This window comes from Nyctibius grandis, chromosome 4 (genome assembly GCF_013368605.1).
Source record: "Nyctibius grandis isolate bNycGra1 chromosome 4, bNycGra1.pri, whole genome shotgun sequence".
NCBI lineage: Eukaryota > Metazoa > Chordata > Aves > Nyctibiiformes > Nyctibiidae > Nyctibius > Nyctibius grandis.
Window position 1 is genome coordinate 47674764 of NC_090661.1, and position 144179 is coordinate 47818942.

The 144179-nt window shown below is 45.2% G+C and overlaps 3 protein-coding genes across 5 annotated transcripts; 2 read left to right on the forward strand and 1 right to left on the reverse strand.

Moving 5' to 3' along the window:
* Positions 1-39163: 39163 nt before the first annotated feature.
* VASH1 (vasohibin 1) lies at positions 39164-54583 on the forward strand. The gene is made up of 7 exons (XM_068399656.1): positions 39164-39427; positions 44507-44595; positions 45676-45732; positions 46820-46894; positions 47943-48324; positions 48718-48830; positions 49433-54583. The coding sequence occupies exons 1-7, from the start codon at positions 39164-39166 to the stop codon at positions 49503-49505; spliced, it is 1053 nt and encodes a 350-aa protein (XP_068255757.1). The 3' UTR covers positions 49506-54583.
* On the reverse strand, positions 51756-71601 carry ANGEL1 (angel homolog 1). 3 transcript variants are annotated; one of them, XM_068399655.1, is made up of 10 exons: positions 71466-71601; positions 68937-69536; positions 68188-68414; positions 67508-67577; positions 66658-67091; positions 65843-65969; positions 64035-64145; positions 63182-63251; positions 62580-62743; positions 51756-61718 (listed from the first exon to the last, which is right to left on the reverse strand). In XM_068399655.1, the coding sequence occupies exons 2-10, from the start codon at positions 69301-69303 to the stop codon at positions 61549-61551; spliced, it is 1740 nt and encodes a 579-aa protein (XP_068255756.1). In that variant the 5' UTR covers positions 69304-69536; positions 71466-71601; the 3' UTR covers positions 51756-61548. The 3 variants fall into 3 exon arrangements, with proteins under 3 accessions (XP_068255756.1, XP_068255754.1, XP_068255753.1); XM_068399653.1 differs by lacking the exon at positions 71466-71601 and adding an exon at positions 71269-71351 and having other exon boundaries at positions 62580-62695; XM_068399652.1 differs by lacking the exon at positions 71466-71601 and adding an exon at positions 71269-71351.
* A 2409-nt stretch (positions 71602-74010) lies between these two features.
* On the forward strand, positions 74011-93538 carry LRRC74A (leucine rich repeat containing 74A). The gene is made up of 14 exons (XM_068397372.1): positions 74011-74104; positions 77874-77984; positions 79209-79384; positions 80026-80133; positions 80869-80965; positions 81391-81440; positions 82240-82321; positions 84004-84089; positions 84440-84634; positions 86318-86413; positions 90045-90188; positions 91341-91448; positions 92101-92186; positions 93463-93538. Exons 1-14 carry the CDS (start codon positions 74011-74013, stop codon positions 93536-93538), a joined length of 1509 nt encoding a protein of 502 aa, XP_068253473.1.
* The last annotated feature ends 50641 nt before the right edge of the window (positions 93539-144179 follow it).

Sequence of the window (144179 nt, forward strand, 5' to 3'; positions counted from 1 at the left end):
TTACAGACAAAGTAGCATGGAACGATAGATAAATGGCAGTATTTCCTACTGGTTAGAAAGGTATAGGCTACCTTCCTTACTGAGGGAATATCAGCTGGTGCCTGCTTTACAAGGTTGCTAGTTTACAAGGATCTGCAAGGACACAACCTGCACATCAGACAGCAGGTATCAATCTCTCTGGCCTCTTTGACTTAGGAAGAGGGATGTCCAGTTCACCTCCTGTGCAAGAGCTCAGTGCCTCTATGCTGTCAGTAGGCTGGGGATGCCACACTAGAGAAACCACACATGGAGTGAAGGAAACCCTCAGTCTTAGGCAGACTAATACCTCTGGTGATCCGCAGAAGAGACCACTTAACACAGGCTTATCACAGCGAACGCACGTTTGGAAAGAAGGCAAACACTCAACAGAGATCACAATTAAAACAAGATAATGCAAATTCTGTAGACAACTTCCAACTATCTGAAAATCAGAAGGGCCAAGAAACAAGAGAATGAGTCTTCCATTTTTATCGGACAAGTTATTTCCAAGCAGGCTTGGAAGATAAGACAGTCCAGAGCATTATGGATGAGACAGATTTCTCTTTTTAGGTAATCAGCATCAACTTGATCAAAGGCATAAATTTAGATGTCAGTGACTTCTCAACAGCTACTGGAAGTCATCTCTACATGAAATGAATAGGCAGATTTTAGCACAGAATCGGAAGGAAGGCAGAGGAAGTCCAAACATCCAATGCAGTTAGCAGACTGCCAAGGGCCTGATGGATCAACTCTGTCCCTCCATCACTACAGGTGGTATTTCCCCTGCTCAGGACAGAAATAAAATGCATGTGTAGTGTGGGTATGCAGGGGTTATCATTCTCTGTTCCTGTAGCAAGTGCATTAATAATACATTAGGTGAGTTTCAAGGCTCCATACTCTAGTTTTGGGCTCCAAACTCCTCCACCTATGTTTAATTTATTTTAAGAGGGGAAATGCCACATCCTGAACAATGTTGTAGTATGGTAAATTTGTTAAATAATAGTATTCAACTCTAAAATAGTGTAAGAGTCCCCCCTCTGTTTGGGATTCAATATCATTTCCATTGCCCTGTCTATGGAGGTCATCTCCTTGTTATCAGTTCTTGCTAATTAAAAGATTAGGAGATCAGGAAAGTCACCCTGAGGAATCAGTTATTACTAGCACTAACAACAGTGCTGGCAAAGTGGCAGATGTGTGACTAAATGTCCTAACACCCTTCCCTTTACAACAGCTTTCAAGTTTATCATAAACTGCAAGGGACTGGACCCAATACTTAGCATGATCCTTTTTAGTTCTATGGCCTATGAAACTCATTTCCACTCTTTTGGTGAATTTGCTGCTAATGATGTTTCATCAAGAACTGCTTTCCAAATGACTGGTGTATGCAAGCCCATGTTTCCAGTAACAAGCTTCATGCCCACTAAAAAATTTATAATAGTTCAATCTTCAAAGGCACAAACACATGCACAATAAAGGCCACTTCTATCTAAGTGTTGGGTCACTGCTTGGCAGTAACATGTTACCCCACGACACATTTTTCTTTGCTTTTTCAAGGCAGCACTAGCTACTATATGTTTAGACTTGATGGCTTCAGTATCACAATGGCAATGTTGTCTGTTCCTAGTGCCATAAAAGAGACCTCATGGGCCTCTGATTGTTTTAAGACTTAGCACTGGAGAGGTCCCGGTCTGCTGATGCTATTGCTCCCTCATACTGAACAGTGCCTCCCCTATCTAGCCTTACAATTGTTTCATTGATGGTATCACAGTGGGGAGCAATAGCCAGGGTTTAGATGTGAATTAAGAGCTAGGACTCCTGAGGCAAAGCTCAGACACTTTACTTGGAGCAATGAGTACCCCTTGCATTTATAGGCTGTTTAATCATCTGAGGATCTGAGCCTCATCCTTTTCCTAACCAACTTTCCTCTCTGGATTTCCCAGTCACCTTGTCCAATTCAACATCCTACTCTGTGATTTTGTGAGCTTATTCCATGTAAAACAATAGCCCCTGTGTTAAAGACGTCTCAGAACATTAACCTTTCTTGAAAGTGCTTTGAGAGCCATGGATAATAAGTACTATGAATTGCAAAATATATTAAGTGTTATGGAATCATTTCCACATGACTTAGTTCACCATGGGCCTTCTATCAGACACCTACTGTAAAACACTCTTAGTCACAACCTATCTCAAAACAATTTCCAACATGAAATATCCTATAATGTTTTGTGTTTCCACCACCCTGAGCCACAATTACAGAAACATTCAAGCAATGACACATCTGGCAAAAGAAAGCAGTTTTCCATGCTAGACCATGCCCAATAACTCCTAAAGTTCTCAGTAGCCATGAATAGATTTCTGAAAACCACTTCCCACATTCCAGGCAATTACTACCTTACACCAAAAGTCCTGCTTGGGGCTGAAGTTTGCCAACCTGACATGAGAGGAGTTCCAAGCTCCCCAAATGGAACCACTTATAACAAAGCAGAGCTGAGCCTGCCCAGACATCTTCTGGCAGACCTGAAACAGAGCAGCATCTTAAAACCTCCCGGCAGCCTCTTGAAATCTTCACCCTTCTGGGAGACATGAAATACAGTTTGAAGACGTACACAAAGCAACTTTGACAGCTTGCATATAATGCACACTCTAAAAACTAAATTCTGGTTTTCTTAATCTTAAAGCAGATTAAGGAAATGCCTTAATGCCTAGGAAGACTCCTAATTTATAATCCAGTGATGTCCAAGATCAGATATGACATGGCATGGTTATTTAATTTAAAGTCTGGACATTATAGAGGGTGGAATTTTACTGGTCAGCCAAGAAGATTTGCTGTAGGCTAAGCTCATCTTATAGCTAAGCTCACAGCAGTGGGAAGAAAATTAAAAAGGATGCAAAAGGAATAATGGAAATATGCAGGCACTGCAGAAATAGATGGTGCCTTAGTTCAGGGAGCCTACCTTGAAACAACAGCAATAACAGCAAAGCAACAAAATTGTGAAAGGCCCCAAAATTTTTCCTTTTGAGGAGTTTACCAAAGAGACATGAAGATGCTCTCATGGCAATGGAAAAATAACGAACAGTCTAGAGCAGGTAAGTGAGCTCCTGTCTATATTCTCATAAAGTGAAAACAGAAAGGCTTCCACAGGAATTTCAAAAAGAAATAATAATTAGAGTTCATAAATCCAAAGACAACTAAACCCTGCCCCTCCATTTTGCTACACAGTATCAGAAACATAAACCGGTTAGCACAATTATTTCTATCACTATCCAGGGCTGATTTTACTGTTTTCAGTTTAAAGTTCTTTGAAACAACCAGACCTAAAGATGTCCAGATTGTTCATCTTCCCCAAAGTAAGAGGGCTGGCTGACAGCCTTCTTGGTAGAAACACTGGCAGTCTTTCATAATAAAGACTTTATGTCTGGATCCCTAAATTAATAGCTGCAGCCACTGAACAAAAAGAATTTTGTTCTAGTAAAAACTGTCAAGCTGATAACTCTGGAGACTGAGGTGTCTCATTTATTCACAGAACAATTAAATTATAGAAGGCACTGGGCAGATTCCTCCCAACTATGCCTTTCATATGTTACTCCAATAAAATCTCTGTTCTGAGGAACCTCTGCTGTGGTGAAGGTGGATTTTTTCATGGTTGCGGATGAACCTGTCAATGGAAAGGGGCAATTAGTATAAATACCTGATTGCAGATGTGCAATGGGAACATCTGTCTCAGCAGGAAAGACTGACATCCAAGACACTTTGCAAACGCCAGAGAACAGGAAACAGATGGCAGCAATTTTCAGTCACCAGTGACTGGCTTGGGCTCCTTTCTGGCTAACAACTGTGAATGGCTCAATTATCTAACCAGTTACCTCAGACTTCTACATTTATCTAAAGTTAAGAGAATGGCACAATTTGGTGTCAATTGTTTTTAAAATTACCCTATAAAAACAGAGCACTCAATTCCCATCAAGTTCAGTGGAAGAGGAAGAATGCTCAGCTGCTCACAAGCTCTGACCCTCCAGTGGCCAAAATGGTGATACACATGCTCAGTAAAAAGGCCCAGGTTTTTCAGTGGGGTTCTGACTTTCTACCACAAGTCTGACAGAGGTACAAAGAGACCAACAACCAGATGATTCAGCCTCCAGCAAAAATGCAGAAAATTATTTATTCCTCTTTTTGTGCACCTATAATTAGTACTTCCTGTGCATGGAAACATACAAAAGCACATGAACATATGAGCACTCCATCTACCCAATGGTAAAACAGACCTACTGCCTGAAGACCTCCCCCCTCCCAAATCCACAGAGCAAGACAAAGAAACATTTAAGATTGCTGGCAACCTACTCCTTTCCCAGCACGTGCTAAACAAAACCCTGCTATCTAACAGAGAGAGAGGATGAATTAACATAACCACCTCTCCACACAGCAATTAGCAAATGAAATCAAAACAAAGGAAATGTCCTCCATTAATCTTTCCCTGCGAAAGAGCACCCAACTGCCATATAATCCACAGCAATTAGCCAAATAATGGGAGCGCAAGAGATTTATCTTGAAGCAGGAATTAGGGAGGGCACAATTAATGTACTGTACATCAAGAGTGCAGGCAAAAGCTGGTGATCCCTCAGTGCAGGGTTGTGTGAGGAAACTGCAAAGCTTAGTAGCCTGGAACCAGGTTGCAACACATACACCCCAATATTCCCCTTTAACGCATCCTGAATAAGTCTGGTTGGCAGTCACTGCATATGGGAGGATCCGAGCTCATACCCAAACTTACAAAAACTTGTCTCAGTGGTGCACCTAATAGCTTACCAATATCTTCTGTTAAGAGGGGCAACTGGCAGCAGTATTTGAAAAAAAATCTGAGGGCATGCAAAAAAGGAGGCAGTAAAACAGTAGAGAGATTGAAGGTATGTCCCAGCTCACAAGCAGGACCCACCCACTCCATCAGACATAGTACTATTTACCAGGGAGGATATGAGCCAAAATTTAGGACATGTGGTCCCTTTTTAAAAGACAAAGCACAGTAACACCAAACACCTCTTGCTTTTATTGTACATACCTACACTGTCTCTTAAAAATCATCCTGCTGCTTTGCAGGATGCTGTGAAATAATTGCCAGATCTTATTTTCTAAATGTTACATGGTCTTGCTTTGGTCTACAGAACAGCTGCCACATTCTAGCCAGAGGTGTCTGCAGGTTATATATGGCTGTTCCTGAATAGTAGAAGGGTTTGTAAGTTCATTGTATAAGGAGATTCCAGGATGACAAGGAGTTTAGGTGGTGTCCTGGTTTGGCCTAAACCAGGCCAATTTTCCTTTCAGTGATTTTTACTTTCAGCTAAGTCTCTTCTAAGTAACTGCACTTTCTGAAACTAACTGCATGTTTTGCAGACAACATCTGCTTCTAGGACTGATAACGCTGAAAGTTTGTAGTTATCACTGAGGCACCGGTAGGGATGTCATGCAGAAAGGCTCTTGCTGTACTTACTCTTAGAGAAACCAAGGTCACTGCTAAATTCCTCACTGCTTACAAGTGAAGAGCCAAAGGGGGGTCACACCTGCAGGGAGGAGCGGACAGGGCAGGTGACCCAAAATTGACCAACGAGGTATTCCATCCCATACACGTCATTCTTGGTATAAAGTGGGGGGATCACAGGGGTCTCGCTCTCTTTCTGCTATGGCTGGTGTCTGAAGAGAACTCTGCCCGTTTTCCTGCTGCCCCCAATCCCGATCCGTGCATTTCTGAATCCAGCTCTCGACCGTCGCTGGGCCCAGCCTGGGCCTTCCCGGAGCCTGCCCTGCAGTGCCGGTGGTGACGTGGCCAACATCGGCGGAGCTCAATCTTGGTTTTATATATATATTTGTATATATTTGTATATATTTGATTATTCCAATATTATTATTATACTCTTTTTCATTATTATAGTTTATTAAAACTGTTTTAACTTTCCAATCCATAAGTCTCTTTCCCTTTTCCCTTTCTCTTTCCCTTTGGGGGGGGGCGGTAACAGAGAGCATCTGTCACAGGTTTAATAGCCGGCCCAGCTTTAAAACGTGACAGGTGGTATGGCCCATCAGGATGCAAAGATCCGGAGAAGTACTGAGAGAACTACCACTATTAATCACCGTGTCCTCTCAGCTCTGCACATGGTGGGAGCTGAAGCCAAGAAAGCTCCAGAATAGCCTCTCCATATGATACTGTTTTATGAACTAAACTTGGTGAGAAAGTGAAATCTCTCACATTCTGAGTATTTTCTTTCCCGCTATTTAGACCTTTTGAAATCATGATGCTTTGCTGTTGTTCTTCCTGCCCATTTCCCTGGTTATTTTAGTGGCAATCTAGCTCAAAAATCCTGCAAAGCAACTGGGAACTTGAGAAGACTTAGTAGTACAAAGCTAGAAAGAATACAAAGACCTGAGTAGGCAGATCCTCTGCTACAGGGTGGTTAGAAGATCAGGTAAGAGAAGTCTCAACATATAAAATACGTATATCTTGCCATTAGTTGAATATTTGTTAAATTATAAGATGTGTTTTCCTTTCTTCAGTTTGCTTTCTCCAGAGTCACATAAAAACTGAATACGAAACATGGAACAGCTTACAGGGACAACACAAAGCTCTTACTTGTGTTTGTATCAGAGAGACAAGAGAAAATGAAAAGGAAAAATTAACTATCTGAAGATAAACAGTCTTTGTTCTAATCACCATTATTAGGCAACACAAGCCTAAATGCCTGTGCTTATTTTAACAAAATTAACAGATCAACGAAAGAGCGATACCCTTAAACAGTACAAGGGCATTCACATGATGATAAACATAAAGGTTTTCTATCATCCAACAGGCTGGCACAGGAGAAGACATTTAAGGAAATTTACAAAGATGAAGACCTCTGCCATAAATATCTGTGCCGAATATGGGACAGTAAACAATTTATAGTCCTGTGACATTAAGTGTAATAGGGCACAGGGTAGGAACTGGATTCAACAAAAGACTTCTTTCAAGGATATTTTCAACACTACAGAAAATGAGACTTTAACCAAGTGGAGTAGGAAGAGTCCAGACTCTGCATACTACTAAAATCAATACTGAAGTGATGTGCAAATACTTTCTTGTCATCAACTTAAGTATCAATTTACTAGGCAAGGCAACAGAGAATTTGCTTTGGGCAACTCGCCTCATAGGTGTTGCTGCTGCTGGGGCTTTTAGGTATTCAGACAGCTTGAGAGGAATTCTGAGGGCTCCGTAATGAGATGTATTTCAAAATGATGAGATTTAGCCATAGATGAGATCTCTACTGTACAGAAAGCTTGGTAACAGATTTAATCTTTCTCTGCTGAGAATACATGACTTCATAGATTCCATCAACTGCCATACCACTGTATCTTGTCTGCTCCAGACCTGTATCTGATGTCTTTTCACATAGCAAATATAATAGAAATAAATAAGGAAAATGAGACAGGGTGAACCCACAAGTCATTCCTGAAAAACCCTGGATGGACTCACATTTCTAAACCTATAATCTTGCAGTTGACTTGTTTCAACAGAGCAGAGAACTTGCTTCCAAAATCCAAAGTCTGTCCCCTAGTCCCTGTGTATCTTACTTCTAATTGGAAAAAATAATGTGCATTTCTGCCAAAGAATACTGCTTGTAAGTGAGAAAAAAATTAATCAATGTTCATCTAGAGGAGTTACTAAAATTTTGCACAAGGGTTAAGAGCAATTTGAAAGACTCAGTAACTGTGTTTCTGTGTAGTTTTCACTCCAATTCCTCCTTAGATTTTATTCCTTCTCTTTCTCCTTCCTTTCTTTCCTACCCCCTCCCTCTCTTCCTCTCCAGAAAATCTGAAAATCGTTTCTCTATTATCCTGTCTTTTAAGCTTCACAAGGAGGACATGTTCACTCCTGGAATATACTGTATAGATTTCCTCTATGTGCTTAGCATACTCAAAAGTGGGGGAGTGAGATGGCAAATTAAAGAAAGTAAGAAGCTACGTCCAGTGAGGTAGTTACAGCTATACAACAACATGAAGCTTCAGCGCTCTTGAAGTTTTCACAGATTTAATCCTTCTCATTTCCCTGGAGTTTCGTCAGCTGACCCAGCAGGGTCACTTTGCCCCAGCTGTGGCAATCTGAGGTGGTTTCCCACAAAATCAGTTGAGCTGTTTCTCTAGCTCATGTAACACTGCCTTTACCATTGCTCCCATGGGTCTCTTTCCTTTTTTGAACTGTTAATTTACTGTGCTTCATCAGTATTTTTACAAAGAAATGATAGAACAGAACAGAGGATACCATTTCTGGTCTCCTCTTTTCAGAATACAGCAGTCATTTAGCAGGCACTGAAGAGTAATGAATCTGGAACTGTTTGCTACTCTCCAAAAGTGTTAGTGTGTTTTTGCCATCTCATGTTGGGGATCTAGTTCTAAATGTGCATGAGAAGACAACAGCAGGTGTCCCTTGGTGCTGCCTTCTGGGGAATCCTTACTAGCAGCAACACCAAAAGATTGCACCAAATAATTCAGTTCTTACACAGACATTTCCACCTTCTCCCACAGAGTCTGTCTCCTGCCCATTACGGTCAATACATTCCCATGACACAGAAATCAGCACAGACCTGCCAACACAGCCCAGCACAAGCTACAGCTGCACCTCCATCTAGCCACTTACAGCAGTCTTTCTGCCAGCATTTGTTTCAAGGAAAGCAAGGGAGAAAAGAATGGCATTCAGACAGTTTACCTGCCCCACTGCCTTACAAAATGGAAATGGAAAGCAGAACCTCAGAGACAAGCTGGTCAGGTTAGTGGCTGCATGGCTAGTCTATCTAGCTGTTTTCCTGTTAATGGACCGGTTACAAAGAAGTTACTGTTTGTCATCAATTTTTAGTCACTGGGGTATTAGCAGACTTCTCCCTTGATCATTCCTAATTCATATTTTAGTGCCTAGTCACCTACACAAGCTAGTGTTTTAATTTCCCACGTAGCTGGCTGAAACTCTTTCAACATGAGGGCTCTTGTTGTTGTCTAAGGATGAATTCCTAAACTTCCTTGTTCACATAACATGAGCAACAAACATGGCAGAATGCCGGCAGCCATAAGAGCACGGCCTGGCAGAATTCAGTCTGGTCTAGGCTGAACAAAGCTACAGCCACACAGGGCATTCTGGGTCATCCGGACTCTGCCCCTAAGCAGAGACACTGTTGTACCTTAATTTGACAGCAAGAAAATAAAGACTGGTTTAAGAAGAAAGCTGCACGTCAAGATTTTCTTCGTAACAGACAGATTTGGAAAGAACAAAGTTCTCATTATACTGACTGTTGAGATTCTCCTTTGTGAAACTGTGACAAATCTAATAGTGCATGGGGGGGATATTTTTTAACAGAGTCAACAGACAGATGGATGAGTTTTTAGAGAGAGAGATACAAGTGTATAAACTTCAGCCAAATACAAAGAAAGAGAAACTGCCTGGGAAAACATAACTGAGAGTAACTCAGCCTGGCTCAGTATTGGGAGCTGAACTTGCAGCTTTGACAAGGCTGACTTTAAGGCGACCTTCAGTGGAGCTCCTTAACAGTGTATGCTGGGCAATCGCTGGTAAATCTTTATTAATTTTAATTGGCGGCACCCATTTATAAGAACCATTAAAAAGGATAAATTGAGCCCATCCGGCGTAATGTCTTTTGTTAATTAGTTTGTCAGCACTGTTTTAATATCCCCTAATGACTTCATATTTCAGGCCTGACATTAAAGGAGACGCTGTGAGAAAGGAAATGGTCTTATCACCGTGTACATTTTTTTCTTTTTTTGAACAAAAAGTGTCCTTCCAGGCCTGACCAAGGTTAGGTGTCATTTAACTCAGACAGACAGGTACCACAAGACTTGGAAGGGCCCTATCACCCTATCCAAATTCCACCTTGCTACTGACCAGCATGCTCTGCTGAGACTTTCTCTTTTTACAGACCCATACAACAGCAGAAGAAATTCAAAGTCATCAGTCACCAAATTCCCACCCTCCATAGCTCGTCATGAACTTGTCTCCAGTCTCAAAGCACAATCGTGGGAAAAATATGGGAGAAACCTGAGACACAATTGCAGCAATGCCTCCCTTAAGTAAAAGCAAGTTAAACCCCACAAAGCTAAAGGTCTTTTGATTCACAAGGACATGCACAGCACCGATATCCTATTCTGTCTTGGGGACCACAAACTTACAGATGAGAAGCTGATAGGATAAGAGCATCAGCAAAGAACGCTTCATGTATGAATTTGATTTGTAAAGGAAGACAAAGGAGAAATTATTTCCCTAGGTATGATGCTTGGCCCAGAACAAAGGAGAGTGAGCAAATCTGTGATTTTGGTGTCAGCAGTTCTCTCCTTCCTCCCCTGTGCTCATCTTCTATTTCTTGGAACAGCACACTCAAACTGCAAGCCTAGAAGATGAGGAACTTGAACTCAGTTACAAATGTTGGAAAAACATGGCTTTTCTACTTCTAATGACACAATATTTTAGACCTTTATGTCTCAAATAGGTTATGAAGATTTTATACTAGATAATAAAAGCAACTTAGAACACACATTTAACCCTTTCTCCTGAATATGTATGCACTTGATAATTTTTATTCAAGGAGGAAGTGTACATGTTAAGGGCCAGGAGAAGGATCTGCTCTCCTCACAGTTCTGCCACACGTTAAATGTCTCTGAGCTGATGAACACTGGAATTATTCACCCAGGGAAGCATTTTCTCACTGTGAGGTCTGCAGCAAGTTTTATCCCTGCTCAATTTCCTACAGTGGTTTGATCAATTGGGGGAACATCATGAAATAACATTGACTTTTTGTCAATGAAAGGCTTTGTCTTGAGAGCTGGATTCTGTTAGGGTTTTTCATTGAAGATTACAATAGTTGAGCAATATGAGGAAAATAACATCTTCCACCAGTTAATATCACATTTGATGCTTTGGTGTCTAGTGTTAGATTAATTCACATGAGGGTGAAGCAAGTGAGTGAGAAAAAGCTAATAAGAAAATTACGGTTTCCTCTGTCTTACACAGCTTTGCAAATAATGAATTCCATTAATTGTAAGGTATTTGCATTTATGCTGGTAATAGTATAAAGAAAATTAAATCTTTAGCTAACAAAATGCCAATTTTTTTTCTGAAATTTTACGTTAACCCATAAATGAGTCTTTATAAGCATCATACTGAGAATTGTAGAGACACATGCTCCACTTTGCTAGATCACTTTTCAGCAAAACACAAACAAGTAATAACTGTAAAGACTGAATCAGTTACTAGTTTTATTACTGAGCAAAATCCTTGCCTCAAAGTCAATGGAAAACTTGCCGTAAAGGTCTGGAGAACTAACAGGTTTTACTTTTTCCATTAAAATTTAGGGCTAATGATTTCACCACAGGTTTTTTTTTTTTTGATGGATACACAGTCACAGCACTTGAATATTAAAAGCTGCTCTATGATCTGCTGAAAGCCATCCTACTGTCATTGCAAGCTTGTGCTATGTTTCATGCAGATTTGAAATTTTCAGGGGACTGCTAAAACTATGCCCTAAGTGAAGCACACAGTAAAAGCATGTCTAGGGTGAAACAGATATTCCCAGCAGGCTGAACACCTCTTTGAATGAACTGCCTTTGCAGATAATAAAAGTCTTGAGTTTTTTCTCCAACCAGCCTGTCTCTTGTGCATTGGTGTGCTCTACAGAATTCAGCTTTTTATAATCAAAGGTCTGCACAACATTGCCAGTATAGTTGGTACTTAGCCTCCATTTTGCAGCTCTGACAAACATAAATTTACATAATAGTCCTTCATTTCTATAAAATATCATTACTCATTACAAGCATACTTCCTGTCTTCACAACAGAACAAAAACTTGTATTTCCATTGTCCCAGTATTTTTAGCTTGTGTTGTACAAAAAAAATATGCCTTAATTAATTTTGCTATTGCTAGCTAGAGAGTGAAAAGAGATTATTTTCTTCTTATGCATTAACTCAATGACAGTTGAAAATCATCTGGGAACTGAGAAAGGAGGAAACTAATATTCCTGTTTCCAGTCCCATGTAAGAGCCAGAGAGAAGAGAATGATATCTACCACTGCCAAAATATGGCAAACTTAGGCCTAGGTCTTCCAGTCTATTCCTATATATATTCCAACACTATTTTCACCTGTTGATATCTTTCCTCCTTTCATATAAAACTTTGTGTCCTCCAGTACATCATTCTTGCTTCTGGTCTTCACAGTTTAGGTATCCAATAATCAAATTTCCAAATACTATTAAAATGCCTGTATTTTAATAAAATTTTTAGAAGTTTGAAAAATGCAAACCCTATGCCTAACATATTTCAAGTACTTTAATAAAATGTTAATACTTTATTGTAAATTTTTAATAAATTATAATTTTTATCCAAAATCCAGCTTGCCAAATCCAAAAAACCCCCACATCTTGCACCTAAGAAATGTGGCACCCATTAAAATAACGTGACTAGTCTAAATAAGCCTATACTATTAATTTTTTGAATGTATATGAACAGAACTACAGGCAGGCCCCATCCATTACATACAGACCCTGTATGTGCCAGCAGGAGTTCCCTGACTGCTCCTCCAGGCTGCTTCTGGCATCATGACCTGGCAGGAATTATTGAGGAACTTGCACAGATTTATCTGGGTGCCTGGATTACTCAGTGCATATGTTGAAAATTTTCCTTTCCCTGATAGAGTATCAAGTTGGAGGAAGACAGAGATCACAATCCATATTCACAAGAATACTTTTTTCTTAATAAAGCTGTTATTAATAATAAAATCAAGCTGTTAATTTTAATAGCAGACAACTACATACAATACATCCACTTCACACAGCTCACTCATATACACGCCAACACACGAACTTGTAGTTACCAGATTGGAGCAACAGCTGGGAGGCCAACCCCATCAGTAGTAGAGGATTGTACTGATACAACGAGAGCTTCCAGGCAGGTGTTCAGAAAGTACTTCAAGTGGTCCCTCGTTTCAACCAGTGTATATATATACCCGTAGTACCTGTCTGCAGATAGCAGCCGCCACTCTCAGGTGCAGCGTGAGTCATGCATCCCACTGGTGATCCTGGTGTTTGCTGGTGGCCTTCAACGGATTTGGCTGACTCGCAATATATCCATGCTTGTGGATTCAACAGCATTACTAACCTCTGGAGCTTATCAGGTTTTGGGAGACTTTCACACATGACCTCTCATGACACACTTTTCCCCTCTTTGACTTGCTGTCTTCTGGGGTCTATTTCTACCCCCACATCCATAAATACCTATAGAATCCACTCACATTCACAACAGAAGGGGTCTTTACAACACACACAGAAGATCTGATGCTTCTGGGAAAAAAAACAGCTATTAGGTGGTACCATATGAACTGTACTGTTATGTGCAGTAACTCAAGGAGACAAGGGGTGCCAACAGACCTGCAAAAATCAGAGTAAAAGCTACCAATTGAATTGTTTACTGTGAATATGAATATTTTTTTAGGAAAACAATTAAGAACTATAAAGTTTAAACAACAGTAAAGTCAATCAAGTACTTTTTTTATTTAGCATATTATTTAAATAATTGATTAAAAATAAGTTCAAAATCAAGCATTTAAAAATCATTTCAAAAAAACAACTTTGAAAATAAGCTGAATTTTGGTATCTGTTTTGATCATTCATCAAGAGATCATAGGCTACTTTTTCATCAGAATCAGCTTTGTAGCTTATATCTCAGCACTGGAAAAAGCAACTGCCTGATTTTCCCCCATGGGCAAAAAACACAGAAGAAAACAGAATAAATCACATGAATTTGTGTAAAATCACAAACAGCACTATTTGTGACTGTCACATGCTCCTAAATCCCACCATCATTCATCCAGCAACTTCTTAGTCCTGCATCATGCTATGCATTCAGCATCAAAGGAGAGTACTGCTGTGTTAGCTTTCACTTAACCACCTTACAAAACCTGCCCAATATCCTTATCCTCGATTTGCAGAGAAGAAACTGAAACACAAAAAAAGTTGTTTGACCTTGGTGGCAGAATCAGGATATAGCTGCTTGTATTTTTCCTGGAAAAATACTACATTTTTTCTTTTTTTTTTTTGTTGGGTTTTTTTGGGTTTTTTTAATGGAGGACTAGAAAGTTGAGGCCACATATTTCTCAGCTCTCCTTTGACAAGAAAACTATTAATCCTTCCCAAATTCCCTTATTTTTTTCAGTATCCCCCTCTCTCTTAACTTTTCTCCAAACCAATTCTTGGTCACAAGTATAGAAACCTTCAGTACTAATCTTTCCAATGAAAAGTACCCTCTCTGTCTTCAGATCTGTCACTCACAATCTCGCAATTTTCTCTTAGTGCACTGCTTTCCATAATAAAAACAGTCACAACTGTAATAAAATAATTTCAAAAATAAAATGGCTTTATAATGAAGTTAATAAAGGAATAAAAACTTACAGAACTGAATTAACAGGAGTCCAATGGCCCCTAGGCACAGGACTACACTAAAATTTTCTCACAGAAGAGAAACTAAGCAAAGTCAAGCAAACATAAATTTCACCTTAGTGAATTGTCTCCAAACATTTGAGAGCTCACCCCCATCCCTTGTTATCAACTTTTATTGAAGTAAAATAATCCACTGAATAATTAATGTGAATAGTCTTGATCTGGGGCCTATGTACAATAAGTTCCTTACACGCATTTTGTAAAGCATATAATCTTACTTCCATTCTCCAGCCAAAAATAATGTCATTTTGGAATAAATTTCTTGCCCAGAAGCTCCAGGTTCACTTTGTGGGACCATTCCACATTAAACTCACTATCTGCAATGAAACCTTTCAATCAACTTGTTCACAACAACATAGTCTCAAAATCAACAAAGGGACAGCGAAGAGACAAGTGCATTTCAGATTTTGTCTGAATAATCCTGAGCTACCCTCAGTATTTGCCTACCTTTATGGAGCAACTTCAGCTGGATCCCTCCAATGATCTCAGGAAACAAACTCAACATAAACCAAGATGAAACAGTGCTGCTAAGCCCAGCTGAACATTTAGGCTGGGCAATGAAGGTAGTGAGTTCCCACCAGATGACAGAGACCATCTCCACCTTTGATTTTGCCTCGGTAGAAAACAGCAGAAAGACCCTTTGAAAGAACTGAACATGACAGTCTCTCCCTGCTTTCTCCCTGTTACATCATGGATGGGCCTCTCACAACAAGCAGAAGGAAATTGGGCCAGGGACAGGTGAAGTGCCAATAGCCAGATTTTATGTGCGCAATTTAACAAAGATTGAACACTTTATTTGGGGAGAGAGGAGGGAGAAGATGCTCTCAGTCTAATCTGAAAAATACATTGTGATGCCAAAATAAGACTGTAGGAAAGTGAGTGCGGTCATCTGATTCACTAGCCACACAGTGAGACCAGTGCCAACAGAAGGTGCCTCATGCTTTCTTTGCCAGAAACTCAACTTCCCAGGGAGGAGGAAACATGCTTTCTGCTACATTTCACAGGTTGTGGGGGCTCCCATGGCCTGTCATTGAACCAGTTCTTTGGTCAGGAGTACAGCCTGCTGTGCTAAGGCTACCTGCTTTCCCTCTGAGAACCTGTGCTGGCCTAGACATACACTAACTTACCATATGATGCAGGCTGAGGAAGAAATTTTGTGTTTAAAATTGTTATTTCCATGAAGCATTCAGCATACAGACACAAAGTTTGTACAAATACCCAAAGATCTCATCACTCCTGCACCCCAGACTCTACCCTATGTATTTTAAAAATTTGCGCACTTAAGCGCATGAGCTTGATATTCTGCCAGCTGGCCACCATTTATTTCACTTCAATGGAATCAGAAAGACATGAAGCAAATTTACAACCTTTAAGTAAGCCAAGACTAGCCACCCAGATCTTTTTATATTATAATGTTCTGTTAATCACTGCCCTCCCTAGCTTTGCACAGCGTCTTCTGCCCTCGCAACCAAGCTGAGCTTGTGGCCGGGAAGATTACCTTACCCTTAAATTAAAAATGTTTTCTGTCCTACTCAGTTCTGATCTGGGGAAGCAGATTAACCAATTCAGCAGCAACAGTCTTCTGCCACGTGAAATTTTCATCCATGATTTTCTGCCTGAACCAGCCCTGCAAATCTCCTGCCAGCTCCTTGCCTATATCCCCCCAGAGAGACTCAATAGGTCTACTCCCGCTGCTCCCTCTCACTACTCTCCGATAAGCAGAGAATTGACTCCTTGCTTCCTGAACTGCAGCAGAAAAGTTGACAATGGGTGTTAACAAAGAGGAATGTAAATCACTGTGTGCCCTAAAAACTGTGCATTAACATCATATCAGAACTGCTGTTTGGGACTGGCTTCCCCATTGCACAGAAGGTACACTACTGGCTGGTCAACTGCCATTCTTCATAGTTATCAAGTTACAACCAGCTCCATCTGACATGTTGAGAATGTTACAAAAAAAATTCTAATCTTACAAATAACCTATAAACTTCAGTGTATGGCAAATATACTCCGCCTCGGGCTTCTGGTATAAAGGGTGAGGCAGTCACAGGAATAGGTCAGCGTCCACTCAAGCACTTCCAATAACTTTTTCATTGTCTTCTCCATTAGTACCAAGGGTTGTGTATATAGGCAGGCCCTGCATATCTACAGAGAAAGCTGAGACACACAGTAGAAGGAAAGCTGGTTACAAGTGCTTAAACCAGAGGGTACTAGAGGGGCTCAGGTCAGTGCTTACTAGAGGGTGATGAGAGCTGTTCAAGTCAGCAGTAAATAGCTGTTTGGTACAAGGGTTACAGCTGGAGGTCAGATGGAGAGATGTAATTGCATCCATATATGCTGTGCTTGGTGGGTTGATAAGGGTAAAGCATGTGGGGTTACAAAGCTATCCAACTCCTGCTTGGTGGGCAACATGTGATCATCCCTGAGAACAGTTCTTCTGCTGACTCAAAGACATGTGGAGCCTGGCCTAAGCCTAAGCCTAGCCTTGCATACTGCAAGCATTAGCCACTAATTGCTGGCTCCTCTGCCCCAACCTGGGTGACAGGAAGAGGAGAGCAAGAGAGGCTACCTGCAGAGCAGCACCTTCTGGCAGCTGGAACAGCAGCACTGCTTCTGTATTCCTCCTGCTTGAGAACTGCCTCAGCCTGGCTGCAAGAGCTCATGATACAGCTGCTCACTGTAGGCTTTCACAGATCAGGCCCGTTATGTTCTCTCACTGTGTCTAACAGGGACTATTGGTCTTGAAAACAGAGATGGGCCAGAGTTGCAATACTCAAGCACAGTCCTTTTCCAAAAGCAGGATGTACTTTTCCAAAAACATGAGGCTTGTTTCAGAGCCAGCTGTGTTGGATTGGCTTCCTGGAAGAAGTGTTTTGAAAGGGTTTTGACCTTTCTTTTCCATTGGGGGACAAAAGCGTTTCAATCATACCATCTAACACCTAAACATTAACAGGTTCCCACTCCCAAGTTTGAGACCCAGAAGTATCATTTTAAAATAGCAAGCAGCAATCTTTGTGACAAGGCAAAACGACATGAGTTGTCAATGAATAGCCAACATCACCAAGAGACAATACTCACTTGTCCATAAAGCTTTAAATTGTAAATTATAAGATAAGTCTTTGCCTTGGCGGTGCTCTGAGAGACTCTATATATGCTTCTAACTCCGACTGCTGTCGTAGTGCTGGTAATGTAAAAGCCTGGAGTTAACTAACCTGAGCTCAAGTGCTCTTGTTTGTCATCTTTGTGCTGAAAGTCTCTGCTGTTTGCCTGTTGTAGGTTGATTACAAGTGCCCTTATAATGATTATTAATGTTATGGTGGATCAAATTTATTTGTATGAAGCTCTGTCAAGGTTAAAGACACAAGGGATGAGTTTGAATGGGTATGTTTAAAATGGACACACAAAGGAATTTGGAGGTGCCAGCCCCCATATGCCTTTCTTACCCCACAAAAACAGCATCTGCAAGAAAGTGGTCATAGATTATATAAGAGATCTCCTTGGAGAAATGACCTTTCTACCTCTGTTTTTGATACTGAGACAACTTCACTCATGTATTTTATGTTCCAACAAAAATATAAATTCTGGATGAAGGAGAAGAGTCACAACTTCCCTCTGATGATCCTCCCTGCTGTCCTAGGGCTACATAAACAAAGAGAGAAATGAATGACAGAAAGCTTACTTGAGGAGATCCTTCAGAAGGGTAAAGATGGGTTAATTAAAAAAAAAAAAAAAGATAAATGTGCTGAAGTTTTCTATAGTTGAGAGGAGTTTGGCATCTCAGGAACTCTTGGAGAGGTGTCAGATGCTCAGGATTAAGATTGGCATGTAAAAAGGAGCCAGGAGGGCCTGGAGACAAAGAAATGTGCTTTAAGACAGGAAGAAAGATGCTCTTCCTGATTCTGTTATTTGTTTTGTTGGGCACCACTCATCAAAGGCAGGCAAATACTTTGCTGGGTACATAGAAGGATTTAGTGGGTCTCAGGTGCTGATTCCTCAGGCTCAGATACTTCATATGCCCAGTCCTGGGAAAGAGACAGAAAGCCCCAGTTCAGTGTACTTAACCCTTAGAATCTCTTAACAAACAGCGGAGATGTGCTTCTGGAGACAACCTGCACAATCCCATCAAGTGGGCCAGGGGAGACAGTGAAAAATTCACTTGGTCCCCACACATTTTGGAGGAGCTGGTTCTTTGAGATCTAGCAGTTAGATGGGTCATAGAAACAGCTCTTAATTCCCCCCAGACAGAAGATTAGGATACCAAGCAAGCGCTTTCAGAAAGATTCAGGATCTTGCACTAATTCAGTTTCTGCTATTTATTCTGCACAGAGATCTCATGCAAAACTCTCTGCCCTCAGGGTGATACAGTAATATGAGTTCACTCACATGAACTCACTCATGAGCTGACCTAGTAAAAAGGGTAATTAAATTGTTCAAAAAGTATTTTAAAAGTTGGGGGAAAATTCTCACATAACTGATTTTATTAATAATGTTTACACAGCTTTCTAGACATGGCCTAGCTACATGAAGTACAAATAACCAAATAATTTATATGACAGTAGAACTCATACTTTCACTGAATCAGCTATGCAAGGAATATTGATCAATTCTCTCTTCGTAACAAAATAAACCTGACACTGCCCTCATCCATGCAGAAACAGCAAAGCAGGAATTGTGAATTTCTCTGTAAACTGAAAATCAAACTAATTCAGCAGAAACACTGATACAGTCCATTCAATAAACATATTATAGATCTTACAAGAATGAGGATTCACTTTCCTATTCATACTTGGCATTTGTTTACTAAGTCTTTGAAATTCCTCAGAATCTGATGAAGCATGGGCTGGATAAATGGATTGTGAGGTGGACTGAAAACTTGCTGAACTGTCAGGCTCAAAGGGTTGTGATCAATGGCACAAAGTCCAGCTGGAGGCCTGTCAGTAATGGTGTACACCAGGGGTTGATACTGGGGCCAACAGTATTTAACATCTTCATTAATGGTGTGGACCATAGGACAGAGTGCACCCTCAGCAATTTTACAGATGGTATAAAATTGGGAGGAGTGGTTGACACACCAGATGGTTGTACTGCCATCAGAGGGACCCTGACAGTCTGAAGAAGTGGACCAATAGGTACCTCATGAAATTCAAGAGTGTAAAATGCCAAATCCTGCACCTAGGGTAGAATAACCCCATACACCAGTACAGGCTGAGGGCTGACTAACTGGAAAGCTATTCCGAAGAAAGGGATCTAGGGATCCTGGTTGAACATGAGCCAGCAATGTGTCCTTGTGGCAAAGAAGGCAAATGGCCTCCAGGACTGGATGAGGGAAAGCATTGCCAGCAGGCTGAGGAAGGTGATCCTTCCATTCTGCTCAGCACTGGTGAGATCCTACCTGGAGGGCTGCATCCGGCACTGGGCTCCCCAGCACAAGAGACATGAATATAGTGGAGCAAGCTCAGTAAAGGGCCACAAAGATGATTAAGGGATTGAAGCACCTATCATACGAGGAGAGGTTGAGAGAGGTAGAATTGGTTAACTTGGAGAAAAGAAGGTTCGGGGGGATCTTATTAATATGTGTAAATACCTGATGGGATGAAGCAAAGAAGACAGAACCAGATTCTTCTCAGTGGTATCCAGTGACACAACAGGAGGCAATGGGCACACACTGAATCACAGGAAACTCCATTTAAACATAAGAAAAGTTTAGTGTGATGGTAGCCAAACACTAGTACAGGTTGTTTAGAGTGGTTATGGAGTGTCCATCCTTGGAGATAATTCACAAACGTGACTGGACGTGGTTCTGAACAACCCGCTCAAGTTGACCCTGTTCTAAGCAGGGAGCTTGGACTAGATGATCTCCAGAGGTCCCTTCCAACCTTGTGAACCTCCCCTGGACTTTAGACTCCTACCTCGAGATCTATTGCTTTTTGTAGATACTAAGCTCCATGATGTGGGCTAAGGAGAAGAGACGCAAGAGGTACTTCTTAGAGCACACTATTTCATCACAGCTTTAATAAATGGCTATGTATTGTTCCATGTATTTGTGTACTCTGGCTGATGACTCCGTATGTATTTTTATATGCATGTAAGCATTCAGCAGTGTCCCAGATTCAACTTTTTAAGCCAGCACAACCTTGTACTCCACAAGTAGCAGAACAAGAAATATCCATATCATGTTGACATCTAGCTAAGTTTATGTCAGTTCTGAACTCATTGCACTCTTGAAGGTTATTCAGAAACAGAAAGAGGCAGATACAACAATAAAGGAACCTTTAAATCAGACTGTAGTTTGTAAATTGGGTAGAAATATCCCTTCAGCTACTTTGACATGTTATTTTTCCACTGTAAATGTAAAAGAAACAACATTCTCCAGGGACATGGGTTAGCATTTTCACTAACTGATCTGTTCCTTTTTCTTCATTTTCACTTTTCCCATTTCCAGCAAACACAGCACTATTCTAAGCCAAAATGCAGAAAACGCAAACCACTTACAAGCTAAGTGTCTCCTTGGGCTGCTATCACTGGTCTTTTTGCTAACCACATACTCAAGTACACATTTCCTCAGCACCTGCCTTTGGAGATTGCTTTTTCGTATCAATGGACCCAATTCAGTATTTGTTTCTCTTTCAGTCCATAGAATGTAAAAGCTCCAGCAATGCAATGGGGGAGGTGAATAAAAACAGACAGTGGATCTTTACTTGTTGTCACAGATATGATCTACCCTCTGGGTAGACCTCTCATGCTTGGAAAAGCCAGATGGAAAGGCTACCTCCATATTAGTGGAAGTAAAAAAGCCAAATATCTGGTGACTACAAAGAAAAAGGATCTTTGAGATGGGTCTTCAAATGAAACATTTTCCTTCTTTGGCTAAACTAGAGGAAACATGCTAAGCTACAAGGTATTCTGCAAAATTCACCCAACAAAGACAGCAGAGGTGGAAGATACAAGAACTGTACTGGGTCAGATCAAAGGTCAGTCTAGTCTGACAACTTGTCTCCTACATTGCGTAATAGTCACTGAATGTGCAGTCCCAGAACAGACTGAGCTCTGGAACAGTCAGACATCTGAATAGAGACATCTAAACAATTCATCTTGAAGTCTGTGCTGCTATAGAGACCAATGACAGATACCTAGAGAAAAGTATAAGAACAAGGTAGCGCTACATCCCATGCATTGAGAGGAGCCTGGTCTAACTTTCAAAGTAACCACCTATGGCTTGTGGAAGAAGATATTCCAGTGAGGCTGCATTACATACACTATGACTTTAAAGGCATTAACTGCAAAGACAGGCATTTATGTATTTAAAACAGTTCAAACAACAGCTGCAATATCCTCTTCCGTTCCAGATCTCACTATGATCATAAGCCAAGTAGAGTACAATGACAAGTATGCTGTGCTCACACATCTGTGAGGGGTTCCCAGCCTGCAGTGGAAACCAGAAAGCTGTCGACAAGAACACAGTGAGTCCAAAGGTATCTCAAAGCCTCAGTAAGAAGTATGAACCTGGGGAATTTGTGCAACTGTAGTTGGTACTGGATAATGTTGTCAGAGACTGTTTGCATGGTCTCCTCCCATGATGGATGGCACCTCGACTTTGGGAGGGCCACATCATCCCTGCAGAATGGCTATGCTCACTGACCCTTGCCTGCAGCAGCTCAGGCAGTGCTTTTGAGCAGTGACTGGGGAGCCAGCTGAGGAGGAGAAGAAAGAAGGTTGAACCACACCTGAAGTGGGATCTCCTCCCCACTAAGAAATTTTTTACTATGAGGGTGGTGAAACACTGGACCAGGTTGCCCATAGAGGTGGTAGATACCCCATCCCTGGAAACATTCAAGGTCAGGTTGGACGGGGCTCTGAGCAACCTGATCTAGTTGAAGATGTCCCTGATCACTGCAGGGGGGTCAGACTAGATGACCTTTAAAGGTCCCTTCCAACCCAAACTATTCTATGATTCTGTGATTCTATGTTGCAAGTGTTCTCCATAGTTTGAGAGACTTCTAATGCAACAGGATCGTTCAGGACACATTGGAGGGCTTTGCAGTAGTGAGAACCAATCTTTGCTTCAGACTTTTGTGGCTCTTTGTGGGTTGGATGCATCTGATGCATACCTGGAACCACAGTTTTTGGTTCCATTTTTTCCAAAGGATCTCATATGTGGTTCACACACACCAGAACCACCCCATAAGATGAACCAGCATGCAGTAAATGAGGGCAACCAGATCTGCTTTAAAAGCACACTACTGCTCAGAAACAAAGCACTAAAGTAGATGTAGTCAATATTTGTTTAAGGCCACTGTCTCCATCTCTACAATAGTTTGTGGATCAAGTCTCAACTAGAGTGAAGACTGAATATCCAATTTTTGAAGTATTCTGAAGCTGTATTCCCCTAGGACAATGCATTTCACCAACACCAGGACAAGGAACTTGCGAGAGTTCACAGTGTTCTTAGGGCGTCTGCCTGGAAAACAGGCTTCGAGAGATAAGGCAATTGCTGCATGACCTTCCAGGAACTGTTACTTCCCCCTTGAAATGCCTTGTCTACCACAGGAATCATATTAACAATACTGATACACTTGTCTATCCTTTAAAAAACAAGTTTTCCCAGGAGGAAGATAACAAAATAAAAACAGTAAAAGCTAAAAAAACCCAAAACCGAACCCCACCACTACCAAGGTATTATTAGCCTATTAGGTCTGTCTATGCTACATCCATACCAGAGAGGAATGTTATTAACACTATCTATCTATGCCACATGGAAGGTGCTCAAGTAGCAGTGTATTTACTGTACATGAAAAACTGCTGAAAGCCATGGATGTTTCCATTTTCATTTAAATAAAAAATTTCCTTGTGTATGTCAGTTCATAAAACCAAAATCCTAGAAAGACTGTATTTCAGAGATGCATAAATGTGACACCTCATGGGATTTGAAATATTTTATAGTTGCTTTATTGTTACAAAATTTTTATTTTTATGCTAATATCTATAAATATAAAAATTCTTTTTTACGGGTGTGACTAAAAAAGTTGTGGTTTGTTGTCAAAAGCCCAGGGATTGAGGGTTTCTCAAAATTTCTACTATGCACAAGGAATCAACACCCAACAACATAACTGTGTCACGGGAAAAACAAAGCTGAATGAATACTGCAAGTGCAGAGCTTCTGGCAGGAGGATTGCACAGCAGAGGGAGCAGTTGCCCTCAGTCACTTTTTTTCCTTCCAGCATTAGCATTGCTGTAGCTGCAAATTATTCTAAGATGAGTTTGTAGACCAGTGTAGTAGTTTGTATTAAACCAAACATGATAGCTGAAAAAAAAAAGCCTTTAAGAACAGAAATCCTTAGTAAAGCATCCAAGAGAAAAAGCAGCTGGTACCTGTGAAGGAGGAACGTTGTGTGCTTCTGTTAAAGAAAAAGAGATAGGTAATTGCTAGTGTGAAACAGTGAGAGTTTGTGGGAAGGAAGATTTTCATTCACTATAAAAACAGTATCTCCGCTGAGTCCATGGTTTATGGTATCAATTTTAGTTCCTAAGATTGTCTGAATAAAGTGTTTTGAGAACAAGAGATGAGAGATCAGGGGTGAACCAACGGTGTATGTGTTCTTCACTAGTTGTCTGTGAGAGTTTATTCTGGTATGTAGTCATTGCTTAGTTTGACCTATGAAGTTTTCAGGACACCATTTGGTGCAAAGGATGAACAAGGTTACATTCTTGGCAGTGGAAATCACAGAATGGCTGGGGTTGGAAGGGACCTCTGGAGATCATCTAGTCCAACCCCCTGCCAAAGCAGGTTCCCCTAGAGCATGTTGCACAGGGTCATGTCCAGGCAGGTTTTTAATATCTCCGGGGAAGGAGATGCCACAGCCTCCTTGGGCAGCCTGTTCCAGTGCTCTGTCACCCTCAAAGTAAAGTTTTTCCTCATATTGAGATGGAACTTCCCATGTTTCAGTTTGTGTCCGTTGCCCCTCGTCCTGTCACTGGGTACCACTGAGAAGAGTCTGGCCCCCTCCTGTTGACACCTGCCCCTAAGGTTATTTGTAAGCATAGATAAGATCCCCCCTTAGTCTTCTCTTCTCCAGACTAAACAGACCCAGCTCCCTCAGCCTCTCCTCGTAGGAGAGATGCTCCAGTCCTCTGATCATCTTTGTAGCCCTCTGCTGGACTCTCTCCAGTAGTTCCCTTATCTTTCTTGAACTGGGGGGCCCAGAACTGCACACAGTACTCCAGGTGTGGCCTCACTAGGGCAGTGTAGAGGGGGAGGAGAACCTCCCTCAACCTGCTGGCCACACTCTTCCTAATGCACCCCAGGATACCATTGGCCTTCTTGGCCACAAGGGCACATTGTTGGCTCAAAAATGCAGCAGCTAGAGACATGGAAGATCAACTCTGGGGAGTATTATTCTTATTAAGAGACAGGAAGACACTCCAATACAGAATGTATCCAGAAAAGGTGTTGCAGGTTTCATAGCACTGTGTGTATAGAACCTGCATGAGAAAATGTGCTCCATGCCTTACACAATTAGGGTCACTGCAACACAAAACTGTTGTAGCTCACACTACTCCCACATGAATATGGCAAAATCAGCAATAAGATGAGATTAGTGGACACGTTTTGTGATTTTTATTAACATCTGAAAGCAACATTTGCTCTCATTCCATTTTTTAAATCTTCACTTTTCTAAACGAGAAAAAAATATAGCGGTCTGTTTGCAGTCTTCTGCTTACCAGACTATATAGTCATACATGTTTAGTTAGACCAAGTGTTAGTCTTGGTTATCTTTTCTTTTACACCCTTTAATTCTTACCAATATAATAAAATTAAACATTTCAGCCTTCCCTTCACTATCCAGTCAAATCAGTTACAGGACTTAAAACTGGGAAAAGAGTCTTTGCTCAACATGGGACCCAAGAAGAGCTACTCAGTCATCTGTGAAAGAAATAACTCATCAATCTATAAAAAAAAACAATATCTGGATTATGTTCAATAAACCAAGACAGGTTATTCTACAATAAGCTGCCATAAGTCAAGAACAGTAGCATATAAGAATCTGTTTTATCATAACCACACCACCTGAAGGTAACCTCCACCCTTTTTAAAGACCAGTGAGCTGACAGATGCTGCCTGCAGCATCAACTTCCTCTAAAGATCCACTTCTCAGGATGGAGGGCATCAGTGTCCTGGCCAAAATCAGTGCAAGTGCCTCCAAGTGTGGCTGCTACCTGTATCTGCCCTGCAGCTGGCCACATTCTCACCATGGATATCCTGTCACATACAGCAAGAGTACTAAATACTAAGAAGTAAAAAAGACTCTGCACATTCAGCACTGAGACAGGCAAGAATCACCACAAAAAGTATAACTGGGTGGCTGGCCAGCACTGTAACCCAAATGACCAGAAATACCACATGCAACTAGTGAGGATCTGGCCCTTTGTAACAGCTGGTTTCAGGCCAAGAAAAATCTAGACATCCAAAGGGATGGCTGTGAATTAGCCAGTCTCCATCCACAAACACAGAAAGCTGCTGCAGTTCAACCCACAAGCGTTCTTGGAATCTGCTTGCTACAGGTTTAAAAGAGGTCAAACAGAAGTTGCTCAAAGAAACAGTTATGCTGTGATCGCTCTGGCTGCTTTAATGGGGCAGGCAACTCTGCCTTGTGACAGGCAGATGGGAAATGCAGCTAGTGCAGGACTGATTCGTATCCACATTTAAGCACTTGTGTTTTGTGCAAGCACATGAATTGTACAACAGGAATTTAGGGGATGGAGCAGCTGCATCATGAGGAGAGATTTCTCTCCTTAATTTGGAGACAGGCAGGCTGAGGGGGATACAACTGAGAATTACAAAATCATGGAGGCGGTGGAGACAGTGCAAGCAAGTCACCTTGCTTTACTAGAAGTATGGGCACTCACTCAAACTATGTGCAAGATAGGTTTAAAACAGACAAAAGCAATAACTTTGCTTTACAAACATAGCAACTAGTGAATTTCTGGTCACATGGGACAGAGGAGACCAATAGTGTCAGCAGGCTAGAGAAAACCAGCAGGCTACACACAGAGGATTAATTTATGGACAGCAGTTCCAAAACAGGTAAGGGAATGGGCACAAGTGTACCTCCTAATGATCCTAATCCAATCAGTGGGGATGCTGGGAAAGAATGAGGGGAATGCACAGCATCAAGTGGTCAGGATCATGTTCTAGCCCCATTAGTATTGCCTTCTGTTACTGCCCGAGGCAGAAATACTAGTCTAGGTGGGCCATAGGTTTGATACAATAAGGCATTCTTAACACTTTTATGCATGAAGGCATGGCTGGAGAAAGGTCATTGACACTATAGGCCTAAGAGGCCTGACTCACTGCAGGAAAAGAAGCTGGTGTGGCTTCACCTGTAATTGCTGTCATATCACATACCATACTTGAAAAATATGTGCAGAAGCTACAATGCAATAGACGTAAGTTTTGAAGGAGTTCTGCTACCTGTTAAAGCATTGAAGCTAAATTCAGAGTGGTTTCTGTCACATTCCAGTAGGTGTAACTACTGAAGTTTTGGAAAAATTCCTTTGCTGTTCTCCCCTACGTGCAGCTTCTCTCCGTAATACTCCCTGCTCCAGGGGAACTCAATAATGGCACTGGGCTTTGTCATTGTGGTATGGGCTTCTGCACAAAACTTGTGTCCAAACAAGCTCACCTTATAGCTTCATAAAGCAGGTATCTAACAATGACAAGCCTGTCCCTTTCTCACAGTATGAGAGCACAGAGTTTTAAAGGAAAAATCTGTCATGTGCTAGGATTCAAACACGTGCTGACTTCCTCTGAGCACAACAGATTTCACCTGTTTCCTTCCTCCTCCTTTCAGACTCCACAGCTGTGACGGACATGTTACTAATACACACAGAACATGTGCCACACATCCCTTTATTCTTCCTCTCTCCATTTCTGCACCCGTGAAGAACTGAAAGGAAGCAAAGCTGGGCAGTCATCTGGATGTATCCAAGGCCCAATCAAAGACTCATGAGACCCAACAGACTGACACAATTACTGCTCCTCCTAGGTATTAAATGCCACTTCTTTTCCCAGAATTTTCCATAGCTACATATGTATTTATATACTATACATCCCAAAAACCTTCTGGAGCACAGAATTTGCCGCATTACTTTAATTACTGGCTCAACTGCAGTGGCCATTAGTCTAAAACTGACCCAACAACTTACCCAACTTCATACCATAATGGATGGGCGGGGGAATTTCTGAATACACTTGTGGCTTCCCAGGAAGCCAGATAAGAGAGAGATTGATCTAATTTCAGTGGAGCCCACTCCTTTCTCAAGTCTGAGGAAATGTCTGTTTCCATTCTCTCTGAAGCCTTCCAGACCAGTGGGAAGGCACAAAACTTTACGTTACTGAGATCTAAAAAATATGACCATACACTAGCTCATTTATTGGCATTCCAAATTTAACCTGAAAGCATAGTGTTGTACAACACAAGAAGCCAAGCACTGCCCTGGAGCGATGGAGATTTTATCTAGCTCCTGGAACTGGACAGCTGGAATTTGTCCATAAGTATGTGGTAGTAAGATTAGTTACGCTGCTCCAGTAGCCTAGAAAATGAGTCCTTGGAAATTACAACAGGAAAGAACATATTAAAACCACCCATTTCTTCCACCAGGCATCATACGGGTGTAATCCACTCTGTACCCTTAGACAGAATCCATTTGACAAAGTTGCCTGAGCTAGCAGAGACCTGGGCTGGATGATGGAAGTCCCGTCCAGGACTAGAATCCTTCCCAGTGGAAGTGAACAGTGTCAACCTTCTAACACCAAGAGCAATAAATGAGAAAGTTAGGTTCTCAACATAAGAAAACAGTTGATCTTTGCCGAGATCAGTTTCTTTTCAAATAATTTTTCCTCACAACTGAGCTATTCATGAGATGACCTCCCTCCAATGCCCTAAAAAAAAATACACAAAACCATATGATCCTAAAGTCACTCTGGTTGTGGGAAAGGGATAGCCATGTAAAAATATTCCTAAAAACAAACAAACAATGAAATGGAAAACAGAAACAGGAAGACATTAGAACGTTTTGAGAGTAACCAGGCCTTGGCCTCAGCCATCAAACTCACTTCTCAGCATCAGTCATCAAGAGAGTTGCTGCTTCCCAGAGGCTGACAGCACACAGAAAAAGTTGCACTGATCAGAAATGATCTCTAAATTCCAAGTTGCATAAATTCTAAGTGAATCCCAGGCCGTTTATTAGGAATTGCTTTACTTTTCATTGTCCTGAGGGGAAAAAAAATTAATTCTGCACATTTTCATTCCTAACCACTAGCTGTCGCCCCTCCCGCGCTGCTCTCACGCCCTCGGCAACGTTTACACCCGGGAAAAAGCTAAACCGTCACTCTACGGAGAAACAGGCAAATGATCAAATATGGCACAAAGCTTTCACAAACACAAGCCTCTTTGTAAGCCTGAAGGAAAAAAAAATCAAGCTTTCAAATACTCACAGGTCAAGGTGTTTCGGAGCTGAGGCTTAGACTCAGCACCGCTGCCAGCTGGAGAGGGTGAAAAATATAATCTCCATAGTTACAAGTACAGATTTATTAACTGTCCAATTAACTTCCAATTCAAACACTAACAAAGGGAACAACTTGGGTGGAAAGCAGCACCTCCCGAGCCTCTGCAGAGCCCATTATATTCCCAGAGTGTGAGCCTTGACCCTACAAAAAAATGTAATGCATTAGTGAATGCAAAGCTGTCATTACTAGCACATTAGCAGGCTTCAGCAAACTAGGGTAATAGTGAAGAACTGCACTGTGAAATTCTTTAAGAATGGGGCTGGATTTGTTGTAATTTGGCTGGGATTCTCTTCAGAATACTTCCTGTGCATTGTTTTCTGGTCCTTGTTTGACATCCTAATGTACCAGCTTTCCTCTAAGCAAGGAGACATATACGGGAAGAAAGCAAAGAGGAAAGACTGACACTTGGTAAAATAAAAGCATAGCTGTATTCTAGACCACTTTCATATTGGGAAGCGCATTTTCTTTTCTTAAGGGCCTAAATGTTTTATTTCTGGGAAATAGACTGGAGAAAGAAGCCAAGAATAAAGGTCCCACTTATAAATCACCTTGTCTGAGCATCTCCAGCTTGAACGGCTAGTTCTGTGGCTCTGCATCAACCTGCTTAAATTTAAGTCCTTAAAACTCAGTGTTTTTTAACAAAAAGGAAGTGCACAAACACTCCTGAACTCAAGCAAAGTGCAAACTAGAACACTAGTGCAGCCTCTCTGGTCCTTTTCTTATGCAATGCGTAACTCAAGAGTTTGCAGTGGCTCAGTTTGGAGAAGGAAATGCTGCCGACTCCTACAACACTTTTCAAAAAGTTTTGGTCTCTCCACAAGGTTTTCCACTTTTCAGGCAGAGAATTGTTCCCCTCTCATGAGAAATTTTAATGGAACTCAATTTAAAAAATTGCATTTGGAGTTTTTCAGCCATTCTGTATATTTAGTGTTGATGTTACTGCTAAGGCAAAAGGTGGGATTTTGGCATCAGGAACACATGGAAGCTGCACCCACTAACACTCCAGTTTCCTCACACTTCCCATGTTTTCAAGGATGGGATAAAATGCTACTGACTAATGCATTGTGCAAACAAGAAAATGCTTCCGCACTGCAGAGAGCACAAAAAACCACCATCTTCAAAATAACACCATCTTCATGTTGTTGTCAGTTAATAAGCTGGGCACAATAAGACTATGAATTAGTAATGGGGGATGGGGGGTCAGAATCAAGAACCAGGAGATTAACACTGACAAAAAAGAATGCACCGTTTCTTAATAGTGATAAATCCATTTTTTAATGAAACATTTTATTAATATACTTCTAATACACTCCTCAATGTATAACAATTCCTTTCAGTCTATGACATAACAGGACAGATCGATGCATTCCTACTCTAACTGCAATAAAGAAAAGCAATGTGGAAGTCTGATCCATCAAAATTTTATCTGCATTTCCAACAGTGAAAAACAAACTAAGTGTTTCCTTAGCATAACTAATCCCATTCCAACCAATTCTCTCCAGGCTCCAAAATCGTTCTTGTTATAGGAATTAACCCACTTTCCAAAAAATATTGGAGAAGTCTTTCCAGATGAACAGAATTTTTATTCACTTAAAATTTATGTAGCCTAGAAACAAAACTAAAGAAAGTTGGCTTGCTGCTTAGGAGAAAACTCACATTAAGTCCCTGCTCTGCCAGTGTCTTCCTGTGTGCTCTTGGACAAGTCATTCAGGACAAGTTTACACCTCACAGCAGAGGATGATGCAGAGCTCTGAGCTGCAGGTCCCCAGGCCAGGAATCACCTGTACCAGTATGAACCACAGTCAGCGCTGGTACATTCAGATATCATTGTAACTGGTTCTAAACCAGTTACCTGGCTCACTCCATTGAGCGCACTGCTTGAGGTCAGCGATCACACAGGCTGCACAGGTGCCTTTTCACCTACAGTAAAAGCACATGCTTAAGTTCTCCATCTCATTTCTCCATTTCAGAATGGGAAGAGCAGCACTTTCACATTTTGCAAGGATGCTGCAGGCATACAAACAAGAAAACTGGGGAAGTATGGACAGAACAGAGCACCAGAGAGGAGGGAATGCAGCACACATCTCTAAAACCCATGCAGCACTTGAAAGTTTCTTTCCTGCAATAACTTTATCCCAGGCTTCAGAAAAAAAACAAACCAACCCGTCTATTACCACTAAATGACAAAGTTAAACCTGGAAGCACTAAGGACCCAGCTGTGAACAGAAAACTGCTCAGGACCAATTTGACTGAGAATAATCAAAAATTTATTGAGGAAATACCACTGCTCTTGGCAAACACCAGTTTATTGAAATTTCTTGAAGAAAAATACATTTCTGCTGAGAAAGGTTACTCAGGTTCAAGGATGATTTTCTGATCAAAGCAAAAGGGAGAGGTGCCAATTCCAGAATGTACTGATGATCTGCGGAATCACTGATAAGACAAAGTTCAAATTGCATGCATGATGAGACTTGGCACAGGGAACTGAACTTATGGCTCCACCCAAGTTCCTGACCTGGTTAGTTTGGGAGTAGTGTCTTTTGTATGTATAATTGAATGCTCACTCTTACCCATATAAGACAGACTCACATTACAGCCCAAGGTCAGCACACCTGTTTGGATGCAAGAAATGTATGTTTCAATTTCTATTTCACACAAAGCATTGCTGCGATTTGAAAGCAGTTCTTCCAAAAACCTAAATAAATGCCCTGCGTGTTGGTGTATTCATTATTCTGGTTCCAGTTAAATCTTTCAGAAGTGTCTGTTCTGTACCAGTGTAGAACAAGAAAAAGGTTTTATGGGATAGGAGCCTGATTTCTCTCCACCTCTAGAAAAAATATCAGATAGACAGAAACGAAATTAAGAATTTTATTATAAAGAACCTTCTAGCTTTATCCAAAACCTCACTGGAGAAGATAATGAACTTTAAAATGAGGTACACTTATTTTCAACGTATGTTCCACTATTTTTTTGCTAGTGTAACTTCAGGTTTTAACTGAGTTGTGTCTGTTTAACATTTATATAGAAGAAAGCTCTGTTAACTCTTTTGTGACTCCTAAACTGGAGTTTTCCACTCTCTTCAGAAAACAAAGCCCCTTTTCCTTCCCAGATAAGCAGAATATTTTATACCTGTTAGCTGTTCAGCTTCCTTTCACTGAAGTTTGATGTGAAACCATATCAGTCTATGGTCTTTCTCTAAAGGAGATAGCTGAGATATGTCAGAAAGCATATCTACTTACAGTTCTTTCACTTGTCACCCAGCTATCATCGTGCTTTTTCTGTTCCCTATTTGGATGAATAAATCTTCAGATGCCATTTCTGCACACAACCCAAAAATCTAGCTCTTGGTCTCACACCCTGCTTCTAAGCTGGGGTGGCACAGAGCACGCAAGATGATGAGCTGTTTGCTTCCTTTCCCAACCCTGAAGCTCCACACCCAAGCCCTCTCCAAGTCCCTTTCATCAAGCAGAGTTATTATTAAGAGCAAATTAGAAACTCCAAATAAAACAGTCCAATTGTAAAGTTCCAATCAACATCTGTAGTCCTCTCCTCATTACAACAAGTCCTAACCTTTCAGCCTTCCTGAGTCCCAGTGTGTGAATCTCCATGTGCTGGATGATGCACGGCCGGTGGATTGACCGCTTGACAGACAGGATGGAGAATGCCATGCCACAATGTGCTGGGTTATGTGACAACTCAACAGGCCAATGACAGAGGAAGATAAATGCAGAAGTTCCACAAATATTTGCTGACATTTGATAACTTGATTGGATCTAAGTCTCTTCTCTCTTAGATATGACCTACACAGAAAAAGTAATCAGTATGACTGCACCTGAATAGGAGAATGTGTGGAGTCACTATATCAGTCTGTGGTGAAGTCATTCTTAGCTGCCCACAGAATAGGGCTATTCTGGCACTGTCATGCCAATCAGTCTCCCAGACAGACTAAAGTTTACATTGGCTTTGCAATCAAATAACAGAAGCTTTGCTGTTATCTTCAGAGAGAGTCCTGATTAGAACCAAGGCAAGAGCAGAATTAGGGGCAAAGGCAGAATTCCTGCTCTGGGCAAAGATCTACTGCAGTATGTGCATACTGCTCAGCAGTATACTGATCTCACCAGGGTTTTCTGCACAGCAAAGAATTTCATCACACATAAAGACATTTGTATGAATAGGCTAAAGGGAGTACAGTTGTGAGCTGGAGAAAACTAAACACAGATAAAGGATTGTCTCTGTTTAGCCCACGCCCAGGGCTAAACAATAACCAGTTGTTCTACCTCCCAAGACCCCACCCCAGCTGAGAAAGGGATTTGGGAAAAGGAGGGAGACTCATGGGTTGAAATTTAAACAGATTTAATAAAATAAGAAAACCAATATCAATATTAATACAAAAGACACAAAGTTATACTCAGCCCATACAGTGGTGGCAAGTTCCTCCAGGGATAGGAACCATTGAGAAGAAAAGAGGAAGAGATGACCAAAGAGCCCTCCCACCATCCCCAGCAGCTTTCCCATTTATAGTGAACGTGACATTCATGTTATAGAATACACCCGTGGGCCAGCCTGGGTCAGCTGCCCTGGCTTTCACTGTCTATGGCCTTGATCACCGTACCACAGCTGGCCACAAACTGAAACAAAATGTAACAGAAGATTGATTCTATAAATTTTATCCCTGCAAAACCAAGACAAGGTAACACCACACAAATAAAAGACACCACTTAAAACATGAGTTTCAACCCTCTATCTTTAATGGAGAGCAGCTTTAAAAAAAAACCCCACACACTTAAAAAAGGTAGTTCACATAATGTTTAAAAATGATATTACAAAGAAAACTTCCATTAAGCCACTCTGCTCCGACATTCCACCCTGATATACACTGTTTCTCTCACTTAAGTTCAGTAACTGGAATCCAAGAGGCTGTTAGTATGAGCAAGGGTCATTCAAGGAAGCGAGCTGAGCTCACTTCACCAACAAGAGAGCCCTTCAAATTGGCAAAACTTTCCCCATCTTCAGTGGTCAATACATTAGCCCACTGATTTTCACGCACAGAAGAAAGGGCCATAGGGGATTTTAACAGGTCATATAGGTTCTCCCCCCTCCACCCAAAAGCAGGATCAACTCTAACTAAATCATAGAATCATTTAGGCTGGAAAAGACCCTTAAGATTATAGAGTCCAACTGTAACAATTCCTGACTGATGGCTGATGAACAATGCTTGCAACTTTTCAATGATATGGACTCCATATTTTGCTGAGGCCATTTTCTTTCACTGTCCTTGTGGAAAGTTTTTTCTAGTGTACAACCTGAATCTTTCTCATTACATTTTAAATACATATTACTTCTTGCCCCATATAGCCTAGAAGTGTAGGACATGCATTTTTTCAGGGACCTTTTATATATCTAAAGACTGTATCCTCTCAGGCTTCTCTTCCCCTAGACTTAAGAAATTCAGCTCCCCCACTTATTCCACACAAAAAACAAGGTTCATGTAAATATGTTCATAGAACATAAGTACTGTGAATTCAAAGTAACACCATATCTCATGTAATGATTTTGCATAGAGAATTTGTGACTAAAAATCTATACAGGTTCCTCCCCATCCCTTCGCCAAGCACAACAGCTCAGTTGACCTGTCAGGTCAAGGCCATACTGGACTCCACCGTGACATCCCTCCCAGCCCATTCCTCACTGCAATGGGACCCAGCTAGACACTGCAGGGCCCAAGCACAGTCAGGCAACTGCAAACTTCGCTTCCTGCCCTTCAGCTCCTCACCTCCTCTCGTAACTGCCACCAGTAGAGTCAAGCCTGGATGAAAATATGTGAATCTGCAGGAAGTTTCCTATAGATTTCCTACAGGTGCAAAGGAATCTGTGATACATAGGAATGGAGCTCTCAGGAGAAGAGCTCTCACAAAGTAAGTTGCAAGATATCCAGTGTGATACGGAGGCACTGGGTGACTCAATTGCAAAATTCTGAAAATCAGTTTAGACAAACTACAGGTGCCTTTGAAAAGAAACATTCCAACACACATAGAATTGAATAGAATTAATATGTAAAAAACACTGAAGGAAATTCAATGGGTTTTGATAATCGCTTCGGAGGTAAACTCTGGGAAATAGATTCAGAAAGACATTGATTTGTCACAGGAGGCTTTTCCCTGAGCTCTTTTGGGAATACAGAAAAGGGAACCCACTCCAAAATAGTTAAAAAAAAAAAAAAAAAAAAAGGAAGTTAGCGGCACAGAGCAGCTTAGATCACAAAGAGTTAGGCCAAGATGGATAAAGACAGCACGACCCCTGCTCATGCTCTAAGCAACCCTTAGTGTTACATAGAATCATAGAATCATTTAGGTTGGGAAAGACCTTTAAGATCATTGGTATCTTAAATGAAGGGTTCCAGTTCACACTAAGAAAATGTATGTTAACTAAACTACAGAAATAGTGGCCTAAAATTGCTGTCAAGAACTAGAAATCTCTGGTAAGTGTTTTAATCGCTCCTATACAAGTTCACAAAGACACTGCTTAAAGAACAGTCTGGTGCTTTTGAAGATTTTTTTTTTAAAAACAAAATGACAGCATAATAACAAATGATTGAGAGAAATAAAAAAAAAATATTAATCAAAATGTAAAAGACATTACAAAAACAGAAAATCAACACTCACTATCAGTGTTTCTATAAACAAATTTTGAATCCCCTCCAAAAGAGACAAAACTCTCAATTCAGCCAGAGGAGCAGAGGAGAGAATTCACACCACTCTCTACACCACTTGAATACTTTTATCAAATATTTTATATCTAATGAAATAAGTTCTTTATTCAAAGAAGTTCTGACTTGATTTCAATCCTTTATCAATGTTACTCTTTCACTAACAGCAAATCTTAACTCTGCTTTAACAAAGTTTCACCCGTTTAAAACACTCGGGTGTGATTCACACAGAGTGTCTGTACAATCTTCCTCTACACTGCATAGGTAAATGAAAAATTTATATTGTTATTAAACAAAAACTGAACGGTTTTCTGGTCCCTCGTCACCCTAGCCACAATAATCTGCTGCCAGAAATTAGAGGCAGTGTTTCATGTCCATTACACAGCCTGAGCAACATTCGCAGACAAGGAAACACCAGCTGTGCAGAAGAGGCAGCGAAGTCTCTGTCCTCTGCTGTCACCTCAGTTACGTTTAGTCACCACTGCACGGACTGGCTCACTTGGCACGGCTGTGCTCTATTCTTTCGAGTTAAACAAGGTGTAGTGCCATGTTATTACCTTAAAATGAAATAAATCCACTGCTGCTGCCAAATTATTTAAAGCGATGGCCAGAAGGGAAGGCCACTGCCTAATAATTAACTAATATAAACTGAAGTAAAAATCCCCTGACAAGCCTTATTTTGAAGCCTGTTGATGATTATCAGCTACATTTCCTCCAACCGAGATTTGAGAATATATTTTAAGGCATTAAAGAGACAAGGATTGTATTTCACTTCCACTATAAGATATTGTTTTAATTTTTAGGAAAGAATAATTCTTAACATGCCAAAAACACCAACTAATCTTTACAAAATCTCTGGCTGCAAGTCACGGTTATTAGCATTTCCCTCTTACAGATAGAAAAGCTGAGGTATAGAAGGCAATGCAAATTACCAACCATGAATTAGTGCTGGAGCTCAAAACTGAAACCAGAATCCTTGCTTCTACGGACAGCTGTGCTTAGTTTCAGCCAGGGAAGGCAATACAGCTCTAAAAAAAAAAAAGCATTTAAAGCCTTTGCACCCTGTCCTTTCCCCAGTGCTGTTACTGGAATATACCTGTCACTCAACCAAAACGCAGATGATGTCCCCCAATGTGCCTGTGCACTGCCATCGCACAACTGGCACGCTTCCAGTCCTGTGTCTGTAGAGGAATTGGGGATGACTGGGGAAGAAGGGACCGAGGACATGGGAAGCTATGAACTATTCTTACAAAAACACATCCATTCAGGGGCTGTAGAGGGAATTCTGCCACAGGCTTTGCTGCCTCTTTAGATATAAAGAGTCAACTTCTACCAGTCTCCACTTGCTCACAGGTAAAAGGCAAAGACAACCATAAAAACATTAAAAACCTTGCTGAAGTGATAAATCAGCACTGCTCAAGGTCCCCATTTAAGACAAAATCCTTATTTGGTGAAGAAGTATATGTTCAAGTATTACAGAAGTCAGAGTAGGTTGCATGAAGCAATGCTGCTGATTTGTTTGGAAGGCAGAAGCAGGGATATGCATTTAGCTTAATTTTCCTGAAAGGAAATCGACCTTTCTGCAATTTGGGCAATGTTGAGCTCAACAGAAATGCTGTGTTCAAGTACTGTGCCTCAGAAACGATCTCATGTGAACAGAACATTACAGAAGTGGCATTTCTCTCTGAAATCCTCTGTCAGACTCCATAAAGGTTATGCCCAGTTCTCAGGATGCACCAAATCCCATGGCAACCAGACCCAGGATGTGTTTCCCTCATTCCCCACACTGATGCTGAACAACAGCCCCTTGTTCAGAGTGCTAAATGCAAGCATTGCGAGATGCCCTTCAGAAGGTTCCTCAACAACTGACCTGTTACTTTGTACACACTTCTCTTACTCAGTGCTTAAGTTACAGAAGACTTCTCTTATACTAGAGATTTCAAAATGGATTAATATTACAGGGTAGTGAGAAAACAGTCAGCAGTCCTGTCCGCAGCAAGACATAGCCTGGCTCTTATGGATGAAGACACAACAGCTGTGCCAGGAACACACTGGAGAACAGGCTTCCACATCTCCTGCATTGCGTGGAGAACCTCCCATCGCAGTTACGTGCTTCACAGTACTACAGGATGGCTGAAACAAAGAACCAGACCACAAAACCAGAGCAAAGCTCTCAGTCTTTCACTTGTGGCACAGTTCCAGACCTATAAGGGTGCATTTTGTCTCTTTCCAGGAAGAAGAACCCCTCTGGGCCCTTCCCATAAGAGAGACATGCTACACATAGCACACTCCGAGATCAACAACGCGGTTCCCACCTGGGCAAAGTCCATCCTTCACGATAGTAAGTCAAGACCGACCACTTGGTAAGTCAAAACAGGAGCATCCCAATTACCTGCTCTGCCACTTACTGCTTTCTACCTGACAATCTCACCCCAGCTCTGCTGTTCCTCAAAGCTGCCTCTGCACGAAAACCTGCCCCCGCTTCCAGAGGGGCTCTACCGCCCAGCAGGGCCACCTCCCCGGGCCCCTCCAGCCCCGGCCCTGCTCCTGCCTCACCCACCCAGACCGCAGCGCAGCCCGCCACACGCCGCTGACTGACGGCCCCGCGCCCAGCCGCCAGCTGCTCCTCGCGGCGACCGTTAAACGGTCTCCTCGTGGCCCCGCCCCAGCCTCTCCCCAGCGGCTCGCTCCCGCCCTCCCGCCCCGCCCCCCTTTATCGCCCGGCCGCAGCCGCCTCCCGACCTTATCGCCCACGGGCAGCGACACCCCCGCCCCGGCCCCACCAGCGCAGGCCGCCTCCGGGCACGGCGGTGGGCGCCCGCCGTGACCCGGGGCCTGACACACACCGCGCCGCCCGGCCCGGCCCGGGGCGGAGCAGAGCGGGGCGGAGCAGAGCAGAGCGGAGCGGAGCGGAGCGGAGGGGAGCGGCGCCTAGCCCAGCCCAGCCCAGTCCCGGCCCGGCCCAGCGCGGCGCGGCGCCGCCCCGCGCGGGGGCTTTGTTACCCCGCATGCAGCATCCGCCGGGGGGGCGGCTCTCCCCGCCCGGCCCCCCGCCCCGCGGAGCGCTCGGGAGGCGGTGCGGCGGTGGTGGCCCGGCGGCAGGCCCGCCCCGCGCGGTGCCCGCCGTCACTGCCGCGGGCGGTTGGGCCGCCGGCGCCTCGCCCGCCGCGGCGGCCTGATGCGGCACCCGGCGCCGCCCCGCCCGGCTTTCCCTCCCCTTTTCCCCGAACCCCCTCCGCCTTGATATCTCCGGGGGCGAGGCGGGGGCGGTGACGGCCCGTGCCCGGTGCGCCGGCCATGCGGGGCGCGGCCCCCGGCGGCCTGGCGACGGGCGGCGGCGGGCGCTGAGCGCGGGCGGCGGCGATGCCGACGCCGGGGGGCGGCGGGGCCGCGGCCGCCGCCAGGCACCCCCCGTCCGGCGAGGCGGCGGCGCCGCGGGACGAGGAGCAGCAGGAGGAGGAGGGTGAGGAGGATCTCCGCGACGGCGGCGTCCCCTTCTTCGTCAACCGCGGCGGGCTGCCCGTGGACGAGCCCACCTGGGAGCGGATGTGGCGGCATGTGAGCAGGATCCACCCCGAGGGGGAGCGGGTGGCGCAGAGGATCCGCGGCGCCGCCGACCTGCCCAAGGTGAGGTTCCCCCCCCCCGGGGCTGGTGCAGCGCGGGGTCCCGGCGGCAGCGCCCGGGCCGGGCCGGGCTGACCCCTGCGGGGCGCACGAAGGGAAGAGGCGAAACGGTGGCATCTCACTGGGAGGGGTCGCTCACCTGCCCCCCTTGGCGGCCGTGCTCCTCAGCTCGGGAGGGATCCCTCGGGAACAGGGCCACCGGCGGTGCTCTAACTCGGAGTGCGGGAGGGTGTCTGCGGGGCTCTACCCTGCCCTGGGGCGCCGGCAGCACCCTCTTCTTCTGAGGCCTTGCTGGAACACAGGCTTCGGATGGCTAATGTGCGAGCCCCCTGGGAGGGAGGTGGGTTGCCCTAAAGAGGAAGACTGGATAAATGATGAAACGATGAGGGGAGTTAAATTCAGAAGAGTCCAAATACTTGAGGTGGTACGTGAGATAGGCAGAGGTGAGTCTTTGAACCAGAAGAAATTAGATTTGGGTAGTCTCCCACGCCGAAAGGCATTCTTGCACAGAACGGTGTCTGTCAGAAAAGACACTCTTGATGCCAAAGAGTTTTAAGAGGAGTTAGCGAACGTTCGCAGAGCTTGTTGCTGGTGTAGGGTCAGCTTATGTGATTTCCAAGCACGTTCCTGGCCTTGCTGCAGAGAACTCTACAAAAAGAGGAACCAGTGATTATTTCACATAACCTTGTGCCCTTCTGAAATAGTGAAACATCTGCATGTGAATTCTTGTGATTGTTGCTATCTGTGTTGCACCTCAGCCAGAAAAAAATCTTCCCCTTTCATTGGCATCCTGTGAACAAAAGACACTGCAAACATTTGGGGTGTCACTCCATTGGCGGGTTATGAGAGTATTCCCATCACGCTAACAGAGGGAATTCAAATACAAAAAGATGAAGTTTTTTTCTGCTCAGGCTTTTTTAGCAAGGACTTGCCTCCTTGGGAAGGTAATTTGAAGTATGCAAGAACATGCTATTACATAGTACACAGGCAATCAGTACTGCTTCCCATGAGGAACTCTGGAGAAGCATGTGATGTAACATCCTTTGTGCAGTGCAGAGCTATAGGCACCTGTGGCAGCAACCAGAAAAAATCCTGAAACCTGATTACACTCCCTGTTCTAACCCCACTAGACTTTTCCTTCCTTTTCAGATTTCCTTCCTCTCCTCTGACTTTGTCTTGAGCCTGGGTGAAGGCTGAAAACGTGTTTCAGATCAATCAGAACACACACTACTTAATCAGCCTTTTGGTCAGGAAATTTGGCCAGGAGAGGTGAGGGAAATGGGAGAAAGAAGTTCACAAACAACAGTCCAGTGCATGAGGGGAGGGAAATACAGTGTTCAGTCTCTGGGTTTGGTCTTAATGTGAAGTACTTCCACTGTTCTCACTTTGTAGTCTTGGTGCCAAAAGGTTACAGTTCGGGGGGACAAGTGGTATGAGCACTTGCAATAACAGGTGAAATTGGGCTATCCATTTGTTTTGGCATCTGCTACCACCCCTGGGAACTGATCTATAAACTCTATTCAGCGCTCTGCAATCGGAGATCCCATTCCCAAGCTCACCAGGCACGCAGCTGAGAGGATGCTGGGATGCAGGAAGCAACAGGGATGGTTGGGCTCTGTTTCCCTAGCTCCTTTTCCCCTCTAGGGATGTGTTTTTATCCTTGAGGGCATCTCCGTGCCGTCAAGTTTCTTTGAATGGCTGATGCAACAGATGAGAATTAGGGCAATGAGTGTACTCTGCAGGGCTGGCTCCTTTGAAAAGCCAGGTACTCTCCACGTGTGGAGGGTGAATAGGCCTTTTTAGGTGTTGGGAATTGGGCAGTGGTTTGCCCACTCCAAAATTTTTGGCCTTGAATGGTAAACAGTATTGGGTGTTGGGGGAAATAACACTCAGAAGAGTTGTCCAAAAACTAAATACCGTAAAATGATGACTGCGGGAGGCTGTGATCAGACTTTATAAATATGTTCACAGATCAGCTGCAGGGGCTGTGTCTTTCACTGGGGTGTGAGAGCTCAGAGATCTCCCCTGGTCTCCATTTCCTTCCAGCAGATTTGGGGTGAGTGGGCATCGAGTGAGCTGTGACACGGTGGCAGGACATAGCTGATGGGCCATGGATGCTAGGCTTGGGAGTGCCACCCTCCTGTAGGTTGTTTCCCTTCTAGCAACACGGTGGTGTATTGCTTTGCTTGGAGCTGCTGGGACCATCAAATGGGTGCACACCGGAAATACAAAGTGATGTGTGCTTGCCTCATTAAGAAACCATGGTTTTTAAATGAGGTGGTTATGAGGGCAAAGACAGGAAGAGTTGCTTCTAATGGGTTCATAGAGAGAGAGGGGGAAAATCCAGTTTCTTTAGTCAGGCTAACAACTGAGATTGGTATTGCTCCCCTGTTGCTTGCAAAAGGAAGATTAGGGAGGTGCTTGGATACATATGAGCACCATAAAAGAAATTGTTGCTAAACTAGGCTGGCCAAAAAAGCACCTCTGTGATATGGATAAGGGTGGAGCTTTGTCTGTGCCTTGCTCCCATCTGCTTTGCCTCATGTACAGCATGGCCCACTTAGTACATGAAAATCTCTGTTGTTCTTGGGATCCCCTTTCTAAAAGCAGAGTCCCAATCCCATGCATATAGCCAGCCTGCCGGGGTGTGTGAATCTAGGAGTGGGGTGATGCAACCCCTCACACAGGTGATGAGGGACCAAGGATGTGTTCAAACAGCCTGCTAAGCCTGGCAGAGGTATGTGTTCTGGGAAATCTGGGCTCTCTTCCTAGCTCTCTCTCCAGCTTTCAGAATAACTAAAGGGAAAGCAAAACAGATTTGATTTCCTCTCTTTTCTGTTACAAATAAATTCCTCTCTGCTTTCTGGAGGATTGTAAAGACTGCCTAATATTCATAGCCCTTCTGAGATGTGCAGTGGATGATGCTGGCTAAGAACAAAGCATTAGGGTCTCCCATCCTGTCAGTGTGGGATTGAAGGATGGAGACCTTATTCCTCTCCTCCTGCTTCTATTGCCCCATTAAAATGCTATAGACCTAATGCAAAAGAAACCGTAGCCCAGTCTGGGCTGCAGGCCCAGATCTGCGAGAGAGAGCACACTGTACTTTCATCAGTTTAATTACTTGAGGTGCAGGAAGCTCTTCTGCATTAACTAGCCCCTGCTGAACTGGTTGCCATCACACTGTCTCCATGTTGCACAGTCCTTTGAGGAAAAGGGGATCTGGGGGTCTGTACTAGTAAAGGGAGGAGTAACTACCCAGAATCATTAGTCTGTGCTGTCAACATGCACTTAATCCATCTGTCTCCACTCAAAAAGCATGAAAATCTCCATGCTGAAGAAATGAAGCAAAGTTAAATAGTCAGCCTGTCCTGGTTGTTACCTCTTTCATTGTTTCTGCCTGAAATGATTTCCTATGACTCAGTGTGTCAGCTCACAGCATCCAAACTGACTCAGCTCGTGCAGTTCCAGAGACGGCTCCATCCCTGTGCCACACTCTGGAGCCTTCCCTGCTCACATCCCAGTTTCACATCTGCTCCTGCCGTTCCTATGCTGTCTCCCGCAAGCGAGCCAGCCGGTGCGTCTGCTTGCTCCAAGCAGGGTACGGAAATGAGGCACTGGAGATGGCAATCGGCACCTCCAAGAGGTGCTAGGAAAATGGGTACCAGTGGCCAAATGGTGCTACTTGGTTTTCCAAGAAAAAAATAAAAGAAAGATCAAAACACAGGAGAGAAAACGGACAGAGACTGAGTTTAGCTCAGCATTTACTTGCTGATGGTGTTTGGAGCTAGACTGAAAATCACTTACAGATTATGGTTTCCAGAGGCAGTGACAGCCCATCTCTCAAGGTTAAGCACTCTCTGGCCCCTGTGCTGTGCGCGCACAAGCGGAGTGCAACCATGTGGCAGACCAGGACAGGGAACTGATCTGACTGAAAACTACTGCTTGCTGGCTTGGCTTTCAGCTGGTTCAGATGCCTGACCTGGTTCCCCAGTCACTTGTGCCAACCCAGGGCAGAAGGAGGAGGTATGGAAACGAGTAGCCACAGAAATACCCATGGAGGGTGATGAGTGACCAAGCAGCACTGCTGGCTACAAAACCGTGGTCAGCAGAGGCAGTTGTGCACAGCAGAGTGGAAAGCCCAAAGGAAGATCTGGTTCTGACTCACACTTTCTTAGCTGGGGATACCCTAGCTCTGGGCGAAGTCTGAGGAGGAACTGAAATGCTAAAAACCAAACTGCTATGAAAAGCTGCAGTCTGGTATCAGAGGTGTGTGTGCAAGGCATGAGCTATCCTTCAGAGGGAAAATGCTGGGCTATTTCTCCAAGCTTGTCAGTTACAGCAAATTTGGGTCTTATATTTGTCCTGGACAGGACCCTTCTCTCTCCTTAGACACATTTTCTCAGCTGCTGACAAGGCTGCAGTTATTCCCTGTGGAGCAAATGGTGAGGAAAATCGGACTGGACCCATAAGGCCGAGGCCTCAGAATGGGACAGCAGTCTGAATGGTGAACTTTCAGAAGTCCTTCTCTGACCATGTAATTCAAAACAATGGATGCTGCACGGGGGGGAGTCATGATGCTGCCAAGCCTGTGTCCTAGTCAGTGCCAACTCACCTGAGATGCCAGGAGGCAGTGAGGGACCTTTATACTCTTGCTTACAGGACTGTTCCATGCTCTGGTGGCTTTGGGGAAGCTCATTCTCTGTTTTTGACTCTCTCTCTCCTTCTCTTCTTTTTGTTTTGTGCCTTCCAGTCTGCATACTCAAATAAGGCTAAGCTCCGTCAGGTGATAGCTTTCCTGTCTCGCATCTTGCCTTGTCAGTTAATTTTATCTAATTCTTCCAATGTAGCATTGCCTAAATGCAGGACCCTTTCACACAGTTTCTCTTGCAGCTCTGTGGTGGTGCTTCATTCTGAATCCCTTCCCAGTTTTCAGTGTGGGAACAGAGGAATGTTCCTGGTGTGGTCACTCTGGGCAGGAAAAGGGTGGTTTCAGAGGAACATGCTCCCTCTAGCTACGTGCCACTGAGTTCAGCAAGAGGAGAGGTTTGGAAGCAGTGACTTATGTTCTGCTTCTCATTTCAGATTCCCATACCAAGTGTGCCTGTGTTCCAGCCGTCCACCCCTGTCCCTGAGCGCCTGGAAGCTGTACAGCGCTACATCAGGGAGCTTCAGTATCCTTTACTGTTACTGTAGTCACTGGTGTGATAACCCAGGAAGAGGGAGCAAGGGGACTTTCTTTCCCTGTGATGAACAGAGAAACTCATTCTATTGTAGCTGGAAGGGAACTGAAACTTGCTCCCTGAAAACAGGAAGCTGGACTTCGGATGATGGTATGCTTATTTTCTTTTCTGCCCAAGTTACCTTCTGATCCTGTTCACTCCATGTAACAAGCGAGCGTGTGTCAAGGGCCTTTTCCCACTACCCACCCTTCTAGTCAGTGGCTTTACAGTGCCATTTCGTTAAAAACTTGCATATCTGAGACCCTGACAGCCGTGTCTCAGACAGACTACAAACTGTGTCACCTCACTGTTAAGGCACGGGTGAGCTGCGGTAGTGAGAAAACTGCCTCTCAGGTCGTCCTACTCGAACACTTCTCTGTAGCTGTCTAAAGGACAGCCAGCCACCCTGCTTTTGTGCATCTGTGGTATCCTGCCCCTTTACATGCAGAGCTGCCTGTGTGACTGTGTCCTGGGAATGAGATTTCTCCATCCCTGTTGTGCTGGACAGCAGGTATGTGCCATGCAAGCACAGTCTAATCTTTCTGATGAGATACAGAGCTAGCTCTGGCTTCAGCCCTAAAACAAGGTAAGGCGGCAGAGCTTTTGGCACCTCTCACCCATCTAAGGTGGTTGTACTCTGGATTGGGTCCTAGTCTTAAAAAGAGGTACCATGAATGTTTCAATGTTCTGTGCAGACCGGAGCAGGCAGAGATCTATCAGACTTTGTTCTGCCCTGGTAACTGGAAAGCTGAGCAGAACATGTGCTGTTAGCATGGACCTTTGGGAAATGGAGTGGAAACCTGTGTGTGGAGAGGAGAAAAAGAAGAATTGACAAGAAGGAAATACAGTGGAACTAAGGAGGGACTACAAATGAGAGAAATGCAGGCGAGGGAGGTGGGGACTTCCTTGCGTTGATGTTATATTTGTGGGATTGTGATTTTGCTGTGAGAATAGTAACACAACAGTTCTTCAGACACGTTTTCTTCAAACTTTACTTTCCAAGCTGCCAAGCCCTTAACTTCTTGCCTCCAGGTACAATCACACTGGGACACAATTCTTTGAGATTAAGAAGAGCAGACCTCTGACTGGGTAAGTGCTGTCAGCCCCTACAGCATTTAATCCTTGCTTTAAGATGTTGGGGCCTTGCTACACCCACTGCTTTTTCTTCCATCCCCTGGCCAAGGTCTAGGTGGCATTCAGGGCTTTCAGTACTGCAACTCCATCCTACTTCAGGTGACTTTATTGTCTGTTGCCTGGGGCACGGCTGGGTAGAGCTGTGTCTGGCCTTTCTCAAGGACAAGAGTAGGTTTTGTTGTCATGAATCAGTAAACCCAGTAAAATAACATGAATGTATCTCAAAGATGTGCAGATTCTGCCTGTTTCTAATTGGAATATAACAATATGAACTTGATGGATTTTGAAATTAGGTCCTGACCTAAACAAGCTTCGTAAAAGCCAAGTATCTTTCCAGGTCTAACTTCATAGCTCCTGTGACTGCCTTTGCAGAATCTAGTCTCACTAAGCTTTTGGTGTCTCATACTTTGAAGGAGAAAGAGGATTCTCCTGACTGCAGATTTTGGGAAGAGCTGTGCCCCATAAGTTCCTGGAGATAAGCACCTGATGTTCGTTGACTCTCTTTGCTGGCATATTGAGAGTCTCCCAAGACTGGTGTCTTACTGGTGTCTAGTCCATAGATTTATGTGACCCCAAATGTCTCGTGTTGTAATCAGTGCAATGTCTCCCCCACAGTACTTGTTCAACAGAGGGTAGGGTTGATACCAGAGAAGAGGATTTCACCATCCTTGAGCCTTGTGAGGCAAACATTGCTGGCTCTTGGTCCTTTGAGGCTTCTGCTTGGGGTCACATTGGTGTCCATCCAGAACTCACTGAGCCAAGTGCACTGGTCTCCCTGAGAACAGAGGTTGGCCTAGTAGGCAGCTTTGCTGTAGCTCACTGGAGGTTGTTACTTGTAAGCAGTGACAGCACGTGGTAGAGACCTGGTTTGGATTTAGTATCTTCCTAAAGAAGATATTTGTTTCTGTTCCCTGTCCTCAGCGGGCCACCTTCTCTCCTGGAAACCTGCCTTGCATATATAGTGCAAAAGGGCTGAACTGGCCGTACTTGCATAGCACAAGCCCTCTAACTGTCCTCATCTTTCCCTTGTCCCACTCTGCAGGCTGATGGACCTGGCCAAAGAAATGACCAAAGAGGCCCTGCCAATAAAATGCCTGGAAGCTGTGATCCTGGGAATGTATCCTTTCCTTGTGGAATTGTGCATGTCTGCCCATCCTTGTGTTTTCTCCTCTGCTCTCTTATGATGCTTTGAGGCTGCTGATAATATTGTCACCAAGCCCCACATCCCTCTGTTTTCCCTCCCCAGTTCTCCCAAAAAAACCCACCAATAAAATCCAAATCCAAGCAATTCTCTGAAATATCAGAACTAGTTCTTCAGAGTTGCTCCACCTTTCCCAAGAAGGGTGATGCTGCTCTGGACAACTCTACAAGTGAATAAAAGATAAAGGAAGAATCTAAGGAACATCTAAAGAGGGGCAAAAATATTAGCTAGAGTTAGGTTGGGAAGTCCTTTGTGGGTATGATTGTTCGCTTACTGCAATGTTGCTTGCATGTGTTCTGCATTAAAAAAAGTTAGGGATTACCCTCAACTTCTAATTATGGTGTATGTCACTTTACTATTATGTCTAACACTGCCTGCCAGCTTAGGCAATACCTTTAGTAATTCTAGATGTGTCGTCTTTAAGTACACGTCTTTCCTAGCTATCTTCCAGGCTTAGTCTGTGTCACTTGGGCTATAGATTCTTGATGCACATTGGCAAAGCCACTTGGAGGGCCAGAGATGGCAAGTGGATGGTTCAGAAGGGCAGTCTGATGAGTATTTTGTCCTAAAGGTTCCTCAGTTTGTGTGTGAAATAGTAGCTCGTAAAACAGATTAAAACAAACTGAGGAATCATGCTACAGCATTAACAGTTTGGGAGCTATGGAATACAGTACACTTGAGGTGTTAGCACTGCAACTTCTGCATCACAAAACTGCCTTGAAATTAACTTCCCTTTGTTGACTGTCTTCTTGAAGAGGCCAAGTCTCATTTCCCCATGACCCACACGAAAGTAGGGCAGCTTGCAATGAGCTGGACTCTTGATCTGGAGAACAAATCCTGCCTGTGTGATGCCTGAATCAGTGGAGAGTCTGCTGAGCAGGCGGGAAGGGTTTGGAGCAGGAAGGAAGGATCTTGTCAAGAAAATGGTATCACTGCTTGTTTCCTGAATAGTGGCTGCTGTCAGTTACCTCACCAACAACATGACCACGCTGGACCGTTTCCCCATCAGCTTCAAAACCCACTTCTCAGGGAACTACTTCCGACACATTGTGCTGGGGGTGAACTTTGGAGGCCGCTATGGGGCACTGGGCATCAGCCGACGTGAGGAGCTCATGTACAAAGCACCTGTCTTCCGCACACTGAGCGAACTCATCTTTGACTTTGAGGAGGCATATCGCCGTTGCTGGCACACTCTCAAAAAGGTGAAGCTGGGCCACTGTGTGTCCCATGACCCACACAGTGTGGAGCAGATTGAGTGGAAGCACTCCATCCTGGATCTAGACAAGCTAACCCGAGAAGACTTCCGCAAAGAGCTTGAGAGACATGCCCGTGATATGAGGCTGAAGGTAAGCATCAAGGATGGAGAAGTAGTTCACTGCTACATCCACTGTCTTGCCTGCTGATGATGTGCTGGGGGAATGAAGTGGCAGGAGGCTCTTCTAGATGGTGGTGGAGTAGAGGGTGAATTGGAGGATGGGGGCTCTTTCCCTTTGTATACAGGCTGGTTCCCTAATGGACGCTCGTGCAGTACTGCAGTTGCGATTAGCTTGGACTGTATACAGTCCTTGGAGCCATAGCTGTCTCTGTAGCTTGTTTTTTCTGGCTTTTGCATTTTTGATGCACTTGCCTTGCCTTTCTGTCTTTTATTCCCATATAATTAATCATTGTTAGGCTTTGTGTTTTCTAGTTACTACTCGCATTGGTTTTCTGCTCATGTTGCTCTTTAATTTTTCTGGCAGATTGGCAAAGGAACTGGGCCACCATCTCCCACCAAGGACAGAAAGAAAGATGTCTCCTCCCCACAAAGAGGTCAGGCCAGCCCCCATCGGCGCAACAGCCGTGGGGACCGACGGTGAGTGGGGCTGCTGGGCAGGAGACCTATGTAGAGCATCTCTGTTTTACTCCCAGACTCCACCTTGCTGTCTGGTTTTGGATCCTTCTGATGTCTTACTGGGGTTCTTTATAACAGGGAATGCTTCTCTGACCTGCAGTAGCATTCTTCCCCAGTCTGTGCCTTTGTGAGTTTACCAGTGCTTGAGGAGTGGGGGGACAGCTGTTTTTGTTTGTTTGTTTGTTTTGGCAGGGAGGAGGAAGGTAGCTCAAACAGACAGTGATCTTAGTAGCTGATACTTAACCTTACGCAGGGGCCTGAGCTCTGGTATCTCACAGACCTGTGCCCCAAAATGATTCCAAAAATTACACTGCTGTCAGTGAGATTGTTTTCCTGAAACTGATCTAGGGTACCAGAGTGGACTTTGTACTCTTCCTAACCTGCATTCTCTTCTGTGGAGATCATTGGGAGAGTTACTGGAGGCTGCAGAATAATCCTGCCCTCAATAGTGTTGGATAAGTCTGAAGCTTTCCTGTACCTTTTCCTGTGCTGCCATCTTGGTGTACAGCACCTCCTGACGGAAAAAACAGTTTCTGAATGGTTCTTGCCCTCTTTGCTCACAGGCCGTCTGCTGAGAAGAAGCCTGCCGATTCCAAAGCCATGCCAGACCTCAATGGGTACCAGATCCGGGTGTGAACAGAGCTGTGCCTTGTGTGCCTGGCTCCACAGACTTCTTGCTGGCCACAACTGGGACCTGGATCCACCTGCAGTGATTCTGACAAAGGGGACGGGAGTGGGAGCGGAACAGAGTGCTGATCTTCCCAGGTACTTCCTAGTGGGCCAGTCCCAGAGCTGGATCCCATGGGTCCCAGAGGATTCACCTGCCTGTTTCTCGGAGAGGTGTCCATCTTAATTCACTGAAACAAGTATTTTTTAAAAAAAATAAAAAAGATCTGTACTTTGGTGGGAGTTTGCTGCAGGAAGAATGTGAAGTGAGTGGGGTCAGCAGACTTGCTATCAATTTTTTTGCGTTGACAGCAAGTTGATGAAGCATCTTGTCGACAGTACTTCTTCCCTGTCTGCACAGAAGTCTTCAACCCATGCAAGGCCTGCAGGGCTGAGGGAGAAGTGATGCTGGAATGGGATGGCCCCCACATCTTGCGCAAAAACTCCTGGTTTTGTTATATGAACACATTGCTCTTGTGAGAGACAGGGCTGAATTTGCTCAGCCTGATTTATTGATCATACAAGGGCCTCTCATCCGCAGAAACCACATCTTCTGTGTTTAGTCCTGCCTATTTCAAAGCATTTCATTGTCTCTGAGGGGGCAGACAGTGGGATGATGATCCTCTTTACCCACTGTGATCCTGGTGAACTGTTGCTGTAAGTCATTCTGTGGTTGAGTGGGTCAGGATATGCCTATGCCATTGCCATATGGAAACAGGCACAGAAACCTCAGTCATCCCAGCAGTGGTGGAAGGGGCAGACAGGGGCTGGTGAGAAGCCTGAACTTTGAGTCATCTCTCCATCAGCCTTCTCTTTATTAACTTCTAGTGGCTACTACTGTGAAAGCTTGCGGAAGGCACTTCAGTCACTGAGGTACGAGTTTTAAGAGTAAATAGTTAAAGAAGGATTTAATGATGTGAACAGGTTTTACAAGCATTTTTCCTTTCCACAAGGGTCTTGCTCCTTCCTCACTGTAGTGTTAGTGCTAGAGTTACAGACACCTGTTAGTGGGAAGCCCTGCTCGAGGAGATTGTAGCTGCTTTCCTGACAGCTCAGCCTGGAGCCTCCTAAAAGTAGTTCCCCACCCCAGTCCCAGAGCCATGTTTATGCTCTGGCTCTTGGCATAGCTGCAGTATTTAACAGCACCACTTACGCTAGCCTTCCCCAAAGGGCTGGGCTGGGCCTTTTTGCCCACTTACAGCCTTGACTCTTCCTACGCTTCTTTTCAGGGAAGTGTTGTACTACTGATTAAGCAGTGTCATGCTTGTCAGAAATCTGGAGTGTTGTCAGACCTCTCTTTGAGGCCTAGAGCCTGGAAACGGTGGGGTTGCCAGAAGTCAGAACAGCACGGCCTTGAAGTGGTTGCATGGCTCTAGGGGATGCAAAACCCAAGCTTGGGAGTGGGAGTATCCTCGAGAGAAACTGAGTCTTGTTTTATCACAGCACTGACAAGGAGCTAAACTTTCTGAAATACTGAGTATTTAATTTTGTTAGAACTGGGCTTATTCTTTCCTGTGAACTTGTCAGAAATATGATGGAGCTTAGCTCCACCAGTTTTTTTTGTTGCAGTATTGCTGTGCCACACCCACATATAAGCAGTGCTATTTTGGTGGCAGAGAACAGGTTCTTATCCCCAAACAAATCAGCTCTTCTGTCGAGTTAAAGCAGTGTTAATCCTTGAAGCACCACCCACAAGCGATTTAACTCAGGCCTTACAGGTTTGTAATTGTACATCCTTAACTGTGATGTAACTGGCAAGGCGCTGTATCCATACCACTGCAGTCTGTCCTTCCAAGCTCTCTTTGTAGTCTGTACTTTTCTGCTATGCTGTACAACCAGGAGGACAATCCATAGGGAGGTGGCAGAACTTGCTGCTGGTCCAAGAGAAGGTTAATCCAGAAGAGGATGCCAGTTTCCACAGTGCAGGGCAGCACCTGTCCCCACCCTTGCACTCCAGCTACATGCAACAATTTGAAACTAGACAGCAATAGCAAGCTAAGCACCCATTTGAATGTGTCCTCTGGTCAATTTTGTGTGGCTGTAAATTAACATATTTAGTGTCTGGATGCTAACGATGATGTTAGCTGTAAAGGTACCACAGTTACCTGTAAATAATATGCATCACTTGGGAGCCACAAACTGCCTTTGCATAATGTTTGCTGAGCAGTGGAGTGAAAGTTCACATGCCACTGTGAATCATACGATAAATACAAGCAGCAGTCAGCAAGAAAGACTGAATGTCAGGTTTTATTAAAGTGGATGAAATCCAGGAAAAAAAATTATAAAAGCCACTTAGATAAAACTAGGATGCATCCTCACCATGACTTTGGTTGGTTGGTTAGTTAATTCAGAGTAACTGAAAAGCTCTTGAGAATGATTAGTAGCTTCATACAGAGCACATTCAATAGCTGGACAGACTTGAGCCTTTTTTAGATGGAAAGGAGGGGAAGTGTGTTGGGGAGAGGAAGACTTCAAAACAGATGGGGCAAGTGAGAGGTCAGCTGCAAGCTAATGATGCTTTCTTGAGAGCAGGGCAAAAGGGATGCTCAGCAGTGTTAGATCACCAGGGCAGAATGGCTTAAAACAAAATGCTTTGTTTGACCTGGTAATTAAGCTCTTTCCTGCAGGATGTAACTGAGGCCAATAGCTCAGAAATCCAAAGGAAGTGGATGTTTAAGGAATGAATGACAGGTAGAGTTCAAGTTCTCTTAATCCTCAGCTGTAGCCAGACAATATCCTCTTTCAAGATTTAGTTGCACAATTATGTACCTTAGGAGGCATTTAATTCTTCTTATGTATCTAATGTTAACTACTTCTCAAGATGGACACAGGAGCAGACATGAGCCCTCTACTAGGGTTACTATTTCAAGCCTTCTACTATGTTTCTCTGTGTGGTAGAATTCCTGCCCCTTACTGTTTCTGTATCTCCAGTGTAGCAGATGGTGCAAAAAACTGGAAAATGACCAAACAATTCCCCCCCTTCTTGTTCTTCCTCCCCCCATCTTTTGTAACAAAATGAATCACTTTGATACAAAGCTTAGCTTCCTTGCTAACAAACAAGACAGCATCCCCCTGTGACAGAGAGGATTAGTGCAATCCAGTTTTATGCCATAAGAAACCTGAGGGTACAACGAAAGACGAACTTTTGCACTTCCACTTCTTTCCTCCCTCACCCACCTGCTCTGGCTTCTGATCTGTCTGCCTTTAACCATAAGGAAAAAAAGGCTGGAGATGAGTCTTTTTCACTTCTGCAGTCTTTAGAGCTACAGAGAAGGAATGAAAATAAGGAACTAGACTGTAACTCATACTCCTTAGTGCCCGCAGAACAAAAAAAGATGGATCTTGAGGAGTCCTATTAATTACGTAATGTTAAATATTAATATGATCACTCATGTAGCTGTGGCATGTAAATTTCACTGTTCAGTCGGTCTCATCTGATGTCTGTTCTGCAGTACAAATTCTTCTGAACTCTGTGGAAGTGAACTGCCTCCGTACACTAGGAATGGATAGACCAGTATCTATGTTGTATGTGAAGTCTAGGTGAGCTTTGAAAGACTTGAACAAATGCTGACCTACTACTAGCGAAACTATTTTAAATGTAATGCAAACCTTGAAATGAGAGTTCCTTTTTATACTTTACGAGTCCCTCGATACCTGGCCAACTGCAATTTTTTTTAATGGATTAGTGAACAAAACTTTCTGCTACAGTGTCACTCTGATACAAACTTCATATACTAAACAGTGGGGTTGGGTATCCATTGGTCTGTGACACACTACCCTTTTTTTTAACTCTGATATGATAAGCTAAATGAGTCTTTAGGAACTTAAGGTATGTTAGCAAGTGTTTTAGCTGGGAGTGGAGTGCTTTTTTTCAGTTGACTATTTTACCTGTGTGCCACTGTATGGGTCAGTACATAGTACGCTTGGATCTACCAGAATAAATAACTCCAGAACTGTGGCTGAAACATAGTTTCTGTTCACGCAATAACTGTATTGCTGTTATCAGACCTGCTTAATATGAAGAATTTTTTTTAAGTATTTCAGGTGAAAGCCTTCATCAGGTGTCTACCCCTTAAGGCAGGTTCACGTGTGGTGTTGTGTAGACTGAAACATGACTGTCCTTAAAATTGTGGAGTTTAAGAAATCATAATGAACACAAGAATGCTCCTGTTGCCAAAGGGCAAGAGTCTGGATTAGATGGGCTTGACCTTGCTCCAGGGGCTCTGGCTAATCACTTCAGATGGTCGCTTCAGCCACTTGCTCCTTCTAAGTGAAGTATTTCAAGCGGTCCTGATGATCAGGCACTAGATACAAGCCGGAGGTGCACTGTGTCCCATGCGTACTGTGTGTGTGCAAGTCTGGCTGAAATAACACCACATAGTCCAGTGGTCCTGCACTGTTGTCCTGTCAACATTAAGACCTGCATTATGGATTTATAACGTAACCTAAGAAAGCAAGTGCTATTCTGGCTTGGTGTTTGCTCTGCCAGAGCAAGGTGGAGATGGTCCCTCTACAGCCAAGCTGAACTTCTTAGGGAATTTAGCATTTTTGTCTGTCTCCTGAGCAGGTGTTTACTTGTATCACAACCACTCTCCTTCAGTGGTGCCCTGGCCCTGTCTGCTCAAGAGCAACTCAACTTAGGCCCAGAAGGCTACTGAATTCCCCATAATCTCTGCAGAGCAGAGTTTCCCTCCAGGTCAGGGTTGAGATGGTGCTAGTGGGACCAGAGTGGTCCCCCCTCCATGCACATCAGTATTCTACTCTAGCATTGATAGGGTGTTCCAAAACCATTTACATCTTTATCACTGGCACAGCTCAGAATTAAGAAATGGAAGATTTCTTTCTTTAAGAACAATATCATGTGTGTCTTTTTGTAATTAATCAGTGTGGTTCTGTGTTCTTATGTAGCCAACACAGAATTTGTATTTAGATTTAGTTCTTACTGCACTTCCCATAGCCTTCATGTTGATACTTCTTCCTGCTTCCTTTGACACTGAAACAATAAAATTCCCTCTGTACTGCTCTCAGCTTGTGCAGAGAAAACAAGATATCTGTACAGTCTTTCTTTCTGATTTAAACTTTCCCGTTGATGGTCAGCTGAGAAATCAAAGGCACAGCCTTGAGTGATGGTATCAAACAGATTATGTATAGATGCCCTGTACTTGCGACACTATGGACATGGAAGAACCCTCATTCTCCTTCAATCATCTGAAGAGGTGAGTATGCCTGTACACACAGAGGCAGCTGCCAGAGAGTAAGAAGTATGTATGTGGCTGTGTAGCAAAGGCTAAAACTCATCTTTTCCTCTTGAACTGCCATCAGTCAGGCTAGATGGAAAAAAAAAAGTCAGTGGATGCAGCAACAGAAATTTCAGTATTGAAACAGTACTGTAAGGGTTAACACAAGCTTCTGCTTGCACTGCTGTAGTCTTCAACATAGGATCCAGGTTCCCTTCCTAGCCTGAAAAGCAATTCTGCTTAAGGTCTGTAGTTTAGTGGCCTTCCAGACTAATGACCTCACCAGGTTCTCAAGACAAATGCTGGGTTAATAAAGGACAGTCAGCTGCAAGATTCAGTGCATTTTCCCAGCAAGGGGGATCCAACTTTATTCAGGCTATCGTCTTTCAGGCATAGCATACCCCTTCTCTCTAGGGAAATGAGTAATAGCTGGGACCAGGGCCAGGATGTAGGCAAGCCTACAGCATGTAGAGGAAAGGAATAAACATCCCCTAATCCGTTACTCCAAAGAGAATGGCACATGCAATAGTCCCTCTTAGCTAAGTTAATTATATGAACAGCTTCTGCCCTGAGGGGAATTGACTGCACAGCACCTAGTAGATGGTATGAAGACACAAAAGAAGAAAGTAGCCACTTCATAAGCCCAGGAGTTGTCAATAGACTTCAGCAGCAGTCAAAGGCTTCTTGCTTCCTTATTAAATACTTCAGGATTAATAATATCAGAAAAAAAAAAGACTAAAATGCTGTGACTTCTATAAACCTCTACTTCAGACACTTGCTTGAAAATACCCTCTGCCCCATGTCTTTCAGATTTTGCCAAAAATCAGGTAACTCCTAAACCTCTAGATGTATAGGTCAGGGTGATTGCTAGACAATGGAGTGAGAATGGCAAAACAGTGATTTGGTCACAGCTGAGATTAAAAATAAGACTTTCTGCTCCCTCTTAGATCAGGCTTTCCCTTGGCTACTGCTGGTTCCTGCAGTTCTAGGTTTTTTAAGTCAGTTAGTTAGAGAATAAGCTACTTGGACTTTAGTGAAAAACCTTTATTGTGGAAAGGATACACAACTCAGCGAAGCAGTAATCAAAAAAGTAAGAGAAACCCAGTCAGCTACTACACTGAGAAGCCCAAGACTGCAAAACTTAAGGCTCTCACATGCCTAAAAGCATATAGAAATCCATTCATGAGAGTGAGACTGAGCCTTAAGAGCACCATTCCTGCAGAGGTTGCAGGGTTATGGAAGGCAAAGGTGTATGACATGCTGTGGATAGCAGGCCATTACAGACTTCAGTTAACTCAGCTGAGTTGGCTTTCCTGGATTATATTTTTATTTTGGCAAAGAGTGACCACCGTCCTATCTCCAACCTCACTCTGGGGGAGGAAGGGAGGAGAGGAATAGCTTTAGAATAACTACTGCATTCATCTGCCCCCAGTGCAGGAGTAGCTCCTGAAAGTGGCCAATAACTGAATAAACTTAAGACTGCTGTAGAAGGCTTTCCATACAGAAAGAAAAGACTAAAAAAACTAAATAACATTGCTAAGGCTTGAAGTCAAGTCTTTTTGGTGTACAAAAGGAAAGACTGGAAGGAACAAATGCATCTTTTGTTGTAGCACATGCCAGCATCTAGTCTAGTCCTTCTCCCATTTGCCACCTCAGCACCTTGAAAGCTGCTCTGTTTATCTAACCAAAGTTAGGAAAAATTTTCCAGCTCTACTATACAGAATGCCTGTTCCGTTAGAGCAGAAGAATATGCAATCTAGATCTGAAATAAATAAATTTAAAAATAAATAAAAGGAAAAAGAGCTTCAAGACTAGAATGACATTTCAGTGGAAGCTGGAGGATAACTTGCCTTGACAGGAGAAGCCAAACTCGTACAGCTGACAAAAGGAAGGAGTTTGAGGCATGCCAGCTGTTTTATCAGTCATCTGGGTTATCGTTATAGCAGGTGAATTCTCTGCAGAAACTCAGTATCATACTTTGAAATACGACATAGTACATTCAATGGCAGTGATCATGCAGCTTGAGCATTTCAGCGTGATGGCGCTATGGAAAGCACTACAGGCTAGGCAGCTGCAGTCTGGTAAGGATCAGGTCATAGCCAGCCATTCAATTAACTTGCACAACAGGAAGCCTACTGAAAGGAGACGGTATCCCACTAAGGCTTGTGTGCTGCTCCTTCAGATGAGCTATAAAAGGCTTCATCTGCATTTGGATGAACCACGGATGATATGTCTGTAAATTCCTAACAGTACATCCAATAAACATGCATTAGTGAGGTAGGTGGTGGCAATGGGAGAAGAAATTGCACTGTAGCAACACCCTGCTTTGCAAAATGTTTGCCAACATAACTCTCAAGTATCATTAGGAGCAGGGCACATACCTTGATCTGCTCTCAAAAGAGATTCTCTCTGAGATGCTGAACTGTTCCTAGAGCCTGTAAGTGACTCCTCAGAGAAGAGAAACTAAGGTCAAGTATATTTCAGAGTTCTCCTGTGCTTCACAAAGCAGGTGGCATACAGGGCCCTAATGATAAATCTTAAACATTTTTTTGTTTGTTTTATATAACAGGTTATTCCCATCTAAGTGTTGGTTTCAGAGTTCACAGCCCTCCCACTTAACTCTTCAGGGGTGAGGGAACCCACTATCTTATGCCTTGATGCTATTTAAATGTTGAATTTATAATAAGACTTAGCCCTGAACAATTCTACCCACAGCTTTTAACAGAAGAAATACAGGTACAGAAAAAAATAAACATCAGTAACTCAGAAAGATAACTGGATACGGCAGTCATGGGAAAACAGCTGCTAGAGAGATACCTCGTAAGGAAAAGGCACGGAGAAAAATGACCCCAAGCAGCAGCCAAGTTTAATTTATTGAGAAAAGGAAAGAAACTACAGCAATTATATTGTTTACCACTCCTCCCATCCCCTATAATTGGGAAAACTGATTATAAAGGGCATCCTCCTGAAGTGATGAACTTAAAACTCTGAGAAAGTGAAGGAAGTCCAACTTCTGTCTAAATAGTGTAACTAAATACAGCATAGCAGCTGTGGTGCAATCTAAGCTGTTGTCTAGCAAAGATACTTTGTCAAGTATGTGTTTGCCTCTACAGCTGCACACTCCTGCAGCTTCGAAGACTGACAACAGCTAATGGATACACACTGCCAGTGGTCTCTGGCATACCCTCCCCTAAGCACCAGTCTCCCTGAGCTCTACCTCACTACTAAGATGATGTAGATGATCCTACCTCTATGATACCTTCCCTTTCTGAGAATAGTAGACATTCCTGTTGTTCCACTTTCATAACCATTTACAGATCCCTTTGTAATTCATCAGAAAGCTGTGCTAATGACAACTAGGCAAGCGTTTAGGTCAGGAAACAGTGTTAAGAGCTACATCTGGAATCTTAGTTCTGTGTCCCACTATGAGTTGCTCATTACCACAGCCTCTTATATCACTGTGTGCTATTTTTAAAGCATCACAGAACACATTATTTTCTCCCTACAACTAAATACCAGTCGCTATTTTAGAGGCAGGAACCCTTTCCACCCACCCCACCTCCAAACTTCCATAGTCCCCCACAGCCAGAGGCATTCACAGGTCTCCAGATCCATTTGATGTTAACTCCAAATTGCTCTAGAACACAGGTTTTTTTTTTCTTTCCTGAAACAGGCCAACTCTGTAGGGTTCTATACCAGAGCTTCAGGGACAGTGGTCAAAACAACCACATCGATCAACTCTTCAACTCTGCCTTTGTGTGTCTGTATGCAGTCACCGGCAATGGTCCTGCATTTCTGCAATAGTTTCACCTATGAATGCCCAAGGAAGCATGTGTGAGCCAGGGCTTTGGGAGTTGTAGGTCCCTCTGGGAGCTTTCTACCCTTCAGAAAGAAGAATCAGAGGACTTGCAGGCGTTGTCGAGGGGTTTCTCAGCACATGACGCCATAGCCAGTGTTCAACAACTTAAACGTTCCAAGTTCATACCATACTATTTCATGTATTGAAAGAGAAAGCGTTAGCTTGGCCTGTGGAACATTAGATTTTCCAGCAAGATACAGCTGGAACCTTAAAACCTCCCTCAGAGATGCCTTCATGCAAGTTACCCAAGAAAAAAGTAAAGTCTTTGGTTTAAATAAAATGGAAGAAGCACTTGTGATGTTGAAGCACAGCTCCTATGCCTCAGTTACATCACAGGATTGGTAGAGTGCCTCGTCCAGTGCAGGGGCAACCAGTTCATCTGATGGTGTACTGTGCACACCATATGGGTCTCAATAGGTGGGGCAGGAGGGCTGCTTTCACGCAAACACACACACCCCTCATCAATTGACCATCAGACCTCGCCAGCAATTACAACCGAAGCAGATAGCCAAAGTTGTAAATGCCAACACTATGCATCACAGCGGTTTTTGTTTTGCTTTTGGTTGGTTGTTTTTAAACCTTTAGTGTCTTCCAAGTTTCCTATTACAATCTTACCAGCTGGTGGGAGTTATCTGCAACCAGGCTGCTTTCTGGCAACCTCTTTTCAAGACTGGCAGAAAATAAAGCTCTCAGTTCACCAATTTCCCTTTCCTCCCCTCCCTTTACAAATACAACCAATTACAAAATCAGAGTAAGAGTACTTGCAGAAATTACTGCACCTGTCAGATAAACAGAGCCATAGAAATACACAGCTCTGCATCCCTCCCCGTGTACAAACACCAGTGCCATGCCAGAACCATTACCTGTGAAACTAAGGGCAAGCAAAGCTGCAAACTTATTCACCCCCAGATTGCTATTCACTTATACAGACTCCTACATGTTATCCCAACTGGGGTAGCAAAAGTCATCCACACATCACCAGGCAAATACCACACCACCTGGCAGGGGCAAGAAGGGAATACGCAGTCCTTACACCATGATATGGGCACAGAACACAATCCCCACACACACCCCTTGTTTCTGTACAGTTTACAGAAGTGAGCTGTAAGAATCAGCAGTACTTGCTTTCTTTAGGAGGAGGGGAAGGGTTCCTGAACGCAAACCGCTTTGCAAGACAAGCCTGATGCCAAATAAACCACCTCTGGGATTTGGGGATATGCTGGGAGACAACAGCTAGGCCCACTTCTTCCCTCTCTTCAATTCTCATTACTACTATCTTGTGTAGCTAATTTGTCCTCTCCTCTTTCACATCCCAGCCAGCAAAGCCTTGTTGAGCAAGCCCTCAGAGGGTTCAGCTGCCAGGAGCACAAGGTGCTGCAGATACTCTGTCGTTCTTTCTTTGATTAGAAAAATTTTATTTTTCAACAAAGAAAGTAACATTTAAAATATGAAAAGTCCCCAAATATAGCCCCAGAAGAGAGAACAATATTTCAAGTCTCCTCATACCTTCCCACAAAACCTGAGATGGGGCCAGATTTCCCTGCCTCATTTGTGAACAGATGATTGATAATGTTTCCGCCAACATTGCTCTCATCTCTCATGGAAACACTGAGCACCAAATGTCAGGCTCAAGTGGGGAATCTGCCCTAGGAACAGGTACAGTTCTATTGTTTTTGTACTGGCCAAGCCACTGCTGACAAAAGTACACTGACAGGACACCAAAGGTACACTGGTATCCAAGCGACTGACAATCTGGCTCCAAGTTACACAGCCTTCCCCTCCCTCCCAACACCTGTCAAGAGACAGGAGTCAGTCCTACTTAAACATGGCTGGCTCCAGACAAAGGCAGTAGCATGAACTTCAGTCTGGCACAGGAGGATGCTACAGGTTGGCTATTTGACCCCTGGCAGGCTGAACAGAATAGGGAAGGCACAGAGAAAGAGTAGGGCAAGTGACAAGTATCAGCTCTTCCATCTGATGGCTCTGCTGCCTCTCACATGCCTTCCATCTTTACCTGTCTTTTGGGACCTTCCAGAGCTACAGCCTCCTGGGGTTGTCATGCCTTACAGAATAATTTTTTCCACCTGATAATTCACTGGGAGGATCATAAATATTTTTTCTACAAGTGCCAAACAAGGCACCGTTCTGAGACTGCTAGAAAGGAAGGGAGCCTTCCCCAAGGCCTCTAGGCTTTTGCTGCAGTTCTAGAACTTCTGAGGGTGGCTCTGTAGAACCTCTGGCTCCATTCCTGGCAATCCCACTCCCTGGTCCATTAGTCACAGCAGGCAGCTTCTTGTAGAAACTGTTCAACTACACAAACCCTTCTGCCAGCAAGGCAGCCTTTACACATTGTTAAGTAAAAGCCATTTCCAAGCAGTTAGCAGAGCCAACACCCTCAAACGCAAGATGACAACTAGTCCTGGAAGGATCATACTGCATAAACTATCACTGAGAAATTACAAGAACCATTGTTTTGGTGTGGAAGAATAGTGGTGTATACATCCCCTGCTCCTTGGTAGCAACTAACTAACCAGAAGTAGGCAGCATTGCCCTTCTCTTTCCCAGCTCCTTGACGATCTCACACAGGGACAAATAAACATGGCAGTTATGTTGGTTCCTGCAGCACTAAAACATCTGCTAAACAAAGCAGTGGAACAAGGATCCCTTTAAGAGGTGGTAATGCCTGAATACAACTGGAAGCCCACTGGGAACACAGCTCAAGTTTGCAGAGACCCACAAAATATCAATGCAAAAAGCACTCCAACTCTCCCATCCCTGCTTTTTGTGAGGGTGTGAGGGGAGAAAGGGACTTTTAGGGCATGATAAGGAAAAAAGTTTTCTTGCAAGCGGGTTGTACAATCCAGAGCCTCAACTGCTGTATTCAGAAAAGCTTTTCTTTAGGGAAAGGGAACCAACACTAAACCTCTCCAAGGCTGGAGATTTCCAAGCCAAAGCTAGCCAGCAGGCAGAGATGATCAGATGAACAAAAAGGATTTGGTAAACCATTTGCCAGCAACAGGACATCTTCAGAGAGAAGGGAAAGGCGGCCAAGCAGCTTCAGGGCTCCATCCCGGTACAGCCTGCGACCTGACAAAGAAAATGGCAAGAAACATCAGCCAGAGACCGGTACTGTAGACTGACTCTATACACTCACAGAGGGATGCTTCTCAATGCTTTCCTATTCTTTCCCTGATGAATGAACACAGCCTGCACAAACACCGCATGCACCTTTGAGCCTAGGTGTGAAAGCAGTGAGCATCCTCTAATACTGCTGTTCAACAGTTTCATATATTTGAAGGCACAGGAATCGAGCATATACTAAATTCACCAGACAGTTGCTTACATGGAAGTTCCTTTCATGGTACTAAGTCCTAGCAATACCTTCAGATTCTCCCCTGAGGAGGAATTCATCTCTTCATTCCTAACCTCTTCCCCAAAGTTGATTCTGACATGATCCAAACCAGCTCTGAGACAGTTCCTGGATGCATTTACATGCAGCCTTTCATCAACATGATTCCTCTTTCAGTTAGCAGAGAGGTGGTGCCGTTGTAAGGTAACTAGAGTCACTACCTTCTAAGGCCAGCATGTAGTCTCAGTCAGACCAGAAGTCCATGCCTTGAACTTAGGACCCAGCACTTAGGACTGCCTGTTACCAGAAGCCCAAGTAAGATACTTATACAAGAGAACAGAATCCATTCTGTTCTAGCTTCCTCAAAAGTCTACATGAACCTAAGCTAAGCAGCTTCAGTTTTTCCACAGCAAACAGTGTCTTCTCATGATACCTGAGCAAATGTTGCTTCCACTTTGACTGAAATGATGCACAAAGTCTCACCCTGTAAATCCATCCCAGCTTAATGAAATGCATTCCCCAACACCAAGCTGCATTCTGCCATGCCTCACAGCCCTCTCCCAATGTCACAGGGATAAGCCCCGCACTGCCACACTCACCCGCCCTGTTCCCGTTCTTCACAGGCTGTGCCGAATAGAAGATATAATCAACGGTGGCTCCAAGCCCCATGGGCATTGTTGTGACCTCCGGGCGTCCCCTCTGTGGCAGGAAGTGGCTGTAGACAGAGGTCAGGTTGAGGCCATGCTGGATAATGCCTGAAGACCTGCATGTGAACAGCCACCGCTTACCAAGGAAGGAAAGAGGATGATGCAGTGTTCGGCACTGCAGTCACAGCTGAAGTTGGATGTTCCCTTGCTAATGCAACTGTCCAAACTATTTCTACTTTGTGAACACATAAAAGACAATCTCTCAGAATTATTCACTCCACTTACACCAAAGACAAAGTGGACTATGAACTTCCTTTGTCTCCAATACCCAGTCCTGTCTATGCCCTTCATTCTTGACCTCACCAACACAATGCTGACAGAACAGCGCCCAGTTGCTGGGACAACCCTGGGTGGGTCTGGCTCTTCCAGACAGCCCTCCTTACTCTCTTCCAGACCCACACTTATTTCAGTCCTTTACTTCAGCCAGATTTTCAGTGCTCAGGAAAACAAGACCAGGCTTGAAGAGTGGGGCCATTGAAGGTGCACCAAATTACCTTGGGATGAATGGTTGGGGATCAGGGTCTTTCACCACGGCAGCAGGCTTGGGCCAGTGTGCAGGGCGGTCTGCAAAGGAGCAAAGAGATTCCAGCCAGATCTACATAGATCCTGGAACAGGCTGCTCATCCCAAGTCTGAGCGGCTTCTCCTGAGACCAAACAAATGTTTTTGCCCAAGAAGAGCAGACAGCTTCCAGTCACAGGCACCTTGAAGAAAAATATTCAAAGGAAACCCCAGCTCTAAGACTAACAGGAATATCCTGAGATCAGATCAGTGCAAACAACTGAGAAGTCATATTCTGTCCTGCTAAGGACATGTCCTTAAACCATTTAATATTAAAGCTCAGGGTACTTCAACTTTTGCTCTCAAAGAAAGTTCATTTGCCTTAGCCTACAGCTTACTCAAAGGGTGTCTAGAAAGGCAGAACAGAAATGGAGAAGGCAGAACCAGCCATGCCACAAGGCCCAGAGGTGAGGCAGTGTCTACTGGGTACCAGCGTCCAGAGACATCTATGTTGTGGCCATTCTGACATTACAGTCTTCAGGTTTGTCCTCCTCCAACAAAAATCTTGAAGCAGAAATAAAGAGAGAGAGAGACAGAGATATTTCACTTTATAAGAAACAGCCTCCAAAAGAAGCTGAATCTCAGTGCATCTCAAGAAGCACAGTCAGTGCTTATGAGGGTGGCAAGATTGTACTCCTCTGAGCTCTCATGGAATCCATTAGTAATCACGCAGCCACAGAAGGTACCCTTCTGCCTTCCCCTTTTCTCATCAGGCATTACCTCCACCTCACATTTTCATCAAAATCAAGCTAAGAGAGTTACAAGCTGAAAAATCTCCCATTAATACCTGGTTTAGCATCTGTCACACCTTCCAAGAAGACCAGCTGTGGTGGTCGTTCACAGGCAACATCACAATAATGAAACTGGAGTAGGAAGTCCCGGCTGTACTTACGTCTGCCTGCAGAGAAAGTACAAGTTAAAAGAAGAAAATAACTGCAGCAAAGTCACATCTACAAGGAAGATCTGCATACTCTTTAGATCCCTCAGACCTCTTTAGTTTGAGAGAGGTTTTTGTGCCCAAGCACGCTGATAGCATGTGTGACGGACAGAGTTTGTATGCCTTAAACAACTTGTTTGACAACTCTGGCTGGAGGAGGGGATGTGTACTACAGAGGCCTGCAAGTCTGGCAAGAGATAAGGGCCTTGGGAACAGAACAATACCCCTGCTGTGCCTTAATTGTTGTGATTTACAACTCTGGCTGAAGGAAGAGATAAATCCTGCAGAGGCAGGATGGTATCTTTTCCTTGGGGCCAGCCTACATGTGCAACAACTTTGCAAGGCCTCAGCCACGCTTGTGCAGAAGCGGGGTCATACAGCGGACACCACAACTAGGGGATCACGACCACCAGGCACCCCTTGGGGGACCACCGACTCATTTCGAGAACAATCTAAGACTACAAAGCGCAGGCGTCCCAATTAGCATGGGAAGCGAGCAGAGGGGGGGAGACAAGAGGGATGTTACCACCCTCTCCTATCTCGCATGCAAATGACCTGAAGTATTTAGACCTTCTCACTTGGGATGCTCCCGCCTGCCACCTGAGGACCGATCCTGCAAGCGATTTACCGGAGGAGCAACTCTGCAAGCAACTTACCAACTCTACAGACAACTTACATCGCTGGATCCAAGGGTGGTGATCTCTCTTTTCCTCTCTCTCATAGTCTCTATCCTCTTTCTCTTTCCTTTTCCCTTTTCTCTCTTTTCTCAATGCCTTTAGAAACCCAAGACACTTACAACCATGCAACTTTCCCTGTATTAATAAATTGTTCTTAATTTCATACCAGTTATTTGGTGTCGTTTCACCTTAATTTACTCCAAGGGATTTATGAACTAGTTGCGACCAGGTCGTAACAGCATGAGAATGGGAATCACTTAATAACCTAAATGTAGAACAGAACAGACGCGAGAATGTAGAAGAACAGAGCACGCTTATTGCTATCCCTTTAGCTACTGCAACAGTCATGGTCAGCACCTTGATGAAACAAATTAAGAATGTCACCTCTGAGAAACCACAAGTTCAAGGGGCTTTTAAGGAGATCAGTTAGTGTGTAACTCAAGGAAATGTCTGCCAAAAAAGAAAAAAAATTCCGGAGATCAGGTTGAATACAAGTTCTACATTCAAGATTCCAACAAAAGCTATTTAGTGTGGGCTCCTTCTTTTTTTTTATCCTAAGGACAATAGAGAACAGTCATGATTGTAATTGGGCTCTTAGCAATGACTTCCTAATAGTGGTGTGCAAATACTGCCCAAAACCACTCCCACAAACACCTGCACCTGAAAGCTGTGGCTGCTGAACATGGCTTACAACTGCAGAAAAGCATAAGTCTGGGAATGTGAAAGAGATACGTAGAGCAATGATTACTGGTAGGGGAACATTCAGCTCCTGACTACAGAAAGAAAATGGCAGAAATTGGGCTACAGCAATAGACCCCAGAAAAACTACGTTTAATTCATATACCAAAGAAATGGATAGAAGAAGAGAATCTTTGCTGAGTGCCTCATGCAACACATGCCCAAGCTACTCCGAGAGACAGCAACGCCCACAAACTGTCCATCCTCAGCAAACTCATGTTCTCAGTGCACACTGGAGCTCACCTAGTTTCTTTGGCTGGCACAGGGTGACATATTGGCAGTTGGCCGTTACACCCAGTGAGCTTGGCCACAGTGGGGCCAGCAGTTTCCGTGAATACAACTGTTGGGAAAAATCTTCCTGACCAGACACCTGCAAGGAGGCCAGAAACAGGAGAGGAAACATCAGCAACACAAAGCAGAACTTTTGCAAGCTATAGACAACGTACATATATACACTTGCCAAGAGCAAGACAGGAGAATGCCCTCATAGAAAAGCAGGAACCGCATTCAGAATATGCAGATATAATAAACCTTCAGCTGTGGGGGATAGATACAATTAGCTAAAAGTCACCTCACAAGATACTTTGCAGGCATCTGGTATTGAACTGATGATTTAGCTTGAAGGCCAATGATGTATTTAATCATTGACACACAGTAACAGGTAACCACAAGAGACCCTAGCACAGGTGCCCATTTCAGACTGTTTTCAGATCAAACATTCACATAAAATTTCAGTAAGTCTTGGTGGAGTTGTACTCCCCTACACTTCCAGTCACCCAGGCACAAAAATCCCACAGCAAGGGAGAATCAGGACCTGAAATTAAGTGGTCTGTTATCACTGGTCTGCCTCATGAGAAACCAAAAGAGGAGTGGTGGAAACAACAAGCACACATTTGTTCACTTCTTTCCCCAGCAGTGCTGGAAGCATTGGGGAAGACTGATGAATAACTGAATACGATATTTGGACTACTTCCTCACGAGAGAAAGAATGCATCCATGCATTTCTCTAGCAGCATGCAATAAAGAGCCACCCAACCCCAGTTCTGGCTGGCACCTACCTTCCAGGATGGCATCCCATGGTAGGAAAGTTCACCGTTCCGGATGAATTTGTAGAGTGGAGAATCAGGCACAGAGTTCAGGTCTCCACACAAGATGACAGGATAGTAGCTGCCTTCAGCATTTTTTGCAATCTTGTCAATCTCTGCTAGGAGCAAGGCCATCTGGGCCAGTTTGATGTCTCCCCGACGGGGATTGAACAACACGTGAGTGTTGGCCACACACAAAGGACTGACTGCCTTCAGATCTAGGCCCTCTGGGAGCAGAGGCTGTAGCAGCAGCACCAAGCCCACGTTATCCCGATTGAGGACATCCACGCCAGGCCGGAAGTATTCTACGGGACTGAGGTTGATCAGCTGGAACCTGCTGTGCTTATAGCACACTGCACAGCCATCTGTCTTCGTCCCAGTTCTTCGTTTATAGAAGCAGGCAAAGCCTGAAAAGAAACCATCATCTGTTAAAAGGTTTCCACTATCTCAGGCTTCCCCCATCAAGCTGGGGAGTTCAGCAAGTCTGTGTAGCAGAAGAGGTTCCTACTACATCTGGGTACAGCATTATACCCAATTCTGTTCCAATAATCACAGTTTACCATTTATCACTGAGGGTATTTTGTCTTTCCTTGCCCTTCTAGGACCCTCTCAGTTTTGTTACTCTGATCTGTCAACTCTGAGAAAGACCGATTACAAAAGAAAGGGTACAGGTCTAGGCAGACAGTTCAGAAGTAGGGCCAGCAGCCACCCAACAAACAGGACAAGCTCTCTCAAGACCGAGTGCTTTGAAGACATTAAGCAGGAAGTGCTGCTTGGCCAGTCCCATGAGCTGGAGGCACAGACACACGAAAGCAGGGCATACCCATCTGCTTGAATGTCGGTTCCAGCTGCTCCCAGTAATGGTTCTCTTGCACCTCCTGGAGACACAGAACCTGGAAGGAAGGCAGACATCTCACTCGCTCCACCAGTATTTGCTAATTACCTTGTTTTGGGGAAGGAAGAAAGCGAAAAAGTCCACTGATATACCAACCATGCAACCAGAAAGGTCATCACAGCAACTCTGTCCTGTACTTTCCAGATAGAGAGCAATAACTTTCTGGGTCACATTAGCTTATCATTCAGTTTTCCAGTGATGACGCAGAAGATACTTCATCACACAAAGAGGACCCAAGGAACAGAGAAACTCATGAAACCCTCTTCTATGCAGGCTTCCCCTGCTGTGCTGCCTTATAAACCTGGTCCTTTCCTCCCCAGACACACGTTACCTCTTCTTCCTCTACTTGTGCTATTTAAAGAAGTTAATCCCTGCTATCAAAGTATGACTAGTTTCTACAGTAACACAATCAAAGCAAGACAGACACCAAAAAAACATATGCACAAGGCCTCAAACACTCTCAGAGAAATCAGTGGTCAGTCACCAAGCTGGTAGTATCTTCCTAGGACTTCCCCCTCCTCTTTTTTTTTTTTTTTTAATACTGTTAGATCAAATAAAGAATTCAAATTCCGGTGACACTGATGTGGGAAGGCCTCAGTCATACTCACATCAGGATCCCAGTGCTGGATCTCCTGCAAAAGGTTTGGAAGGCGGTAGTTCCAGTTCAGGATGTCTGGATGACAGTGTAGATAGAGATCAAGGCCCTGCTCCACCAGGTCCTGGGCAAGGATGTTGTAAGACATGACTCGAAATTCAAAGAGAGGAGTGTTTTTCGAGACCTGCTTTAGCACACCGGGCTGGACATAAAGATCTTCCCAGTCTCTCCATAAAATCTCTATATGCAAGAGACAAAAAGCCAAGTTATAGCCATCCTGGGTACCCTGCTGATACTTTGCTCCCCTGGGACTCAGAAAACAGCCATTCTCATTCTCTAAGCTAGGGTGCCTCTGAGCAAATCCCCACCCACTCTGGTTTTCAGGTGCTCTTTTTGGATGCCTTTGGTTAGTTGTCAATGGGGATGACATAACAGAAGACCAGAGTCAAGCATACTTAAACACTCGACCAGCTTTTGGGGGCTTTTTAAATTATAAAGCCAGTACTTGGGAACAGTTCCTGGGAAATTAATATATATTGATGTTCAGACCAGATGGTCTAATAGCACAGAGACTACCAGCTGTGACCAACCCTCCCTCAGCAAAAACTCACTTTATAGTTTTCACTAGCAGATCCTGTCAATTCTGCATGGAGATACAATCAATGTCTTACTGACAGCAAGCCCAGACACAATAACCTGACCACATTCACTACAAATGCAAATCCCACACCGAACATCAGATTCAGAGCTGTTACTACTGACCATGGTAGGGTACCTCTGTCGGGAGAGGACAGAATTGTACCGTAGCCTGAATGGGCCAGGCTGGCAGCTCCGTCGGCACTGTCTCTGCATCACGCGCTAAACTCCAGGCCAGCACAGCTGGGTCGTCATTCTGCACTCCTACATCGATAGCAGCACAGCCAACTATCTGGTGATCCGTCTGCGGCACCACAGCTGCCCAAGGGGCACTGCCTGCTACAGCCACTGGTTCCTCTGCTGGTAATTTTGTCAGTTCAGTCACTGCATGATCTTGTGGTTCTGAAGAAGCCAAGGTGTGTAGCTCTGTGAGCTGCTGACCAGCACACTGGGTGACTTCTGGAGCTGAATTCAGGTCACTGAGGCTAGTCATCAACAGCTCTGAACCTTCTAACCAGTCACTAGTGAGCGTAACTGATACTCCCCCCACTGCTGGAGCACTCTCACCGGCTGGCAAATTCCCTGCTCCTTCCTCCAGCCACTGCTGGAGAAGGGCTTCTTGCTCTTCTGGGACCGACCTTCCTCTGGTAGCAGCAAAGATGCCTTCTATCTGGGTGGACGTGCTCTTCGCCAGAAGCACATTCTTTTGACAGGTAAAGAAAGCATCTGCAATTTAAAAAAAAACAAAACCCACATAAGACTGATGGAAATCCTGTCTCATTCTTTTTCTTATGCATTTGCTGTAACTCAGTGCAATGCAACCATTCAGCATAGCAAGCCAAACAAATGACTTTTCTGCAGAAAAACAGTTATAGTCTGCATAACTTACCCTGTCTCTTCCTGAACACTAGGCCACAGCCCAATTCTAGTTATGTTAGTCAAAGTCATTGAAACTGTACAGGATGGCAATGGCTTTATCAGCTCTAGGGAATGCAATTCTAACTTATCCAGCACCACAGCCAGTCAGCCAAGCTAAAAGGCCTCACGGAAACTACCAGCTCTCAGCAGCACAGCTAAAAGCACAATCGGTAGAAGTTAGCTGATGGGGTGCACAGGCTAAGAAGCCAAGCTCTCGTAGATGACCACTTGGAGAAAGTTTCTTTCCAGGGATTGAGTAAGAAAGTAGTGCTCAGCTAAGAGGATCAAACATCACAAGAATGTCTTCTAGAAGAAAAACTGTTCTGTTATTAAGAGATGAATAATAAAGACACAGAGAGACCAACGTGTGCAGTTAAAAGCCTAGAGAATATATGCACAGAAGTAGTCCTGGTAAGAACTACAGATCACCTGATGACTGACATCTGTGATAAAAAAAAATTTGAAATCCTGTTGTTAATGTAACACTTGAATATACTAGTATTGGTGGTGTAAAGTAGAAAAAGACAGGATCACTTTTCACTTGTATCAATATAAGAGATGACGGCACTTACGTTTTACCATGAATTCTGCACAGACACTAGTGCCTTCTGTTGACTAGCAATTTCTGTTGTCTGCAAATCACTTTTTCTCTACTGTATCCCTGCGACAGTCAGTCAGCCAGACCACTAACATACAGAAGTCAGCAACACTCATGTATGCTTTTACTGTATCTTTTGTATCAAAGCTTTCTGTGTCAGAAATGGAGCTCTAAGAACCCTACTTCCCTCTGTAGTTCTGTAATTAAGTTCATGAACATCAGAAACACCAACGCACCGAGGCAATATTTTCGCACACCGCTAGCCAGGCATGGCTGTTACAAGAGCCTGTTATTACAGCAAAGGGGCTGAATCTGAGGAGTCAGCTAGCTGCTCTCTATGGCCACAGCGTGCCAGTGGCTGCTACAGGTCTGGGGACAAGTTCAGGCAGGAGGGTGGCTTTACATCAGCACAGTCACCAGGGACTGTGAAGTAGCAGCAGGATCTAGGAAACTATGTGAAACATTGATGCACACAAAGCAAAAGTCCATCCATGAGTCACCCTCAGGTCCTTGCGGAGTCGCAGGCCTCAGAGCAGCCCATCTCCAAAGATGCCCCCAAACCTGCGGCGCAGGGCCGGGGGCAGGAGGCTCGGACTCCACGCAGGCTGCCATCTGCCACTGCGGCACAACAGTCGGCTGCCGCTTCCTCCAAAAACCCAGCCCCCGCGCTGCCCCGGGGTGAGCAGCCCCGGCCCGGCACAAGGGCCCACGCCACCTAGGGCAGCAGCCCCAGGCCGCCCCGCCGCCTCTCCTGCTGCCCAGGCTGAGGGACCCGGGGAGTTACGGGGCAGGCGGGACGACCCTGGCTCCCGGCCGCCGAGGCCACTCCGACCGCACTCCCTCAGGCGGGGCGGGGGGAGGCGAAGGGCACCCGCACCCCGCCCCTCCGGGCCCCCGCCGGCTCCCCCGGCCCCCGCCGCCGCCCGCCCGGGGCCGGGTTACCTCGGAGGGCGCGGAGGAGCCGCGCCGCCGGCAGCAGCACGTAGCAGAGCACGGTGCCGATCATACCGCCCGGCGCGGCCCGGCCTCCACGGCCCCCAGCCCGGCCCCAGCGAGGCGACGCGACGCGCCGGCCCCGCCTCAGCAACGACCGTACGGCGCGGCCTCGGCCTGAGCCCCGGCGCCGCGCAGGCACTCACCGCGCTGGGACGGCACCGCGCCGGGCCACCGCGCCGCAGGGGCTGGAGACCGGCTAGGGCCTGGCCTTCCTACTGCGCTTCCCCCGGGTCGCCCCGCGCCGGGAGCCCGCGGCCCGCGGGTGCGCCGACCCCAGCTGGGCGGCCCCGGCCGGGGTGGGGACGTGCCCGCCCCGCTCAGGGGCAGGAGTGCAGCCGGGGTCCAGGCCCGGCCCCGCCGGGGCCCCGCACCGGCCAGTCCCTGCGGCGGGGCCCGGCAGCACTGCTGTGCCCAGGGGGTCACACGTTGTGACCCTAGGCAGGGTGACGGCAGCTTTATGGCCCTGCCACGCTGAAATGTGTGTTTTCAAACCAAAGTTTTCATCCTCCCATTCTCCAGAAATCCAAACAGAAAGGAGAACTTCCAGGAATTTTTTTCCCCTGGAAAGCCCCTGGGCAAATAAAGTCCCATTTGCTCCAGATGAGTTAATAATTACACAGACTTTGCAAACACAGTTGATGATAGTCAAGGTTTTGCGGACCACAACCTCTATGTGGACAAACGCCATTGGGGGTGCGTGAAATATGGGTACAGGAGCATGCTCTCCCTCAGTGTGCTGCTTACAGGTCATCACAGCTCTGCAAAATCACTCCCTCTCATCTGGCTGTGAGCATGCTGTGGCCTTTGCAAGTTGAGACCCATCACGTGTTGAAACTAGACAGTTTCATGTGAAAAGAGAAGTCCTGATTGAAGTCCATGTTTTTAATATTTTGCTTTGTTCCACCTTTGAATGTGCACAACATCTAAAAGCAAACATCGAACTAAGCACCACTATGGCTTTTTACACCAAATACATACTTCTAATGTGTGATCTCGGTAGCCTTCTTCCAAACTCTCTTTAAGATGGGCACTTGCAATGAAGTCAAGACTCATGTCATCCCTGCCTTTTGCACTGAGTGCTGCCAAAATGCTCCCTTGATGGTGACCAGCTTCTGTCTCATTGGTTGTCCTTTAGACGAAACACTTTTTGAGAGACAACCTGCCTCTTACCCTATTTGTGCATGGTGATTAGGACAATGGGTGTCCACGGCTAGGATCTGAGCTGATGTTATAATGTATGTAAATAATAATCCCACCATTCTCATTTTCAAATCCCCAGTTATAAAGCACCATCGACCACAGACACAGTGACTTGTCTCAAATCCCACAGACGTCTCTGGCAAAGCACAGAACTGGAGTGTGGTCTCCCATCTCCTGCTGCAGTAAGCATACCTCTGGAAACCATCATTGGTTTCTAGTCAGAAAATGGAGGGTGTTCTCTAGAGGAAGGATCTGCAACATTAAGGGCTGATGACTGGGGCATTTAAAACAAGGCTGTTCTTTAAAATGAAAGATCTAAGAAAGTATCTTCAGACCCAACCCACATCAGGATAATAAGACTGAAATCAGAGAAGAATGTTAGCCGGTGCCACAAACATGCATGTATCCGGACAGCCACAGTTGTTTGGCCTACACTAGAAAAATATTTACAAACTTTGGCAATAAAATCAAAGCTGACAATGGCCATCTGCTTCAGGGTCAAACCTTCCACTGGCTTTTGAGGCACTTTGTCCTATAGCCAAATATAACCCTACCATGGCCTCTAATGACTGGACTACTTGAGAGGTTTATGTAGAACCTAGGGGAATAAAACCGCTAAAAATACTCTGCCCTTGAGGAAATGGACTTTTTCTTCCTGTTTCCATATTGCACTGTGTAGGCTACATAAACTTCAAAATCTGTATGAGAGATTATGTTCACTGAACGTTGCCCATAATGGAAAGATTTCTAGATGTATGTATTAGTTCTTATCAGAAAGCCTCTTCTGTTACAGTTTTGGTTTTAGCCCCTTAGGAAAGATCACAAAGTCCTCGGTATAAATGATGTTAAATAGTAAGCACTGAACCAATTTTGGCACCAACAGTAGTTGGTGGGATGAATGAGTACTTGATTTGAGGCCCCATTAAGTGCTGACATGTTTACAAGCCACACTTTATTACCAAACATACTGGGAATTTGGCAGTAGGGAAGTCTGAATCAGTTCAAGACGAATAAGGCGAATACAATCCTCCTATCCTCATCTCCTTTAACAGTCTGACTTTCTCATAAAATTGTACAAACTGGAATACAAACTCAACCAGCAGCCTGGCATGACTCTCTGATACATCTGGGGGGGGGAGGGTCACAGCGAAAATGGCAGCTGTTCTCAGTTATCAGGAGCTGATGGTATCCCAGAGAAACCGAGTTTCCAAGACTGAATGTCACCCCTTGGAGTCGGGAGGTGCAGGTGAGGTCACAGAAGGGTGGTGTTGGCAGGACGGGGGGACGGGGTGGCCGCAGGCTCCGCAGGGCTTTCTCAAGACACCTGGCCAGCCCCTGCAAGCAGGAAATGGGATTCTCCTGTTCATAAGCAGTATAAATCAAGAACACAGATCTTACAAGCAACATCATTCTTCCTGGAGTTTTTAATCGTAGCGAAGCGGCTGTGCTTTTTGTGTGTAGGTGTGAGGAACTTAAGGGGTCTAGGAGATGGCTGTGAACTCCTCATTTACAGAAGAGAAAAAGCAAATGAACCCACCGCTCGCTGGTTGTGACATGGAGAACGAGTCTGAGAAGGATGCAGGTGCTGTGTTTAGTTACTAGCAAACTCACTTCAGAAATAGTCAGAAATGGCCAAAGGCAAATCGCCAGCTTCCAAGAGGGAGCTGTTGCAGCAGGCTGATCACACGGTGGGAAGGCTGCCCTTCCCCAGGCCAGGCAGCAATGAGGAGAAAGGTGGCGAACAGGGATCCAGGGTACCAGTGCCCAGAGACGGGAGCTGCCATCCAGGAGCAGCTTGATAAAAACAAAATGTATCAGAAAAGGGCTGGCCGATAGCAGCTTCCAGGCAACTCCACCAGCTGCCCCTAATGCCCACAGGAGATGTCGGATCTCAGCACCTTGTGAGACCAGATCCTGTTTGAGCCCTCCATCGCCCAGGAGGACAGGCAGGGCATGAGGGGCAGAACTGGTTTCTGAACCTGCTGCTGTCAGTCTGTGCTTGCACACAGCAGAGTCAGGCTCCGGGTCTGCCCGCAGCATTTTGGCTTGACTTCCTAGCTTAGCATAATGGCTCCTCTCAAAGTTCAAAGCCTCCTTTGGCCTGTCACTTAGTCATTAAAAATTAATTTCTTATTTTCCTTCATAATGCAATTACTGTAAGGTAGTCAGATAGGTGGGACAACTTCTCACAACTATTGGTTCTTGTTTTTCTGTATTTAAATAGAGTATAATGCAATTTATGAAGTTACATAATAATTTTCCCTAATGTTTGATCCTTTATCAGATATTTTCCATTGTTTCAAAATGACATTTGTCTAAATATCCTTTCTTATTTTTCTGTAAAGGTAGCTCTGGGGGGTTTTGTGATCCAGCAATAGTAATTTATTGCCTATTTGGGATTAGTCCCTTTTAGATAGCTTTTCTGCAAACAAGGTTTCTGTTCTTGGCTACGAACTCTTAAAACTTTCACTCCTTAAGTGGGCTATGACAAAATTAATTACCTGCTATCAAGCCCAAACAATTATATTAAAATTAGTATTTCTCATAGGTTTTTGACAATATTAACTTAAAAAATATTATCACTAAGAAATACTGGGTCAGTTAACAGTTGGTTGCCATTTTCCCTTACATATTGGATTAAATAATTGTGGGTAAAATGCTGGCTGAATTTGACTGACAGTAGCAGCAAGGAGAATGCTATAATTGTTAATTCTACCCTATTCCAGAGGCAAAATGTTGCCAGAATGTCTTGCTGTTTTGCTTTTTTCTTGGTCTAAATTATTTATATTAAAATGGAGAAAAAAAATCTATATTTTATTTATTTTTTCCCCCAAACATCTGAAGTATTTGTTTACAGTTTCCCTAGAAGTTTTTTGACATCCACAGTGGCATGACATAGAATAGGACATAAAAATTTGATACCCTTGACTAGATGATCAAGCTAAGGCACACACAGTTTTTTCCAAACCACAATAAACCTAATTTCTCAATTTTTCAAAAAATGACAACATTTACAATACTAATTCCTAAATACTTTGCTTAGACTTTGCTTAGATACAAAATCACGTGTCTCATAGCTGTTTCCTCATAGATTCCTTCAACACTTAGTACTCCCAAGTTAGTATAATCATATAGTTTGACACATCACTGAATTAACTGATTCCTTACAGAATGTAAAAAAATGCTTATATTTGAGCATTTACATTAGTATCATTTTGTCTGCATACTGCAAAATGCTGTGTTCCATTTTATGAGTTGCCCCAGTTGAGGTGTTACTCTGATGTATTTCTTATGCCAGACGTACAGAATGAAAGAACTGAGGACAACCTTGGTAGCTTCCTTTCACAGCTGAAATGCCTTAGTATATATCAATTAGATTTTATCCTGGCAGAGAAGGAGAACAATTTATTAAAATCTTCATCTGACCTTTACATTCATCACTAGTGATTCTAAGAGAGACCACTTCATTAGTTCAGCGGCATGAATTAGGACCTTGTTGCAATGCTAGGCAAAAGATAAGAAACATCTTCTCTAGTCCACAGAGCTACTGAAGTGTAAATTGCTAGTGTGATTTATCGAATATTTGTACAACACAGATGAGGGGACAACATAAAGCAATGCAGCCAGAGAACAGGCATTATTAACTTAGCATGAGAGAAGGGATTTGCAGTTATCCGGATGCATCCCTTACAAGTTGCACATCAAACCGTGGAGTGAACTCCCCTCTTAGCTCCTGGTTTGTGACTGGCACAAGTGGTGCATGAGGCAGGCTGAGCAGAAAGCTGTGTCTGCAGCCCCAATACCTGGGGAAACGAGAGGGCGATAAAGGAGTCTCCAGACCCATTACTTTCCACTTCATTGGTTTTAACACCAATAACCATGATTCAATGCTTTTCAAATTTCTGCTTGAATGACAGTGTTATCATCTGTATCAGTGCCAACTTCTACAGCTCTACAGTGGTGCAGGGACCACTTCTGCATCTACCTTAGAAGGCTCAGTCCACACACGGCAGGACTGGCTGACGTACTGGGCACATGAAAGCCATGTTATCGGGTGATGATACAGTCTGGATGGGTTTTGTATAGCATAGACAGTCTGTTCCCCAGAGTGGAAAGTTTATTTTTATCAGGATGTCGAGCACTGTAGGGCCATTAAGCAAAAAGGATCACTGAGTGCTGTCATAATGTCCCAAATCTTTGGTTCTGCTTGTCTCATGAGTTCTTTACATGGGATTTAGACCTATTTTTACCCTTTCTTTTGTCTTTCTCACACTGAAGTAACACAAGTAAACCCATCATTTGAACAAATAAAGTCTGGCAGAAGGAAGAGGTCTTAATGAAGGAGCTGCAGCTGCAGGGCTGGTTGGAATGTGGTGATGTGGGTGCCAGCTGGCCAGTCTTTCCCTCACATAGCTCTGAATGAACAGCCAAACTGCAAGCTCCACGTCACACGTCAATGCTAAGTGACACCCAAGAAGGGTACAAAATTACAGGTCAATAGCCTGGAGTGCTAAAGGGAAATAAGACATAAGGGAAGAAGGCAGTAAAAGCAGTGACAGGGAATGAAAAGGAAGATTCAGAGTAGGAAAAAAATATGTATTATGTTATTAGCCAGAAATTATTTTTGCAAAATTACTCTTCATTATTTTTTATGCATTTATTCCTCTTAAAAAGGAAATTTCCAAATTCTTCTTCTAACTATAAAATAAATTATGAATTGTAGGCAAGAGAAGCTGTACCACTTCAGTGGGTCTAGTTACACTCAGTTCTAATATACGATAGTATTCAAACGCTTTCTCTTCTGCCATGCTTGAAGAGTACTACAGAGCATTCCCAGTCTGATCACAAAGTCAGCCAACAGTGTCGTGCCCATGCGTGGGGAAGTGCGAGTCAGTTCAGGAGAGCTAGGAGGAACTGTGTTGGGTTTGGCTTATAGGTTTGTGGGGAAATGGGATGAGGAGGGGAAATTTGCTTTGCCTGGTGGGCTCGAAATTGAGAAAGGGGAGAAAGGCATCTCATGAGGGAACGAAGACCTAATGTGGGAGAACTGAGTCCCCTGCACATGGGCTGCAGAATTTGGGGAGGGCTCTTTCCAAAAGCTGCCCAGCCATGGCCAGTCTGCAGATCTGCAGCCCCAGAGTGAGCCTGTCCCCACAGCAGCACCAGCACTGCATGTGTACAGTGCACAGGGAGCGATGGGCACGAAGCGGGGCTGGGGAAGGAGTGCATCCGCAGCACATTGAAGAGGGGCACAGGCTTCAGTGACAGCAGTGGAACGTCTATCACACCCAGGGAGTCACATGTTTGCTGGGCTTGCATTGACAAAATGAATCTGTTTGGTTTCATGGCAGACCAGAATGAAGAGATGTCCGAAATCAGTGAGTCTCCGGAGTCTGTGTCGCTGGCTGACGCCTCAGCAGAAAAGGCCACACAAGGCACTGACACTGACCTAGAGGTTGAAGGTGAATGTTTTCTGACCATCTGCCCTCACTAGCCTTTCCCTTACAGTCAGAGCTGTACCTACCAACTGGTATGTATTTGAAATGGAGACCAAGGACACAACCCTGCCAGGGTCCTGACAACCACATGTAATCTGGCAATTGATAAAGGTGGAGGAGGATGAATTTCCCTCAAAGAGCTCTCCCTTTGATGTCAAGCATCTTCCTTCAACTGCTTTCTATACACCATGGCTATTCCTTTGTTCCTTCTTCTCTCCTCTAGTCCTTAATGACCAACACTACCACACCAGCCCGCTGCCAGGGCAGCAGGAGCAGCTAGCTGAAACCAGGGATGGGACTGAGGCCCTGTTTGTGTGCTCCTGATGAAAGACTGCACAGCAGTTGTGGTCTGCGTACCATAGGTTTGCCACAACTGTCCTAGACTTTTTTGGTGGCTCTTCTCTTATCTTCTGCCTACTGAAGTCAGTCCTCTGGGTAAACAAGTCTTGCATTAATTTTTGTAACAATAGGATTTGTCCATAATTTAGGATGGGAACTTTTTAACTTGTTATAAATGGAAGGAAAATCAAAACCCATAAGAATGCAAGAACAAAAGTATTTTGTTAGAGGCCTAAGGTTGAACTGGAAAATTACTTCGATGAGAGGGGAATTTCTCTTGAGGTCAGACCATTGAATTCATCTAACAACATGGAGAAATATGAGCTCTAAGTATGGGGTTTGATGAAGGAATTCCAAATGACAGGTTTCTGTGGAAATACAGCCGCCAGCTGCACTGATATGTCTCACTGCAGCTGTGTCAACAACACCCAATGGCCAAGATGAGAATGCTGGGATTCTTTCTGCTGATTGTAAGCCAAAATGTTCTGAGCTGCCCTAGCTCTGCTGGCAATATTAGCTGTGTGCTTCAACTAAGATTTAAAAAAAAAAGGATGAAAATGTTTTTGCCTGATGTCAAGAATTCTCAATTACACCAAGAAATGTTTAGTCACATTGCAGACTGGTGAGAAGCTGCAGCAAGTCACTGGATGCCAAATGGAGAAGCAGGGAGGATACATTAACTCTTGGAGGTCTGAGATAAAGTGATGGGGAGAACCAGCGGACAATAGCCCTTTAACAGTAAAACCTACTGTTATTGCATAGCGTTACTTAATTTTATTAAGTTAATTTATTTAAAAGTGGAAGGAGGACACTGAATGCACCATTCACCAATATACTTTTTCTCTGTAGGTCCTGAGGCAGCCTTTGGGGGCATTATGGGCACAGAGATGTACTTGGAAGCATGCAGGCTGATGAAGGTGGTGCCTGTCTCACACTTTATTCAAAACTTGGCCAAGCCTTATGTAAACCTGAACCACCGTGGTCTAGGACCCAAAGGTGTCAAAGCCATTGCTATTGCTCTGGTGGTGAGTAGCCAGTAAGAGCAGGGCCACTGTTCTCAAGCACAATAGGCATTTTAAGCCTCTGTCAGGCCTCGAAGCTATCACTGAGTACACAGTGTGGGCAAAAAAGCCATCTATCTTCCCCATAGGAGCTCTGAGCATCCTTAATGTATCTAGCCCCCTGCACAGGAAAGTCTTGTGTGGCAACTCCTGGCCTTTGCTGGAGTTACCCCCAAGAGCAAACTGATGTTCTTTCATGGACACAAGTCCCCAGTGCTCCTAATCCCTACAGGGCCAGAGGGAGGGCTGGAGGGATGGGTACCCCCCACTCTGGGTTCTGCATAGGGATGTGCTACACTCACCCATGGACAGGCCCAAGATGCCTGAATGGGAGCTTGGATCTGAACCTGGGTCTCCAGGCTGCCAGAAAGCAATGGAAAGTCCTACCCACTCAAAACCTCTACAAAAAAAAGCATCTGTTTTGTATGCCAATTCCCACTGCCGCGGCTCTGTCATGTCCCCTGACCATTGTCCTGCTCAGCACCTGCAATGCTTTCTGAGGTTTGGAGGAAATGTCCTGTGTCTGTTGAACTGAGGAAAATATCTCCTTCATTAACTTTTCAGCAGTTTTTTGTGTGTCGTTGTTTACCTTTGTGTCTTCCCAGTCCAACGCAACCATCACCCATCTAGAGTTGGAAGACAACTGCATTCTGGCAGAAGGAGCCATATGCATAGCAGAGATGCTACAAGAGAATTCCTCCCTTCAAGAACTGGTACGCAATCTGATGTAGTTTGTAGCCAAAATTATTGCTCACCAAGTTCAATCATCTAAAAGAAAACCAATTCATTCCATTATGATTTTAACCAAATAACCATTGTTCCCATGCAAAACGTTCACATTCTAAAAGTCATGATATTTTATGCTGCTCTACTTTTAAAAAGCACAAGCTTCTGAAAAGCAGAAGTGTGCATGTGATGGCAGTCTGGTGAGTCTGGAATTGTTCTCTTCGTTAGCAGATGTGACAATAATTACCATAACTAAGTCTTTCTAGTTCATGCTTAGCCAACGGAAAAAATGTTTTGGTCAGGAACTTTCATTCTCCAATATGACATGGGTAATTTTTTTAAAATAGATTCAGGGAATAATGCAAAACTTTTGGATATGAACTGGTAGGAATGTTCCTTCGATCTGAAACTGGGGTATACAAAATGCATTTTGCTAGGCCATGGGATCTGTGTTACTCTGGAAGAAAAGATTCTTGGCCAAATGCCTCTTGGTTCACTGAAGACAAAGACCCGTGTGAAACTGATGGCTCTAGGGCTTTATTCCTGTTAGGAACGATACAGGGTTAAACACACCTATAACTCACATTTTAATTACTGTCTGGCTGACATTTCTCATATTGCTCGTCTTGCATTATTCCCTTGATATCTTGGGCATTAAGAAGACAATAAAGCCGATTCATTCTTTGGACTCATTCTTCTTATCCTCCTTTCTTTCCTTCCAGAATATCTCCAATAACCACCTAGACACAGCAGGAGCTGAAGCCATTGCCAGTTTGCTTTTGGATAACTTGTCCTACCTCCATGCTCTTAAGCTCTCAGGTGGGCTGTATGCACCCAAACAGTGATGGCAGTGGAAGTGAAATAACATGTGTTTCATTCCAGTCTCTCATCTTGAGAATATTAGTCAGACTATGGGCAAAATCAATCTCTCAGCTATGTCTCTGATGGGAACCCAGAGTAACAGTGGAAATATAGATTTATAGTGATGTGATTAAATATTTGGCCTGCTCAAACTCCAGCACCTCTGAAAACTGGTCCCTTACGAGAAACTTAGATAATTGCTGGAGTGTCTCCCACATCTTGAGGTAATTCTACTCTATGGAGTGGAGTAGTGACTAACTTCTTACAGCCAGATATGGGCTGTGATTAAGTGTAGCTTCCACCTAAAAGCACAGCGTCCTGTAGACCCCAGCACCGCACTAAGAGAGAGGTCAGCGCACTGTTAACATACTTTTCTTCCCCAGGAAACAACTTTGGAGACAAGACTGCATCATACTTTGCTGAGGCATTAATGGTGAGTTACCCGACATCCAAGGTCATTTGCAGCCCTGGCTGTGTAACAGATTCTCCTCATCTTGAAGCTGTGACTCACTTGGCATGATTTCACTTGGTAATGTCCATATGAATTCCTGGCATAATTCTGCTAAGTGCCTCTTGCTTACTTCAGAAATGAGGGAGACTGGGAGGACACAGAGCAGGATGGACCGCATTGACATTTTCTCAGGACAGCTGTGAGAGTCTGGCTGAGAAACAAACTTTCAGGACTGTGTAACAGAACAACAGAATGACATCTGGGTGACAAAAAATATTCAAGAAGCATAAGTAACCCAACTTCATATAATTTTGCAATTCTCCAGTAAAAATAAGATGCTTCACTTCTCTGGTTAGTTCCTATCTCAAAGCTTCTGCATCATTTGGCACCACCAGAAGCTGCCCTGAAGCAATGCCTTGACCTGGTATCAGAAAGTGCTCTTCATCAGGGTACAATGGTGGGAATGAAAAAGGGGCAGGAACAGAATTGCAGGATGTGTTGCAGGCCAGACATGAGTTGTGTGAGGGAAATTTTTGTACAACACAAAGTCCCATTGCTTTTGCTGTTTTGGAAAGACAATCACTGTTATGTTAGAAGCCTGACAAAGCTTTGTTTTGGGACACGCAGTGCCCCAATCTCTGTGCTGATGATCTCCCATGCACTGAAGATTTCACTGTGTCTGATATCCCTCTGTTTCATCCTCATGTGGGGACCTTGGCATGACATCTGGTTGCAGCTGGCTGGAAGATCTCATTGTCTCTGCACATTTGTCTCTCTGCAGGGCAATTACCGAGTGAAGGATCTGGACCTCAGCCACAATGAGTTCTCTGAGAAGGGAGGACAGCTCCTCGGAGAGATGCTCGGTAACTTAATTTATTACTCCCACAAAGACCCGAGTACAGGCGCTGGGGGACTTGATGGCGTCACCACAGTGAACGTGTATTTCCTTCTCCAGCAAAAACGCCACATGACCTGGTGGGTAGTACAAAAGACAGGGCACCCAGATTTAGAGCTTCCTGCCTGGTCCACAGGCTCACCCTCATCACCACAGGTGACTCTAGCAACTATGACTAATGTATCAGAACACAAATACAGGATAAGAAACCACAGTAACAGAGCAGTCTGTGTCAGAGAGAAGGGAGCTGAAAGACAAGTCCCTCAGGGAGTATAAAGCAGAAAATTGCATTTTACTAAAATCTAATAGGATCAGAACTGTTGTTGGTTTTAAGCTTTTGATTACAAAGTTCAGGAGTGATTTCAATTTTTCTTAAGTAGCCCAAACCCTAATGGTTTGACCCATTGCACAGCAAGCAGCAAGGGAAACATTAGGAGGAAATAAAATTAAGCTGCCTGATTTATCTGTTCAAAGTGAGATCCAGAGTGTGCTAGTAGCCCTGGAGAGGGAAAGCAAACAAAACAGTTACAGTCTTTGAGTAATCTCAGGTGCTATTAGTGCACTGGGAAAGATTTGCACGAATATCTCATGTCTCTTCTTCCCTCAGTATGTCCAACACACCTGCTACCATAATGGCCACAAGCGTGTGCTATGAGCATCCAGTGTTCCTTGAGCATTTCATTAACACAATGCCTTCAGTTTAATTAACGCTTTCCTTCTCCTGGATCAGTACTTCCACTGATAGGTATCTCTTTCTAATTACAGTCCATGTCTTTAAAAGATGGATCAATTAAAACTGCAGTGAGGCCAAGGCACTGTGCCCCTGCCTTGGACAAGCCTGCAGGCAACACAGAGATCCGTACTAAAACTTGGAGCCTTCCTAGCCCAGAAAAATGCCTCTCCAAAGTTAAAGGTCTTACAGCTCTTCTCTCCTTTCAGCTCACTTGAGGCAGGAGCACCAGAGATTACTGCAGAATCTGTTACTTTTCTGAGTTGTTTCTTAAAGGAATATTTTTAAGTCAGCTAAACTCACCATCTGCCTCCATCCAACCTCCCATCCATGGAAAATCTGGATGAGAAATTGTCTCTGAGAATGAGAAGCAAGTGTTGGCAGCAAGTCCTACCCCTCTCAGTGTCGCAGTAGACACAAATGAATCCACCCATACCCTGCTCTAAGTAGAACTTACACTGTGAGGTGTGCTATGCATGTGAATTGGCACTGGCACTTATACAGCTGGACACAGCTACCGTGTGAAGCTGAATTCCTCTCTTCTGCTAATCAAACATACACAGAGTCAGTCTTGATATTTTAGATGTGGCAAGGAGAATCCAGCATTTTTCACAGTGAGAAAAACAGACAGTGTCTATTAATGTAAGAAAATCCTCTCTCTCTACCTTCCTCCTTCACAACTTATTCTTTGATTAAGCCAGAAAAAAACCCTGTGTTCCTTTCTCCTTGTGATTACCAGCCCATTCTCTGTTCTTTGGGTGCTGTGGACAGCAAAGACTCTGTAGGTACAGGTTCCTCCTACTGAAATCAATGAAGGCTGTTGCTGAACCCCCAGCAAAATTTCTCTTACTCCCTAAGTGGGTCAGCAGCTGTGTCCAGACCACTCTTCCTGAGCTAACATCTCAGTTTCTCTCTCCTAGCCATCAACACAGCACTGGAGATTCTGGACCTGAGCTGGAACCGCCTGAGTAGGAAGGGGACAGTAGCACTGGGCACAGGTCTCAAGGTAGGAATGCCCCTGTTTTGTGATACCCTTCACAGTGATTATTGCCATGAGCTGGCTGAAACACTAATTGGAACCTCCCATCCCCGAGGTCTGAGCAGGATTCAGTAGCTCTAGCAAGGCTCATCCTACTGACAGTGGCAGTCAGTGCCAGGAGAAAGACTAAAGCAATGAGTAGGTCTAGTGACTTACACGGATGGAGAGACCCTGGTGACATTGCAGAGAGATGGTGGATTCATTGGGGCTGCCTGGGTGTGACTTGAGGGATGCTCCTGTCTCAGCCAGGCAAGAAAGGGTAGAGTGGTACAGAAGATGAGCATGCAATAGCTAAGATCCCTCTTCTCTCTCTGGAGGGCAATGGTACACTGAAAATACTCAACCTTTCTTGGAATGGCGTCAGCAACGAGGGAGCACTGGCCCTAGGAGAAGCTCTCAAAGTCAATAACGTGCTGATTCACCTGGACATCAGCAACAACCAGATCAACAATGAGGGAGCCAAGAAGCTCTGCAGAGGCCTTGAACTCAATGCAAAACTCAAAATCCTGAAGGTAAAATAAAGCCCAGGCAGGGCTGGAGGAATAAATGGAGGGAGTAGAAAGATCTGAGTCAGGAGGGACAGAACACAGAGGTGAGCTGCCTGAGCTAGAACTGGAGGAAATGAGTATTGCTCTGGGTTGAAGGTGAGCAGAGCAGAAGGAAATTCTATTATTGAGTTAATTTCTTCCAGGGCAACTTAACTGCACTGTTCCCTCAAAAAATCCCCCAGGGACTGGCTTGGCATAACCCCACACCCATTATAACCCCAAAGTGGTTGATTCCTGTCATGTCTAGGCTCAGTCAAGTGAGAACCTAGGCATTCAACATGTCTAGCAGAGAGCCTAGGCATTCAACAGGTCTGCATATGTACATAAAATGTAGTTGTGAAGGTACATATGTACACGTAATATGCATTTCAACGTAAGGCAAAGGTTCACACTGAAGTTTGCAGGTGGGCAAGAGTGTGCCTTTCTCAGTGTGTTAATGATTTGCTGAAAATTTATTCAAACACAGGATAAACTGTCATTGCCATATCAGGGCAATGCCACAGCACTACCTATAGGAGAGGAGTATTATCAAGTCCTGGAAAAAGAAAGCTAAAACTGACTTCTAGTAATCTAGGGATCAATAATCCTGGAAAGGGCAAAACTGAATGACCAGCCAAGCTGGCTTCAGAGGTTAGGGTTGAGAGCTAACATGTCTTCTCAATCCAAGATCATTCTCTAGGAATTCAGCTTAGAAAAGTCAGCTTGCTTACAAACTGCATTCTCAGCTAGATCTGACATCACCATCCTGAGAGCCTGCAAATGGCACTATGATGGCTGAGGGGCATCTTTAAAGCTGTTCATGTAGGCCTGTCTTTGGACACCCTTGTCCTTGTAAATCACTGCAACCACGCCAGGCTTTGGGACTGCTGTTTTAGATTATGTAAATAAATGTGTCTGTTTGAATTGCTCTTAACCTGGCTTGAGGTAAGGTCACTAGCTCACACCAAGGCATTCCTCTCTCTGTGTGGCTGCACAGATTGTCTTAAGAGCTGATAACACAAAGGACTTAAAGGGGGACATGTCTTCTGCTGGCCAATGTTAACCAAGAAAGTTTTCTTTCAGATAGTGGGAATAGGGACTGCACATGAAGTCCAAGGTGGAGGAGAGGTGATGTTCACACCCTAAGAGATGCACATGGCAATGCCAACCCCATAATGCCATATAGCTAGACATTGTAGGCCAGAGGCAGCCAATCAGCCTTAGCTCTGATCTGCTGTGCTGCCAAGAAGAGCCAAGGGTATGGGAAATGTCCCGAGGGGCATACCCCATCCAGAGGGACCCTACTAGCAAGCACACATTCAAATGCAGTCCATTGCCTCAGCTTCTCCCCATCGTATGACTGAACATGATCCACATCACATACTCCTGTGTGACAGATATAAGGGACCTGATATGTGGAATTTCACACAAGGAGACAGAGAGAAGCTGAGAAGGCAACTCCATTGGGAAGCTGCATTGCAGAGTTTTGTGGGACAGAGACAAGAAATGGAGAGATAACAGACAAACCCATCAAAAGGGACCACAGTTATTCTACAGCCCTGCTGAAGAATGGGAAGAAAGGGTCATCCTTGAGGTTACAGCATGCCTTCTGCCAGGCATGAAAACCTCATTCTCACGATGTCTGGATCTATGTCTCTTCTTCCACAGATGGCCAATAATCCCCTGACCGTGGAAGGTGCCACTGCGCTAGTCACATCTGTCAGAAAGAACCCCAAATCCATGATGGAGGAGATCAACATCTCAGTAAGGCTTATGTGCTGGAAAGCCTCCAGGACCAGACACTACACATTTTTAGGAACTGGGTGGATCACAGAGCTGCCCCTTTCCAAAACTATTTTGAATCTTGCTGTTTGTTTCATTTATGCACAGCCATTAATAAAAAGAGGCTACCCTTCTAGGAGCCATGTGGAAATTACAGGGCTTTGGTCTAGCTCTGGAGAGAGGTGCCTGTAGTATCACCACATTTCAATTCCTTCCATTTTGCAATGGTAGAACAAGAACAAGGAGTGTATTCCCACTGGAGGATGAATTCTCTTCATCCCATGAGCTGGCTCCCTCCAGGGCAGCCTAAGATACTGTGAAGTGCTTTGATAATCTGTCATTATGTATGAGGAGCAGAAGAAGATGGATGCTTCAAGGCATTGAAAGCACAGTAATTTTATTTAAAAAAAAAACACAAAACAAAACAAAACAGAAACATTAAAAGGCTGGTGTGGAAGGAAAAAAAAAAATCAGATGCCAAATCTTAGTATGCTACTCCATAGCAAGTCAGGAGCACGACACATATTGTTGTAACCTTATGTGCTGCTTCTAATATGGGAGACCCAGAAATGCTTCTGAGCTCCTGAGTGAGCTCCTGAGCTGGCAGGGGTTGCACTGCAGACCAACAGTGGGGAGAGACATGGGCACACATCAGTCTGCTCCTGGCCCTCCCATCCATGCATTGGTGCTTCATGGGAGCAGTTACAGAAGGTGTCAGGGGCCTCAGGGCCCCCCATCCACCTTTGGGAGAACCATGATTAAAGGAAAGAGCATTTTCAGAAAGATTAGGTTTGGGACTTGGAACATAAATAATATGTTCACACTTGAAACAAGCTAAAAAAAAGTTCATGGGCAGTTTTGGAGACTCACATAATGGGTGTATCTAAGTTACATCTGCATGTGTATCTTTATCCTGTGGTTACTGTGTTAGAGAAAGAAACTAAAAGCAGAATAAATAATATTCATCTATGGTCTTTCCTGAGAGTATTGAGGGCTTTCAATAGAGATCATCTGAAGAACAGGCGTTCCTCTAGGGCAGACAATTTTTCTGCATAAATTAAGATCAAAGATAATTATTTCCCAGGTCTGCAAGGAGTCAGCCCTCATTCTGCAAAGGAAAACTAAAGTGGGCTGTGCGGGGGTAAAGGACTTCATTACAGTATATGTGGTTCTGCTAGTTTTATTGCTAATAACCTAAACAATTCATAAACTTGGAAAGAGTAATGTATTTTAGCTAAATTCTGAAATTTTGAGGCGAGGAGTTAACTAACATTAAGAATCTTCAACCTAAATCTCACTATAAATTTCTGCTTTTTAGGATTAACAGATGCTCTCTTCACCTCACCCTTCAAAAAGCCTAAGTTACCTGGCATTTCACAAGATAAATGGTCAATGGTATAAATTTACAATGACATTTCGGTATCCCAATCAAATGCTTGTAGGCAAACATCTAATCTGCCTGACAGACTTTATTCCACCTGTGATGTAGGGAGTCTTGAATTTCAATTCAGAGTATTTGCAAATATACAGCTCCAAAGATCTTACACTGTCTTAAACCTTTAAGAAATTAGTAAAGGTTTTAATCTTTTATAAGAAACTTAAGGGAAGACATAAACAAAAGCCTCTTCTGCCCCTTTTCCCAGTGATAAATGCTTATCTTGACTTTTAAAGAATTAATAACTACTTTATGTCTGTAAGAGGAACTTCAAATAAGGATCATCTCTAGAAACCTTTGTATGGGTTTGACAGCACTAGCAAAGGTGAAGCAATAGAAAGGCACATTTTTAACAACAGTTTATTGTTTCTGACAACATTTCTAAGCATGACTGTTCCCCATATTCTTTTCATAATCTACTCTTTATAGGGTTTCAACTTGCAGATACTATCAAACATTTTATAAAAGTCATGAATCAAAATAGCCAGCATGCCCATCTTCATCATCACGGTACAAAAGAAAATACTGTTGCTTTTCAGCTGTCCATGTGTTGTTTTTCTGGGCTTGGACTGACTGTGTCAAACATGCAGAAATGCACAAGCTGGCTCTCTCCAGGTGCCACCTGACCCCAGCATGGTTTGTTAGGCCAGACACAGTGCTTTGGCTATGCTGCTTCTGAGGCCGCACTGGCGGTCCACTGGCTTTCTCATGGGGTCAAGCCCAGGCTGGCAAGGCTCGGGGAGAGAGGTGGCAGCCAGCAGAGCCAGCTCAAGCTCTCCTGTGCTGTGTTCCCAGGACTAGCACACTCTGATAGCGTGCATAGTGCAGGGATGTCTGAATGGCTTCTTCAGAGAGTCACTCTGCGTCCATAAAACCGTTGGTGCTGAATGCAACCTAGTAAACCCAGCCAAGACCCAGACTCGTTCAAGGCTGTCTTCAAGTAGCAAGAGTCAAGAGCTCACTGCACGGTATAGTGAGATTTAGGTTAGACTGAAGATTCTTAATGTTAATTAACTCCTTGCCTCAACATTTCTTGAGTGCCTCTTTTAAATATATGTTATACTATCATGAGCTTCTAGATGGATCTTAAGAATGGTAGATCGTAAGCTGCTAAAAAGAAGCTATAAGAATGCACTGGGACAGTGTAAATAAACTTCAGGAAAAAATACGGTACTTGATGCCTTGGGAACCTCCTGCAATGACAGAAAACAGCAGCTTTCATCAATTTCCTGAACTGCCTTGAGATTTCCAACAATTAACTATATAACTAACATAATACATGAACAATTCCCCTGTCATCATGGGTATGAACAAAATCATAATCGTGTTTTTAAAAGATCAGTGAAGGCAAAGGCAAATTTTTCCTAACTTAAATTTAGAAGAATAAATTACAGGGACATCAATAATATTTGCATTGATAGTTTACTTTCTAATATCCCAAAACTCTAAATCAGGACACTGTGCTGCTGCCCACTCTGTAAGTGCTAAAACAGAAAACTCACAGTGTCAGCTCTGAAATGCTGAGCTGTCACTAGCCTGTTTGAAATTCTCGGGAAAAAACAAATGTCAGGTCTTGTACTGCTGACTGGAGCTTCCTGTTAGGGTTACACAATGAAGCAGAGCTTTACCAAAAGTTCTTTTCATCTGGAGACACCTGGACCCTTCCCAGATAGGTGAATCTTTCTTGTCTGGGCTATAAAACTATATGGCTGGAGATACTAATCCTTTTAGGTCTTGGATGATTTTTTTTTCATTTTTGCAGAACTCTATGGCACATTTTGGCCATTAACTGTTCAACTTGCAGTCTGCATCTTAACCAAATGGAGACGAGACCTATGTAGAACTGTCTCAGGGACGAACATGAATCACTTGAATCACCTAATATAAGAAGTCTTTGGTGTAGACATTTACCTGATGAACACCTACCTTGCATTAAGCTAATTTCTACATAAATTGGTAGACTCTTTTCTGTCTCAGACATGGCAAAATAGAAAGAAGACTTAATTAGGGTCAAGCCTCCATGGGATTCCTGAAAGTGAAGAGTAGAGATAGGAGAAGGCACCACCCTTAGGAGAGAATGCTTAATGTTGACTTTAGATGGATTTGTGAATACAAACAAGTCTTTGTTGTTCTTTGGGTGTCCACACTGACTGCACTCTCCCTCCTCCTATGTACCAGAATGTGTTGGTGAACGAAACTTTCATCAAGTTGCTGGATTTGGTGTGTCGAACTCATCCTGAACTAGATGTCAACTACGGTGAGGTTGAAGGCTGTATCACCAAGATCCCCAAGCAGCATCCAGACCCCATGAAAGTGATTCAGGTGAGCTACTGAACTTGGGTCCATAGCTCCCCTGTACACAGTACACATGCTCCAAGCACTTGGAAGGATGGAGGTTGGAAGGGGTAAGCTTTCTTCCAAGTGGGCAATTCAGCCAAGTTCCTTCAGAAAAGTATATTCACAAAGACAGTCACAATTGTCACTTATCTCAGTCCACACAGACTGACTAAGCAAATCTTCAGGAGAAGCTAATGCCTTGGGATCTGAGAGCACTGGGGAAAAAAAAATCTGAACAGATGTGTGCTCACTGTATAAAACAGATTGATTTCAGGTCTGATCCAAATGAGTGTCCACCCTCATCACAAGCCCACCGCAATACCTGACTTTCATAGAACCCTTCGCTGACAGTTGTGCTTTAGCATCAAAATAAATGTGCTTCATAAAAGTATGATATGGTATCACAAGCAAATACTGCCCTAAATAGAAATGACTTAGCTTGTCAAGGTCTGTAATTTCTATGGATAGCAGCAGATGGTGCTGTCTTCCTTGCTGGAAGGCAATGCAAGCACTTGAGCATTGCTGAGTTAAGCAACACTTTTGTGCTACTAACTTCACTGTGTTTCTTAGCTGCTGTGCACATTTTTAGCTAATTGGGTGAGATTTTGCTGTAGATATGGATTCACATGAACTTAAGCAAAAGCTTGGGCTGTTAGCTCACATCAAACAATGCTGCTGTGCTTCACAGCTAGTGACACACTAGCATGCCTTGCAGTTTTTAACAGCAGTTATGGTACTCAGATGTGTCCTCATTCAAACAGACAGGAATTCAGAAAGAGCAACTAAAGTGATCAGAGATCTGGGGGAGAGGACTCTCTCTGGATTAGACAGCCTAGACAAGCAGTGACTGCTGGGATGAGGACCAAATAACCATATGCAATTATCAGAAGTTTTACTACTGAGTCTCGTTTCAAGGTGGGGGGAGAAGGAGGTATAACTGAGAAGAATGGGATTAATTTGAACAAAAGGGTTTTGTTCTGACAATAGGGTGGCTGCACAAGGAGTTATGGACTCATATATCTCAGTGATTGATAGGCTGACTAAAGGCAGGGTGACAGAAAAATAAGGGGAGAGCTGGAGGCAGGTATCAGTGGCTGTTTCATGGTCACACCCATGTTTTGTCTCTGCTTCTCTTAGAACTACTTGAAAGAGCACAACCTACGACTCTGGGACTTTTTTAGGAATATTGACAAGGATGGAAACATGAAGATCCCTGTGGCAACCTTCCGGAGAGCCATGATGCAGGTGTGCCTCTGAAAGCATGGCCAGGATGCTCTTCTGGCAGGGTACTGCTCTGGGGAATCCCTCTGCTGCAGCACAGCCACCAGTCAGCCTTACTGGTGACATTGTTCAGACTAAAAAGTTAAATTCACCTGTTGCAAAAGTTAGGCCCTGAACAAAAGTTGAGATCCAACAGAAATGCTATGACGTCCAATAAATACTGCAGAGGGCATCAGTGATAATGGGTCAACTTTAGAGTATCACAGGAGCCTTGTAAAACCACAGAGGTCAGCTGTTTGTATAGTATATGCAGGATCTTGATAGACAATTATGTCCTACTGCTATGAGAAAGTGAAAAAGAGGCATTTAAACCCTTGCCTCTACACACTGAGTAGAGAGTGCTCTTCCTGCCAAAACCACCATGGTGCTTGGGATCAGTAGCAATGGTCAGTCAGCCATGATGCTATTTTACAAAAAAAATGCAAAAAAAAAGTTATTTTAATCCTAAAAGAGTGAAAGTGCCTCCCCAGCACCACTCTGTGCATTTTTTCCATCCCTTCTTCCATGCACCAGGCCATCTGCTCACCTATTAAAAGATGATGGGTCCCAGTATGATATGGAGGATTTTTCTGCTTGAAAATATCCAAGTTTGCTAACATTTATCTTATCCTCTTAGCAATCAAGCATCCCACTGGATCGAGTCCAAATTGGGGAATTAGTGCGCAAGTTAGACCGGAATCGGACAGGGGTTGTGGACTATAGGTGAGTGAGTGACTCCACTTACTGTCCTGGTTGTCTTTCTTCTTTTGATCTGGCTCAACACCAAACAAACATATCCTTATTCACTTTAGAAGGTGAAGGGACATATGGTTTTGGCCAGTCCATTACTTACGTAAGTAAAAGGTAGATGAAATAACACCTTGCACGGTTAGAAGCCCTGTTGAGTCAAACTAGAAGTCAGTCTTATTTTTCTGTTTGATAAACTTGCTGTGAGAGTGCAGGCACCTCAGAGCTGAATGGCATTTTCATTAATGCTCGTAAGCCTGTGTGAGAAGCATCAGCTCAACACTGTCCTCCCCTGAAGCCAGGGTAAGATTTGCAAAGACGGCATATCTGTGCCTTCAGACCTTTTCCTCCATCCTCAGGGACTCTCATTTTTTTCCTTCTCTCTGATCCTTCTTCTTAGGAGACCTAGTTTTCCCTGGAAACCACCTTCAAACGATAGAACTTCTCATTCTCTTGAAAGTGCCTCTTCCTTAGTGCCTGTAGCAATCATGTCCAAGTTCTGAGAGCCTGAGCAGTCAGCAGCAAACTCCTTGGAGGCTGGCAGTCGCTGCAGGCTAAACCTCTTGCCATTGGACCCAAAATTCCCCTTAGATTTCCCATCAGTTCTAACATGTGACTGATCAGCTGAAAGCCCTTTTAATCATACCCAAATATTCCCATCCCTCAGCACATATTGATGGGTTTAAATATAGGCTGTAGTCTAGTTTTAAGGCTAGAAGCAATGGGTCAGTTTTGCAAATCTCTTCACCTCTTAGCTTCCTAATGTTTTCAAAGAGAAGCGAATTACTTTGTTAGATCTGGTCTTTATTCCTTCACATACATTGGTGCCATACTAAAAGCATCCATGCTCAGATGCTAGACAGGCCTTAGCCTGGTTAATCTTGAATCAGAGGTTACATGGAGTTCCCAAGTACTTTAGGCACAAATTACAGAACCGTGGTTAAATAGTAAGCAAATTAGGAACCATTAAAACCCAGTGGTCAACAAAGATTCATTTGGTGCCATTAATGCTACTGAGCTGATATGTGGGGAAAAAGAAATACTAATATGTACTCCTTATCTAGCTGCTTAATGCGTGTTAGCACTGTTGCATGTGCTGTAGACAATAGCCAGAAGAGTTGTGACCTTTGCTGTCCTTACTGTTCCCATCTCAGGCTGTTTCTTCAAGGTCCTCTCAGCAGCTTTATGACACCTGACAGGGAAGGTTCACTTTACTAAATTAATACTGGTTCACCTCTTTCTTTTCAATCAGTCACTTAAAAGAGCAGAAGCCAGCACAGAAGCCTGTGGAAGGGGAAACCGAGGAGGAAAAGAAGGAAGAGCCATAAAAATGAAGCAAGGAGGCAGGTCAGACAGTGAAAGATTGTAGGAGAAAGCTCACAGTGGCCATGGGCTTGGGGAGGCCCAACATGGGGGAGCTCTGATAGTCTAAGTTATTGAATATAGAAATAAAGTTGATGTTCCACTACACAGCAGGCCCCTATAACAGTCTAGTCCTTTTGGTTAGGGGCAGAAGAGATTGGTCCTTTGGAGCAGGTTACCAAATCTGTCTCACTCTGCATGCTGAAGATGCTGAACTTATTTGCAGAGACGGAGACAAAAAGCAAGAATGGGGAAACGAAGAGAACTCATATAATTTTATTATACCCTTTTGAGGGAGAGAAGATGGACAAAGAAAGGCTGAAGGAAGTGCCATGCAGCAACCCCTACCAGACTTAGCAGTTCTGACACAGGGATCTTTGTAAGAGGAGAATTAAATTCGTAACAAACTACAGCTAATGTTGCTCAAAAAGTTATGGGTAATAAGAATTGTATTAAACATCTCCATGGGAAAAAAAATGCTACAAGGGTGGAAACCATAACATTTTAAATGGCTCAGATACTAAACTGCTTTTTTAAACCAATATTTTTTAAAAAAAGGTTCTAACAACTCCTAAGAAGGAATGAAAGCCTTGTATATATAATATTTATACATAAATAGAATTTATAAAATGTAAAAATATACAGATGAGCGGAGCCACAGGAAGTATATTTTGCCACGTGCAACTGCCCATATAGACTGTACCACCAAGAAACATGGAGAACTGGGAAATGTTGACTCCTCTGGGAAGACCAGCCTTCAGTGGAAAGGCAAAGCAGCAGGTGGTTACCATCTTTGAAGTCTCTGTCTGTTTCCCAGCAGAATAACCACCTAGAAAAAAAATCTTGGAATTAGAGTTCAGGTGGCTCCAGTGCCTCATCAGAGGTCAACACGACTGTTGACATGACGGCATTGGTATGATTGCTCAGCAGTCACCCTCAGTACGTGACCGACTGCTAGGCTTTGACTCATTCCCCTAGCAGCTCTGTGCCTTCTGATGTCCGTGACTCTTCTAGAATTACTTGCAATTGCAGCCAGTGCCTCCTTCACATACAGAAAATGTGGGGTTTTGAGATGAAGAATCAGAGCAGCAGAGAGCATTTGAGATGCTGGGTAGTTTGCACATGCAGGGGCATAACACTGTGGAGGTTTCTGTTCCTTTCCTAACCGTTCCTAAAATGTAATTAGCTTTTCTCCACTGTTCCTACGCACTGAGGTATGTTTTCACAGAAGCGTACACCAAACCTGCAAGGTCTTACCCCGAACGCTAAGGCTGGGGCAGGGTGGGGTGCGCTCCGTGCCCGTCACTGAGCAATCCGAGCCCACTCACCCCTCGGGAAGAGCCACTCGCACCCTACTACGCACCCTGCTCCCGCGCCGGGCCGGGTCGAGGCTCCCGCGCAGGCCCCGGCCCAGGCCCGCGCTCGCCCCGCGGCAGTACCCGTGTTGGCCGCTAGGTGTCAGGGCAGCCCCAGCAGTGCGGGGCCAGGCTGTCCGCCGGGGGGCGCTGCCTGCCGCCCCCTCCCCGCCCGGCGGCACCGAGTCCCGGTCCCCGCCGTGCCCGGAGCCTGCTTCTGCTCCTCTTCTGAAAACTGCCTCGTTGCTCCTTTCCTGAAGAGCACTACCAGCAGGAGCATTATTGTAACTGTTGTAAGACATTCCTCCACCATCCTGCTCCAGAGGCTGGGGGGCTGGGGAGCAGTGGATGTGGTGGTACGTTTTGTGCTGGACTCACTGCGTCGGTGGTTGAGGGACTGGAGACACCTGACAGTTGGTCCCTACCCATGTAGCAACCCTGACATTGCTTGTTGACCCATGTTTGCAATGTGTATGGAGAGGTGTCACTGCTGCAGGACAGTTCTAGTACTTCTTGGATCCACTGAAGTTACTGGACGTGAACCACTGACCTGAGTGTAGTTACTCATAATTTCTGGAGGCGGCTGATGTTTAAAACAGGTCATCTTCTAGGATGTCCTTCAATGACTCCCAGTCTGTTGACCAAGCACTCACCATCCAGCGGCCATGCCAATGTAAACTATCTATGCCTCTCTCTCCCTCTCAGCCCCAAGAAATCCTTTTTTGAGCCTTTTTTTCAGCTTAAGAGGCATACAATGTAAACACCAACATGTGCATGCTGAGAATTAAGGCCAGGGAGCTGGGAACACCTAATGATCTTGTATTTGCACAAAAAAAAAAAAAAGAGTGGGTTTTTTTTGGCATGACCAGCAACTATTGTTACCTGACAGAGAACAAGATTTACAGCACCCCATATTTTCCTCAAAAACAAGCCTCTTGGCTTATCAGCAGGCAGATGTGCTACGAGTCAGTTCAGCTGGATCGGGGTGAGAAGTTTCTCACTTGTTTCCAGACTGGAAAAGAGAGAACAATGGGATCTCAGGGTACCTGATGGCAGAGAGTGAAGGTGGTGCTTCACTGTCCCTCCAGCACTGTGTTCGTTCTGCAGAAAAGGTGCACTTTGGAGTGGAGGAGTAGCACGTATATACTATTAAATATCTTCGTCTTTTCTTCCAACAATGTCTTGGGTTTGTGCTGCATATGTTACACATGCATCTCTATCTCATGCAGAGTGCTGTTGTGTATTAGTCACACATTACTGTTCCGCTTAGGTTTGCACAGAATCCGCTGCCCAACTAAACTGATTTGTCAAATTATCGCCCTTAAGATTCTAGATTAGCTACAGCCATCAAAAATCTTCTGTAAGAAAACAACATAATCAAATAGAGATGGGTACTGGCCTGCGGCAGGTGTGGCTTTTATTTATTTGAGTGTCCACTTAAACTCCAGACCCAACAATGACGTGGCAGCTAGATTGTACTTTTACACCAGGAAAAAACTACACGGAGATTGGATGGTTTCTTTCAGCTGAAGAGCTTGAGCCCGAATTTCCATTCCAGAAGGGCCATAAATAAATAAAAAAATAAATAAAAATTACCTACTTTGCCAAACACAAAATCAAAAGAGATTGGATCTCTGGGAAGGAACTAGATGCAACCTTCTGTCCTGCTATGTGGCCTGATGCAATTAAAACACTAGCAAAAAACTGAGAGTATTAGTGAAAATTTTAGTGCTCAAATTCACATGCAAGCAGCATGGTGGAGGGCCATAGTTGCAGTTTGTATTGTTGCAGAGTCTCTCTGAGCACTCTCAGACCAATAAAGCTTTTTTAAGCTTGGTGGCAGCACTTGTCCCCTTGCTGGGAATTCAGGGATAAACTGTGGTAGATACTGAGCACGGGTGGTCAGGGAGTGGAACATGAATTGCTCTGCTGATCCCGCACCTGTGAAATGGCGCAGAAGGAAATGGTTTGGCCAGCATAAATTAAGGCAGCTCTGAGGCTCATCTAACATACCTCAGGAATTCAGCCCGCCAGCACAAAATTAGACAGTGCAGAAAGCTGGCTAAACATAATCTCTGTATCTTCCATGGCTTGTGAGAGTGACACAGCTGAGTGACATTGTCAGATCTCTTCAATATTAGAAAGAAAGTAATAGTGTTTAAGTAACATGCTTTGAAAACACAGCATGCACACCAGAGTATTTAATGTGTTAGCCAGTTTAGATGAACCTTTGGATCTCTTGCAGGGGAAATAATCTTTTTATTGTAGATCTCATCCAACAGAAAGAGACCCAATTCAGACTCATTTCCTAGGCACCACCGCAACCCTGAGGACAACGTATCATTGCATTAAAAAAGATAACGCTAGTCAGAATCTCTGGAAACCTCAGAGTAAGGATAAAGATTAATGTTATGTGCCAAACTATCTCAGTCTTGTTCATGTTGAAGATCTTTGATCTGCCTAGCTGAACTGGCCTAAAGGTTGTTGGCTTTACTTTCAAAGGAGAAATCTCACAGGCTGCTGAAGTGGGTACACTGATACTAGTCTTCATCTTTTAAACTTGCATCAATAGTTCTTTGTTCTAGTGGCCTCCCATCCATATAATGAGTATATTAAAAGGTGTTCAGTGTATATCTGTGGACATAAGCCTTATGCAAAGGGACATCCTGCAGCCATGCATGAAATCAAGCATCATGGGACTGGGAGCATGCCATGCACAATGTACTGGTCAGTGCAACTGAGATGCTTAAGTCCCCAGTCCTTTCATTCACTTAGTAAAACCTCACGTGGATCTATCAAAGCAACATCATAGAATCTGAAAGGATGATGGAGTGAAAGTTTGCAAGGACAAAATTTAATTTTTTCAGCATGAGGCAGCAGATTCAGGTCAATGGACAGATCCTAATGGTTTTTACAAGACACTGGAAAAGCTGAAGACCATAATGGACATCTCAGTTCCTGAAAAATGTATGTTATAGTTGCTCTTTTCTTCGTATGTGCGTGACTCCTTATTTATCAACAATACTGAAGCTATTTTGTAGTTTCTTAATCAAGAGCCCAGCCAAAGGACTCCATTCTGAATTTGGCCCACCAGAAGAATGCAATCAACTCATAGTTCATTCCTTGCCACCCTCTTTCTGGCAGGCTGCTGAGATGGCAGCTGGACACACACCACAGGCTGGACAGATTGCTCTGGTAACCTTCTCTGTTTCAGATACTTCATGAGGGCCTTAGTTCCTCCACTGACATGCTATTAGCTGTGCATCTCTCAAAGGACTAATATGCTAGCTTTCACAGCCTCAAGAGAAGGGGGTATCTGACCATGTCATAGGATGACAAGGAAATACTGTCCTGTCATCTAACCTTATTCACAGGATCCTCCTTCCAGGAAATTGAGAATGGGCATTCCCTGACGGTCTACATTAGCATTTGAGGGTCATATAGAGAAGGTTTCCAGGATATGGTCCTCCATAAGGGACTGAGACCAGAGCCAATCATGATCTTCCCCAGGGAGGGAAGATCAAGCCATTTCAACAGTCGTCTTTGCCCGTGGTTTCTCCCCACCTCTGTGGAGCTGGTATGGGAGCCAGTTACACCAGGTACGTGCACTGAGAAGCCCAAGGAGGACAGTTAGGATCAGAGGCTCACCGCTGTTGTACAGCTTACAGCGCAGCTACCAGCCCTCCCCTTGAGCCACCCTGAGGGCACTGATGTGTCAACGCACCATGCACCGGCCTCTCTCAGTGTGCGAGTGTCTGAGGAGGCCCCTACGCCTTCGCAGCAGCAGCAAGAAACTTGCTCCTCCGCCCCAGAGCTGCACCTCCGCCCGCTTCCCTCCCTCCCCACCTAGCAGAGGGCGCTCCGCCCTCACGAGTGGCTCCTCGGCGCGTTCCTGGGATGGGGCTTCACCGCTGGAAGGAACAAGTCCTACACACACAGAAATACACGGACACACCCTGGGAGACAAAAAAAAAACCCGAGCTCAAAACAAACTGCGCCCTGAGAAAAGGCTTGTTGAAACTCCTGAAAATCCAGCCAGGCACCAGGCTGGGGGGGCAGCGAGGGTGCGGGAGGCCGCAGGCCGGGCAGCCAGGGCAGGCAGCGCAGGCTGGCAGGCAGCGCCCGACCTCGGCAAGGCTGCTCCTGGCCAAGGCTGCTCCCGGCCAAGGCTGCTCCCGGCCAGGGCTGCTCCGGGGCCAGGGCTGCTCCCCGGCCAAGGGCACCCTCTAGCCCCCGGCCCCCCGGGCCGCCGGGCAGCCTGGCCCCTCCGCCCCGGTATTGTGCAGTGCAGTGGAAAAGCCACAATGCGAGAGCTGCTCTCTGGGGGGGTGGAGACAGACACAGGCGGAGTCAGGGCTCAAATTCTTGAACCTTTCACATCCTTTCTGTAATTTGAAACATACTTGTTCCCATTCCAGAACCTTTTTTTTTTTAAAATTCCTTCCTTGAGGCTGTGGAAATACGTTCGGGGGGAGGTGGAGCGGGGGGGTGGGGAGAGAAGAAAGGAAAGAAAGAAAAAAAGAAAGAAAAAAAGAAAAAAGAAAAAAAAAGAAAAAAGAAAAAAGAAAGAAAGAAAGAAAGAAAGAAAGAGAAAAAAAGAAATAAAGAAAGAAAGAAAGAAAAAGAAAAAAGGAGGAAGGAAAAAAGCAAGCCCACTACTTATCAGAGGCTCCAAAATAAAACAGAGAAACGTGAGAGCGGAGCCCTCCCCAGCACAACTGCTCGTGGGCTCAGATTTCCCTTCAGAGGGGTCGTGGCTGCTGCAGTCACGGGTTTGGAACGCAGCTGGGCCTGCCTGCAACAAGGCGAAGCAAACCTGTCTCTTCTGCAAATGGCATTTACCTCCGTTCGCTTCGCAAGCTCTCGGTGTTCCGAGTGGAGGAAACCATTTGCAAAAAGCTTGGGGCGCTGGTTTGTGCCCTTACAGTTCCTGGTCCTCTTCAGTGGATAATTTCCCCTTCCCAGCGTCTCCCACCCCCCTCCCAGCTGGCCTGGGAGGGAAGGGACATAAGCATGCCCCTCTCCTGTGCTCTTCAAGTCACGCACCTATAAGCGCTCCCGTTTACCTTCTTCCACAAGACCAGCAGGGAGACAGTTCCCATGCTTAGAGTGGGTGTACACATATGGGAGAGGAAAACTGGTTAATGTGCAGAAAAATTCTGAATGTCCCTAATCTCCCCCAAAGGCACAGAGCAGCACGGAGTGCCCTCTTGCATCAGCCAGGCCATCACTGCCCATTCCTTTCCCCTGGGTAAACCACAGCAGGTGACTGTGCTGGTGCAGCAGGACTTTTTGTTTGCTTTGTGTAAGGAATTAACAATTACCAGCTACACTAAACACCACCCCGGGTTGGAAGTTACCTGAACCTCTTGAGTTGCATACAAGCAGTTGCAGTGCAGCTGCCTTGCTAGTGCTGGGCCAGGCAGTGCTGGAGCCGGGCTGCTAAGTTGTCAGAAGGAGCACCCACCCCTCTCCCATCCAGTCAGAGACTCACAGCTTGCTCTTTCAAGCCCAAAAAACAAGGATGAGGGGAGAAGCTTTCATGTTTTGTTGCCATTATCATAGGTCTCAACTATGTTAATGTGGTATCATGCTGTTTACATGTGTATGTATATGGATGGGAGTGAGCAACCCTTAAGGAAGGTGTGAGGTTTTCCAGGGGAGACTCACGTGGGCACATGTGCATCACCTGAAGCAGCTGGATGACTGCCTCACCAGGAGTCACCTCTGCACATGGGGGAGAAGTCACCCAGAGGGAAGGGCACTCTGTGGGCACAGAACGTAGCCCTTACATGCTCTACTCCTCCCCTGTCACAGCCACTGCTCTGTACAGTTGGGGCAAGTTGGGGAACTTGGAGAGCATTTCTGTTTCCTCGGGTGTGTAGCTAGAGGAGGAGGAGCAGGACTCTCTAGAAAACAGAGGTGGGGCAGATACGTTTATTTCTATTTTTTGGAAGGGAGAGTGTGACATTTCAGGGTTTCCCCATAGCTGAGTTGTGCCTTTCAGCCATGTGCCCTGTGTAGGATGGTAGCTAGGTTATGCCCAACGGGGAACTCCTCTCCTTAACCCAGCTCCTGGCACTACAACTCACCACACTGATACTTTGCAAGTTGGCAGGAAATGCCACAAAGCCCACGTGTGCTTAAATATTTCACGTCACACAGCACATGTTCTTCTGGCTGCCTGCAACACTGCAGCATTTGGGCTCCCTCCCTCCCAGGAGATAAAGCATCCTGATAGCTTAGCTGTGTTTATCCAGACACCCTCAACACAGTCTTTGTCTCTGAAGCTGGAAATTTGGAGCTCACAGCATCTTCTGAATGTCGCCCTCAGATGGGAGCCATCCTGCTCAGGGCATCCCCACCACCTCTCTGTGTCCATCCTTTGCCCTCAGCCCAGATTCCTGCTTTTTAGCCAGTACAACTGCAGCGTGGTATCTTATCACATTTCTATCACTTCTTGCAAATAAGCCTTGGCTACAAATACAAATGCTCTGCTGACTTTTTCTTAGGCATCTTGGATACTAAAGGGTTATTAGTGCTCTATTCAGGCCCATGTTGGCATTTTCCTCCCTTCTCTAGATTGTCATGCAAGCTGGGTTGGAGTTGCTATTAAATATGAGACAAGACCTCAGTTAAATATGTATTAAGTTAGTGACTTCTGGGGTGTTACCAACTTTCTAGAGATACCATATGTGACTCACTGAACTAGATGACAGACTGAGTAAAAAGTTATTTCACCTGGTCATATTTATCAGAGCAGGTTTGTCCTGCCTTTTTTACAGGGATCCCTGTCTCAGAGGTAGCAAGCAGGCCAAATGAAATCTATTCCTACAGGCATTGCTCTCTGCAGTTTGTTTTTACTGTATTCCAGTCCCACATATTTAATTCATGCCCTGGTTACCTGAAACAAAACAGTTCAGTCCCCTCTGATTCAAAGATTTTTGGAGGAAGACACCTAGATTTCTTGGGGTCACTGTTCAATGGACAAACTCTGCAGATGGGACTCCCATCCTAATCCAAATGGTGTGTTAAGAAGTGAAGGAGAAAAATCAGCACTTGTCAGTTTTCCAGTGAAGAAAATGTCCTGGAGCATGCTCTTCCTCCCTACTGCTTCCCTGTACCCATCACAACTCCCGACGACCATCTGTGGACCTCTAGAGAGCTCATGATCTAAATCAAGCAGCATGCCAAAGTTAAGTGGGCCAGAGCCTTAGTCTGCAGCTTGTCACCGTTGTAATGTTGGGCACCTCTAAAGGGACATTAAGTCCTTCAAAAAGGTATCTGAGAATTCTCCTTACATAGGGAAATCTCTGTGAGATCCTAGCTCAGAGAGGCATCCTACCCATACTGCAGAGACAGGTGGCATTTGGGTCACAAGCCAAGAGCTCCTTTGCTGTTCAAACTGGGGACCTTTGTATCTTCAAGACTGAAGGAAAGTAAGAGAAGCTTTTTCCTGTCTTTGCCCCTGTATCAGATCCTAGTCATAGGGGATGTGGCTGGGATAGACATGCCAATAGCTACAGGCAGACAGAAACCTTATGTTTTATAAATACCAGCTTGTACCCAACTGCCCTTTACATACTAGGCTGGTTATTCATTGCTGAAGTGAGTTTGAGGAAGGGACTAGGACAGCAAGAGAAAACATGCCACAGAGAGAGGTAACAAAGAAGGAAGGACTAACACGACCTGGAAGAAGAGAGCTGAGGCTCTCTGCTGACAGAATTTTGCAGGGGCTGAGAGAAGACACGTTATCACAGGCCAGCTGGAGTCACAGAGGTGCTGGGAGATGGAGATGTGCAAACACGCAAACATACGCTCTCCAATGACTTCATTCTCTGTGCAAAGGAGTATGTGCTGCTTCACGAGGGATGAGTGCGGGGGACTGCTTTAGTAGCCTCATCTTCTCTGCTAACCTCTAGAAATTGTTTCCTTTTGAAGAGATAAGAACACGTAGGCAGACTTGAAATGAGGACAAGAATCCTGAACTCAGCGTGACTTCTAACCGCTTGTCCCAGACACAGGCTGGGACTCCATTCCAGGCTCTGAGAAACCCAAAGGAAGACTGAGCTACTCCCGCATCCCTGTACAAAACAGAAGCAAGGTGGTCTCTGGGTGACAGCAGGGTGCAGGGAGAGAAGGATTCCTGAACACCAACCAGTCTCCCTTTTGACACTGACTTGCAATGAAACATTTTGCCTCATAAGTCTGTTTCTCCCTATGATTTTATCTTCCCTTTTAGAAAATGGTGCAAATAAAGCTGAGCTGCCTCATTGCTTGTGGATGTCTGTACTATACTAAACAGCCTTCTAAGGAGAGGAGTAAAAAAGGGCACAGGACTAATATGAGTCTTTGCAAGGATCTGCGTCCATGCCAGGAAAGGGTGTGATCCACAGTCCTGCTCCAGTTCCATTCCCCAGCCTGTTCCAGTCGGCTGTGACTTTTGTTAATCCCTGTCCTGGGGCTAGAAGAAAGCAAGACCAACAGTTCAGTTTGCTCTGACAGGACTGAGCCCTGCTTGAAAATACTAGGAAACCTCCTGAGTCAGCAGCTCACTTGCTCCTACTCTTGGAATAGCTGAGATTCCCGGACACAGTAACTTGACTCTACTCCTGGCTCAGGGCAGCCACTAGCTGAAAGGCAAAATAAAATCCCCTCCTGGCCCATTAACGAGGCCTATTCTGGGTTCAGGAGAAACCAGTCTGACTGATGAACTCCCGTGGCTCAGGGGCTCTGGCTGGGGTTGGGAGAGTTATTCTTTCCTTATTCAGCAGACAGGAGGATGTTAATGGAGAGCATATGGGAGGGGAGGGAGTACTGTGGATATGGCTGGAGGACAGCCAGACTGAATCAAAGCCCCAAGAAGCCTATTCTCCATCCGGGCAACACTAAAACAGGCTGTGGAGAGACGAGAAGTCCAGCTGTGATACGGGGGAGTTGGGAAAAAAGCCCTCTGCCTTCCCGAGCTTTTTCACTCCCACTCCAGATGGGACAATGGGGCAGTATTGTCATATAGTCCTGTAGGCATGGTATTCACAGTGGAAGCCTTTCTGGGGAAGACCGTGCCTCAGCCGGGCACCCCATCCTGAGAGTCCTGCTATAGACTTCAGGGAAGTAAGAACAGCCTCTGTGCTTGCGAAGTGCTGTCTAATTTATGGTGCTATAGAAATGATGAATTACAACAGTCGTACAGGCTAGCGATGGAAAAGCCCTGTTAACTCCTCCAGCCCATCTCCCAGAGCTGATGCAGGACTGTGCCTCTCACACATTTCCTCAGTGATTGTCTGGACATGTTTTGAACAAGAAAGCAACCGAGGTTCACGTATTTTTCACTTCTTAATTCAACTTTAAAAATAAACCCCGATGTGATTAATGTAGTATGGATTACCCAGCTGCTTGGATATGTCAAGCAGGATGGGACAGGGTACATCAAAGGCAGCCCACATCTGCCTTACCCTAAAGATAAAATGGAGGACTGGCTAGTGAAGACTTGATTAGAGTTTGAATTAAGAAGCTTCCCATTAAGTAGGAGGGCAGTTAGAATCAGTAAAAATTAGGTGTGTCCTTTTTGGCTTCTGACGATCTGTTAATGTAGCCCTGACTGAGGCAGATTTTGGGCATCCACAATGCTTGGCCTTGCATCATTCACCAGAGCTTAATTAACTAAGGAGCCTGGCTTGTTTAGCCTAGCAAAGGGAGATATAATTGCAATCTATAAATAAATACTTCAGGGGGTGAACACATGGGGAGGAGGAAAGAGCTATTTAAAGATAAAGGACAATGCTGGCACAAGAACAAATGGGTATAAACTAGCCATGCATACATTTAGGCTAGGGATTGTCAGGTTTCTAATGCTGAGAGCATTGACGCTCTGTGAAGGCCTCCCAATGGGGTTTAGTAAAGCCAAAAACCAAGCTGGTTTCAAGAGGCAGTTAAGACACATTTACTCAACGGATTGTATGAAATGGCTGGCTGTGCAAGCAAGGAGATGGACTTGAGAAGCCCAGAAGGAACGTCCTGAGGTTCTCTGGGCTCCAGTAAGTACAGGATGAGTTTTGGCTAACCAGCTGCAGGGCCCAGTAGGAGCAAGGTGGGAAAGAACTGGAAGACTAATAAAACCTGAGAAATTTAAACTGCACCTTCATTGCGTAGAGGGCAGATTATCAGTCCAAGCAAAACTGGAACCTGAAACTAACCCCTCTCCAATGACTAGGCAGGCTGGCTGGCTTGGTTTAGAGAGGTTTTGTGGGGAGGAGGAGATTATCAACAACAGTCAGCAAAAGGAGCCTGTGATTAGTTTTTGTGACGACATAGGCAAGCAGAAAGAAGAAAAGAAATAATGATTGGTTTTCCTGTGAGCAGCGTGATGTTGGGTAGCCCATAGTTCTGTTTTGCTGTCCTCAGAGGCAAAAAGATCTCATGAGCCAGAAAACCTTCAGCTCTGAGAACGTCTTGTCATGTTCTCCAGTGGAGTAACAGCTCAACCTGACCTCAGGCTGAGACCAATACATGGTGCCCATGCACACAGTAATCCTTCCCTATGAAGTCATTTGCCAGCCAGTGGGTGTCTTTCCCTGTGGCTATCCTTTAAAACAGAGTAAGATAGACCTTGACCCTTGACTAAGGCATGCTGGAGAGGCAGATGTCCAAGCTGCCTTATCCAACTGGAAGCTATAACAATAAATCACATACTCCAGTTTACACCACGAGCACAAACAAGATAATGGACCTTATACCAGAGAAAGATCTGTTGTAATACAGCATTTTGTTTCACCCTGTTCCTGCTGGGAGTAAAGGGATGAGGGACAGCCAGCAGAGATGAGACAGCTATACAACTGGCACAGACCTCCCTTCTATTGAGGGAATTTTCCTGTGGGAATCTCCTGCCTGTTTGAGTTCTCTCTATGCTCCATAACCAGTGCAAAGCAAATTTAGCAGAGACCAGAGAATCCACCTCAAAATGCCTTAGGGGGGACAGAGGATATGGTATAAATGGAACTGCAGCGATGTCTCTTCTAATTCTTGTAATCTGTCACCTAGCTGCAGCAGTGATAGGTGCTTTAGAAATCCAGACAGTCTGAGTATGATTTGATCACATTAGTGGTGGCCCATGCATCAAGAGATTCAGAGGTTTTATTCAGAAAGGCATTAAAATAAAGATGGTTGTGCTTCCAAATCTCTTTTGTCTGGGAAGAGGGTATCTCCTAAGGCTGGCTTTACGCCTGACATTTCTCATTCTTTGCTTTTCCTTGCAGATCAGAAATATAACACGAAATGCCTTGTCTTGCTATTTTCATCATTCTGCAGTCAGTCTCAGCAGGAATCTGATGCAATGAGGGTGGGAGGTGATGAGCTGAGTCAGATCTGAAACATGGTTCCTTGCACTAGAAGGATGTAGATGTGGCTTCTGTTTAAGTCACTGTTTCAGGTCTTCTTGATGCTGAAAGTGATGGCTCTTATACGCTCTCTTGAAATGAGGTACAGGGTTTCCATCCAATTACTAGCTAACTTTCTGCAGTAGTCTAGGAAGCTGAGAACTGCATGAATGAAAGCACCAGCACGTTGGCTGGGGAACAGCACACAGGGGAAGCTTGTCCTGCCGCTACTTGCATTTTCCTGGATGTTGTGAAGCTTAGGCATTTTTCATCCTCTATGTCTAAAGTTCTTGGCCTGGTAAACTGCATCAAGCTGAATCAACTTTAAAAAATAGGAGAGAAGATGAGGAAAAAAAATTATTTTCCTTTGAGGGGGGCTTTTATTTGAGACGCAAACCAACAGATTTTTTCCTTCGACCTCCCAAAACCAAAGAGAATTTATTGGTCATTTTCACATTTTTAACTGACATTCTAATTTTCTTCACAAAAAAAACACTTCAAACGTAGAGAACCTCCATAAATCTCTGAAGCACACAGTTAAAAGTGTTCGTACAGGCCGTAAAATTGTAACTCTGGATTTGTACAATTCATGCTTATGGTCAGTCATGTCAAACTTTAAAGAATCTACCACTTCGGCCATCTTGAAAAGGCAGTAAATCTACATTATGCATTGAAAGTGCACAGGGAGTCTGGGTATTTATACCAATGAAATGCCAAAATATTTTACTGACATGCTCCATTTTTTACATTCTTTTACTAGCAGTTCATTTTTTATGTGTGTATATATGTATATTTTAATGCTGACAGTTATATTTTGGCTATTCTTAGTTTGCAACTGGCTAGGCCTCCTCTAGTCAAAACAGGAGTCTGAACAATTTCACACACATGGCACCCTGGGCAGAAGACAGTGGAAACCTCATAGATATGTGCGTGGATTGAGCTGAATATAGTTAGAGTTATATCTTTGGAAGCTCTGCAAATCACAGAATCACAGAATCACAGAATCACAGAATGTTAGGGATTGGAAGGGACCTCGAAAGATCATCTAGTCCAATCCCCCTGCCGGGGCAGGATTGCCTAGACCATATCACACAGGAACGCGTCCAGGCGGGTTTTGAATGTCTCCAGAGAAGGAGACTCCACAACCTCTCTGGGCAGCCTGTTCCAGTGTTCAGTGACCCTCACCGTAAAGAAGTTTTTCCTCAAATTTAAGTGGAACCTCCTGTGTTCCAGCTTGCACCCATTGCCCCTTGTCCTGTCAAGGGATGTCACTGAGAAGAGCCTGGCTCCATCCTCGTGACACTTGCCCTTTACATATTTATAAACATTAATGAGGTCACCCCTCAGTCTCCTCTTCTCCAAGCTAAAGAGACCCAGCTCCCTCAGCCTCTCCTCATAAGGGAGATGTTCCACTCCCTTAATCATCTTCGTGGCTCTGCGTTGGACTCTCTCTAGCAGTTCCCTGTCCTTCTTGAACTGAGGGGCCCAGAACTGGACACAGTATTCCAGATGCGGCCTCACCAGGGCAGAGTAGAGGGGGAGGAGAACCTCTCTCGACCTGCTAACCACACCCCTTCTAATACACCCCAGGATGCCATTGGCCTTCTTGGCCACAAGGGCACACTGCTGGCTCATGGTCATCCTGCTGTCCACTAGGACCCCCAGGTCCCTTTCCCCTACGCTGCTCTCCAACAGCTCTGCCCCCAACTTGTACTGGTACATGAGGTTGTTCTTGCCCAGATGCAGGACTCTACACTTGCCCTTGTTATATTTCATTAAATTTCTCCCCGCCCAACTCTCCAGCCTGTCCAGGTCCCTCTGAATGGCTGCGCAGCCTTCCGGCGCGTCAGCCACTCCTCCCAGTTTTGTGTCATCAGCGAACTTGCTGACAGTGCACTCTAATCCCTCATCCAAGTCATTAATGAATATATTGAATAGAACTGGTGCCAGAACCGACCCTTGAGGGACTCCGCTAGACACAGACCTCCAACTGGACTCTGTCCCACTGACCACTACTCTCTGGCTTCTTTCCTTCAGCCAGTTCACAATCCACCTCACTACCCGATCATCCAGACCACACTTCCCCAGTTTAGCTGCGAGGATGCTGTGGGAGACCGTGTCAAACGCTTTACTAAAATCGAGATAGACCACATCCACATCCACAGCTTTACCATCACACACAGAATTTCTGGCTGTTTCCATAGGAGTGTTTCATTAGGGTGCTGCTGCTAAAGAGTCTGTGCCAGTCCCCCATGTCCCCATACAGGGCCGGAGCTGCAGCACTGTGGAAGTGAAGGAGGTGACTCAGTAGGAAGTATTTCTTCTGCATCAGAAGCACTTTATAGCACCCCAGGGATGTACACAGCTAGAAAAGTAAACTGAAGCCTCTAAGGAGTGTCCACCATGTAATGCAGTTAAGAGATGTCCAAGTCAACCCTAGTACCCAAAGCAATGCAGCTGCATTAACGTAGCTCTCTCACTGGGCTCCTTGTCCTCTCTTTTAAAGGTATGCACCTAAAATGGCTATGTTTCTTCCCTGACTCAAATTAGCTCTCCTATCGAATTTTGAGCATCTCTGTATGATATTGCTTGGTGCTACGCAGGCATCACTAGTAGCTCTCTCTGCTGGAAGGATGCCAGGAGCACATTTTATTTACAGATGGAAATCACTTACAAGAGGCCAAATTCCTTCTGGATTGACAATGAAGTCACACAAAACTGGTGCATAAAAGATTTAAATGTAGTTAACTAACTCAGACCAAGCTCACTCAGACTAAAGGAAGAGTGGGAGCACGTTCAGGGAGCCCAGATCCAGCCCCAGCCACTTGGTGACCCCAAACCAGGGAAATGGCATAAAGTTTATGATGCTGTTTTTAAACAGCTCATGGTGTTTTAATCCTGACTACCAGGGCCCCGAAACCCTCACCTGAGGCTCCCCCCACCCTGCCCGTGGTGCAGGTCCCCATTTCAGTCCCCTCAGGACCATCAGTCCCAGTGTCAGTGACACTGTAGGATGCCAGTCTCCAGCTTCCCATAGGGGAGCCGACATCGCAGCCCAGCCTCAGCCTGTCCCCATCCCCAGGGAGGTGCCCGATGCCCAGGGCTGGGGCTGCCCCAGTGTCCCCGGCCAGGGTGGTGGGATAGCCCCAGGCTGGCAGGCCCTGCCCTGCCACCCCATAGGGTTCCCTGCAGCTCCCTGCACCCCACCCCTAGGGAGCCACCAGCCCTTGCTGTGCCCAGGCACCGACTCCACTACACTCAGTAGCTGCTGCTTGTCTTTCCTACAGGTCAGGATGATGAGGACAAACTCCAAAGATGACCAGCTAATGCCACCCCTACTACACTGTAAAGCAAAAACAACCTAATGATCATGACCATGACCTCCCTCCTTCTCCTCAGAGCCCAGACTATGTACTGAAAAGCATAACTGAATGTAAGACATATACTTAATTCCTGGCAGAAACAGAAACTGTTTTTGGATTTGAAAGACCAGCTACCCTCTCACCCCATAAGGAAGGTTTGATTTTATTGTACTGTCCATTCACTCCTCTGAACGGCTCTCGCTTCCCGCTTTGTGTCCTTCTGGCAAGTATTGGTATGCTTCTTCCTTGCTATGAAGAGAATACCATGAACCTGCCTGTCTTCATACTGTTTCTCAGCTCACCTTTTGCTGTGGTGTCTCCATGAATTAGGTACCAACTCTAATGATTTAAAGACAGTGAACTCAGTATGTTGTTTTTTTTTACTTCCTATGTATTTACAGATACCTGGCACAGCAAGTGAGACAAACTCAAACAAATTACACTCCTAGGTTTGTGTCTCTCTCCAAGTATGATATGGTAGCTATGGATGACTTTACTCCACACCCTAAGGAACAGTTTAGGGTATCAAGCACTTTCGTAAAAAAAAAAAAACAAGCCAGAAATTCAGAGATTAGAAAGCATTAGAAAAGCCTCGTTCTGCCAGAGGCAGAAGAACATAATGGCACTACAGGTCATGCAGTCAACCCTCCCTTGCTCTTCCTCCTTACCTGCTCACTTAAATCCAAGTTGCTGAAATGAATCAGCAGATCGAATAGTAGATCATGACTGAAGTACTTTCTCCAGGCAAAGGAGGCCCATGCCAAGCCAGAAGCTACACTGGTGAGGTTTAAAAAGAGGCTTCAGCTCTGCCCTGAAAGTCTTTCCATACAATGCTGGGCTGCAGAAGATTATTTTATCTTTGCCAGTCACAAGGCAAAGGCACATTATGCTCACCTAATGTTATATATCAAAGCAGTGACGCAGATGGAAGACAACCAACTGTGTTCAAGACCTACAGTATTACAGAAATGTTTGAATAACAGCATCATGTGCTGCTGACCCTGAGAAGAAGAAGTCTACTCTGGCAGTAGAAGAGCCACTAACTCTTACGTGTTGCAGTAACATCAACAGCAACACACTCGTCCTGTGGGGAGGCAGCCTTGTGTGCTTTCTCATGGCAGTTCTGGGTGCCATTAAAAATAAATCCATGCTGTAGCAATGGCATGGAACACAGGGGTGCTTGTAAGGGATCTGTCTTTATTTTCAGGCCACAGCCATACGATCTGGGCCAGTATGGATGGCACATACAGCCATGTGGAAGTTCTCACTCTTTCCAGCTGCTCCTCATTACCGTTTGCTTTCAGTAATTTCAAGGAATACTGTAGCTACCTTTTCCAAGTCTCTGTCAGACTTTTTTCCAGACAGAGGGATTCAGGTGGCTTTAGTTGTTCCATTTTTTTTTCCGAAGAAATCTGAGTTCTTCCAATACAGTGTAATAAGGGCACTGTGTCCCCAGGAGGGACTAATTCTCATTTCCTGGCCAAAGGCTGGAGGTAGGTAAGTTACAAAAACAGTTCTGCAATCTGTGGCTACTGTTGCACACTGGAACTGGCACTCTTAGGAGAAGGTTTAGAAATGAATTGCCTGTTTACAAAGGAAGCCCAGTGTAGACAGAACTGGCTTGTTCCATAAGAAGTACAGCGGGACTCCTGCAGCACTACTAAAATAACAGGAAGAGTAACAGAAATCGCTACAGGAACGAGCTGTAGGCATCCAGAAAACCCAAAAGAGGCACTGATTTTGTCGTCTGCACAAGGGCAGCTGCCATCTCCTCCCGCCGGCCATTCGGGGAGCGGACGGCGAGGGATGCGTAGCCAGCCATCTTGTTTCCAGTGAGACTCAAAAATCCATGTTTGCCAAGTAAGAAGGAACAAAAATGTGTTGAGTGAAAGATTTAATTTCCCAGTGTCTATGGGGAAATCAACAGACAATGAGAAGCAACATAAAAAACATATACATGAAAGACTGTTATTTAAAACCAGCTGACATAGTCATTTTCAATGGAATCTGGCTGGCTCTAGCCAGTATTTAATTCAGAAATTCCTGAGGAATGAAGGTCTTCTGCAGGCCAGCTTTATTTGGCCGGAGTTGGGCTTTGCTTTTTCCCACATCCCGCCTGCTGAAGTTAGAGGTTGATGGCAGGGAGCCTGATTCCTCTGCCTCTTCCTGTGCTGGACACAGCCAGCCAGTATCACCTCTTTTTTAAATTGTTGGCTAAAACTGCTGTATGCAACAGAAGCTGGAGTGGGGTAGAGAAGGAACAGGATCATCTGCTGTCCCTTCTGAGAATAGAGCAAAAAATTACCCGAAGGACGATGCCATTAAGGAGTCAAAGAAGTTAAAGAAACCATGTACAGTCCAGAATGGGCTATGTATGGTTCCATGGCAGTAACAGCTTTCCTGCTTCCATGGCAGTAACAGCTTTCCTGCCTGACACCCCGTAAGCCATTAAGTGCTGCAAAAAGAGGCTTTATCACACAGCGGACAACAGCAGCAGCACATCTGCTGCCAGCACTAGCCATAGAAATGACATATCCAAAGAACCTTTTTAAAGCACTGACCAAAAAACATTAGATGATCATTTTTTACTGTCTAAGACGTGCAGTTGAACTAGGGGCACTTAGAAACTCTGGCTTTAAAAATGAGGGATACAAAAATTAGCCCTGCTCCAATGTTTAGCAACGCATGTAGCAGGTAGAGAATAGACAGCAGGCTGATGTGGTTGAGCTGTTCCCATGTAAAGCCCCTCATATGACAGTAGTAAGGTAACCAACCCAAATCCACCCTTAACTCAATAATATACCCCACTACACTTCTCTCTCTTGTACACCTCACTCGCTCTCATTCTGTCTCCTGGGATGTTCAGCCTTAAGCCTGCTAAACCCGAGGTATTGTCTCTTGTTGACTCTGGCAGGCTGGGGCAGGGGGGGCAGCTGATACGGCAACTCCAGATGTGCTTTTTCTATTCTTTGAAACAGTTCATCAGAAAAACAAAAAGCCCTGCGTTGCTATGGAGACAGGATCTCTGGCACTGATGTACCCAGTGGGCGGCAGTAGCTTCCTGGCTGCGGAGACGCCCAAGGCCTGGTACTCATACAAGCTCCCCACTGCTGGGTGTGCTCTGAAGCAGAGGGTTCAGCTTGGATGACAGGCAGGGCTTTCTCGAGGTGGCCAAGAGAATTAGAAAGTGGTGGATCCAAGGATCTGGGGATTTCACACCTGAAAAGAAATGTCAAAGTGAGACTAAGGTGAATTTGGAGGCAGGCAAAGGCTGTACAAAATCCTGAGAGGCAGTGCACAAAGAACGCGGGTAGCCTCTTTTGAGATGAAAGCATTTTCAGAGGTTTGAATTATTGTATTTATAGAGATAATACTAGGAACAGTGGAGAAACTAAGCAAGATCTTTTTGCAGAAGGAGATTTTTTTTTTTCCAAAAGTGGAAACTCCATCTTTTGAACCATTTAGAACTTATATCTGCACTTGGTAAAGGAAATGATCCTCTGTCGGTCCCCAGGAGACACAGGAAATGAGACCAATTAGGGCTTCTCCAGCTCTGAATACAAGGACTGTGCAAAGACATACTTTATCCTTATTACCTTTGAAAGTGAAAATGAATAGGGTGTGCCCCAGCTAAATTAAAATCAGGGCTTGCATTATGTAAAAAGGCAGAGCAGATGATCTGTTCTGTCCTTAAAATCTCTCAAAACATGAGCACAGGGTTACCAAATCGACTGGGAATATCTGTTCATGAAGGCCAGTCTTATCAGTGTCCACTTGATGAAACCTCAGAGGACAGTGACAATAGCAGGTAACCCATCTGGCCAAGGGTATGCTGCAGTATACAGTGAAAGAAATTTCCTTGAACCAGGGGAGTGATCCCTAAAACCCGAAACTTATATGTGTTTTAAGTGTATACTGTATTTACCATATCTGACTACCACTCCTTTCCCAGGCAGATGCAGCTAGTGATCAGAGATTATCCAGACCATTTTACAGCCCAGATCTAATAAACAGGCTACTTTCATTTCTGGCGTAAAATGGTGCATCCTAATTGAACTCACAGAAATCACTAGAAGTGTAATAACGTTAACTCTAACTCTTTGGCTCTGCAGTGGGCAGAAGGACAGGGATCTACAAAGCGTACCGAGTAACCCCACTAATACAGATTAGGCCATGGGATTGCTAGAAGAATCGTGCTGTGGGTTGCCCCATGGTGTAGATGTAGATGTGTGACCTTCTGGATGTGCTCACAAGAACCCTGGGAAAGGTCTGGAGTGTTGCCCACTCATCTGCATTTTTCTCCCCAAAGCAGTTTTGCTTCATTACTGCTCAAGAAACTGAGAACGGCTGCTGACAGGAAGAAGCCCTATTAGCAGAGACACCCTCCTGGAGGTGGTAAGGAACAGACATTAGGCTGCTGTCTAAATCATGCAGCAGTCCAGCTGGCCGGGGCTTATTCCTCCTGACATCTGCTTTCTGAGGTACTGCCATCCATATTAGATTCCGTCAAAAGTCATTTTGCCACCAATCTGCATAGCTTCCTGGGACGTGTGTTGCTGCAGGGGGCCCACCATGCTCCATCCATCATCCTGGAGAGACGACATCCACCCCAACATCAGAGACTGGCGAGGGTTATACCACTTTTATTCAGAAGCATTGGAGATCTCCCCCCTCCCATGGAGATACTCTGCGTTTGGCTGGCTAAAATGGAACAAACTCATAATTTGCTATTGCAGAATTAGAAATGCAGACACTCGTGACATTTGCTCTGAAGCTATGTAACTCAGGACAGTGTTCCCATGGGGGCTCAGATGCAGAGGTGTCTGACTGGATGACACCTTCTCAGAGTAGTCCAAGGTAAATTGGTGCTACAGGATGGGGAGCTGAGAGTTCAGCAGGTGCTGAGGAGACATCCCACAAACCAGTGCTGTGTTGGGCATGTGGTATAGCTAGAAGTCTCGTCTTGCTTTCAAAATTGAAATTCCTTTCCTAGCCCTGAAATAACACATGGCTCTTCTGGAGAAGCATGGTGTTAATTGGTATTCCAATTTGACCAATTTCATTTTGCTTCCTAAATTTTCCATGTCATAGATGGTTGGATGCAGCATCCTGCTACTTCAAATGTTGCATAGCGTTGCTATGCTCTGTTAAATAACTTCCTTCTTCCTTGCCAGAAATAGCTACATTTCAATAGCGAGTGAAGAGATCCTAGTATTTATAGTCTCTAGAGCTTCTAGTTGGGATCAATGAGATGTGTAAACATAAATCTATGGTTTGATTTTGCTGTCTGGAGAAGAAGCAGTTAATAGGGAGAAGCATCCAGTATGGTCAGCTTAACCACTCCACCAGAACCTGCCAGGTAAAGGACATTTCTGCCCAACCACTCTCTCCTCAACCCTTTCCACAGATCTTCGTATTCAGATGGCCTGAAAGACACTACTCTGAAGCCTGAAGGAGGCAGGATACTTCACTAGCGCTACTGTGAGCTGTGTTTTAGACTCTGTGACAGAATATTGACTTGGTTTAGACCTTCAGCAGGCTGTTGATGTTCCCCTTCCTCAGGAGTCGGCCCACTGGACAACAACAGAGGCAAAGGGACCAGTCAGAGTCACTGGCAGGGCTACTGGCAGGGCTCTGCTGCTGGCAGGAGTGTCTGGGGAGGTAGATGTACCCAGCAAGGCAGTGAGCTGTGTTCACTCACCCGAGGGCTGATTTAGCTCAGAGGTGGTATGTGAGACCTTGGCCCCTCTCCAGCTCTAGCCTTCCCCCTTCTCTCAGGAATAGCAGTACAGGTTAAAAGAAGGAGGATGAAGAAAGCACAGCCTTACTTAACCACACATGGAAATAAAGAAATGTCTACAGCAATATGGGGAATCAAGAGAGAGGAGGTGAAAGGAAGGAGGGAGATAGGAAAAGAGGGAGGGAAGGAGAGGATGGCAGGGGATCCTTTCCAGCCCTGCTTACAAGGTGCTGGATAATTCATGGCTCTTGTTTACACTGCTCCAGACCACATCACAGACATTCCTGGTTAATGGCTTCCATCTGGAGCAGCCATGTGCTGACCAGCCTCCCCCTCACCACGCTGAGGTCCCTGCCAGCAGAGGAGTGTCTCCCTCCAGACCTTCCCACCCTCCTGCCTCTCACACACTGCTGTCACTGAGAGGACTGGTGCATGCGCCGTCTCGCCCGGAGACATTATTGTCAAGTTTCCATGACCCAAGATAAGGGGGCTGGGATATACCTCAGACAGCGGAAAGCCTCGTTAATGTGGGGCCCACAGGATGTGCTGGAAATGCGATGCAGGGACACCCAGTCGTTCTACACAAACTCAGCCCAAGTCCAGCAGGGATTATTAGCTCTGGCTCAGCATCAACCCTTCTGGACCTGGGCTGCTTCCCAACAGGACCACTCAAGTGTCTCCACATTGTGCTTCCCAGCACTCTGGGTTTGGGAGGGTTTGTTAACTTGGGCATGATGCCAGACATGAGCTGCCTTTCTCCATCTATATAGTGCTTGAACTAAGAGAGCTTCACAGAGCACAGTGGAAAGACACCTGCTTGGCTCTAAGGGAGCCCAGGTCTGGCCAAGTCAGTGCTAAGCCAGGCTTAACAGGCCTTGCTGGATCCAACAGTATTTGTGTGAAATCTCTCAGGTATCTTTGCACCATAGTCCCCAGCCCTTGCAACTCCAGCAGTGTGGTCCTGAAACAAACCCACTGGTTCTGTCCAAGGCTGGCTTATCAGGTTGGGCTCTGCATTTTGTAAAAGTGGCAAAGCCACTCAGATATCTGAACTGGTTCTGGAAGCAACGCAGCCATAGTGGCACAGTGCAGCACAAAGCCTCATTTTCCAAGTCCTGCCAGATGACTCAACTTTCTCTGCATCTGCGGCAAGGACTGAAATGCCGAGGTAGTGGCGTGTGGGCTCCAGGACCAGAACAGCAAGGATGCTGGAGGACAAAGGTACGCAGTGGAAGTGGAATGGCCAGAGCAGACAGTAGCAAGGAGGGACTGCTGGAGATCTGGTTAAGCTACATCCAGAAGATCCAACCCTCAGCTGGGCCAGATGACAGCAAACGGGGCCTGAAAACTGAATTTAGACTGTCAGAACATGCAGAAAATTCAGTGAAGTTGGATGCAAATCCAGGCTACCAGGGCAGTTAAAGCTAATTTATTTATTCTGAGTGTCCTACAAGGTCTTGGAGGTGTGGCCATGGGTTAAAGGGAGAGACACTGGGAGATGAGCTCCTCACTCCGCTCTCTTTGTTTCTGTCATAGCCTCTCTGGCACCCTCAGCTAAGCAATACATTCCCAGCATCTGTCGAGTCTGATCTGCTCTGAGCTCCAATGAGAGGCAGGCGAGGAGCTGAGATGGGAATGAAACAGATTCCCGGTCCGTGACGAGGCGCTGAGACTCCACCGTGCCCCATGCGGGTCGCCCTGTCATAAATCATCGTTTGTCAAATTCAATAAGCATCTTTAACACAAAAATGACGCTATCTCCTGGGAGCCCCAAGTGCCTGAAATTCTGCACAGATGTGGAGATACCAAAATATGAGGGAAGGGGGGAGGACAGGGAGGGAGGACGAAGTAGGACAGATTTTGCATGGCAGAAAGGGGATTCTTCTCTATCCTCTGCTCCCTCCCCACCCCACCACCACACATGCAGCCATGTACGCTGTCTTCCTGGGAATGCTGCAGACCCAGCCCCTGGCACATGTTTTGTATCCTCTAAAAGGAGAAAGCAGGCTGTTTACGCAACATGGAAAATCCATCCACTTTGTGGGTTCCAAGCCTACCACAAAGAGCCCCCCTGCTAGCCCAGGGACATGGGGACGGGAGGAGGCCCCTGGGGAACGGCTTCCTGCTTTGGACAGAACAGGTCAGGGCATACATTTCATTAGAAATCACGCTGTTGCTGTTTCCACTCCCCCGCCAGCAACATGAGAGCTGAAGTCTCGGTTAGACACCCCATCCCTTACTGTGCAATAACAGGAGGCAGGAGAATAGGGCCACCTCAGGGGGTTCAGCTGTGAAATCTCACTCCTCGCTGGAATGCACTGCACGCTGGCCAGAGCCAGGGACCAGCACTATTGTAAAGAAAAGGCTGAGTGCGTGCTGCTGTGCGCACTGAAGCTGAAAGCAGGCTCCATTTATGCACATACAGGTTGCATTGCGCTGTACATTATCCATGCCTAAAATGCCACATATAAACAGGGATATATGCAAATACCCATGACAGCCATTTTGTCTCCGTCTCGGGACTACAGTGCTTGTCTCCAAAATGTAAAGTGTGAGTCTCTAAAGCTTCTTGAGCTGAAGTAGCAGATAGAGGAGAGAGAGCAGTGTCCTCTGCAGATCAGGTACCCGAAGGACACAGATCACGACACGCCGTCATGGCCAGCTGAAGCTCAGCCCAGCTGCCCAAGATGCATCCCAGACGAGGTCCTGCTTATGTGACACTCACCAGCCCGGCTGACACCTGGGCTGGGGAGGATGAAGCAGGCTCGAACAGCCATGCTCTGGGGCTTTTGCAAGTGGGGTTTGGGCACAGGGGGACAGCGCAGCACTCCCTGGTCGACAGCAGGCTTACAGGCAGGCTGAGCTGCATGGCTTTCTCTGCACCAGCTCACACACACCCCTGTTGTCAATGAATCATTCAGGTCACTGCAGACAAATCTCTAACCACCTATCACCATTTATTCCTTTTAAGATATGTGAGCTACAGAGCAGCCATTTTAGAAAGAGTATGAAGCTTTCTGAAACCTTTTACAGAGGCTATTTTGAATCCCTCTACCTACCGAGCCACACAGATACCCTGGTACCACAAACCGAATTGCCGAAGTTGCAGAGGGGCAGTATAAAAACACATTAAAATTCCAAATAAGTATTAAAAAGATCTTCAGTAGATAAATATGCCTTGACTTTGAAGGTCAGAGTATTGATCCATCTGAAGGCTAGAAGCAAGTACTTTGTGCTGCCCTTGTGATCCTCCCCTGGCTGTTATTATCATTATTGGCATTATTGTGGCAGTAGCGACACCTCAAGGACCTATTCAGGATCCAGATGCCATTACACTGGGGACACTGAATTCAAATGAAGAGACACATGATGAACAGTCTGATTCAAAACAAAACCAAAGCTATACAAGACAAAGCAAGCACAGCAAATCCTTGTGAGTCGAGCTGGGTGCCACTGCAGCCGGACTGCTCCCAGCACCCAAGCCAGGCTGTTAGAGGGGCTGTAAGATCTCTGTGCCATACTGCAGTCCCTCCTGGAACTGGGCTGTTGATACACCCAGGGACCAAGCCCATCCTGTAAACAGCACGTATAAACATATCACAGATCTGTGCACTTGAACTACCTTTGGGCCTGCTCATCAACATGTTACTCTTTTTCACCCAGAAATTTTGCATAAGTGAAAAGAGAGGAACAAGGCCATTTGGGAGCAGCCCCCTGTCCCCACCACAGCTCTGACAATGTGCCCAATGCCCAGCGGTCCTGAGCGAGCAGCCATTTTACCCACAGGCCGGTGGATGGTGCATGCCTGTGCACTCACTCTGGGCACGCACAGATGGAGGGTCTGTGCCCTGAGCCCTTGCTCCGTGCACGCACAGACGGCGAGCGCAGGCCTGGCTGGGCCACCGGCCTCTGCGCGCCCCACGTGCCCGGCGCGTCGCCATGCGGCAGCGCCCTGCCTTCTGCCCCAGCAGCTGCAGGACTGGAGCTGCAGTCACAGGCAAACACGTTTCTGCACGAGAGAAATGCAAGAGGCCTAATTTTAACCTAGCGCACGTGGGGAGGAGGACAGGGGAAGTGCGGCAGGACGGGTTGCTGCAGAGGCAGCAAGAATTCCTGGGAACCGGGTAATTGTTGAGGCAGCTACCTGTGGATCACATTTCTCCAGCAGCAGTGGGTTAACCTGAATTAACCCAAGGAAAGATAGCTTGGGTGTGCCTCTGTGTTCTGCAAACACACTCCACAAATCCAGTTAGGAGAGTATGCCCAAAGAAAACTGGGGAAAGGCAGACTATGGTATTATATAGGTCAGCTATTTCAGACATGGAAATGATTATCTGAAACTGGTTTGGGGGGAGGTAATCTTAAAGAAATAAATCAACTGTTTCCCCCACCATAATTCCTTGGCAATAGCTTTCCAATAGGATAAAGCTGTCTGGTTTTTTTTCCCTCTTCAGGGAGATATCAGACTCGAAGATTGCTGGGGTTACAGGTCTGAATCTTGCCTAACTGCAGTCTTAGGCCAGGTAAATTCTGCTTGGTGAGAGAAGTAAATTTTCTTCTTTAGACTACCTTCCTTATGTGTGTGCTGCCTACACACCTCTCTCCCTTGTTACCTTTTTAACACTGTGATGAGCTGCAGTCCAATTCGCAGAATTCTCAGGCAATTAAATCCCAGGAAAAATCTCATGCAAGAAGTTTCATGAAAATGAATGGCTGGACAAAGCAGTGCAATGCAAGTTAGTGTCTACACAGAGGGGAAGGGGAGCAGAATCTACCTGGTACACTGATAGCAGCCAGCTGCCTGTACTGGTGCCCAGTCAGCACACAGGCAACTTGCATATGTGCACTTTCCTCCCCAAGTGGGGTGTTGTAGAGATGACATGGGCTGCTGTACAACTTAGGAAGAAGGGCATGAGTCTACAGGAGATGAAACATCACTCGCTTATGGAAGATTCTGTCAGCGGCACCTGTTCAAAGCTGCTTGAGGGTCTGTGCTGCCAGAGGCAATCTCTATAAAGACTAACTGCTAAGTTTCTGAGTGTCCATAACTCTGAAATTAATGCAAGAGAGGAAAGGAAAAGATGTATATAAATATTTTTAGCACGTGGCTCCACAATGAATGAACAAGATAGTCATATCATACACATACCCATATATCTGCTCATATCCTTCATTTCTCCTAAACCTCTAGGGTACTGGTAGTAGAAGTTCACAAACACAAAGCAAAGGTCATGATGCTGACAAGATATCTTTATTGCTAGACAACTCCCGAACCCACCCATGATAAATTAAGGCCCTTATTCCTGCTTAACCCATAACCTTTGCAGCAGACCCCGAAGGTCAGCCATTGCAACTTTTCCAACCTGGGGATGGGGCGGGGCAGGTACGAGATCCACATTCAAAGGTCCCTTCTCTTCCTATCTATCATCTGATGCACAAATCAGTTCACATAGCCTCAGCAGTACATCCATACCCCTCCACAGCACAGATACACAGAATACTTGCACAAACGCACTGTAGTGGAGATAAAGCTAATAGTTTACATGCAAACACACGCCCAGACATGTGTTCCTTCCTGGAGATGCCCCCTCCCCTTTGTGCTTTACACATTATGTAAGAATTTTATTCTGTAGTATGCTCTGAGGAAGGCGGCGTTTTGCCAGATTTCAAAATGGCCTCATTTATCACCTAAATCCCCTATGAAAGCTAGAGAATAAGGTTTGTAAAACAGCCCAGATTAATGAGGCTGCATCTACATCTTAATAGCTTTTGTGTGTGCACAGTACTTCAATCTGCGCTTCTGAGCAGTATATATTTCTGTGGTTTATGGACTCTCTTTCTTCATCTTACCTGGTATATCTGCGTGTGCTTGCGTTTCTGTCTAATTCTGCATGTGTGCGCTGCCTGTGCCCAGAACATAAAACCTCCTTCTGTGACTGTAGCTGGTTATGCCACACGCAGGTGAAATTCTCCCCGTGAATAACCTCCTGTTTTGCAAATGTGATCTCTATAGGGAACCTATTTATGCCGGGGTTTTTATATCAGTTGGTATACTTTTGTGCGTGTTAAAGTCACCACTTCAGTACCAGCTCCTTAGGCAATGGAGGCCTATATTTCTTCCCTGTGTTGGGGGAATTTCATCTTGCTGCTATATAGAAGAATTCTGTTGAAGTAATTAACAGAAGCCTCCAGAGGCCTGGTTATGAAAACAAGGCTCCACGTGCCAGCTTCAGAGGAACCTTGTACTCCTTGCAAACTCCTCCAGGCAAGGAAGATATTGCAGCTGCAAAGGGAACATAACCCAGGGCAGGGAACGGCGAGCACCGAGGAGGTCCATTTCTCAGTCCTTGAAAACAGCTTTAGCAGAAGCTGGAAAATGCAGCAAGTTAGAACAGAAGGTTCCAGATGGGATCACAAAAGAAAAGGGCATCGGTTCTATCGACAGTGAAGATTAATTTTTAAATTACATACCAAAAAAAACCTCCAAAACATTTGACCTGTGTCAATCTAATGGCTCGGATCATCTCTTATGTGGGACAAAGGGAATATTTGGAAATTCCCCTTACAGAGTTTCCCCTACGGCTCTTTCTTAACTGCTTCTCCCTGGATTTCTTTCGTCCTTTCCTTATCCATTTCTCCTTCCATCTCTCTGATGAGGAACTGCTGCTGCTGCTCCTTTCCTCCCCTCTCCCTCCCCCTGTCTGCTGTCAGCCATTTCACTTGGCTTTTTCTGCTCTCACATTCACCAGAGCTGAATTCAGTGACAGCCCCTTGGCAATTTCCCTTTGCTGGTGACTCAGGTAATTGGATCTGGTGCCTTGGGGAGCTGCCAGGCATGATGTCACAGCTCTGCAGAAAAAAATACCCTATGTAATTGCTTGATGCACTAGCTAATGTCTCATCCTGGTGGAGGGAGGAACTCAAGAGTTTGGGGGTTGCCAAGATTTCAGAGACTCAGGACTCTGTGGTTGAGGTGAATAAAGAATTATCTTTTTTTGTTGTTTACACAGGCTCTTACTTGTTTACTACGTGCTCATTAACTGTCCCCTGAGCAGGGAGTCTGAGTGTTCATAATAAATACCACAGTCCCTTTATGAAAGGGGAAGGACTGTGAACCTTTCATTAAACAAAAGAAGACAGGAATGAAATATCAATACAGCACAAGAATGAACAGCTCTACACACAATGGTGTAGCCCTGAATCAGGGTTTATTCTGCCCTTTAACAACATTTGCCTACCAGCATTTAAATGCACTTGGATCCTTCAATTCTTCCAAGATTGCAGGAAGGCATCTCTCTTTTTCTAGCTGCAAAGAGAGGACCTGGAGGACAGACTAGGGATCAGAAGGGGTCAGCATTAGTCTCAGGGTAGACATCAGAGTGTATCTGAAATCCATTAAGTGAAGCAGCAAGATGAGAATGAGCTAATGGATGATTCTTGCTAACGCACTAATAAAATGGAACTGAAGGTTTCTGGCTCTTTCCTGCACTGCCCCATCTTGTTTGGAAAAGAAACTCTCGGGAGTTTAGTATTCAGAAGAAGCTGACTGTTCCAAGTTCTGCTTTTCAGATGTTTTATGTTGATCTTCCTTCTTTTGTAGACTTAAGGAGTGCAGCCAGGAAGGATCTGGCAGGGTGAGATATTTGGGCCTCAGCTCTCTTCCCACAGTTCATCTGCAAGGCTGAATCCATTGCTAGACGTATTGATTGCTTTGGCAAGAGAAGGGGATGGGAGTGTGAGAATTCAGAATGGAAATCTTTGTCTTCACTGCAGGAAACATTTTCCCCAAGCAAAATGGGACCTGGATGTAACAAGGTGCTTGCAAATACCTCGAAAGACCTCACAAGAAAATTGAAGCCTTGTGTCAGATATGACCTGCTCTGGAACTCCAAAGTGAACAGACGGGTTTGCTGCAAGACTGTTTTTGTCCTCTGCACTACTGCAGCTGAAGTGATGTTGAATAACCTGGAAAACTCAAGAAGTCCTGAGAAACAATCAGTCATTTTTGGATAGATCACATTCTCCAGCTAGAAGAGATCCGTCCTGACTTTCCACCATGCTCTGGCCAATTCAGCAGATGATAATAACCATTCCACTGGGCTGGTTCTCACACAAGCATAAATATCATATTTCTCAGCTCTCTTAGTTGTTTGTTCAGGCAGGTCACCAAAAACTGGATTAGGTCTCTTGCCATGTTCTCTAATACCCTTGTATTTCTAATCCTGCCAGTCGAGGCCATCCTCTGGTCTCCTGTGGCTTTGATGAAGGGATGAAGTTTCCAATTTTCCTTCCTTAGTCCAAACCTCCTGGAGTGACTCACTAGTTTAGTTTCCTCTTTACATGTTAGACCTGTGCAGTATTCAGGCTGTTCTGGGTGGCTTGGAAATTATTTTGACAGAGTCTGGAATAAAGGCAAGAGGGTTTCAGTTCCCACTTTTCCAGACTCTTACCTCCTCATGCTCTGCCTCCCGATGGCATGCTGGTATAGGGGGATCTAAACGGTATCACAGCTGCAGGAACCTTCCAAGCTGATGACACCACTCCACTTCTCCTCTGGGGAGAAGAGGCCACACCTCTCTCTAGCCTCTCTTTAAGACCTCAGGTATCCACATTATTTTTGTCTGGCTTGTCCCAGTGACTCCACTCAGACCCTGGCAGCATGGCTGATATCAGCAGGATGCAGTTCAGCTACCTAGTGGGATAGTTAGGTGGGAGCCTCTTCAATTGTTGAGGGACCAGTAATGGCCTTAGAATGATTTTTTAAAAGGTAAAAAATAGGGGGAGGGAAAAACAAATAATCCACCCATTCTCACTGTGGTTAGTATTTTCATCACTTCTGTTATTAGGGGAATTTAAGCACAGAGTGGAGAAGAAATTTGCTCTGGAGAAGTCATTTGCTCAGGGTCTGGGGAATCACCCTCTGTCCCTCAAGGCTGCATAGGGAACTCATGCAATCTCCACTGACATTTCCAGGACTGCACATACAATTTTCCCTGGTAATGCATCCCAAAAAAAAAAATGCACAAGCATGTATGATTTGTGACGTGAAACACAAATCCATGCTTTATCCTCTCAGGTTTCCTCCTCGGATCACCTGAGATGTTCAGGCTAGTCATTCAGAGATATTTATTTCTTCTGATTTCTCCCCTTGAAATCCCCAGTCAACAGACAGAAGTTGTGTATGGATATAAGGACTTGGAAGTAACAAGTGACCCATGAACAATCCATATATTTATCATTGTAAAAAACACTGCTGTATCATGACAAGGCAGCAGCACAGCAGAGAAATTTGAACACCTTATTTGGGAGCTGGTGTGAGCACTGAGAAAGGTATCACGAGCAGTAGAGCTACAAGGGAATACATGCTATTTCCAATGGAAGGAGCGGATCCAAAGGCAGCCTGGCCAACTGCCCTCCAAACCATTTTAGGAGAGAGACTCCAGTCTGCCAGTCTGAAGGTAGGGTCAGCATATAGGAGGGGGCACCGAGATCAAACCACCAGATAGAGCCAAAAAAGCACCCTGACTGCACACTCAGCCCTAGGGCAGAGAACAATTGCAGCAGCTGACTGCCTCGGCAAGCCCAGAGATCAAAGAACAAAGCACTATTAATTACTGCCATTATAATCATTAGCATTAGTACCGAGTAGTCCTGGTCATGGACCAGTACCCCATTGTGTTGGCCAGTGTGCGAACAGAGAAGAAAAGAATGAGCCCTGCCCAAGGAATGTAGAGTTTAAATATTAAATGTGAGATGACTACAATGGGAATGGAGGGGACAAAGAAGCGATAGTGTCACAGGCAGAGGAAAGCTGCTAGGAATCCAGACTGACAACTGCTGGCTACCACCAGGGCAGCCTCTGAGCTATCTGGCAACAAGCAGGTTTTGCTTAAAGGTCTTTATGATGCACTCTGGTTCTTTTAATTCAGTGAGATGGTTCATACAGGTGCCAGATATCCCTGGTTTGTCTCTTGAAACACAGCAGCTGAAGGCATGTTTAGGTTACTCAAAGTAGGGAGGGGAGAACGGGTCTCCACCTGGAAAAAGACTGGTTGAACTCTGGACAGTGCAGGTGCTCTGTAATGTCCTCGCCATGCTTACCAGCATGTGCTGCCTGTTCTAATGCTGCCCAGGAGGACAGAGACCATGGGCAGTGTCTCCCTGCTGACCAGGGGAAATGTAATATCTGTTCTCAGTGTAGTTCCCATGATTCCCACCTTCCAAAAGCCACATCATACCTGGCACTTCTTCCTCTCAAAGGAGCCATCCAAGGCTGAATAAGCTATTCATCCTCACGTGGCTCCAGGACTGGTCTGAGGCACAGCTGGAGATGACAATTGTTTCTGTCTCTTCTTTATGGAAAAGGATGCCAGATACCTCTTGCCAATACTGAACTCTGCAGGGATCACACGGGTCATATGCCCCTGCACCAGAATAACTGTCCCTCTGTCACTTCTCTGTCTTCCGTCAATGACAACATCCATTCTAATTTTAAAATAACAACAGAGAGTCCACATTCTTCCAAACTTTTCTAGTCAATGTTATGACTAACAAATGGTGGTATTTTTGATCCTCCTTTAGTATAGCCCTATGAAGAGCTTACAATGTTTGAGACATCAATTAATGTAATCTCCCTGTCTCTCATCTCACATCTCCCTGTCAGGGCCCCTGGTACCTCCGTCTCACTAAAGGAGAGGATGGTGCTTCCTGCACAGTATGACTTAGAGCCACACGGCCAGTCAATGGTGACATTGGAATTTGAAAGCAGAAAAGAAATGACTGTCCACGCTGGGTCTTCCAGCTCTGGGCAGAATTCTCCCACTCCCATGTGATTCCCTTATAACCACATCTGTGAAAATGTCCTGCTTAAAGCTTCCTTTTAATCTTTCTTCTGATGTCTCCACATTCTTATTTTGTAATGGTCACACTCGCATTTTGCTCATTTTCCAAATGCTCTAACAACCTCCTCAAATGGTGATTTTTTTCCTCTTTAAGAAGAGATTCCAGTCACTTCTTGGAAATCTCTTTATTTTCTATATCTCTAGGTCAGATTGTTGGATAAAGCCTATTCCTCAGTATCTGAACATCTCATAATCTTTAAAATATTTATAATGACAATATCCTATGAAGGAGGCAGATATTACTCTCTGCATTTTAAAGTTAGGAAGCGGAGGGACAGAGGGACTAACCATAGCCACTAGCCGGTACGAAGCGTTCATACACCAAAAGTCAAGGACTAAAATAACAAGACATTTTCAAATACTAATGTTGCTGTTCGCTTTCTAAGTCTGATTTCTGAAATTGCTAAGGGATCAATTCTTCCATTTTTTTATCTGCTGTCATGAGGATGCGTCCATCTAACAAATCCTGAAAGCGCAGAGTCTTGTGGCTCCAGGAACAACAGCTTGAAGAACAAATGCACAAAAAGAGACTGTCCTGTGCTTTCCAAAATGTCCACAAGGAGATACCCCAACAGCAAGTAGGAAGGCAACTGCCTTGGCAGCTTCCTCCCCAAGGTGGCCCACAAGGAACAAGATTGGGTTAATAAGGGCAATGCTGATTTGTATAAAACCTCTTTTTATCAAATACTCATGTGCTTTCCCTAAACACAGTCTCCAGTTGGTACTGCTGGAAGCAGAAAACTAAGGTAGGTGGACCATTAGTCTGACCCAGTAGGACATTTCTTATACTCTTATATAGGTTTGGAAAACTGTAAAACCCCTTTATATTTATTAAATCCATTACTACTGGATTTGGTTAACACAGGGAAATTTAAATCCAGATAAAAGGACATGTCTTTTTTTTTGAAATAGCACTCCATGAAACCTCAACTTTTTTTAACCGTTCTTTGTTTCTTTACCTTTCACTTTATACTGTACTGGAATAATTGAGTCAGTCGGCAGCAGCGACAGCGGCGGCAGCGGTGGCAGTGACTGAGGTGAGTGCGGGGCGAGGGCGAGATCGGGCTGTACCGGGCGGTTTTCATACTCTGGGCCCCCCCATCCGAGCAGCAGCCCCGAGCTGCTTCCCCCTGGACACGGAAGTTCCCGGCAACGAATCAGGAGAGGAGGGGGCGTAGCACCACCCCCTGTCAATCGGGTGATAAAGAGCCCCTGGGAGGACAGGGACCAGTCCCTGCCCACAGGGGACAGGGTGAGTAAGCAGTGAGTAAGCAGTGACTCTGTGTGTGTCCCAGGGCAGTGACTGTGTGTGTGTCCCAGGGCGGGGGAGGCCACAGCCGTTTGCAGCTCGCTGGGGAGGGCGCTGACTCCCTCCCAGTGCACAAGGCGAGGAAGGCGCCAAGGAGCTGTGAACCAGGGGTGTCACCAACAGGTATTTCCCAGCTCAGTGAAAGAACAATGGTCTCCACCCGGCGGAAGAAGACCAAAATGGATGTGGGAACCCAGACAGAGCTCCCACGGAAGGAGGCAATGGTGCAGGTTGCAGGCTGCAGGGAATGCTACAGTGTCTCTGTGGTGTCAGGGGGCTGTGTGCACTGTGAGCAGGTAGATGATCTGCTCGGCCGAGCGGCACAGCTGCAAAGCCAGGTTGAAAGGCTTCAAGCCGAAGTAGAAAGGCTTAGGAGCATTTGTGAGGCTGAAATGGAGATAGACTGGTGGAGCCAGGCTCTGCCCTCCCTGCAACAAAAATGGGAGCACCTGCCAGAGAGCTCCCAGGATTGAGGGACCCCTGTACTCTGACCCTCTCAGGTGGAAAACAATAACCTAGAGGAAAGGAGTGAGTGGAGGCAAGTCTATGGTCGTGGCAAAAGGTGAGTGCCCTCCTTGCCTACCTCGCCTCCCCAGGTGCCTCTGAGAAATAAATATGAAGCCCTAGTGGAATACAGCCGGTCCAATGGGGATGTGCTGGAGAGGCAACCTATATCAGAGGTCCCACCACAGTCAGAAAAACCTGACAGGCGTATAGCTACCTCCTCCACAAGGAAGAAGAGAAGAGTTTTAGTGGTTGGAGACTCCTTCCTAAAGGGAACTGAGGGCCCAATATGCAGAGCTGACCCCCATCACAGGGAGGTCTGCAGTCTGCCTGGAGCCCGAATCAGGGATATCACCAGGCAACTCCCCAACCTGGTGAAGGCCACAGACTACTACCCCCTGCTGATCTTCCAGACAGGTGGGGAAGAAGCTGCATCCCGTAGTCTGAGGGGGATGAAGAAAGACTACAAGGCCCTAGGGCGATTGGTGAAAGAGTCTGGGGCACAAGTTGTTTTCTCCTCCCTCCTTCCATTTTCAGGCGATGACGTGGGATGGAATAGTAGGATTCTCTCCGTAAATGCCTGGCTACTAGACTGGTGCTACAGGCAGGGCTTTGGGTTCTTTGATAATGGCTGGTTTTATAAGACAACAGGCGTGACAGTAATACATGGGAAAGGTTTATGTCGTAAGGGCAAAAGGGTTCTGGGACAGGAATTAGCAGGGCTCATTCGGAGAGCTTTAAACTAGATTCGAAGGGGGATGGGGTAGTAGCTGGGCTTGCACCACTGGGGCAACGCTCTAGTGTTGAGGTAGACCAGGAGGCCTCCCATCCCCCTGGGGTGAAATCGGTGTGCTCAGCTCGCTCCCTGAAATGCCTGTACACCAATGCACGCAGCATGGGGAATAAACAAGAGGAGTTAGAAATCCGTGTTCGGTCGGGGGGCTATGATCTAGTGGCAATTACAGAGACTTGGTGGGACACCTCACATGACTGGAATGTGGTCATGGATGGCTATGTCCTGTTCAGGAAAGACAGGCCACTAAGGAGAGGTGGTGGAGTTGCTCTTTATGTGAGTGAGCAGCTAGAATGTATTGAGTTCTGTCCAGGGGCGGATCAGGAGCAAGTTGATAGTTTGTGGGTGCGAATTAAGGGGCAGGCTGGCAGGGGTGATACTGTTGTGGGTGTCTATTACAGGCCACCGGATCAGGATGAGGAGGGTGATGAGGCCTTCTACAGGCAGCTGAGAGCAGTCTCTCAATTACAGGGCCTGGTTGTCGTGGGGGATTTCAACTACCCTGATATTTGCTGGGAGGCCTACTCAGCCAGCCATCCTCAGCCAGGAGGTTCCTGCAGCGCACTGATGATAACTTTCTGATGCAAATGGTGGATGAGCCAACTAGGAGAAGAGCGCTGCTGGATCTGATCCTCACTAACAAGGAGGGTCTGGTTGAAGCGGTGAAGGTTGAGGGCAGCCTTGGTTGTAGTGACCATGAGATGGTAGAGTTCAGGATCTCATGTGGCAGGAACAGAATAGCTAGCAGAATCACAACCCTGGACTTCAGGAGGGCCAACTTTGGCCTTTTCAAGCAATTGCTAGGGGAAATCCCATGGGACAGGGTACTAGAAGGTAAGGGGGCCCAAGATAGTTGGTTAGCATTCAAGGACTGCTTCTTCCGAGCTCAAGATCAGAGCATCCCAGCAGGTAGGAAGTCAAGGAAGGGTACCAGGAGACCTGCATGGTTAAACAGGGAACTGCTGGGCAAACTCAAGTGTTAGAAGAGGGTGTACAGATCATGGAAGGAGGGGCTGGCCACTTGGGAGGAATATAAGTCTGTTGTCAGAGGATGTAGGGAGGCAACTAGGAAAGCTAAGGCCTCCTTGGAATTAAACCTTGCAAGAGAGGTCAAGGACAACAGAAAGGGCTTCTTCAAATACATTGCAGGTAAAACCAACACTAGAGGCAATGTAGGCCCACTGATGAATGAGGTGGGGGCCCTGGAGACAGAGGATAAAAAGAAGGCGGAGTTACTGAATGCCTTCTTTGCCTCTGTCTATACTGCTGGAGGCTGTCCTGAGGAGCCCCGCACCCCTGAGGCCCCAGAAGAAGTCAGGATAGAGGAGGAATCTGTCTTGGTTGATGAGGGCTGGGTCAGGGACCAATTAAGCAACCTGGACATCCATAAATCCATGGGCCCTGATGGGATGCACCCGTGGGTGCTGAGGGAGCTGGCAGAAGTCATTGCTAGGCCACTCTCCATCATCTTTACTAAGTCGTGGGCAACGGGAGAGGTGCCTGAGGACTGGAGGAAAGCGAATGTCACTCCAGTCTTCAAAAAGGGCAAGAAGGAGGACCCGGGTAACTATAGACCGGTCAGCCTCACCTCCATCCCCGGAAAGGTGATGGAACAACTTGTCCTTGGTGCTGTCTCTAGGCACATCAAGAATAGGGGGATCGTTAGGGGCAGTCAACATGGCTTCACCAAGGGGAAGTCATGCTTAACCAACTTGATAGCCTTTTATGAGGACGTAACCTGGTGGATAGATGGTGGTAAAGCTGTGGATGTGGTCTATCTCGATTTCAGTAAAGCGTTTGACACGGTCTCCCACAGCATCCTCGCAGCTAAACTGAGGAAGTGTGGTCTGGATGATCGGGTAGTGAGGTGGATTGTGAACTGGATGAAGGAAAGAAGCCAGAGAGTGGTGGTCAATGGGACAGAGTCCAGTTGGAGGTCTGTGTCTAGCGGAGTCCCTCAAGGGTCGGTACTGGGACCAGTTCTATTCAATATATTCATTAATGACTTGGATGAGGGAATAGAGTGCACTGTCAGCAAGTTCGCTGATGACACAAAACTGGGAGGAGTGGCTGACACAACGGAAGGCTGCGCAGCCATTCAGAGGGACCTAGACAGGCTGGAGAGTTGGGCGGGGAGAAATTTAATGAAATATAACAAGGGCAAGTGTAGAGTCCTGCATCTGGGCAAGAACAACCTCATGTACCAGTACAAGTTGGGGGCAGAGCTGTTGGAGAGCAGCGTAGGGGAAAGGGACCTGGGGGTCCTAGTGGACAGCAGGATGACCATGAGCCAGCAGTGTGCCCTTGTGGCCAAGAAGGCCAATGGCATCCTGGGGTGTATTAGAAGGGGTGTGGTTAGCAGGTCAAGAGAGGTTCTCCTCCCCCTCTACTCTGCCCTGGTGAGGCCGCATCTGGAATATTGTGTCCAGTTCTGGGCCCCTCAGTTCAAGAAGGACAGGGAACTGCTAGAGAGAGTCCAGTGCAGAGCCACGAAGATGATTAAGGGAGTGGAACATCTCCCTTATGAGGAGAGGCTGAGGGAGCTGGGTCTCTTTAGCTTGGAGAAGAGGAGACTGAGGGGTGACCTCATTAATGTTTATAAATATGTAAAGGGCAAGTGTCAAGAGGATGGAGCCAGGCTCTTCTCAGTGACATCCCTTGACAGGACAAGGGGTAATGGGTGCAAGCTGGAACACAGGAGGTTCCACATAAATATGAGGAAAAACTTCTTTACGGTGAGGGTGACCGAACACTGGAACAGGCTGCCCAGAGAGGTTGTGGAGTCTCCTTCTCTGGAGACATTCAAAACCCGCCTGGACGCATTTCTGTGTGATATGGTCTAGGTAATTCTGCTCCGGCAGGGGGATTGGACTAGATGATCTTTCGAGGTCCCTTCCAATCCCTAACATTCTGTGATTCTGTGTAATTTTCACTGTCTCTCCTTTAACTTCCTGATGCCGCCATTGGTAACGATGGAGGAACTGCACATCGGCCTATACCATGCGATGTGTACAGACCACAGTCAAAGGCTGCGGGCTCTGTCCCTAAGTCATCATTTGCCTTGCCTGGACACCAAAATATCTCGGCAGAGGTACATAATAAAGACATATCAATCTATCTGTGTTAGTTTATGGGATAGAAATGAGAAGCTGGATGCCTAGCTAAGGAAGTATTTAGAGCCCACACGGTCTGGTCATATGAGTAAAAATCATTATGCATGTCTGGGAACAAGACTATTAAAAGGAGGAATGAGGAACTTTCTACGGCTGGCAAGCATCTCAACTGACCAGCTACCCAAAAGATGAAATAAACTGCTCACCTCATGCATTTCATAGTCAAAGAAACAGAACTGCACCCCAAAGGACATTTCATCCTCTAGCATTTCATCTCACCTACTCAGAAATATACCTTACAAACAGGCAAACTGCCCTCTTAGCACAGACTATGGAAAACACCTGGGTGACTAATTTACACAAGGTCCTAGGGTTTAGAAAGTTAATGTTAGGTGATGTGTATGCCACTCTGAATCTTTAATTTTGATTTCTGTTTAATAAACTTCAGAAAGCCAAGACACCGGAGCAATTCTAGCACACCAGAGAAAATAACCTGATGTGTGCAAATATTTACAAAGCTAAATAGTGTGGTTGTGGCTTCTGGGCTGCTTAGGCTGGCGTTAGTTTTGTGAAACTGGGAAGCACTCAGTGAAGTATAAAAAGAAGGTGGCATGATTGATATCAAACAACGTGACAATATGGAATACCTTGTCCCACAAAAAACCTGAATGTTGTTTTTGATGTATTTACAAATCTGGCTGATAAAGTAGCTGGTACTGATATAATATATTTAGGTTTCTGTAAGGCAGCTGACTTTGTCTTTTCTGGCATTTGATAAAAAATAGCACTACACAAATCAATGTTGCCCTTATTAAACAAATTCAATTCCCACTCAACTGATATATCATAAAAAAGTAATTGTAAATGGGGAATCATCATATGTGAGTTATTCTGCTGAGCACCTAAGAAATCTGTTTTGGGCACAAAACTACTCAATATCTCTATCAATTAACTAAAAGAAAAATAGAGAATCCATTTGTGTGACAGAAGAATTGGCAGAGAAATAAATAATGATGGGACATATGGTAGTTATAAAGATCCATTTGGAGAGCTTCGTAAGGTGGGCTTATCCAAACAACACGTGTCTGACTACAGCCAAGTGCAAAGTCATATATCTAGCACAAGAGCTTCCAAAACAGGAGTGTCTCCAGGACTGCAAGGACCTGGAAAAATATGATGAGATGATGAGAGGAACCAAATACACACATCTGAAGAAAGGATGCTGATCAGCTGGAAGGGGTTCTGAAGCAAGACACAGGAATAATACAAGAACCATAAAACACATCCCTCCATGACAGACTGGGATGCTTAATTTGTTTATTTAAGGTAGTTTGTTTACAGTCTCTAGGTGGATATACAGCAAAGAGTTCTGAAAGTACTTGACTATCATTTTTAAGAAAAAGCATATCAGTATTTGGTGGTTTGAATCAGGCAAAAGGCAGATTTAGATAAACACAAAGTTTAACAGTGAGGTCAATTATCTTGCCTAGGATGCAGGAGAATTTCTGCTGTTTGAGTTCTTTAACTCAAAGGACAGCTTAAAAACATGCTCCCGTTCTGCCCTGGATCATCCCTTATGTGATTGATCCAGAAACGCCTGGTGAGGATATATGGTTTGTGCTACACCCAGCACAAAATGACCTCTACTATCTTTATGTCCTTCAGCTGGTCACTTGTGGGACAGTTAGTGTTAAAGGACATGGGGAGAGGGGTGGGAGACGGGTATCCTCACATGGCCAGCTCACTAAGTTGAACAAGGATTCAGAATAGAAGAGTACCAAATTCGGGAGAACACAACATGGTCAGAAAACAGACTGATCCCCTCTCCCTCCTTGGACTTCATTGCACAACCCCCCTCTAGCCTGATTGAGCCCTGGCTATCCTGAACCACCATCACAACCCAGCTGCAATGGATGTGATGGAGATGCGAAGCAGAGCAACCACAGCTCACTCCCTTACCTACGCTGGCTTGTCAGAGCAGGCAATTATGTCCATCAGTAAAGTCACCCAGGGCAACTTTGTTCAGTAGTGAGAGAGAATTTTTACAAAGTAATTTTTTCTGAATCTTTTAATAGGAGCCTCTGAAGTAAGTAAATAATGACCCTTATCTTAAGGCAGTAAGTTAACCTTTTGTAGCCCTGTCCATGCCAAAGACAACATCTTTGTCAAGAGGTGTAAACATGAATTTAGGAACCTCATTAGATCACAAATATTGACTGTAGTTATCTGAGATATGGATTTTTCATACTTTAATCAATCAAACAGCTATTTCAGTAGCAGAAGGCACAGCTCCCATCTACTTGAGGCATCTGTGCTAGAACCAGGCCCTGCATGCTCATGACTGTGCACAACTTGGCCGAGAAAGAAGGTGGCAGAAGTGCAAAGCCTCCAACTTGTGGCTTTTCCACAGCCAGGACTTGTGCCCTTAATTCATTGGGAGGACGACACAGTGAGAGCTGCAGCCATGGACTCAGAGGGAGGATATTTAGGAGGGAAAATAGGACTGGAGGAAAAGTGAATGTCACTCCAGTCTTCAAAAAGGGCAAGAAGGAGGACCCGGGTAACTATAGACCGGTCAGCCTCACCTCCATCCCCGGAAAGGTGATGGAACAACTTGTCCTTGGTGCTGTCTCTAGGCACATCAAGAATAGGGGGATCATTAGGGGCAGTCAACATGGCTTCACCAAGGGGAAGTCATGCTTAACCAACTTGATAGCCTTTTATGAGGATGTAACCTGGTGGATAGATGGTGGTAAAGCTGTGGATGTGGTCTATCTCGATTTCAGTAAAGCGTTTGACACGGTCTCCCACAGCATCCTCGCAGCTAAACTGAGGAAGTGTGGTCTGGATGATCGGGTAGTGAGGTGGATTGTGAACTGGATGAAGGAAAGAAGCCAGAGAGTGGTGGTCAATGGGACAGAGTCCAGTTGGAGGCCTGTGTCTAGCGGAGTCCCTCAAGGGTCGGTACTGGGACCAGTTCTATTCAATATATTCATTAATGACTTGGATGAGGGAATAGAGTGCACTGTCAGCAAGTTCGCTGATGACACAAAACTGGGAGGAGTGGCTGACACAACGGAAGGCTGCGCAGCCATTCAGAGAGACCTAGACAGGCTGGAGAGTTGGGCGGGGAGAAATTTAATGAAATATAACAAGGGCAAGTGTAAAGTCCTGCATCTGGGCAAGAACAACCTCATGTACCAGTACAAGTTGGGGACAGACCTGTTGGAGAGCAGCGTAGGGGAAAGGGACCTGGGGGTCCTAGTGGACAGCAGGATGACCATGAGCCAGCAGTGTGCCCTTGTGGCCAAGAAGGCCAATGGCATCCTGGGGTGTATTAGAAGGGGTGTGGTTAGCAGGTCGAGAGAGGTTCTCCTCCCCCTCTACTCTGCCCTGGTGAGGCCGCATCTGGAATATTGTGTCCAGTTCTGGGCCCCTCAGTTCAAGAAGGACAGGGAACTGCTAGAGAGAGTCCAGCGCAGAGCCACGAAGATGATTAAGGGAGTGGAACATCTCCCTTATGAGGAGAGGCTGAGGGAGCTGGGTCTCTTTAGCTTAGAGAAGAGGAGACTGAGGGGTGACCTCATTAATGTTTATAAATATGTAAAGGGCAAGTGTCATGAGGATGGAGCCAGGCTCTTCTCAGTGACATCCCTTGACAGGACAAGGGGTAATGGGTGCAAGCTGGAACACAGGAGGTTCCACATAAATATGAGGAAAAACTTCTTTACGGTGAGGGTGACCGAACACTGGAACAGGCTGTCCAGAGAGGTTGTGGAGTCTCCTTCTCTGGAGACATTCAAAACCCGCCTGGACGCATTTCTGTGTGATATGGTGTAGGCAATCCTGCTCCGGCAGGGGGATTGGACTAGATGATCTTTCGAGGTCCCTTTCAATCCCTAACATTCTGTGATTCTGTGATTCTGTGAAAATAACAACATTGCTATATGGAAATGCATCAAACATTTGAAAGTAACTGGGGCGGGGGGGGGCGGGGCTTAAGGGTGTTAGCAGTTCTTTACTTGTGTCCAGGGGAGAATATTTGCGTATACTCGTGTAACTCTCTTTCCTCTCTGCATACCCAATGAGTGTGTGACATGAAGTGTGTGTGCATATGTGTACATGCAGGGATTTCTTCTGCTCCTTTTATGTTTTATAGAACCTGACTATGACAGCTGTGACTGCTGATTTGAAACGACCCCGAGTCAGACACCACGCAGCCCTCTGAAATGAATTAATCTTTGCATCATTCTGGTTCTGGGATTTGATATGGGCTGGGGTTTTTTCGGTTGTTATTGCTGTTGCTGTCGCAAGCTCCAGCACACATACTTCAGTTTAGTCTCCACTGTCTGTGTGACTCATGACACTCAAAATGAGAAGTCCGTGGCTACAGGTTTTGCCAACAAGAATCTGTGACACACATCATGGCAAGAATCAATCTTTTGTCCCTAAGACTGGCTGCAGCAGAAAACTTGGTACCTTCTGGTTCATGTATACGTAATCCTTTCACTCCTGAAAACTTTCTTGACCCATCTTCCCTTCAGCTGCCTGAACTCCTGTCTTACGCTTGTGCTATACACAAAGATAAGATTAAAAATCTAGTGCCGTAGACAAAAAAATATTATCTCTTCCGGCGATATTATATTTGCATACCAAAATCTGTCTGCATATACAATTTATTAAACATTTTCTTGGGCTAAAGACACAGAGTTGAAAGCCAAAGCTTGACGCATAAATCTTGCCATAGCGGGTACACAGAAGCAGGCAGCTCAGGAGTCTGGAAGCCTGCACAGGCTCCGTTCTGGCCCGCATGCAGACAAAAGCATGAGTTACTTTCTGGTCAAACCAGGAGAGGGTCTGTATCATTTTGAGAGGCAATCCAACAACCTCAGCTTAACCTGTTCATGTGCCCCTACTCTGAGGTGATAAGAAAAGTTATATAGGGCTATTGAAAAGAAAACAGCCTTACAAAATTGCTGTTTAATAAAAACATCAAGCAGAAAAGTCTCATTTCAGTCCAATAGCTAAGTAAATAGAAAGTAAAGACATGTAGGACTGGAAGGGCTCTCAGAGATCGCTCTTGTTCTAAGGCAGTGTATCTTAACAAGTGCTCAGATAACTCTCTCTGTTTAACCTATGCTGACACAAAGAAAGGGCCGTCACTTGCCTTTACTGAATCAGGCTTTGGCCATTTCTCTGTTAACCAAAACCTTACAAATTCTGATCTTTGACTAGGGCCAGCACAGGCCTGTATGGAGGCTCCTTTTTAAATGTGAGCCACCTGTTTCACAGCAAGCTACTTACTGAGAACTCTTCCTTAAAAATATATCTTCCACAAATTGTGCTCCTATTTCATGATGATTTAATTTACATCACATTTCTGCTGTACGCTTAGACTAAGGTCAGATGAGACATTGTTGAAATCCTTACTGAAATCCAGACATAAATACCTATTATTTTGCCATTCACTGATAGGCAGTTACACTGTCAAAAAGGGATTTAGATTGCTTTGACATTATTTGTTCTTAACAAATGAACCCGGGTTGTCCTAGATTACCTTGATATCCTCTAGGTGCTTATGAATTGATTATTTGAGAATTTATTCTGGCATTCTTTCAGATATTGAAGCTAGCTGACTTGCTTACAATGTCAAAGTCTGCTTTTGCCCATTTTTAAGCTGGATGCTCCCCTGCCCTCTATTAATTCTCTTTAACCCCTCCATACATGTATTAATGCTGAGCAAGTGATTAAGTACTCTGCTCAACAGTGATGCTGCAATCAACCAGTATCTCACACTCCACTGTGAGGCATCACTTGTTAATACAGTCCTGACTTAGAGCCCTGTTGTGTATTACTGAACCCTGTGAGTTGCTATGCCTTCAGAAACATCTTTTGCTCATTTATTTCAGAATAACAGTTAAGGTTTAGTTTCAAATTTCTCTCTAAATGTAGTGCAATATGGTCTGTAAAACTATATCTTGCGAACATTAAAATTCACCAAAGCATCTTGCAATTGAATCCTTGCTGAGGAATGGGGATGCATCATGATTTTGCAAGTGGACTACTTTATCTATGGAAGAGGGAAAGATGTTTTAGGTGTATGATAATACAGTACGGCAAAAATAAAAACAGATGGCCCTACCACAGGTGAAATAAAAACTGCTCATAGTTTGTGCAAAGAAAATCTGGGAAAGTATTTTGTTCGTTGGTAAGGCTAAAGTGCTACAAACAGCACTGTCAGGCTTGCATTGTGTCAGAAGGCGGCTGGACAAGGGAAAGTAGCAGCCTCTGAGCTACCGTTAATTTAATGATTGGCACTGTAAAATGCTGGTGGATATGTGTGTTTTATTTACATTTTTTATGTTTTAATGTTAAATGATAGTGTGTTCTAGTATCACTTAACCAATTAATGATTAACTGCCCTTTTTAAACCCTTTACGACACTGACATGTCATACGATACAGTGCCATGACACTTCAAGAATTACAATCCTATTAGCTCTCTTGGACTAAAGGTTTGCGGGCCTTCAAAAGGATGGGCATGGAAATTGAGATAACTCTCCCCATCCCAGACCCCTTACTCTGCCATTAATATAATTTCACAGTGGCCCTGAGATCTGCCCAGTATCTGTAGATATTGGGAGTTGTTTAGTATTGGTACATTGAGAGCTGTGGCGTGACCTTTAAAAGAGTGTATCACTAGAGTGTCCTGGAGAAAACGTAATTTTAAAGCTGCAGGATGGAAACATGAGAAAGGCTAAAAATTACATGACATAAAAGTCTTGTGATTTGGGGTGCAATGCCACATGGATCCTTGCTGCCACCAAGTCAAATGCTCTTGTGAATGACATTAGAAAACAGCTGGGAACCCTGTGGCACAGGACTTTATTTTGTTTATATACTGGACTGAAAGTCTGCACAGAGCTAGACTAGCCTAAGCTGTATAAGCAGCGACATCACCTATGTACTGTGTGGAATTCTGTTCTCTGTGTGCTCATAAACTCTCCCTCTAGAGTATCTGAGAGCAGAGCAGTGCATGGCATCCCACTGGGCTGATTTTCTTTCCCACATCTCAGGAAAGGTAAAATCTTTTTCTTCACAATAACTGATTTAATTGTAATTTTCAAGCTGTTTCTTTTCTCACTCCCTCTCTCTCACTGCTTTAGCTCTTTTCACTCCTGCTTTCTTTTTATCTCCTTTTTTCTTTCACCTTCTTTTTTTTTCTTTGTTGTTTTCAGATCTGTCTTCAGTAAAGCCAGAGAAAGGAGATTTATACCTTCAAGCAGAGTGATCTGTAAAGCCATGACCCTGCTGTAGAGAACATTATCCCAGGGTTCAGAGGAACAGTGCTATCAACATGCAAAGAAAGAGGCTTTTCTAAGATATTCTTAGATAGCTTCACAGAAGGCCTTGAAAATAAATGTCAAGACCTAGAATTGATGTAGAAAGTATTGGGCGGAAGGCTGAAGCCTTCTGGGGCTCTTCACATGACTTCTTTGAAGGCAGAGAAAGCAGCTATCCATGACCATCTCATGCGAACAAACATTCTTACAAAAAGAAAGGATCCATTTCACAGGCTCTCTAAATATCACTAGTGTCTGGGGTAAGAAAGTTTTGCCAAGGCTAGCTGTAGCAAGCACTGCAGGCAGACCCAGAAGAATGAATACAGAAGTCCTCTCCCTATCAGTAGGTTTGAAGGAGGTCATTTCTCTGTGCTGTCAGCACCCTCCATACCACGACCAAGGCTGAACCTCTGCTGAGGACTGTCCAAATTTCAGTGATGGATAGGTGCATGGGCAGCAGCTCTTCATGGGCCACTCTACTGTCTTGTTTGAGTATGGGAGGTTTGCCACCAAGTAGTAGCTTGGAAGATCGGATTGCTCCAGAGATGGCATCGGTAGGACTGGCTGAACAATGGCTCAGAGCGAAGCGGAGCTTGACCTCTTCTTCAAAGGCAATGTTAACATTTCCCATCAGCTGCAGCCTAAGCTGCTCCCAGGCATCCTTTACCAGACATAGCAGACATCGGTCTGAAATACAAGTGGTGACTGATGCTTTACAACACATCTAAGGGGTCTTGTGATAGCAAAATGCCCTAAATTGGAGCATGGGGGATGTTGTATAGCATCTTCAGTTCAGGGTGTATTTTCTTCATAGTTTTGTTGATGGTGAGCTTCTGCAAGCAGTACCTGACAAAGTTCCCTGTACTATGAAGAGCAAGTCACTCTAGGGGCATAGAAACACTCCTGGTTAACAAAAAAGCACAATTCAGATGTTGTAACTGCAGACTTTTTTAAGGACAGCATGCCTGTAGCTGCATGCAGTGGAGGGGATGAGCCTCACTATACATGGCTTTCACCATCCATGCAGGCACAGTCAGCGCGCTATAATGCCTTACTAGAAGCCAAATGCAGCTTCCAAGTCTGCATATGCAAGTAATTAGGAAATTTAATGTGCAGTGCTTTTCCCCCCCTATTTTCTATAATACCTAAAACACTGTATAAATTAAAGTTAGAAAAATCTATCTGACCCTATTTAATCTGTCCCTTTACAGTCAGTACAGAGTGGCTTCTTCCAGTGAAGTCCCCAAGCACTTTTTCACTAGCACTTTCGCTGTGTGCCTCAGGCTTTTCTTACATTTGGTGTCATGAAGATTACCCACATCCACTTTGAGCAATTTAGAATGTACTTATTTCTATATTGGTATGTATAGAATTTCTTATCAGCTTTCTCAAAACACTTAACAGGTAAATTCACCCATGTCTGCATTTGGCTATACCTACATTTGTCTACATAAACAGATTTCATATGCTGAGAGACTACTTCTGTGCTCATTTGGCCAGAAGTGGATTTAAATGTGCTATTGACCTTATGCAATACTTAAAGCTCCTTTTGGGAAATGGCCACAGGTGCCTATTCTTTCCTGCAAAAAGGAGCTATTGAGTTGAAAACTGTCTTTTTGAGGATCTCAGAGAATCCCTCCTTACTGACCTGAATCTGCCCTAAAATTCAGTTGGTTTGCTTGTTTGTGAAGACTACCTCCTGCCACGCTGGCCAAAACCAATTCACTGCCTGCTGGGCCTCCCCTGTCTATCTCTGCCCATTGCTTGGCTCTTCTCTTAAACTGTGAACACTTTGGGGCAGAGACACGTTTTCAGTATGATGGTATACAGTCCATGGTTAGGACTCTAAGGTGCTACTGGAAAAAAGTGACCACAAGACTCAAGTGCTCTGAAACCTCATTTGGCAATTTGTAATTCTGAGCTTGGCACCTCAACAGACACTCGATAAAGAGGAGCAGGGAGACTGGGCTCTGGAATTATTAGTTTTATTATTAAATGTTAATACGGTTAGTTATTCCTTTGGAATCAGTGATGTGTCTAACGTCAGAGAGAGAAGACAGGTCCCATACGCTAATGCTCTAATAGCCTAGATGTGAGTGGAGAGATCGAAAAGCCTGAGTACATCTAGTTGAGCGTCAAACGTGGAACAGAAAACAAGGGTAACTGCAGTATCTGAGGGAGGTGAGTACCTGACGCAGAAAAAAAGACAGGAGAATAAAAAGATGAAAAAGATTAAACTGGGCAAAGGAAAATGCAGGATGCAGAAGCGTTCCCTCTCAGTGCAACAGTGTGAGGCTGCAGAATACTCTCAAACTTGATGGGGCTTAATGAGAAATGTCATTAATTTCAATTCTGGGCCTCAGAACTGAAAAGTGCTCACTTTACTTGCCTGCTCATTGAACACATTTATTTACTGTATGAAGGGAATGACCCAAAACTGGCCCTGCAAGGAATGCAATGCATAGATTTTAAGCCTATTCCTACCTCTCAATGTCTCTGGCTTTCTCATCTAAAGCAAACGTGATGAAACATGCAAGTACAAAGAGAAAGAAAACTTTGTACAGAACCACTGCCTGGACTGTTTGCCTTTTGAAACACCTCCACGAGTTGGTGACAGGAGAAACTCCCTGGGAATGAGGTAGCTTTAGCCCTGCAAAAGGAGTCCAGAGGTACGTACAGCAGCTCCTGCGGGGCACAGCCTGCCTGGTCTGCGCATCTGCACAGCCACAAAGCCTGGCTGCTCGTGGCCAGCAGGCTGTGTTCGCGCTCTGAACTGGCCCCAGCTGCTGTTCCTTGCTCCTTTGACGTGTGTGTGTGTGTGTCTGTGTTACATGACTATAGAAGGAGCAATCAGTCAGCTCCCAGGAATCTTAGCAACAGCCGCGTCCCCAGAAAAGGCTTGTAGCAGCTGGAGCGGTGATGACTCAGCAGCATGGGCTCTCTGGCCTCTTGCTGATCCCTGGCAAGGACTCCAGTCCAAGTTCTGGCTCCCTTGTTTGGGTCAGTGCTCTCTTGCTGGCACCAGTAGATGAATTCCTGGATCCTGCTGGCCTTGGCATTAGAAAGCAACTAAAAATGAGCTGACAGCTGTAGCCAAAAAAAGTTTCTGTTCTCTTTTTTAACGACAAATTTTTAAAAACAAAACAAAACTGAACAAAACCTGCAGAATCCTGTTAGTACATTACAAGACAGGAGAAAAATGTCAGAGTTCAGCTGTGGCAGATGCATAGGGGAAGATGGTCACAAGCCAGGAGACCCACATCCCTGCCGTCCCCTGGGGAATGAAGCATATTGGTGGGGTTGGGGCTGGTCTGGAGACTATACAAAACATCACTAGAAGGTTTGTTTACTTTATGTAACAAGAGTTTGGGAATGTGATGTTGAGTAACTCTGTCGACATTTCACCTAGTTTAAGTCACTAGTGCAATGAATCTCTTTGGCCTCGAGTTGTTTTCGCCTCCAAGAGTACTGTGTTTGTATCAATCGCAAGAGTGTCCCCACACTGCTGCAGTAGTTCCAGAGGCGAGTGAGAAGAGAGATTGGGATTAAAGAGCCCCGGGTCAGGACGGCGGCGTGTCTGCGCAGGGAGGGAGGAACCTCACGCTGGGCCGGCAAGGGGACGGCAGGGGACAGCGAGGGGACTCCAGCGAGGCCGGGCAGAGGGGCTGCAGGGTACAAGGATAGCGCTGCGGCCGGGAATGAGGCCCCCGAAGAGCCGAGGAGGAAGAGGACAGGCGAGGAGGGGCGGCAGGAACCGGGCGGGGGGGGCTGCATGTCTGGATTTTTTTGGCACAGGGCTGCCGGGAAGCTTGCTGGGCCGGTGCCAGGCTCCAGCGAGCTCCGCTTAGTCCCTCCCCTTCACGAGCACTAAAAATTCACCCTGGAACAAAAACATCCATGTGTGTGTCTGTGTGTGTGTAACAATCTGCCTTCTCAGCAGCACCGCCGCCACCCCGACATCGCTGGCCTCATTACTGGGAGCAGGAAATGAGTAAAACATAAATGACTTGGGAGGAGGCAGGAGGGGCCGCCCCGCTCCCCGGCGATGGCCGCCCCTCTTCGCCGGGCAGCGGCGGGGGCTGCTGGGAGGCTGCCGCGCCTTATGCAGATGTCGGGGACCTCAAATGTCTGCCGGAAATTACAGCTCATGTCGGGCGGGGGGAGACGTGCGTTTCCCCGGCTGGGGAGCCCAGCGGGAGCCCCCCTCTCCCGCGCCCCCGCCCCCGAGCTGGGGCCGGCAGCCCGGGCCCTCGCCAAACCCAGCTCGTAAATCAGCTCGGCAGAAGAAAAATACGTGTAGGAAAATGTCTCGGGGCAGAAAAATAAAAACGCGACCAAGCCTGGCCCGGCGTGGTTTGCGGGAGGGCCGGAGCCGGCTGGTGCGGGCCGGCGCGGCGGGGAGCCTGCGGCCGCCCCCCCCGCGCTGCGGGCAGGTGGGGCGGGCGGCCGCAGGCCCGGCCGGAGGAGGGAGCTGGCGCTGCCCGGGCCAGGCTGTGCTCCCCCCTTCCGGTAACGAGGCCGGAGCGCTTCCAAAATCAACACCGCATGGCCCCTGCCTCGCTTCAGGCCGGCGGCGAGGCAGGGAGGGACGGAGGGGCCCATCCTGTCGAGCAGAGGCGGCGGCTCGGGGCTGCCACAGCGCTGTGCACATGGAGAGGGATCCCGTTCTGTGAGCTCAGCACCATGGCGTGGCCCTGGCCTCCTGCCAGAGGGAAAAAAATGTGCCTCGCTCAGACCCGCTCAGTCTTCGGAACGGCGAACCCCGGCAAAATGCTGGGAACGTGGGAAAGTGATCTGGGTGTGCAGCGGCACA

Bases quoted from the DNA above. Each gene is read 5' to 3' on its own strand.
- ANGEL1 (XM_068399652.1), bottom strand. From the start codon at position 71,332: ATGATCGGCACCGTGCTCTGCTACGTGCTGCTGCCGGCGGCGCGGCTC. The intron at 62,744-63,181 runs GTAATTTGGTGC...GTTCACATGCAG, and splicing joins CCCCAACCATTCATCCCAAG to GTCTTCAGGCATTATCCAGC. The intron at 61,719-62,579 runs GTGAGTGTGGCA...TTTCTTTGTCAG, and splicing joins GAAGAACGGGAACAGGGCGG to GTCGCAGGCTGTACCGGGAT.
- LRRC74A (XM_068397372.1), top strand. From the start codon at position 74,011: ATGGCTGTGAACTCCTCATTTACAGAAGAGAAAAAGCAAATGAACCCA. The intron at 77,985-79,208 runs GTGAATGTTTTC...TTTTCTCTGTAG, and splicing joins CACTGACCTAGAGGTTGAAG to GTCCTGAGGCAGCCTTTGGG. The intron at 86,414-90,044 runs GTAAGGCTTATG...CCTATGTACCAG, and splicing joins TGGAGGAGATCAACATCTCA to AATGTGTTGGTGAACGAAAC.
- VASH1 (XM_068399656.1), top strand. From the start codon at position 39,164: ATGCCGACGCCGGGGGGCGGCGGGGCCGCGGCCGCCGCCAGGCACCCC. The intron at 45,733-46,819 runs GTAAGTGCTGTC...CCCACTCTGCAG, and splicing joins AAGAGCAGACCTCTGACTGG to GCTGATGGACCTGGCCAAAG. The intron at 48,325-48,717 runs GTAAGCATCAAG...TTTTTCTGGCAG, and splicing joins CCCGTGATATGAGGCTGAAG to ATTGGCAAAGGAACTGGGCC.